Genomic DNA, 133470 nt, shown 5'->3' with positions numbered 1-133470 from the left:
GCCAGGAAATTTTACAACAGAACTTTAATTCGTATAGTCCTATGCTTTTCTCTACCCGGCCGTTCTAATTAATTAAGATCTTTATATGTTAATCTGAATGACTATCTAGGATTAGATGATATACAGAAGTTACGGGTGGATAGTTTTGATGACAACACACTAATATATGATAAACAGTGACGCTAATTCGATGCAACAATGCAGCAAAGATGCAGCGAACAATAAAATTGCTGGATCCACAAGACCTGCCGAAGCAAGAGAGGAGAAGACAACTCAATGGCAAGCCAAGGAACAACAGCACCAGCAACATCCGGAATCGGATTGGAGGGGTATCTGTTGCTTCCATCAGGCTCCACTAATTATGTTTCATTCCAGTATGGTGCATGACAGGGATAATGTTTCTTTTTTTTCCTAGATCAAGGTCTCCTGGATCGGACGATGACGACACTTTCAGTGTCGTTCTCCCTCTTGGGGGCAACATTTTGGAACATTGCCTGTCGTTGCCAGGCCTGACAAGTTGCATTGCTTCGATCCTTATCCTAAAGATCAGTTGGTGGAAGATGGTGGTAGCTCATTCTGAAGCGTGAGCAGACGGCGCACGCTAAGGATTAGCTTAACCGGTTGTGTCCAGTGCGGGTTCCGGATTTCGATGTTAGGTGATGGTATGCGATCGGGGCATACGGCCTTGATAATGGCCACCTCTTCATGAGGCTTGTAGGCATAGTTTAGTGGATTTGGATTTTTGGATCATTGTAAATTAATAAAATATGGTTGTGTGCATCATTTTGATGCGGAGGTTTCAAGCTCCTTTTTGAAAAAAAAACATGCATGACTGGGCAAAGATGTGTTATATTTATTGCACCCTGGCAGCCTCGGGGCTTAATTTTCTGGTTCCGGTGCTTGTAAAACTTGTAGAGGTGTTAAAAAACGGTTTGAAGCCAAACCGTGAAAACCAGCGATATATAATACAAAACTTGGTACTAGCTAAGATGTTGGGTCTGCGATTCTCAAAAAGAAACTAGCTAGAAACTGGAATGTTTCCCGGTACGTGGTTTCAATGGTTCCACGTAAAACGGATTTTCAACAGGCCGGCCTAGAAGAGGCAGATCATAACATATGTAGTTTTACACCCTAATACCAGGTGTGATATTTGATCTGGATGCGAATCCTGTTTATCAAACTTCTACTGCACTGTTGTTTCCTTGATCTGGATGCGAATATAATCCCTGTTTGTCAAACGTAGTTCTACTTCTATAAAGTAGTTAGCCATCATGCATCTATAACTTTTTGGTGCACATATATATTCAAACTTGAATATAAGTGGTTATGAACAAACAGATAGGCTAGTAAAAAACTAAAAGTTGAATAAAAGTCAAACTTAAATAAAAAAAGCATAAAAGTACGTAGTACATAGGTCAAGATCAGAGACTTGCGTACATATCCATATCGATTCCCTAATAGAGTTTATATCCTTTAACAACAATTTTTTTTTCCAGAATGCAACCCAGCGGGTGCATTATTGATTAAAGAAGAATATGTCAGACGACCTTACAACACCGTCCAAGCGGTTACAATGCCATCAAATGGCGACGGTCTTAAACACCTATGTTGGCGGCATCCACCGACTACCTCCCAGAGCAGGAAAGGAAACCCTACCCCTAAAGAGCCCAGCCATCTCCCAACGCGAGGCCTCCTCAATGATCCCGTGCAGCACCTCAGGCTCGAAGGAGTCACCCCATTGAAGACCACATCGTTCCTAGACCGCCAAATGGCCCAAGAAACCAATCCGATCGCCGTCCAAAAATCCTTCCTCTCGCCATTCGGCACCGGCAGCGAAGTCCACCAAGCCCTAATGTCCACCTCACATATCAGCAACCACTCAGGACGGCCCCAAGCCGTGAGCAAGGGCAGCCAAATCTGTCGCAAGAACACGTAACCCAGCAGCAGGTGTGAGATCGTCTCCTGCTCCTGGTCGCAAAGCGGGCAGCGAGGCGGGTGCTGGAGCCCCCTCCTTTGAAACTGGTCTGCCGTTCAGCACCTGTCTCTAACCGCCAACCACAACAAGAACCGTGAACCGACACTTTAACAACAAATTTTGATATAAAAGGATAAAAGGCCTCGCGCAAATACTTTGCACCAAAGAAACATGCCTCATATGATAACACAAATAAATGTATTAGGGCTATTTCGGATTATTTTTTTGTTAAACAACCAAGAGCAGAATTGTAAACAACAAAGAAGTGTGTTCTTCCAATAGATATGTGCTGTAGGAACGTACATACTATATGAGATGCATCAAATCATTAAAGTTTCTCTATGTTTTGCTCCTTATCATCTATGTGAGAGGGCATGCGATGTGAGGCTGCCCTTTGTGCCATACTGTGTACATATTGAATTGATGCGCTAGCCATTTGAACCAAAAGTCCGAACTGATGGAAAGATGCTAGGCAATATATTAATATTCTCAACACTCCCCCTCACGTCTAGGCTATTTTAGTCCTTAGCGTGTGGGTTCGGTGTAGGCCGCAGAATCTCTTTTTTTTTAATACTGCGTGAGTAGGGTTTTGAACTTAAGACCTCAGCTCTTGGCTCTGATACCATATTGAATTGATGCGCTAGCCATTTGAATCAAAAGTACGAACTGATGGAAAGAAGTTAGGCAATATATTTATATTCTCAACAGTACATACTAGCTATCCGAGGTACCGCCCGAAATCAGCTTGTTACTCTGTTTAGCTTTGTTGAATTTCATACAGGTCATCCGATACTTGCTCTTGGAAACTATGGTTTGGTCTTCGATGAAATAGATGATGATGTAGGTGAGTAATTGTGCTTCCTCGATCCCATCTCGTGATTGTTTTTGTTATGTCTGCATTGTATTGACATAGTTGCTTCCATTGTAAATTTCTCTGCAGACATTATAGTCAATGCCAAGGAGGATGGTCAACAGTATCCTACAAACCAAGAGTCAGTCAAGAGGCAACCTCCGATCGATGTGCCAACCCTACGATCCAAAACAGAAATGCAGGCTTGATCGTTCGGCAGTGAGGCAGTCGATCACGACTGCGCGGTTGGCAACCACACTCCTCTACAGAAGCTCAAGTAAAGCCTTCAAATGCAGCATTTGGGCCGGGAGGACCACCTAGGTTGAATTCTTAGCCGATAGGTTCCAAAATCATTCCTAAGCAGCTGCAAGATATCTCGGTGGTTCAAACCAAAACCAACTATGCCCATTGTAAACATACTATTGTGTTGCTGAGCATGCATGCTTATATATATGAGGTCTCTATACTACTTTTCTAAAATATTTCAATGGTTACAACACTTTTATTGACTCAGCGTGACCAAAACTCTGTCAAGGCAAAGCTAGACCTTGGCCTTGCAAAGAACGACAAGCTTGAGGCTACTACCTACTAAGTAAAAGCTTCAAGAAGCTTACCATGAATTTAATAATGGTACGTATATATGTCTTTTTTTTGTCTTAATTCTTGCAGTGCCAGGAAAAATTAAAACATAACGCCTAATTTTGTAGTCCTCTATATGTTTCCTCTACCCATTCTAAAATCTTCATATCTTAATATGAATGGCTATCTAGGATTAGATGGGATACAGAAGTTACGGGTGGATATATAGCTTTGATAATAACAGACTAATATTTTATGATAAACACTGGTGCCATTTCGACATAAATGCAGCATAGGAGCGAATAATTCAAATGCTGGATCCACAAGACCTGCCGAAGCAAGGAGGAGAAGTTTTAAACCGGATGGCAAGCCAAGGAACAACAGCACCAGCAACATCCGGAACTGATTCCATCCATCTCCACTAATTAGAGCAAGAATAATAAGGTGATGCAACCAGGCTATAATGATTTAAATATGTTACTTTTGCTTAGTTGGAGGGAAGGGAATAGGAGAGCAAGATTAATAGGAAAGCAAGATTAATAGGAAAGCAAGATTATTTTTGCTTAGTTGGAGGGAAGAGTTTCATTTGCATGGTGCATGCAGACAAGGATATATATAATGCAATCTAGACATGACCTGGCAAAGATGCATTATATATTGTTGAGACCCTAGTAGCCTTGGCCGGGGCTCAAAACACTGTCTGGTTCCAGTGCTTGTCAAACTTGTAGGCAGATCATAACATAGTTTCAGCACCCGAATATATACCAGCTGTGGTATTAGTTTTCATCTGGACCTGAATACTGTCTGTGAAACGAATTAATCCTGTTTGTCAAACGTAGCTCTACTTCTATAAAACAGTCAGCACTCATGCATCTATAATTTTTCCCTGCATATATATAGTCAAACTTGAACATAGATAAGTGATTATAAAAAACAGATCGGCTATATAATAAAAGTTGAATAAAGTAGTATAAAGAGAAAAGGCCTCGTTTAAATACTTTGCAATAAAGAAACATGCCTCATATGATAACACAAATAAAGGTATTGGTGCTATTTAATAATTATTTATTAAAACAAGAAGACCAGAATTGTTATAGAACAGGGAAATGTGTTCTTCCGATAGATATGTGTGGTAGAAACGTATGTGACATGCATCAAACCAAAGTTTCTCTGTATATATTGTGCTCCTTATACATCATTTATGTTGAGAAAGCATGCAATGTGACACGGATTCAAAAAAGTGCTCCTGAATGTTAGAAATGAAGTAACAAGAAATACGTATGTACCATTCTTCATAGAGTGGGAAACTGGGAACTAGCACAGAAATAAAACTAAATTGGGTTGCAATGTACTCCGGTAGATTGCATGATACGGCGAGGAGCTGGATTTGGTTTTGTCTTCTTATTATTTTCTGTCAATTTTTCTCACTCTCATTTTTCTAGTACAGGTGGAGTTGAAGACTTGAAGAATAGTTTATATAATATATCTTTTTCTTTCTATGTTCATTTATTTATTGAAACCACTCTCCAATATGCATGCTTCTTTTTTTCTCTTCTAATTTTAGAGGTAGCCTTTAAATTTCCCGATCTCGTGTGGTCTCTCTCCAATATTTATGTTAAATAGCGTGAATCGCTTGCTATGGTAGAAAATGTTACAAAGGCCAAATATATTTGTTTGACCAGTTTGGATAGCGTAAATCAAGCAAGGAGTTCGATTTGTAATCAGTTAGTCATTTTCATTCTTTTTCTCCATGTTGGCTAAATTTATTATCGTGTCCGATATAGTTCACTTCTGACTATTGGATATTGCCATTACTTGCAAACTATTATATAATCCTGTGTAGCCCTTTCATGATTTAGATTATGACAACCATTGCAACAAGATGAAATGGTTTAAATATGATGCTCGAGGTGAAAGGGCTGGTTTTAATTTGCAAATACTAGTAATCGTAGTTTTAGAAGGAAAAAAACAGTAAGACACTATATGGAATATGGTAAATCAAGAGACAAGCGGATGGTAATGTATAGGACATGCTAGTTTTATCTGCAACAAATAACCACATTTTCATAAAGATATAACATCAAAATGCATGTTGAAATATACTAGACGGTAAGATTTGGTTTTCTTATCATAGAAAAGAACATCTGGCTTACAACTAAATTTATTATTACATATATAGCCCATACAGGTGAAGAAATCTGCAGTCAACATTCGCAGATCATCATTAGAGAATTACAACACAATGTATAGAAAAGATTATTATACAAAATTGATCAAGCGGGGTTCTCCTGTATCATCAAGAACTTACATGAATTACTCAAAAGCCACAAATAAGGGGCATATAATATGATAGCACGATCTGATCTGCAGGGAAATTCACCACCAACAATTGCACACTGAGGATAAACAACATGTAGATCGTCGTCGAGAAGCAATCACTAGTTTCAATATCCCAAAGATTTTATGAAGAATAGATGTCGATGATGGTGTAGACATTGAGGAGCCTTGGATGGGCATCGCTATGCACCTATAACTGGGCCAGTGCTCGATCCTCTTTAGCCCGCACCCTCTCTTCTTCATGTGTACGTAATGGTTTTTTATTCCTGAAACCCTACTTTCTGCAATGTTTCCTCCTTTTTCCATGATAATTTGAATGGCTATCCAGGATTAAATTAGATACAGAAGTTATCAGTGGATAGTTTTGATGACGACACACTAATATAATATGATAAATACTGATGCCATTTAGACACAAATGCAGCAAAGAAGCAGCGAACAATACAAATGGTGGCGAAGCAAGGAACAACAGGACCAGAATCAACATGTTGGAGATATGGCCTAGCTAGAGGCAATCATGTCATGATTATATTTCCTTTGTATTCATGAATTAATGATATTGTTTTTGAACATCATCAGTAATATGTATCGACAAATATTTGATTTTTTTGTGAGACTATGTACGTATTCTATGATGTTGTTATAAAGGGAGTGAGTCTAGCTCACTTGGTTGGGGGAGTGGGTGTACAATCCCAACACCTGAGTTCAAATCCTCACAGATGAGAAATTAGGTTCCTATTATACTGTATGGGTCTCCCTTATAGTTTCCAATAAAAAAAATGATGTTGTTATAATGGTCTCTATGGCTAGTAATTGATGTTATGTGGACACATAACCTAGACTAGCAACGCGACTCGGTTTTATGACTATGTTTCACAAGTCATAGGGCAAGGAGTTGCCGAACCGATTGTATGGACTCGGCAATGAGATTGCGGAGTTGGACAACCCGCATTGAGACACAACGAGATGATTGTCCCGTGGTAGTCTCAAGTACGATGTGTATGCATGGCAGTCCTAGACCTGAGATCCTCTCATGTGCTCGGAATGTGAATTGGCTTACTTATATTAGGGGTTGCAAAACGCTGGTTCGTAACCATGGGTAGTACGTTAGAAAGGTAGCTTTTGGGTTTGTTGTGAAGCATGCATGCTGCGATCGAGGTTGATCGAGACAAGATTTGCCCCTCAGACTCGAAGAGATATCTCTGGGCTCTCTCGAGTGATCACATTCGAAAAGCAATGCCATGCGACTTGAGTTAATTGCCCGTTAACCCATTCGGGAATCTATACCATCACATGATCGAGAAAGAGAGTCGAGCTATCCACAAAGATGGCAAGTACTCTCACTGCAAAAAAGGATGACAAGTACTCGCTTGAGGTCAACACATATATCGTGACGCGAAAGGAATGACGCATATGAGACACTGTATGGTTTGCCAATACATACTTTGTGAGCATTTGGGAGTCGGCATGTGCTGCTAGGTGCCGCTACCGACTATCGACTTTGAGTCGGAACACCTGTGCGCGAGTAAGTGTTACTCGGGGCTGAGTGAGGAGTACTTAATTACTTGGAGCCACAAGGGTGGAGACTCAGAAGATGTGTCCGAGTGCTTGTGAACCTAAAGGGTCTCACACTTAAGGGTCGGAAATGAGTCGGATTGGATCCAACTAGAATTGGATTTGGAGTCCTAATGGGCCTCAAGTATTTGAGCCCATATAGGGACGTCTATTTAAGTGGGATGGTTGACCTCGCTAAGGGTTACGGGTTTAGACAAGAGTTAGACTATCTAGTCACCACCTCCACGCAAAATTGTTGCGATCGGGTGTACCAACTCTCCGCACGACGTTTGTCCCTACACATGTGGACTCCGTTAGAGGTGTTGCACCTGCGACGCTTGGATGAACTATATGATGGATCTGCGAGGGAGTAGGCTATTCGGCTTCAACATGCTACATAGACTCTACTTCTGCAAGGGTCCGTGTCAAGTGGCAATCCCTGTGATCCATCATATGGCATTGATCCAGGCAGAGTGTGCGGTAGAAATTTTATTTTTGTGCTAGCATAGCATACCGCGTTCCAACACAAAATCCAAAATAGGAGGTGCGCGTGTCGCTGATTCCATCAAGCTCCACTAATTATGGATATCCCTAGGTTTCATTCCAGCATTGTGCATGAATAGGAGGGTTTAGGGGACCGCTGCTGCATTTTACTCATTATGAGAGGCATATGCATCTGCTCGTGTACATACATAGAACTGCAAAATTGTGACCCTCAGGGTACCCTCTAACCCTTCTTAGTTCAAACAAATGAACTAAAATTTTAAAATGACACAATTTTATAGAAAGCTTATTTGTTTGAACGCCTAAGAAGGGTCAAAGGGTACCCTGTGGGTCACCATGTTGCACCTGTATACATACACACCCATCTAGATCTACAAACTAAAAAAACAAACCAATCTCCAAACCACAATGAACTAGAGGGGGGGAGCTAGCATCTATGCAACACGTCGTCGTGACCTTGCCGCCAACCGTTGGTCCTTTGCCGGCGCTGGCACACCATGAGTGGCGTGGGAGACAAAGGGAATTCTTTTGCTTTTTTTTTCCGAATCGCTGTCGTGGCATGCCAAATCAATGTCTCCAAAAGTGCACAGATAAATGGGTAAACATCCATTTAGCATGTCTTTAGACTTGGCTTTTCGTTCATCTACCCCTAATAATAAAGGAATGAATGTTTCCTTGGTCGTCGTCCGTCGGTTAGTCTTGCAATTTAGCCCTTCATCGTTTGCTAATTCAACCTGCAGTCTAAGTTATGGCCGGAACTTGAGTTTTCTTCAAAGTCTGGGCTTTTCTGCAATTTTGCCCTCTCTGATCCAGGGCAAGGAGGAGCCGCACGAGGATCGGCCCGCCCCCGCGCATCTCCCCGCCGCCGTTTATCTCCCCGCGCGCCCCGCAGCCTCCCCCGATCAAGATATGACACCCGGGCCGCGGCGCCACCCGAGGCCACTCGAGCTCCGCCATGGCTGCCACGATTCAGTCCTTCGCCAGCCCGATTCAGTCTGCCGCCGACTCCGGCGTCGTCCCCGTACTCCTCCACACCTCGATTTGATGTTGTCTTGGTCTTCCTGGCACTCCTCCGCCTCGATTCAGTCTGCTGGCGGCGGCGCGTACAACTGGGAGGCGGCTTGAGCAGGCGGCGCTTGGTTGATAATCTCCTGCGTAAGCCAAAAGTGAATGCGCTTGTGGAGGGCCAAGGCGCCAGGCCACTCTATATGATGGTAGATTTTTTGTTTTGTTCCTCAAGATATTAGGAAAGGCCTCAGTTCTGTTAGGAGTTTTCGGTCCAGTGTTAGTATTCCATTCTTGTTGACTGCAAGGAGAGAAGGTCTTGAGCTGTCTTTTTGGTCTTCATCTCTTCCTTTTATGCGTCATCACCATTTTTGTTCTTTAGTATTCCATTCGTTTTGATGTGCATACCTTGTGCTAGCCTTAATCTTGATTTGTATCTAGATGTTTTAGTTTTCGTTCATTTATGTAGTTAGGTGTGATCCTATAGTCAGGTTTTAGTCCGGCAAGGAGTACGTGCGATGCGTACAGAGGCCGGAGTCTTCAAGTGTGCATGGCGTGCGAGACGAGATGCCGGAGACGTCGTGCGACATGGTGAGATGCTAGCGCTATGCGAGATGATGGCGCAGAGGCGAGATGCCAAAGGCCGTGGGAAGCGGCCGCATGAGAACCTGGTTCTGCATGGTACGTGTGTTAGCCGATGGATATGCATGTGTATATGAGTTGTTAGCAGCAATAGATTAGCTAGGCAGCCAATAGTTGTGTGCGTGCAGTTTAGGATAAGGCCTCGTACTAGTGCTGTTAGTGGATTAGTTAGAGGCGCAGGATCCGGTCAAGTTGTTGCTGCCGCTGCATGCCTGTTAGCTGGCTATTTAATCCTTGTAATCTTGTTGTGAACAAGATGTGAGGGAAGGAAATATAGAAGAAAAGAGGCCGGCTGTGTGAGGCAGCTGGTCACCCAAATATCTTGTCTTCTGTTCCCTTGTTCGTGCGTTGCACAGAGAGAGAGAGCGCTGCAGCGTCCAGGAAGAAGAAGAAGAAGTGGAGTTTCAGACTCCTGCAGCGGCAGGAATGTTTCTGCAGCTGCGTGAGGCAGCTCGAGGAGGAAGAAGAAGAGGAGCAGCTCGGTGCTGCTCCAACACCTTGTTCCATGTGGTGGTTGAAAATGATAATATATCAATGAGGATGCTTCTAGAGGCAATAATAAATTTGTTATTATCATATTTTCTTGTTCTTGATAAATGTTTATTTCCATGCTATAATTGTATTGACAGGAAAATAAATACATGTGTGGATAAATAAACAAATACCGTGTCCCTAATACACCCCTCTACTAGATTAGCTCGTTGATTAAAAGATGGTTAAGGTTTCCTAACCATAGACATCCTAATGAGTTTGCAAACATGTGACTAATGTGGCGGAGAGATATCTCTTCATGTGACGAAGAGATATCTCTGGGCCCTCTCGGTAACATCCTAATGAGGTTGCAAGCATGTGACTAATGTGTTTAGTCACAAGATATTATATTCCGTTACGAGTAAAGAGAACTTGCCGGTAACGAGATTGAACTAGGTATGGTGATACTGACGATCAAATCTCAGGCAAGTAATATATCGCGAGACAACGGGAATTGAATACCGGATTAATTGAATCCTCGACATCGTGGTTCAACCGATGAGATCTTCATGGAATATGTGAGAACCATTATGGACATCCATGTCCCGCTATTGGTTATTGATCGGAGAGGCGTCTCGGTCATGTCCACATGTTCTCAAACCCGTAGAGTCACACACTTAATGCTTAATGTCGATAGGGTTCGATGAGATAATAGATGGTGATATCGAATATTGATTCGGAGTCTCGGATAGGATCCAGGACATCACGAGGAGCTTCGGAATGGTCCGGAGATAAAGAATTATATATGGGAAAGCTGTTTCAGGGTCTCGAAAAAGTTTGTATTTTCCGGTATCGACCGGGAATGTTCCAGAAGGTTCCAGAAGTTTTCAAAAGGTTCTGAAATGTTTCAGAATATTCCTGAGAATTTAATTAGACGTCTATAGTAATTAATTAGAGCAATCTAATTAGTTATCCCCTAATGGGGGAAAGGGGAGGAACAACTCCACCGTAAGGTGGGGAACCGTACGTGGGAGTTCGTGGGGAGGGAGTCCTCCCGGGACTCCTTTCCCTCCCCCGGCCGGCCCTAGCTCCTTCTTGGAGGAGGGGCAAACCCTGGCCACCACCCCCTATATAAATAGAGGTGAGGGGCAAGGGGAGAGAACACAACAAGCCCTCAGCTGGATCTCTCTCCCCTAAGCCCCTCTCCTCCTCCTCTCTTGCGCGCAGCGAAGCCTGCCCGTGGAGCTCTCCACCATAGCCACCACCACGGCGTCGTGTTGCTGAAATCTTATCGACCTCTTCCCCTCGCTTGTTGGATCAAGAAGGAGGAGACGACGTGAAGCTGAACGTGTGGATACCAAGGAGGTGTCGTCGATTCGGCACTGAGATTGATCTCATCGAAAGTTCACTACGCCAACAACGATCCCATGATCATAACGCTTTGTGGTCTACGAGGGTATGATGCTCATAATTCCTCTCGTTACTTACATCTAGTAGATATAATCTTGGGTTTCTTCCGCACTTCTCGTAGAAATTTTTTTGTTTTCCATGCAACGAACCCATTAGCTTCAGGCATATATGGACTCGGGGAAAAGGTGGAAATGTGATCATACAAGTCAATAGAGTGCAAACTTCAAACGTCAATGTTCCACAGAGTTTGATTTGTTCCACTGTTAAAGAAGTTAAAGTATCATGCCGCCGATCATCGTCGTGCTTTTGAGCGGGTGACATTCAAGCTTTTCTGTTATTTCTCCTTCGAATTTAGTTCAGGCTCTACTCTGATCATTCGATCAGTATTATCCTTATCTGCATTACCATGGTTGCCGTTGCCTCTTTGTCATCATCTCTTCTGTTGCATGTACCCATCCCAACTTCCATCAGTATTATCCTTATCTGTATCCTCATTCAGTTTGTGTGGATTATATATGGTGAGCAGATGTTACTAAGGTTGTGGTGGAGACTCTATTTTCTAAATGAAGGTCCGCTGAAGATACTTGATTACTCTAATTAGGAGGGACACTAGAAGTTTGATGTTGGCTCAACGATATTTTATCAATAGGTTGTCAGGCTCCTGAGGTCCACCTAAACATAAATCAGTTACGGAATACTAATGTTTTGGATATACCATCAGGAGGCTGTTGGAATTGTTTCATTCTGTGTTGAAATTATGTTTACGGAACAAGCCATTCCAGTTTTTCTAATGCATGAACTTTGTTTGTTTGACAGGGCAATAGAAATGTAAAAGCAATGTGCTCTTCATGTAAAAATCTAGATTATTATACTGGTAAAAACACGTATTCTGATCGTTCATTTTTGGATAGTTGCAATACACATTGTTTCTACCTGCAACCATGTAGATAGTCATTATACTCCTTTTATTATTAGGTAGAGATGTTATCATCACTTGACCCACGACGACTCATTTAATTTGTTCTTACATTTATTATACTCTTTTTCTTCAATTTTCTTTGCACACTGTAATCACAAGCGACCCAACCTGTTTTTGACAATTATGGTAGTTTCATCAATGTTTTATGAGTGAGTTTGTCTATCCATGGCAATGACGGGCACCTTATTATATTTACAAAAGAGAGGATCTTTCTTACGTGTAAAAAATTTCATGGAATTTATCAACAAAAAAATACTTTTATTACCAAATTGACTTCTCAAACATATATACCCTCATCAAATCGTCATTCTCTGTGGTGGAAAACGGCAAATCTTCACCAGGACAACACGGGGAGGAAGAAGAGATCATTGAAAGGAAAAAAAATATGACACTTTGATTAATACACACACTACCGGAAAACGTGGCGTTGCCGGCAGCTTTCTATCAGGCCGCCGGCAAAGAAGCTAATATACCGTGGGCCGGCGGAAAAGCCCACGGCATAGGATGGGCCGCCGGCAAAGCCTACGAAAGCCCGTCGGCAAAGAAAGGCCCACGGCAAAGAAACTCTGCACGTGGGCTTGCGTGCGCGGTTAAAGGCGGGCGAAACGCCGGCGGAAAAAAAATATCTTTGCCGAAGGCCACCGAGAAATGCCGCCGGCAAAGCCCAAATTTTTCCCAAGCGTCCCGTTCAAATTTAGACACCTGCGCGAACGAAATTAAAAAAAATGAAATTACTCTTTGCCGATGGCTAGGCGAAAAGGCCGCCGGCCAAGCTCTTCGGGCCGGCATGCACGCGCTGTTCCTGGGCCAGCCTGCCCGTGAGCGCGTGTACGTGGGCCGGCCTGGCCGAGCGCGGCCTAACGCCGTTCCTGCGGGCGGGGTGGGTTTTAGTCCTCGCCAATTTAAGGGGAGGCTGACCAACATAAATAGGTGAGCCTCCCCCTCCCTTTGACTTCCTTCACCACCCGAGAGCTGACCCGCTCCCAACTTGCCTGCGCAGTGGGCCCTCTCCTCCCAGTCGCTTGCATGTGGGTCCGAATTGTGGGCTCGGAAAAAAATGCCCCGTGGGGCCCAGCCTGGCCGTGACGACTCCCGGGCCCGCCTTGAGGCAATCATGTGATGATGTTATTTCCTATGTATTCATGAGTTATTGTTATTGTCCTTGAACATCATCACTGATATGTATCAACAAATATGTGATTTGTTTGTGAGACTATGTATTCTATGATGTTGTTCTAATGGTCCCTGGTCATTGAGGTTATGCGGACACATAATCTAGACTAGCAATGTTAATCAGTATGATGACTATGTTTCACAAGTCATAGGGAAAGGTGTTGCCGACTGATAGCATAGACTCGACAATGAGATTGTTGAGTCGGACAGACCCGCATTGAGACACAACGAGATGATTGTCATTTGTTAGTCTCAAGTACGATGTATATGCCAGTCCTAGACCTGAGGTCATCGCATGAGCTTGGAATGTGAATCGGCCTACTTAGGGGTTGCCAACGCTACTCTGTAACTGGGTGGTTATAAAGGTAGCTTTCGGGTTTGCTGAGAAACATGCTGCGAGTCATGGTTGATCAAGATGGGATTTGCCCCTCCTGTTTGGAGAGATATCTCTGGGCCCTCTCGAGTGATCAGATTCGGAAAGCATGACCATGCGACTTGGGTTAAGTGTTAACCCGTTCGGGAATCTGTATCACAGGAACGAGAAGAGAGTCGAGCTATCCACAAGGATGACAAGCACTCGCCTTGAGCTCGACACACATATCGTGAGGCAAAAGGAATGTTGCATATGACACGTTGTATGGATCGTCAATATAACTTGTGGTTACTTGGAGTTGGCACGTGCTGCTAGGCGCCACTACCAACTATCGACTTGAGTCGGTGCTAGTGGACGAGTAAGGTGTTACTCGGACCCGCAGTCCGAGCTCGTAGTCGTGTCCGTCTGACCGTGAACCTGTAGGGTCGCACGCTTAAGGGGATGGGACCGAATTGGATCGGATCCAACTCGTATCGGGTTTAGACTCCTAACGGGCCTCAAGTGTTGAAGCTCACCAGGGAGGTCTATATAAGTGGAGGAGGCGTACCCGGTTAGGGTTACACCAGTCCAGACGCGAGTTAGACTCGGCCGTCACACCTCCACGCCCAAAGCCTTGCGATCGGATCTAGCAGTCCGCCGCACGAAGTTCCTCCCTGTACGTGTGGATACCTCGGAGGCGCTGCACCCGCGGCGCTTGGACGAACTGTTCGTGGGATCGGCGAGGAGGAGCAGGCTGTTCGACTACTCGGCATTGACGCGCTACATCGACTCTACTTCCGCTACGGGTCTGCGCATCTAGTGGTAATCTCATGATCCATTATCTACAGCATTGATCCGGCGGAAGCGGTAGAAATTTTATTTTGTGCTAGCGTAGCATACCGCGTTCCCCAACACCGTTCCTGCGGGCGGGGTGGGTTTTAGTCCCACCTCGCCAATTTAAGGGGAGGCCGACCAACATAAATATGTGAGCCTCCCCCTCCCTTTGACTTCCTTCACCACCAGAGAGCTGACCCGCTCTCAACTTGCCTGCCCAGTGGGCCCTCTCCTCCCAATCGCTTGCATGTGGGTCCGAATTGTGGGCTCGGAAAAAAATGCCCCGTGGGGCCCAGCCTGGCCGTGACGACTCCCGGGCCCGCCTGGTTGAGCCTCGGTCAGGTTCTTCAAGCTGGCGGAAGGCTATGATGATGCAACAATTGAACGGCACTTCGAGGCAAGTGTGAAGAAGGCATTGTCTGAGATGTTTTATCACGCACATGTCTACGCCGTGAGGAGGTACTATGCCGAAGTGAAGAAACAGAGATTGGAGAAGGCACAATGTATCGTGACGCATCTCGAGCACGAACAATACATGCAGGTAAAGTAAGACAAAGTGCATTTCCTTGCTTAATTAGGGCTAACGATTGACTTCTTCATGTTTGGGCTTGTACTTGTTCATTTAGGTTCCTCTGCACAGGTGCATCTCACACTTAAATGCCTAGAAGACGCTGGTGGACTCGTGGTGCAGCCCGGAGTACGTGGAGACTCACGGGCTCCTTAGGGAGAGGAGGTTGGCCAACCCAAGCGGAATGCACCATCAAGGGAGCATGAACCTACAGGGCTACATCAACAACTATGTATGTGTTTCTCTCCCAAAAGTCTTCATGTGCGAGCCTCACCCCTAAGTATCTTGTTGTTGCTTGTTGTTTCAGGCGAAGGCTCATCCGGATAAAGAACGCCTCACCAGTTTCATGGCCGTTGACTGCGCCCTCAGGGGAAAGGCGAGCATCGTGTCGGAGTACAGTGCAAACGCCCCGCCCGAAGCCTACGCCACCTCGGTTGACCATGCCAAGGTCACAGGCTACGTGGAAGTGTTTGAGGAGGTGCACGTCCCCAGGGTTGATCCTAGCCAGCACGACCTGGATGTGGAAGTGGTCGTGAGGGCGGAAGGAGGCAAGAAGCACGGTAGGCTGGTCTTCGGGAACGGAACCATTGATCCGAGCACCGTTCCCAGCCTACCTCACCTGAAGGCTACTTCCACGAGCTCGAGTGCTAGTATACGCAGTCATCCAGGTGCACGACAGTTCTCACAGCAGGTTAGTTGTTCTTCATTCACCATCTCGTGTCTTTTCGCATTTCATTGTAACGACAATGATCTTTTAATGGCATTGCAGGAGGTGGCGGCTCAGGTGCAGGCTCAGATGGAGGCTCAGAGGCAGTCTCAAGAGGCTCAGATCCAGGCTCAGGTGGCGGCTCAGGTCCAGGCTCAGATGGCTTAGATGCAGGCCGCACTGAGGGTTCAATATGACCACCTTAGGGTATGTTTATCGCACATAATAGCCAAGAAAGCGTGGTATTAGTTTCGTAACTGCAACTCTTTGTCTTTTCAATATGCAGCTGTACCTCGCCGCCACCTCTCAAGAGCCGCCTACGGCACCACCACCGTTCGACTTGGCGTTTGTCAATCTCCAGATTGAGCATGCTCCACAGCCTTCTCCACAGACTCTGGTGAGTTCACTCGAAACATTTCAATCTCCATTCATGACTTTTCTTTCTTTCGTTGAGGGTTGGGGTCAATGCCTAATCATCTGTGCAACAACATCAATCCGGCCGTGGCTCGAACAACCCTTCTTCACACGCAAGCCTTGCTGGAGGCAACCCTCTTGGCCAGTCACTTGCTCCTAGGCACTGACTCGGGTAAGTTGCCACAAACTTGTCTCATCTCGAGGTCCGTTGTTTCGAAAACTTACTTTCTTGTCTCCACACGTAGAACTGCATAACCTAGCATCACATAGTGACATAGATCCCATTTTAGATCCAAGAGGGCTCACTTGGCTCCAAAATGGTGCCTTGGTGGCATTTTTGGTCATTTGGCTCATTTATGCCACCAGGGCACCATTTTGGAGCCAAAAGAGCCATATTAGCTCCAAAATGGTGCCTTGGTGCCATTTTTGGGCATTTGGCTCATTTATGCCACCAAGGCACCATTTTGGAGCCAATGAGCTATATTGGCTCGAAAAGGGTGTCTTGGTGGCATTTTTGGTCATTTGGCACAAAAATGCCACCAGGGGCACCATTTAGGAGCCAAATGAGCCATATTGGCTCCAAAATGGTAGCTTGGTATCATTTAGACCATTTAGGAGTCATTTGGCTCCAAAATGGTGCGTACCATGGCACCATCTTGGAGTCAGAGGAGCCATAATGGCTCCAAAATGGTGCCTTGGAGCCATTTTCTGGCTCATTTGGCTTCAAAATGTTGCCTTGGTGGCATTTCTGAGCCATTTGGCTCATTTATGTGACCATTGCACCATTTTTGAGCTAAATGGCTAAGTTCCGCTTCAAATACTACAATTGTTACTTCAATGCCTTTATTTATATCTAATTATGCTATTCCAACTCTATTTCATAGGTTTCTACTGGTGCAATGGGTGGTGGATGTTGAAGGTGCCCGAGTCACCTTCTTTTCATATATGAACTCTTGTAATATGTTGCTACCATGTGATGAACACTTGTAATACTTTTGTTGTGAGATATGTGATGTTTTCAGACTTTCATGAGATGTTTATATGCTTGTGATGTGAATGCTATATGTGTATGCGTGTATGATTTTGTGTGGATGTATTACTGTGATGTGTTTGAATATATATCTATATATATGTGTTGTCAAAATATTTTTAATTGCTGCGATAAAAATAACAAAAATAAAATCCTTTGCCGACGGCCATAGTCTTGGCCGCCGGCAAAGGCTAAGTTAGGCCTCTCCCCAGATCGTGCGACATGTCAGCCTTTGCCGGCAGCATTTTTGCCGGCCGCCGGCAAAGGCCGACAGGTGGGCCACCACGCGGCACGCGTGGCCGGCTCACGGCGTGCCACGTGCCTGCCCTTTGCCGGCGGCCATGCCGCCGGCAAAGGCTGACAGGTGGGCCACCACGCGACACGCGAGGCCGGCTCGCGGCATGCCCCGTGCCTGCCCTTTGCCGGCGGCATTTTACCTGGCTAGAGCCCCGTGTCGGCGCCTTTGCTGGCGGCCCCCGACATGTGGGCCCAGAGCGTTCTTCGCCGTTAACGCCACCGCCGGCCGTGATCCCTTTTTCTTTGCCGGAGAGGCCGTGGTTTTTGCCGCCCGCAAAGGCTTCGCTGACGGACCGGTGCGAAAACTGCCGGCAAAAAATCCTTTGCCGGTGGATCTCTGTGCCGACGGGCTTTGCAGGCGGCCCTGATGGAAAGCCGCCAGCAAAGGCTTTGCCGGAGGCAAAGGTGGCTTTGCCGGCGCCCCTGGCCTCCGGCAAAGCTGGTTTCTCCTGTAGTGACATTGTTTTGTTCAGTTCGATTGAATGTCAAATTATGTTGTTACCATTTTTTATAAATGTGAATATTCGTGTGCATATGTTTAAAACACCGTGACAACGCACGAGCATTGTACTGGTAGTTTAAAATGGCAACAAGAGATTTTCGTGCACTTGCTTATACCGTTATACAGTGTTACTCCTGCAGTACCAATTATGCAAAATAAAATTACTAGAGCCTCTTGAACAATTGGATTTAAATCAATTGACTCCATGTATTTTCTTTTTCCTTAGCAACTGTCCCTAAGCATAAGAACAAAAGAAAGCCAGTGCGGCATGCACAAGGCGTTTGGTAGCCCAGCCCGCACTTGGTTTGCAATCTGTTTGGTTTTTTGGGCCCTCACAGTACGACTGTGCGTTAGGCATAAACCGAAAATTCAGTTAGTGAAATTTAGTCTATTTTTGAAATTCAGTTACCAACAAATGGCAACCGAATTAGCATTTAAATAGTCAAAATTGAAATTTTGTTAATTGTAAATTTCGATTCGGTTTTCGATTTGTACATAATTTAACAGTAGGTAATACAGATGTACCAAATGGGCACAAGTATACAACGGATTTGTAGCGATCGACGGCAGATTCTTCGGGCCGTCGCGATCGATGGCGGCGGCAATCGGGGCGCTACAAAAATGGCGGGATTCATAGCGACGGCAGCGGCCGGAGTCTGAGGAGGCGGGGGGGGGGGGGGGGTGGCTGTGCCTGTGAGGCCAAGGTCTCGTCCTGTGGTGGTGGCCGCCGGCGCGGAGTCGGAGTCGTGATAGGTGGAACGCCTGACTCCCTGGCGGCTGACGGTGTGGAGACGAAACTAGCGGTGGAGAGAGTCGGAAGTCATGGAAGAGCCCTAATACTACGGTTCGTTGGGCAATTTTTTCGGTTGGGGCGTGAGCTGCTGGGCGCTGAGGGGTGCTGATGGGCCAGATTACAAAACCGAACTTAACTGAACCAATTAGATTAGTACAGTAAAAACAAACAAAAAATGCTGTGACATAGAAACAACCAAAACTTTTGATTTGTTCAGTTCTAGTTTCTATGTTTTATGCCCACCCCTACGTGACAGGTGGCTACAGCGGCTTCGGTTTTGACCGAACAAACCGAAAATCTTTGCATCAGGAAGAAATCGACATGAATAAAACGAAAAACTTGAATCACGTGAAGCATGGGGTAGGAGCAGACGAAAAATCGGCAGAGATCCATGGCCACTGGTTGAAACCTTTTCTATTTTTTCCGGTTTCTTCGGTTATTTCGGGTATTCCACTATTGAAACCGAACTGGCAAAAATAAATTCGGTTTTCTGGTTTTGCTAACCGAATGAAGGACCGAAAAATTCGGTTTCGGTTAATTCGGTTCGGTAGATCGGTTTTCGGTTAATATGCCCGTCCCTGCTACAGCCCACATGCAAAAAGGGACCTCTCATCATGTCGAGGGATAGGGATATACCCAATTCAAACATTTTTCATGTGCATCTCTCACGCGTCTCTCTCCCTCCCCCCCATTGATGGCCTCCCCATCTCTCTCCCGTTGGTTTTTCTCCCTCTTTCGACTACTCTGATGGCCATTGCTCATCACTCCATCGTTTGCTGCCCAAACCCGGTACTCGATGGAACCCTTGAAAAGTTTCACACATGGGCTATATATATGCTCATATGGATGGCCCATTTTCAGCCCATCGCACCCTAACCACATCCAGTCGCCGTCGCCGCCTAATCCTTCCACGTCGTGGCACCGCCCACCCCCTCCGCATCGCGCCGTCATCGCCCACCACCGCCCACCCCCTTCCTGCCTCTTCAATCTTGTCACTCACTCCGCATCGGGTTGCCGGCGCCACTCCCTCCATCGTGGTGTGGTCTTATTGCAGGTTTGGGTTTCCCGATGGGGACGGAAAACCTGATGGGGACGGGGATAGAAAAAACTTAAAACCAGTGACCGGCTACGGGTAGGCAATGGGCCAAGGACTGCCCCGCAGGTTCGTTCGTTGCCATCTTGAATCGAAACATACCCTTCACGTTTCCCATCTTTCCTCACTGACATCCGCGTCGTCCTTGTGACACCACACCAGAATGAAGACGGCATTCTCATCATTCCCATTCGTTGTCTCCAGCCGTGCCCGCGTCGTTTCGCCCCCCTCCCTCCTCCTCCCGAGCGAAACGAGACAAGTGTATAGAACAAACAGGGAAGATATTACTAGACACTAGTTACTACTAGTGCTATATTTTAGATATTGTTGGAGGTTACAAACCGCGCCGCAATTGCGAAAAGAAACCGCAAAATGGTTTCCCCGCCTCTCTGCTGTATTCCCTAGTATACCGGTAACTTCTTTACTTATTTGGAGCAACCAGATCAAGGAAAGAGTATATAAAGCGATCAAAGGGTCGATAGTAATCTTAGATTGGATTCGAATTTTAAGAAGGAGGAAGGGGATCGTTCGGGACTCCCTTCGCTTTGATCGTTGGTTGGGCCTTGTCCGCGCGCGGATGGCGGCGCCGCCGCGGTCACTGGACTACTGGCGCGGGTTCTTCAACGGCGCGCAAGCCAGCATCTTCGACGCCATCGACGCCGCTATCCGAGTCGCCGCCGCCGACCACCCCGACGGACTCCGCGCGCGGCGCGCCGCCATCGCCGAGCACCTCTACACCGTCCTCCCTCCGTCGGAGGAGGCCGTTTGGCCGGCACCTGCCTTCGCAGGGGCGCCGCCGCTCCAGGAGCAGCACGGCAGCTCTGACGGCCCCGCCGTCTCCACTCACCGCGACAGCTCCGGCGACCCCGTCGTCGCGGAGGCCGTCCGCGTCAAGGCCGCCCTCTCCAGCAACCAACAAAAGGTTCTCGCCTTGCGACCACCGCGGCTGTCATTGGTCTTTTTCGAACCAGTACTGACTGTATGTCTGTTTATTTTATTTTCTTGCAGTCGGAGGACGAACTGCTCGACCTGCTCCGGAGGCTGCAGCTGCTGCAATTCACGGTGGACACCGTCAGGGTATGCCAGGGGGTGAAATTGAGCCTTTTTGTTTTGTTACTTCCTTAATTGCTCTTGTTCATACATATGGACTGGTCGATCGTAGGTTACTGAGATTATAAAGGCCGTGCAACCGCTACGCAAGCATGCCTCAAAGCAGATCCGGCAACTCGCTGGATCTCTCATTGAGTAAGTTTTTGTATTCTTCGCGTGAACTTGTCAGCTTTTAATTTTTATTAGGCAGTCATCTGTTTTGTGTTATTTTTTTCTAAATTTTCTAGTGGTACTAAAATCAAAATCATTCCATTATTCTTGACACACATTCTAGAGGTTGGCAGGCTACGGTCAATGAGTGGATGAACAATGAAGCTGCCATTATAGGTGAGGAACGCAGGTTGGGTGCTCTTCTTTTAGATGTTTATTGTAGGTGTGGTGCCCTAACATGATTTTGCTGAAACAATTCACAGATCATACTCCACAGTCGATGGATGTTTCTTGCTTGGAACAGGAAGAAGGAGGGTTGCCTTCCCCTCCCATGGATGAGGCTGCCCTTTTCGCCACATCGTTTGCTTACAGAGAGCTATCCGAGGTACTGCCCGCAATCAGTTTGTTACTCTTTTTAGCTTTGCTGAATTTCATACAGGTCTGTAAGCTATCTGACACTTGCTCTTGGAAACTTTGGTTTGGTTTCGAAGTTCTTCGATGAAATGGATGATGATGGAAGTGAGTACTTGTGCTTCCTCCTTCCTATGTAGACATTGTTTTTCAATATGCATTGTATTGGTATTGATATAGTTGTTGCCCTTTAATTTTCTCTGCAGACACTATAATCAATGGCAAGGAGGATGAACAACAGTATCCTACAAACGAAGATTCAGTAAAGGAGCAGCCTTCTATGGTCCAACAGTATGATCCCGTACAGAACTGGAGGCTTGATCAGTCTGCAGTGAGGCAGTCACGACTGCATGAACTTTCCGGCTGGCAAGTAAGTCATCAATCCATGACGGAGGCACAAGGGAAGCCTTCAAATGCAGCATTTGGACTGATAAGACCATCTAGGTTGCATTCTGAGCCGATAGGTTCCAAAATCAAAATCAGTCCTAAGCAGCTGCAAGATATCTCGGTGGCTCACTCTCAAAGAAGACCAAAACCAACTATGCCCAATGTAAGCATACTATTGTGTTGTTCAACATGCTTATGGGATGTCTATACTATTGTTCTAAAACATTTCAGTGGTTACAGCAACCATCGAGTCAGCATGACCAAAATTCAGTTAAGGCAAAGCTAGATATTGCGAAGAAAGCCAAGCCTGTTGCTACTAAGCGAAAGCTTCAACAAGATTATCAAGAATTCAATAGTGGCACGCATGTCTTCTGTTTTAATTCTTGTAGCGCCAGGAAATTTTACAACATAACCTAACCTGTAGTCCTATGCTTTCTCTACCCGTTGTAAAATCTCTGTATATCTTTATATGTTAATCTGAATGACTATTTAGGATTAGAATTACAGGTGGATAGTTTTGATGACAACACACTAAATTATGGCAAATGCAGCAAAGAAGCAACGAAGAATACAAATGTTGGATCCGCAAGACCTGCCGAAGCAAGTGAACCGAAGGTCTAAACTCGATGGCAAGTCAAGAAACAATATCAGCAACAACAACCAGAATCGGCGGGGCATGCGTCACTCTGATAACTGATTCCATTAGGCTCCACCTCCACTAATTATGGGCGTCCCTATTGTTTCATCACAGCATGGTGCATGACAAAGATGTACTCCATATTACTGTTGCACCCTATTAGCCTTGGGGCTGAATTGTCTGGTTCCAGCGCTCGTCAAACTTCTAGAAGAGGCGGATCATAACATAGTTCTACACCCCATTACCAGTTGTGGTATTAATTTGATCTGGATGGGAATCCTGTCTGTCAAACATAGTTTTACTGCACTGCTATTTCCTTGGTCTGGATGCGATTCCTGTTTCTTTCCTCGCGAAAGGCATTTTGAACTTGGCCCTTGGGACTTGGTGAAAGGCATGTTTGTGTGTGCCAATTTTCCTCTCTCCGAAGTCCGAATGGATGTGCAGTCGCATTCAAAGGTCCGGATCAGTGGACTTGTGCTGGTAAACGTTGATGCCAGTTTTCTCGTGGACTCGGGTGCTGCATGATGGGAGGCAGTCCTTCGCTCCAGTACAGGCCAGGTGATTTCAGCCGCTTGGGGCCCCAGTACCATCTGCTCTTCTGCAGACGAGACTGAAGCTTGGCCGCTTGGGCATGCATCGAAGGTTTGAATACCCTTTGCTCTCAGACGAATGTGAAGTTGCTGTTGGAGACAGACTGCCAAGAAGTGTTATCTGGGCTGAGGTTTGATGCAACTGACCGCTCACCTCTTTGCTTATTCATTCTGCGTGAGACTAACAACAGACTGAACGGGTAGATGATTACAATTACAAGACCGCTAAGAGCATCTCTATATGAAGCCAGTTTTTCGGTTTTGAATTGCGTCGGACGGTACAGATCCCCTAAGCATGTATTGTAAATTTGAAAATCAACTTCACGTGTACTTCATCACATCGATCATAGACGAACACGAAGTTCATAATTCTCTGCCCAGATCCCTTTCCGGCCAGATCCCAAGCTAGCGCTGCTTTTCTCAACAACAACAAAAAAAAAGGCGGCGAGCAGTGGGGTCTCGCGTCGGGCCATTGGCAGGAGGAGGCAGTTGGAGCACGGCGAGCTCTATCCCCGTCGTGTGAGTCACCATCCATCCATAGTGAGCATGGTTTTAAATAGCGGTTATGCTTCTTAGCGGCAGCATTTTTTCCAGCCGAGAAACATTACGGTATCCGTATACTGCTAAAGCTAGAGAAGCAGTGTATAAATCTACACCCTTGATTTGCTTAAGGATAAATAGACATTTGGAATTTAAAATAATTAAGAGTAAATAGAATTCCTAGTGGGCTGAAGCCCATTTGCTGTCATCGCCTGGCTCTTTACCGTTCGTGTTCGTTGCCGGCCGCCAGCGCTCAATTCGCCCCGACCGTCGTCGACCCCGCCCCGGCCGCCGGCCTTAGCCTTTTGTAGACCTCACCGGCAAGCCACACACCACCGGCAGGAGCCATCGTCCACCTCGCAGCCAAGCCCCGCACCGTCGGCTGGATCCGTCGTCAACCTCGCCGAAAGCCCAGCACCGCCGGTCTGTGTGGTTAGCGACTAGGGCAGGGATGGCCTGGGTGGCTGGGTCTGGGTGGTTGACGGCCCGGCGGCTGCGAGGAACAGGAAGAGAGGCGGCTGCGTTTCGATGGGGGAGAGAGAGAGGGGATGGAAAACGACGAAGTTTGTCCGGCGTGGGCCGTTTGGGCCGTGCGGAGCGGAACGTGGGCTCAAATGTTCTGAAATTACCCTCTACTACTGCTCTACTAGACCTAACAGTGCCATGTATAGCCTTTTGGCCATCAGAGGTGAGGGGAACCACGGATCAACATCTGGCCATCATATTAGTATTTTTTTTATAAGGTTTTATGTATCCTTGGCGACGGCGTCCTGACAGTGGAGGTGACGATGCTTGGATTTTTGGTCTTTCAGCTCCATCCCCGTTCTGGCATGACTATTATGGTCTACTCCATGGAGTTTGTGGATCTCATGGCTCATAATTTCATGATTTTGATCTTCTTCCTCGTCAGTTCGGCGATGATTCAATGGTTTGACAACCTGTCTTGCGAGGGGTGTGTCCCAGCCACCGCGCGTTCAACGATCTTAAGTTCTCGCCCGCTGAGGTGTGCGGCTCATGCGGCTCAGTAAAACCTACAGCTTATGTGCAGGTTTGGTCTTCTACTGTATCATCACCAAAGATTTGAAGAAACATCAAGATGCAAAAGACGCAGTTAGAGAAGTTGGTTTCAAAGATTTTTGACGTAACTTTCGGTTTATCCGAAATCTTTGTCGTCATTTTAGTTTTTTCGATCAGATGTACTTTATTCGTTAAATAAATAAAGTCAGATCGTTGTTTAAAAAACAGTGCCATATACTGTTCATTTTATTCTAGCAGTATACTATCACAACCTGAACCATTGGATCTTCTAAAATAAATGGCCCATATTCATTACAGGATAAAGTAGAAACCAACGCCATAGCGTCAAGCAGCAGTACGTCACAGCCACCCCGCGCGAGTGAGCCGCCACCGGCGCGCATGCTCCAGCGTGAGTCTACATATGTACGTCAGTACGTCGCACCCACCTCACTCGCGCTAGCCACCGTCGGCGTGTTCCAGCGCCACTGCGGGGGCCCTTCCTCTGTGCCCGCAGTCCTGCACCTCCTGCCCTTCCTCATACTGCCGCTCGCCGGCGCCCAAGGAGCTCAACACCCAGCGTCGCCACTCCAGCACATACAAACGCAAAAAAAAAAAATCGAGAAACAAAATTGCCAAATCCTGATATCGCCCGTGGAGCGTGCCGAACAAAAGTGCCAAATCCTGATTCCGCCCGTGGAGCGTGGAACCCAGAATCAGGGGATTTGGCAGATTTTGTGGAGCGGTGGGTTGCCGAGGTTTAGGCTGCCACGCAACAAGCTCGGTGAGGAGAATATTGGATGCACAAATGCCGTTGGGTCTACTTATGAAAACTACTCACTCTGTCGTATGTAAGGTCTACGGAATTTTATGCCAAAATTACATTAATAATATAAGATTATTGCACAAAAATAATATTGTTAGATTCGTATTGAGAAACACTTTCCAATGGTTTATAATTTTTATATACATCACGAAATATTATTTATACAATTCTTGGTTAATGTTTGGCATAAAATTCCGCGTAGACTTTACATACCCGGACGGAGGGTGCAGTGGGTAAAAGAAGTCTTCAGGCTTTTAGAAGTAAAATCCAAATATTTTTCGAGACTGACATTACATGGAGACTAGTTGACCTTTGATATCTTGGGTCGGCTCATTGGATGGTCGTCCCAGCGATCCAATGGGTCTCTTCGGCCCATTCCCATCCCTAGCTGGCGTGATCAAGTAGCCACCTCGAAATCTTATTAATGTAAAACAATTTGGTCACGTCTACAAGCTGCAGAAAAATATCCCCGAGCGAGCAGGTCATCAAGGATGCAAAGATTATACGGAATAGCCAGGGATCAGTCGCCTGAGAAATTTAATTTCTCAGTCGACTGAACAACAGAGATAAATAGATTAACAAGTCACCATGCACAGCAATATCTGGTTTGTCTCTGGTTGAGCATGTTCTGCCGTTTGCATATGTCCTAGGTTCGAGTCCTTACGACTACATTATTCATTTTTCTGTTCGTTTTTTCTTCTATTTTTCCCTTGTTTTTATTGTGCCTTCTATTTTTGTTTTTTACTCTAGTGTTAAGAGTGAGTACTTAGGGTAATTAGTTGCATGCTAAATTAATATTGCACACAATGTGTGTTTTTCTCTATAATTCATTTATTTAAGTCTATTCCATTTTTCGAACTACACACTAAGTTTTACGCTTCCACAATTTAATTGGAACTGTAATTTCTCAGTTGCATGGAGACTGAAACTGTAATTTTTTAAATCATGCCCGTAAAATTTCTCGTAGCATAGGGTTGCAACTGTAAATTTTAAGTTGAACCTGTGATTTTCTCATGAATGTGTGCAGTTGCAACTGCAACTTTGTAATTTTTTCGACTGTAATTTTTGAAGCCACACTCGTAATTTTTCTCGTTGTATAGGTTGCAACTGTTATTTTTCCGTTGCACTTTTAATTTTTTTCCTTTGCATTAGGTTGCAACCATAACTATTTAATTTGCATCTGTAATTTTTTTCAGTTCAAAGAAAGAGATTTTTGCATGCACGTCACACACATGGTAGCCGGTGCTTGATGGATTAACTCTTCGTAAGCATGCACACGATATGTCTCACGTACGTATTCAATCGTCGTACATGAGCGCCAGCTAATGGATTTGAAACGGACCAGCTCAATGATCAGCTCGGAGCTGTACGCAAGTCATTTACAGCGGTAGGGTATCGACTGAGATTTTCAAATCTCAGTCGCCTGATCCCTAGCCAAACCCGTTCAGTCATCACACAAGCTTGGGAGATAGTATCGGTAGTAGGACGTGTGTTATACATGTTCTGTAAGCTGAATTTACATGGGTCTATTGTCGGTACACATACACACTCTGCACTATTTATACTCGCTCCATCCAATAAAAGATGTCTCAGTTTTGTCAAAATTTGAATATATCTAGACATGACTTAGTTTATAGATGCATTCAAATTTAAGTTAAAGTTGAGACATCTTTTGTTGGACGGAAAAAGTAGTATAATATATACATGGTACTAGCATTTCCTTAACTGCAATGGATAGACAACAGTGGAGCACGGAATTGTCTATGGATAAATGATACTCCCTCTATCCCATATTAAGTGACTCAAATTTTTCTAAAAATGAACATATCTATATACTAAAAGTCTAAAATACGTCATACATGTAATATTTTGGCACTTAATATGAGACGGAGGGAGTGCTATCCTACTACTTGCTCACTTCGTTTCTAGATAGTTGTACATTTAGATTTGTTCTAAATCCACGTCAAACTTAAAGAAATTTGACTAGATTTTTATGAAAAATATATCGATACGGACAATACCAAATAATAAAAATATGAGCATGTATTTCTTAATGGATACGATGAAACATGGGGGGTCTCGTGTTAAGGCCTACGCACATCATAATATGTAGGTTTTTTCCTGGTTCCGCTTCAATAAAACTAATTTGTGTTATAAATCTTCATATATTTTTCCATAAAGTTGGATAAATTTATAAAATTTCATTTAGGAGAAAGCTAAATGTACAATTATTTTAAAAGACAAAGAAGTACGTGCGAGACATGTATGTAGGCGCAATTTTTTTCACGGAACATGATAGCTACGTGCATATTAAGCATTTTCAACCTCTTTCTGTGGCTAGTCTTCTTTCTTACCACTGGCCGGCAATCTCAAGTTGGCATCCGAAAGGGCAATCAAGTTGGGGTGTTAAGGAAGCAGATAGATTACTTGATGTACGCAGTTGAGGATGACTTAATCATTAAGAATGCAGTTGCTTAAGTGGATGGTTGATGATGAAAGCGTCATTTTGCTATACTCTTTTCTCGTTTCCTGCTAATTAAGATCGTGATCCTTCATGGGTCTTATTTTGCGTGAGACTTTGGTGACGATCTGGTTCATGTCCAACGCCGGCACTTCGCATGGGCGTTAGCTAGGAAAACATTATCGGTCGCTATACCATTCCGTGCACCTTTCCTGGGCTCAACAGAGACGTCACCGCTTAATTAGAAGGCCGGTTCTGGACGTCAAATGATGAGGTGAGCATACCGATTACTCCTGCTATTTCACCAAGTCCATATATTCTGAAGTTTGGATCTTTTTGTGTCACATTTCTATAAAGGAAGAGGTGAAGCCCAATTTCAGAACACCACCAGTTTTGAAGTGTATTCCGGTTTAGAGTTTGTTTTTCCTTTGTTATTTTTATTTGATGGTTTTTGGGCCTGTCCAAAACCACTTTGAGTCAGCCTTTTGGGCCGTAGTTGTGGTGTGGGCCCTGTCCCATCCGATTAGGATTAGAGTTGCTCTATAAAAGGTTTTTGGGTAGCTGTCATTGTAAAGAGAGTTGAATTTTCGAAATTAAGAAAAGGTTCAAAAAAGTCTCAATGTTTGGTGGCGCATATCGTCGAGTTTGTTTGCTGATCTTGAAGATCTGAAGTCTTGTCGTGCGTTGGAGTTGATTTCAATCCATTCCAATGTGAGGAGTTGACGGAATTTTGATCTGAATCACTTCAGATTGATTTTTCATCGGTTGTTGTTTCACTTTCTAGTTCGATCGTCGTGAAAGATTGGACATAAACCCTTTTGAATCACGTTTATCCTTATCATCAAATATCTACTCGATGGGCATTTAACTAGCTGGTTTTTAGCGCCTGTTGCATTGGATATCATCAAATATCTACTCGATGGGCATTTAACTAGCTGGTTTTTAGCGCCTATTGCATTGGAGATCACCTTTGGTATCATCCAGAAGCTTGATGACGTAACGTCTTCGAAGCAATTTAGGCGTCGCATTATGTGCCCTTATCTAAGGTCGATCAGTGACAAGCACGTGCTAGCTTTCCACTTCTTACATCAACCCAATAACAACATTGTTCACATTTTCTTTAGACCACGGCGACGAGAGGATGCTAACGGAGCATGGCAAGGAATGGCACCTATATCGGGAAACGTTTGAGGTCGAGAACCACCATTAATTGGTTAATGGATGGTTAGGAACATAGTTGTATCAGTAGATCATTACCGATTAAATCTCACATTTAACATCTTCTTTGTTAATTATATAAATGTGGAATATCTTCATAGTGATAGCTGACTTATCCCTCCGTAGTAAGATGCCAGTGGTATCTCAAGACTTCACAACTCCAATGTTGTGAGAGTGCGACCGTGAGGTGTGTGTTTTTACAATGTAATATTATTTAAAAAAAATAGTGATTTCGTTATGTCGGCAGGGATTGTAAGATAGACAGATAAGATTCAATAGACAACCAAAACTTTGGTAAAAACCTTCATAGACTACCAAAATTTTTGGTAGGACAAATATTGGCACTGTTACGAAATCTAGCGGATGCACGATCAAGGATGACATCGAGGCACGATATTTTTAACGAGGTTCGGCCGAAGCCAACATCCTCGGTGCATGTCTACGGGGGCTTCTTCCACCATAATACCGCAACACCGTCCACCCTGGACGCCGGCCACTACAACACAAATGTCTTGTAGAGACATTTTATTTAAGGTAGTATACTCTTTGTCCCTACCAATTTGTTGTAGAGACAATTTGAGACAAAGTTTCATGTAGAGGCAATCCTATGAGGTGTTTAGAAAATGTCATAAATATAGAGACACTAGTTGAGACATTATGGTGTAGAGATATTTAATAGATTGTCGCAAAATTCATGTAGAGACATTGTTTTGAGATACTTGATGAAATGACTTATGGTATGGTTTGAATCACTATTTGAGACACGTCTTATGTTGTGTAGAGACATTCTTAGCAAGTTTGAGACATGTAGTAGACTACTCATAATAATTTCATTAATTAGGAGAATAAGCAAGAATTGGTATCAAGATGAGATGGTTAGGTGAGTGTGTAGTTTCCTTAAGGTCTTGAGTTCGAGGATTGGTTTCAACATGATTTTTTCAATGTATATTTTCTAGCACATTATAATAGACACACAATGGAATGTCTTTACAAAATGTTACATGATTATAGACACACAATTGAATGTCTTTACAAAATATTGCATTGAATGTAGAGACAATATAGTTTCTCTATGAAATGTGTAAAAAGTATAAAGACACAATGCAATGTCTTTAGGAAATGTCATATAAAATGTAGAGACGGTATAATGTCTCTAGGCAATGTATAAAATAATAGAGACGTTTTATTAGTGTCTCATCACACATAGCGACACTGCCCGTAGTGGCAGTTTTGTAGCATTGGACCTAGTGCGTCTAAAGTTATGTAAATACAATTATATTGTCTCTACAAACCAAAAATAGTGTCTATACATGCTATTTCTCTTGTAGTGGGCACAAGCCGCCGGCTCCCCTGCGAGCCTATTGCTATTATGTTGTCATGGTCTTTTGAGCTACCTTGCAGTGCCTTTATATATTAGGTCCGGGTTACACGTGTTCGACTCCAACACCTAACCCTCTGCTAATTCCAAATCCAAATGTAACTCTACTCGTACACATTCGGCACGTATCTCAACACGCACAAACCAAACATGGCCTACACAACCCAAACTTGACACACAACTTTATACTCCAGTGGATTCATGTATTGCCTGAATTATCCTCTAGTTATTGAAGATTGTATCCATTGCTCATATGCATAAGGTCTGGTAAAATCGTGCAAAATCATAAGATTTTTACCCATGATGGCAACCGTTCTTGACACAATTTAAATGAATGCTCTAGTCTATCAATTGTATTTTACATAAATTTAGTACTAATAATATAATTATTGGTGAATGTATGTTTTAATATTTAAAAAATGTAATATGACAAGAGAATACGTATTTTTATGAGCAAGGAGGAGTACATCCTAGCAGGTTAAGGAGTGATCACTTGTATTATGTCTTGACTTGCTAGAAAAAGCTGTAAATATCAGAAAAATGGATCATTATGTCTCTTTTTTGTCTAAGTTTTAGTATTTGTTTGTTTGATATCTCTACTTACTTTGATATTTTATATTTTTCAATACCACACAATTATTAATAAAATTTCTATTTCGCATTTTTATATATTTTCTTGATATTCACATATTTTTTATTTTATTTATGTTCTGTTTTCTGGGAAAATATTTTTTATTTCCACAATTATCTATTTTGTTATCCTGACCGGTCACCACGTCAGTCAAAATCGTAGAGAGTAAAAGTGTAAAACCTGTTTTGGATTTAAGTGACAAAAATGGTTCATATAAGCGTGAACTGTCAAAATACACCACCACTCCACCAGTGCCAGGCTGCCCTAGCCAGCGGGGCCTACCTCTCTACGCTACAGTTCGAGCTTCAAAAAGGAAAAAACAAAAGGCTGCAAAAGAAAGCAGAAAGAACGAAAGATACAGAGAGGAAGAGGGGCAAGCAACGGAAAGCAACCCAAGCCGAGCGAGGGGAAGTCTCCCTTTCCTCCCTCTTCCCTCACATTCACACAGGACTCGCGCACTCTCTTTAATCGCCTCGGTTCGTCCTTCCTTCGTCCCGGTTGATCCATCCAGGCTTCCAGCCTTCGTCTCTCCCGTTCCCCTTGTGCTCGAGCTCGGCCCGTTCAAGAAAATAACGATTTGGATTTTTTTTTCCCTTTCCCCTTGGTCTCTTTTGTAAGGAGCTGAATTCTCAGCTCCATCCTTTTGCTCGCGCCTCTATCTTTGTCGGCAGACTGGCCACTTTGGACTCCGGGGGAAATTTGCCCCCTTTCTTGATTTGGGAAGGCTCCTGCTGATTCGGTTGCTGTTCTTGTTTAAGAAGGAGGAGAATTTGGTGCGGTTTGGTGGTGTCGTGTGAGGAGTCTGAGACGCGGTAATGAATTCTTGGGTTCTCGAACCTAAGGTGCTCCTTTGACTGGTCTTTGTCCTCCTTTTTCTTGCGCAATTTCGTCGGGGTTTGCTATTTGCGTTAATTTCCGGAAAAGTTGGGGGATTCCTGAGCTCGAATACCAGGTTCTTGATCCGGCGGCTCCATGGGACTCTGCCATGGCAAGTCAGCCGCGGCCACGGGGCCGGTGGCGGAGAAGGAATCCCATGTAGCTAACGGCGCGGCGACCCCTGCCGCAACCCGCAGCGGAGCCGCATCGCCGGCCCCGGCGGCGAAACCCAGCACGCCGAAGCAGCCCAAGTTCCCGTTCTACATGGCGAGCCCGCTCCCGCCGTCAAGCTACAAGGGCTCGCCTGCGAACTCGAGCGTCGCGTCGACGCCGGCGCGGGGCGGATTCAAGCGGCCGTTCCCGCCGCCGTCGCCGGCGAAGCACATCCGCGCGCTCTTAGCGCGGCGCCACGGTTCGGTGAAGCCGAACGCGGCGTCCATTCCCGAGGGCAGTGAGCCGGGTGTTGCGCTGGACAAGAGCTTCGGCTTTTCCAGGCACCTCTCCGCCAAGTACGAGCTCGGCAGGGAGGTGGGGCGCGGCCATTTCGGGTACACCTGCGCCGCCAAGGCCAAGAAGGGTGAGCTCAAGGGCGAGGAGGTTGCCGTCAAGGTCATCCCCAAGTCCAAGGTTCTGTTCTTAACTTGTTTGCATTGCTTAGATTTCGAATATTCGTTTTATTTTAGTTTGGGTAAATCGAGATCCAAATCTCCTCCTGCATTGCATAGTTCCATAGTATTGTTCTGCGTATTACTTAAATTTTTGAGTTCTTAGGGGCTGCTCCCCAGTGCTTAGAATATTGGCTCCAAAATGTTGGAAGCTTTCTCTCCATCTAGACGTGGAGAGATTGGTCATTGATTTTTTCTCATGGAATCCAAATGTTCTCATTTACTCAAGTCCATTTGGTGCTTTTTATCTCACTTTTGATTGGCTGTCGAAGTGTCGAGTAAAAACATGTCGGTGAATTGGTGAATATTAGTTGCAGTGTAGTTCCATTCTTTGCTGTTACGGTTGCGGCACAGACTAGTTTTAATTAAATCGAAATATTCAGCAATTCTACCAAAACTTCGGCCCATCATAGACCTTACTATTATATTAAGGGGCAGTATTTAATTAATATCCTGTAGTGGTTCAAGGCACCTGGCTTTTCTACGTCAATCATCATCCTATCCTATTGTTTATGCACATCAGAATTGTCTGGCAGATACTCATATTCCCTTTTTTTGTGTTATTCATCAATTTTAGGATGTCAGGAATGTTTGTTTGTCTCAATTTAATCTAGTCTCTTAGTCGTCGGGGTTGTGCACTTGTGCTATCGTGTTGTTGACTTTGCTGCTCAGCTTTTGTTTACTGATTTAACTCCTGGATAATATTAGCTGATACATAGAACCAATGAACTTTTGTGTTCATTATGGTGTACTCCCTCCGTCCCATATTAAGTGACTTTCTATTACATGTATCTAGACGCTTTTTAGGTATAGATACATCCATCTTTAGGCAAACTTGAGTCACTTAATATGGGACGGAGGGAGTAGTTTACATAATGCCATCATGTGGGCATTTTATTTTTCTGACAACTGTGATTTATGTCTTGTTATCTGGCAAGTGGCAACTGTAAGCTGGAGAGTTGTTGCTTATATCTTCCCTCAGTTTTTACTTTTTTTCCTCTCCATTATTTGGTTAGCTATACTTGCCAAAATTTAACAAAATTGTGCTGCCTCGTTCTCTTATCTCTTCGGGGGGAAATCAGGTTGGCATATTGTTACTGCACGTAATATGTAGTAGCACTTGATTGTGTGGTGATCAAAATGCCATTATCATTTAAAGTAAGAAGGTTATTGTTGACATGGCTGGTCTAATAATCTTGTAATTTTGTGATGCCATTATGATTTAAGCTAAGGAGGTTTATAAAGCTGCTGTCTTCTCTACTTCAATCTTCAAAGCGAGCATGGAGCTTCTTTCCCATGAATTTATTATAATTGTTAACTATACTATGTATTTCTTATGGCAGATGGTTATCTTTTACGATAATACGAGTATCTGACAGTTTCGGCTGTCTTCAATCTTATAATTGCAGTCATGTTGATCAACCATACTTAATCTCTATTGTATCTTTATATGTCGTTACTTGTAAATGAGTGCGGAAGTTGAATTATCTGTTCACAGTTTCCTTATTACCTATTATATTAATCTATTGAAAATCCAATTCAAGTACATAAGCTAGCTTCACTCAAGCATATTCTCTGGACAGATGACCACTGCCATCGCTATTGAAGATGTCAGGAGAGAAGTCAGAATATTGAGTTCTTTGACAGGCCACAACAACCTAGTGCAATTTTACGATGCTTTTGAGGATGAAGAGAATGTATATATAGTTATGGAGTAAGTTCACTTGTTCCACCAATTACCATACTTACTGAATGATTAAGTTTAGGTATCGTTATGCCAAATAAACAGTATAAGCCTTTTTCAGAGTTTGCCTTTATATGCTGGAAAACTTGATGTGCTAATTGTTGCATAGACTAACGAGGCTTAAAATTGGTTATGTTTTGTTTCTTACCAAACTTAGCCTTGGACAAATGTGACATGCCAGCACTGGGTTTGCACGACCATATTGTATCAAATATAAAAGGCAACAAGTCTACAAGTAGACAAACTATCCGAAATGAGGTAATGGAAACATGTGGCGCACAAAACTTGAATGTAGAATGCTGTCACCAATCAGAATGGTCTATTTTTTTTTCCCAAAATTGCGAAACAAACCAGTACCCCCTCCATTCCTAATTAGAGAGCATTTTTTTTCCGTACAGACCAAGGAGGCAGCAGTATGGTACTGGTTTCCCTTTCCTACCACAATTAAGGAGACGATTGTGTTAATTGCCGCAGCATTGATTCTTCTCGCTCCTCAAGCTGGTTTCACATCGTTGGATGCATGAATCTGGCAGTTTCTGTCTCACACGTGCATGTGGGGTAGAGGGAACCATTTTTACGAGCGTTTCAGCTGCCATGCAATTAATGCAACCGTGATTAGATGGCAATGGGGACTGTTTACCCAACCCCTGATGGGGTTTTCCTCTATTAGGGGACAGATACGGTATATAATTAGTCTCCATGGGGATCACCACGTCAGGAATGACCTCCCCAACGGGTACAGCAGGGCGGGGGACGTTTTCGTAGTCCCCAGACCCGAACCCCGCGGGTACCTGGTTAATATACATCGCGTGGCCCAATTTTAGTAAAATTTAATAAAAATCCACTAATCAGGGGACCTACTATCCAACTAATCTCACTAATCATGTGACTTGCCATCAAATTTCCCCCCAAATATATATTTATTCTAAAGTCAAAACTTTCATTTTTACCCTTCTCATAGCTGTGGTAATGATAGGTGCTTGTCAATTTAAAGTTGTTCACTCTGGTATGGGGAACCCCTCATGGGGATGGGGGAGAAATGGCAATCCCCGAGCTGGGGCAGACCCATTGCCATCCTCTGATTAGCATGGGAGAGGGTTTATTTGGGAGATCAGTGCCTAATGTGCTTGTGCGCCCTCCTTTTAGAAATTTGATAGAAAAGTTGTACACTCTCCTTTAGGGAATGGAGTGAGCATCGTAGATTTGTCTAATCTTATGCATGAGAAGACCCGGAAATTGTACCTGGTAATCCAAGAAGAAATCCTAGTAAATTAGCTCCAATTTTGAAATTTAAGAAAATCTAAATAAGAAATAACAAAATTAAGCCATGCTATGTGGAGATTTTAATTTTAAAAGTAAGGACGGGCCCTTGGTAATAAGTAATAAAGTTGATGTCTGGGTGTGCTTAATCAGCACGTTCTATTCAGAATGCCAGTTCTGCCTTTTCCAAACAAGCAAGTTGTGGCAGTACTGCATTGCTTTAACATGTTTGCACAATAAAAAGAAGAGTGAAATACACCACTAGTCCATAAACTCGGAGAGAATGCACAGTTTTAAGCCCTAAACTGGTATTAGTGTAACACTTTGGTCCAAAAACGGTTTGGCAGGATTACTTCCGGACCGCGGGTTGCTGTTGGGGTTTTTTCGCAAAATGTTAACAAAATTCTAGGAAAAAATTAACATAATTCTCGGTGGGTTGCTGTTCAATTAGCAAAAATTTAACATAATTCTCCACAGGTTGCTGTTGAGCCAGTAAGTTGCTTTTCTCCTGTGGAAGTAGCTTGGACATCAGTAGTATACAGATAAGTACATTGCATGTTTAGATGCAGTCATTCACAAGTTAGCTCTAAGCAGCAGCTTGGTACTCCCTCCGTTCCTAAATACTTGTCACTGTTTTAGTACAAACTTGCACTAAAACAGTGACAAGTATTTAGGAATAGAGGGAGTAGATGCTAACCACACTCCTGACCAGTTTTCATGCCCTTTTAGAGGGCACGTCTTAGAAATGCAAATACCTGAAACTATTTTAGTTGCTCTTTAGATATGTAAATACCTCACAATTTTTTTTTGGGATTGTGCCATTGATTCTCTTGATTTTCTCTACCAATGAAGTAATTTACTCTTGAATCTTGGTTGCTATCGTTTTACTTGATCAGTTGATCTAATGCAATCTGTAGACGTTCTTCAGGGAATACCACAATCATTTTAGTTAGACAGTTTGTGTGGATCTAACATAAGCTATATATTAGTACAAAAAAACATGTGTGCCTCCAAAAGGGTGCTTTTATTCCTGAATATTTCCTCCGCTTGATTATATTCAAATTATTTTTTCCTGGTTCAGGTTATGCAAAGGTGGTGAGCTGCTGGACAAGATTTTGGCTAGGTACTTTCAGGATATATCATTTCTAAGTTCTAACTCACACTTGTTTAGATAAATTCAACGTTAACTCTACGGGTATGCGGAAGATAACTGGCTACTTTTGCTTTGCAGAGGTGGAAAATATTCCGAAGTGGATGCAAAGGTTGTTATGCACCAAATTCTAAGTGTTGCTTCATTTTGCCATCTTCAGGGTGTTGTTCACCGCGATCTGAAACCAGAGGTAAGTTTAAATAAGAAATTCATAATTAGTGTTTAGAAGTTTGTCTATTCTACCTTCATTCAATTTTTCACCAGTTTTATGCGCACCTCTTGCATGCCTGGTTAGTCATGACCATTTATGCGCCAACCAACGTAGTCACACATGAAAATGCACATGCTTGCAGCCAAAAATGATTTATACTTTGCATTTCTACATGGCTCATGGTAATTTAATATCTTCACCTCTCAATATAGCATCAAATTTAGTATCTTTCCTTCTTTGTGTACGCATCCACAATATATTCTGAGATCGGTGGATTATTGCTATGTTGCCTGTGTGCCGAAACGTACAAGTTTCTCTGCATGCACTCTTTTCAGTCATCCTTTATTGTTGCTAATTTTGTCGATTCTTAACTCAAATGGTACTACTGTTGTCTGAGCAAAAGTACAACACAAACGTAATATTTTATGTTTATGCTAGTGTTTTTTTTACTGATTTTTTTTACCAGATTATGCTAGTGTTTGCTTACATATTTACTTCCATTCTGTAGAACTTCCTTTTCGCGTCGAAGGATGAGAGCTCTGCCTTGAAGGCCATAGACTTTGGTCTGTCTGATTTTGTAAAGCCAGGTTGGTCTTTTATAGGTTTTGTCTTATCCTTGTTTATTATTCTGTTTAACTATTATAAAATGTGACCATCAATCTATCATTATATTCTGCAGATGAAAGACTTAACGACATTGTTGGAAGTGCATATTATGTTGCACCAGAAGTGCTCCATCGATCTTATGGCACCGAGGCTGATATGTGGAGCATTGGAGTAATTGCATATATTTTGCTCTGTGGAAGCCGCCCTTTCTGGGCACGAACTGAATCGGGAATATTTCGTGCTGTCCTTAAGGCAGAACCTAGTTTTGATGAAGCCCCATGGCCTACCCTCTCTGCTGAAGCAAAAGATTTTGTGAGAAGGCTGCTTAATAAGGATTACCGCAAGAGGATGACAGCCGCACAAGCCCTCTGTAACTAGCATTTATTTTCTTGATTTAAACTGTTGTTCAGCTTGCATATGACACTCCAAGACTAACAATGACAATTACAGGTCATCCATGGATTCGTGGCACTCAAGAAGTGAAGATTCCCTTAGACATGATAATTTACAGACTTATGAGGGCTTACATAAGCTCATCTTCTCTACGGAAATCTGCTCTGAGGGTAATATTCTTGTAGGGTCTATTTACTAGTTTTCACCTTCTGCTTGCTGATGGTCATTTTCGTTCTAGCCCCAAATTGATGTGATGCCTATTTCTGTTTTCTAGAACAAACAGTGTCAATTATATTAATCATGTTCCCTTTTTGTCTTAGTGGTAAATATCTGTCCACGTCATATAGCCAATTTTCAGTTATGCTTTAATTTTCTTTTTACCACACCTTTGTCTTTCCCCGCATGATTATATATAGCTGGCCGTGTGTTTTCTCGAATGCCTGTGGACATTCAACAATCCATAGAGGGAAGACTCAACATGACGCATCCAAGAAACTAATCTCTACTTTCCTAACAAACCATATCTTATTATTCCTATCCAATCTGTTGCCTATCTAATTTAGAAGATACTATTGTGATATCGTCCCTTATTTGGATACTTAGGGCAGCGTCCCTATAGGGATGTACGCCCATGACAGGACATGATTATAATCTGCACATTCGTTTGACTGTCACAGTGTCACAAACACATCACCAAGGATTTTTTTTTTTTGACCGGGAACACATCACCAAGAATTGTATTCAAGTAGCAATATATAGCAAATTAATCCCAGAAGCATCATGTGGATGCTTTTTTTTTTCCATTATTCAACCCTCCATTTCCTGTGTCTGCACGTTGAAATACCATACTTTGCTGACAATAGTACTTGCGCACTTTAAGTGAGTGTTAAACTGGTTTTGCTAAGTGGCTCTTTACATTCTGCAGGCCCTCGCCAAGACGTTAACGACAGATCAACTCTTCTACCTAAGAGAGCAGTTTGAATTGCTAGGGCCAAATAAGAGTGGGTATATCACCTTGCAAAATTTGAAGACGGTTAGTTAATTTCGCTTTGTTCAGCCAAAGTTACTCTCTGCTATCAATTACTAAAACGAAATGAAATTTGTAGGCTTTAACGAAGAACACCACATATGTAATGAAGGATTCTAGGATTGTTGACTTTGTTAACACAGTAAGCTTTAAGTTTCCCTTTTCTTTATCTCTTCCAATTACTTATTTGCGTGATGCAATCACTTATACTATTCATGGTGCTAGATATGCAACGTTCAATACAGAAAGTTGGATTTTGAGGAGTTTTCTGCTTCTTCCGTAAGTGTCTACCAGATGGAAGGTTTGGACACCTGGGAACAGCATGCCCGGCAGGCGTATGAATTATTTGATAAGGAGGGAAACCGGCCAATTGTGATTGAGGAACTTGCATCGGTATAGTTTGATCTACTGCTAATAGTTTTTGTTTTAAAGAATCGCCATTGCTGATGATGTTGGTCGTGTTTCAGGAACTTGGACTTGGACCTTCCGTTCCCCTTCATGTCGTTCTCCAAGATTGGATCAGACATTCTGATGGAAAATTGAGTTTCCTCGGATTCATAAAGCTACTCCATGGAGTTTCTCCACGTGCTATCCCAAAAGCCTAATCTCTAGTTGGTCGACGGCTGGCTGGAGAATTCGTGTGAAACTGATACAAATATTAACAGACTGTCCTGGTGCAAGAGATGAAAAAAGAGGGCTCTCTTTCTAGGCCTACATTTTGCCTCCTCTTGACACATGGATTGATGTTGTACTCAAGCTGTTTAGAGGAATGTACAGATTAGATTAGGAAAAAGGATGGAAGATTTCATGTGTAGGGTAACCAGCTAGCTCCCTTCACTTATGTGTTGTGTGGTGCTTACCGATTACAGATTGTACTGTATTTTTTATTCCATACATCTTGCTGGAGGTATGTGCAGATTTATAGTAACTTTGGAAACTCCTTCCCAGCAAACAACTTGGAATGGTTGCTTCAATTGGAAAAAGAAGCTGGCTCAATATTTTTTTAGCAGACCATGTAAGTGTATGGTTTGCGTGGCAACCCGGACACCCCAGCTTTGAGCAGGGAATGTGATAAGGGTGGCCCGATCTTCTTAGAGAGCAACGTGGGTAACTTGTATGATTCTACGAATCTTCCGGCTGTTCCTTCCGGCTGTTCACCTGTCGCTGCACGAGAACTTGCGACCCAATGAAAATTCGCAACACCACACACTTGCGCAATAGTCCGCCGACCACAAGTGGTTTCGCAATCTTTCAATTTTCAACGGAAAAACAAATTGCACTCGAAATTTCAGTAGATAACAAACACCCCATCGAAACGAATATGGTGTATATGATTCCAGATGAATGCTTCTCGCGATCAACAAGAGCCTCGAAAATAGCTAAAACGTGGTCTAACCAAACCCTAAGCGCACCCCTTGTATATATAGGCGAGGGACAGCCAAAACGAACAAACGGACTCAGACTCATACTCAAACTAGGTTCGACTCAAACTCATACAACCAATCCGAATAGGACTTGGCATAAACAAGGACTCGCAGGTCCGGGTGCCCCTTAGACGTGTCGGGCTCGTCGTAGGCTGTCCTGATGCGCCTCATACTCATACTCAACTTGTGGTGGGCAGATCAGTCTCGTCGTTGGCTGCCACTTGCACCCAAGTTATTCTTCTAGCGATTTGTATCCTCCATCTTCATTTGTGGTGCGTCTGCCTCCCTCTCCTCCCTCGCGCATATCTTGATGTTGGATAACAGCACATGATGATCCTCGCACGCGGCCTCCTCTCCTCCATGCTCCACGGTTGCCTCAGCCTCAAACCTGATTACACAAAGATACAAAGACTTAGGCAGTATAAAATTCTTATCAATATAAACATTAGGTGCAGTTAGGAGTGAGTTCACCTGTTGTTCTAATAACTTGGCACGTGCTCGTGTAATTGGTCCAATGCGTAGATCATTGAGTTTATCTTGAACAACAAGATCATCATTAGGCAAAGATGACAAAGGACTAGGGATGCCCTCATCATCCTCCCCCTCTTCAAAAGGCGTCGACCTCGACGCTCCAAGGTCTTCTCCATCATATGGCGTCAAATCAGCAACGTTGAACGAATTACTCACGCCAAACTTATCGGTTGGAAGATCTATCTTGTAAGCATTATCATTGATTTTGGCAAGCACCTTGTATGGTCCATCTACTCGTGGCAGCAACTTTGACTTACGTTGTTCAGGAAATCTATCCTTGCGAAAATGAACCCATACCAGATCGTCGGGCTGAAAGAGCACTTCTTTTCGCTTTGTATTGACACGTGTAGCATTGTACTTGCCCTTCTTCTCTATTGCTTCTTTAGTCTTCTCATGTATCTTCCGAACAAAATCAGCACGCTTGGACGCCTCCATATTCACACGCTCTTGACTTGGAAGTGGCAGCAAATCAAGTGGCGTAATGGGTTTGAAACCATATACCACCTCAAACGGACAAAGCTGCGTTGTTGAATGTACTGCCCTGTTATATGCAAATTCCACATGCGGCAAACACTCCTCCCATGCACCCAGGTTCTTCTTGATCGTTGATCGCAACAACGTTGAAAGCGTGCGATTCACCACCTCCGTTTGGCCATCGGTTTGGGGATGACAAGTAGTGCTAAACAACAACTTCGTTTCTAGCTTCCCCCAAAGCGTCTTCCAAAAGTAGCTCATGAACTTCACGTCACGATCAGAAACAATCGTCCTTGGTACTCCATGCAATCTCACGATGTTGCTGAAAAAAAGATTAGCAATATGCGACGCATCGTCGCTCTTGTGGCAGGAAATAAAATGCGCCATCTTAGAAAACCGATCCACTACCACAAATATATAATCATGTCGTCTCCTGGTCTTAGGCAATCCTAACACAAAATCCATGCTAATATCTTCCCGTGGAACACTAGGGGCGGGAAGAGGAGTATACAAACCGTCAGGCTTCAGCTTGGACTTGGCCTTATGACAAGTAATACACCTTTTGACAAACCTGTCCACATCACGCCTCATCTTTGGCCAATAATTTTTTTCATTAAGCATAAGTAAAGTCTTTTCACGTCTAAAGTGACCCATCAAGCCGCCGGCATGTGATTGCATCAATAACAAACGCACGGACGACTCGGGTGCACAAAGTTTGTTAGATCGAAACAAAAACCCATCATGTATGTGAAACTTATCCCATCCTTTCCCATCCTTACAAAGATTATAAGGTGCAGCAAAGTCACGATCAGAAGTATATAAATCACGTAAACTCTCTAATTCAGGAACTTTAACATCCAATTGATTCAAAAGCACAACTTTCCTAGAAAGAGCATCAGCAACCACGTTTTCTTTACCCTTTGTACGCTTAATAATGTAAGGAAAAGATTCAATAAATTCCACCCACTTAGCATGTCGTCGGTTCAACTTAGTTTGGCCTTTCAAGTACTTTAAAGCCTCATGATCAGAATGTATAATGAACTCTTTAGACCATAAATTATGTTGCCAAACCTCAAGAACACGAACAAGAGCATATAGTTTTTTGTCATAAACAGGATAGTTCAATTGTGCACCATTCAATTTCTCACTAAAATATGCTATCGGACGACCCTCTTGCATCAAAACACCACCAATACCTATTCCACTAGCATCACACTCAATCTCAAATTGTTTAGCGAAATTAGGTAAAACAAACAAAGGTGCAGCAGTTAAACGATTCTTTAGTTCATCAAAAGCATTATCTTGGGCTGGTCCCCAAACAAAATAACCATTTTTAATTAGTTCATTCAATGGGGCAGCAATGGTGCTGAAATCTTTCACAAAACGTTTATAAAAACGAGCAAGGCCATGAAAACTTCTAACTTGACTAACATTGACAGGAGTAGGCCAATTTTTAATTGCTTCAATTTTAGATTCATCAACCTCAACCCCATGGGCAAAAACAACATAACCCAAGAAAATGACCCTATCCTTGCAAAATGTGCACTTTTCATGTTACCAAATAATTTAGCATCACGCAACACTTGCAAGACTTGTCTAATATGATCAACATGTTCAGATTCGGTGAGGCTATAAATAAGTATATCATCAAAATACACAACCACAAATTTTCCTATGAAATGCCTTAAAACATGATTCATTAAACGCATGGAAGTACTAGATGCATTAGTTAACCCAAAAGGCATGACTAACCACTCATATAAACCGAATTTAGTTTTAAAAGCTGTTTTCCACTCATCCTCTTCTTTCATTCTAATTTGATGGTATCCACTAAGCAAATCAATTTTAGAGAATATAGCAGCACCACTCAACTCGTCTAACATATCTTCTAAACGCGGAATAGGATGACGATATCGAATAGTGATGTTATTAATCGCTCTACAATCTACACACATGCGCCAAGTACCATCTTTCTTAGGCACTATAATAACAGGAACAACACAAGGACTTAAGCTTACGCGCATATAACCTTTGTCAAGAAGCGCTTGTACTTGTTTCTGAATTTCCTTCGTCTCGTCGGGGTTCGTACGGTATGGTGGATGATTGGGCAGCGATGCTCCTGAAATCAAGTCAATTTGATGCTCAATCCCTCGCAATGGTGGCAAACCAGCGGGGACTTCATCCGGAAACACATCGCCGAATTCCTGCAAAACATGAGAAACACTAATAGGCAGCGGGGTTATCTCGTTAGTAGAAAGAAGGACACCTTTGCACATAAGCACAACAAGCTCCAAAGTAGGATCCTCACTGAACTCTCTCAAATCTAATTTGGTGGCTAGCATTACTAAGGAATTCTCTCCCTCGCTGTTCTGTTTACCACTCAAATTTGGCTTGTGGCACTCACTCACCGAAAGTGGAGTCGCCCGCCTATCTAATCTCTCACACTCATTCTCACGATTTACTTCAACTTTCTGCCGCGATTCATTAACAATCTGTTGTGGTGTCATCAGACGCAATATCACCTCCTTGCCATGCCAATGGAGACTATAAGTGTTAGCTCTCCCATTGTGGCGAACATCTCTATTGGATTGCCACAGGCGTCCCAACAGCAAATGACACACGGTCATTGGAACCACATCACACTTGACGGTGTCCTTATATGGTCCAATCTGAAACTCAACACGCACCATGTGGCTAATCTTCATCTCGTCGTGATCACTAAGCCACTGAATGTAGTATGGATTGGGTTGCGGTAAATACTTCAACTTCAGTTTCGTGCAAAGCTCTTTACTAGCTAGATTGTGACAACTTCCTCCATCAATAATCACCTTGCACGCCTTGTCGTGTCCCACAACGGACTTGGTTTGAAACAAATTGCAGCGCTGCTCCTCGGCCGAGCTAGGTACCACACTCAAAACTTTCGGCGTACAAACTATGGTTGGAAGATGTGTAGCATCAGCATAAACAGTAGCATGGGGATCCTCCTCATCTTCCTCAAAAATAGATTCGGGATCAACCTCATCACCGGACTCATATTCACCGGTTTCTTCATTCACAAGCATAATCCTCTTATTGGGGCAATCTCGCTGGATATGGCCTCGTCCACGCAGGTATGGCAAATGATATCCCTGTTACGAGCGGTAGAATTAGAGGACGACACAGAACTAACAGCGGGCTGCACCGGCTTCTTGGCAGTAGAAACAGCAGCCTCAGGCTTGGTATTGAAAGTGCCACGTGACCGGGATGCCGTACTAGGAGTAGACGCGTTGGTTGCTATCCGTGGTGTAAAACGACCCTTGGCAGCGGTAGTACGTGCAGCAAACTTCGCATCCTCTTCCAACTGAGCCTCCTCTTCACGTGCTTGATGTAGCAACTCCGTGATATCATGGAATTGGTAATGCCGGACAATGCGCTTGACAGTGAAGTTCAGACCAGAAAGGAAACGCTGCATGGTTTGTTCGGCATCTTCATGCACTCGGGCACGCTGCATAATAAGCTCCATCTCCTGATGATAGTCATCCACGGACTTGGTACCTTGCTTCAAATTTTGCAACTTATCATAAAGGGAACGGATGTAGTTGCGTGGAATAAAACGGTCATGCATCTCTCGCTTCATGGACAACCAAGTAACAATAGCAGGCAATCCTTCCGCTTCTCGTGTTTGCACAAGGTTCTCCCACCATAGCAAAGCATAACCATCAAATTCAGAGGACGTCAACTTGATCTTTCTATCTTCGGTGTACTCATGCATGCGCCATAATTTCTCAACCTTCAGCTCCCAATTGAGATACTCTTCAACATCAGTGGAGCCTTCAAACTTTGGAATTGTAAACTTGGGCCTGCCCAAGCCATCATCATCATGATGGTGTGGCTGCTGGAAATCACCATCAACATCACAATGAGCAAATCCACGACCATGCGGACCACCACCACGACCACCCATCCCACGACCATTGGGAGTGTCATGGTGCACTCGGCGATCACGATTGTCTTGTTGAAACCGTTCACGTCGAACACCGTCATCCTCACGGTGTGCCTCCTCACGACCATGGACACTCTCGGCATCGCCTTGCAATCCATCCAAAGTGGTTTGAATAGCACCAATGGACCGCTATAGCACGTCAACCGATTGCTCCATGTTCTGCACTTGCTCTGCGAGGGGATCAATATTGAGGCTGAGTTGACGCTGAAAGTGCATACGAAGCGCCTCATATTGATAGAACTGCACCGGGACTTTAGGTTCTTGCTTCTTCTCCACATTGTACTGATCAGCGTCTGTAGACATGGTAGACACAAAAACAGCAGCAACCAAGTGTATATATATAGGTGGAAACTCGCAACTCACTCAAAACTGAAAATAACAAGGTATCTTACCATTCCGAAGTGAATTGAAAACGCTACTTACCGCTGCGGTGGCTGAAACGCACTTGTGTGTGATCAAGCGAATTTTATGGGTCAAGACTATCACATGACAACTAAGGTGTATAAGGTGGAGCTTGGTTGGGATACCTAACAACACCAAATTTACAAGGCCTAGTGCTGATCATATGACTCGACTCACACGGGAAACACACAAGGTGGAGATAATTGGGGCAAATGCAACTCTATGGAAGAGCTGAAAAGATGATATATGTCGGAGGTAAGCTCGTGTTGCAATGCACAACGGGAGACACTAGCAAAAGTTCAAAAGGCAAAGGGCACAAGATTGCTCAACGACAATTGAAAACATCAAATTTTGGATCACAAATTTTCCGCTACAACGGCGGATAGCTAAAAACGATCCCGGAAGTGTAAAAACAGTATAGGCTCGAATTTTTTTCGGAGAGAGTTCTAGAATCTTTTTTTTTGCTCTCCCCTACTCTTTCCTTGCGGCCGAAACTTTACCGGGAACTCAAATCAACTTCCAGATCGGATCTTTACTAAAAGGAAAAACAAGAGCAGCCCGTAGAGCAAAAGAGATGCTAGTCTCGAAATAAGGAAGTTTACGCAAAGATTGGAAGTTTATCAAACGGAAATCTAAAAGTACTCGAAGTCGGAAAGGACAAGCCGACTAAAAATGGACTCGGATCGGAAACAGGAAACCGATCTAAACTTGACGCAGAAATAGCAAGCCGACTTGGGATAGAACTCGGATTGGAAACTAGCCGACTTGGGGTAGAACTCGGACACAAACTGATCTCGGCGACTCCGACTAGAACAAGGTAAAAACTGATCTCGCGGACGTAGAGTAGAACACGGAAACAAACCTATAAGATCTACGAAACGAAAAAGGATACGCAAAGGAACAACGACCAGCAACTAAACACAAGTAAACGGTGCAACTAAGGCTATGGCAAAATCTAACCTAACAATTTTTTTGTATGGCTTTTTTTGGATAGGACGAAAAACAAATCTAACTTCGGGTAAAATTATGCTCATCGAGTAAACACTGGAAATCTGATACCAAGATGATAAGGGGTGGCCCGATCTTCTCAGAAAGCAACGTGGGTAACTTGTATGATTCTACGAATCTTCCGGCTATTCACCCGTCGCCGCACGACGAACTTGCAATCCAATGAAAATTCGCAACACCACACACTTGCGCAGTAGTCTGCCGACCACAAGCGGTTTCGCAATCTTTCAATTCCCAGCGGAACGACAGATTACGCTCAAAATTTCAGTAGATAACAAACACCCTATCGAAACGAATATGGTGTATAGGATTCCAGATGAATGCTTCTCGCAATCAACAAGAGCCTCGAAAATAGCTAAAATGTGGTCTAACCCTAACCCTAAGCGCACCCCTTGTATATATAGGTGAGGGGCAGCCAAAACACACAAACGGATTCAGACTCAGACTCAAACTAGGTTCGACTCAAACTCATACAACCAATTCGAATAGGACTTGGCATAAACAAGGACTCGCATGTCCGGGTGCCCCTTAGACGTGTCGGGCTCGTTGTAGGCTGTCCTGGTGCGCCTCATACTCGTACTCAACTTGTGTTGGACAGATCATTCTTGTCGTTGGCTGCCCCTTGCACCCAAGTTGTTCTTCTAGCGATTTGTATCCTCCATCTTCATTTGTGGTGCGCCTGCCTCCCTCTCCTCTCTCGCGCATATCTTGATGTTGGATAACAGCACATGATGATCCTCGCACGCGACCTTCTCTCCTCCATGCTCCACAGTTGCCTCAGCCTCAAACCTGATTACACAAAGATACAAAGACATAGACAATATAAAATTCTCATCAATATAAACATTAGGTGCAGCTAGGCGTGAGTTCACCTGTTGTTATAATAACTTGGCACGTGCTCTTGTAATTGGTCCAATGCGTAGATCATTGGGTTTATCTTGAACAGTAAGATCATCATTAGGCAAAGATGACAAAGGACTAGGGATACCCTCATCAGAATGGGTCCAGATGTACATAAAATAAAAGGAAAGGGGGCGAAATGGGTCGTTGCTGGAGTCGCCACTTTGTTAAGTTGTTAAACTTTTTGGTGCGGAGGTTGTTGTTTCCTCGGGAGTTCTTCGAATCTTCCTGCTCGGTGAGGCATTCTGCAGTCATATTCCTTTGTGTTGAAAAATGCACGCAGGTCCTTGGTGCCAGTTTCTCTCTATCTGAATTTGTGTGGGTGCTTGGCCATCTCCGCACATGTTTTCAGTTGTGTCTTGATTTCCTTTGTTCACGTTTTGCATGACAAAAGAAGTAAAGAACAGTAGTACAAAGTTCAACTCATTGCCTCAAATTATCAGTTTTATTTTTTATTTGACAAAAAGAGGACGCCATCTGGTTTCAATTACTCCCTCCGATCCATAATAGGTGTCTCAGATTTTTATACTAACTTAGTACAAAGTTATACTAAATCTGAAACACTTATTATGTATCGGAAGAGTATCTGACATAAATAGTGCATGGCATAAAACAAAAATGGAGAAATTGGTTATGCTTATTGTCGGCTTCTTAGTCTTCCAGAGTGTTGCTTTAATGGTAGGCCCAACCCACCTATTCAGGGTCTGCGTCAGGGGTATCCCCTCTCCCCAATGTAGTTCATTATTGCCATTGACCCCCTTCAAAGAATTCTGAAATTGGCTGCTGAGAAGGGTCTGTTAATGCCCATAAGATCTCCGACTGCTTCCTACAGAATTTCCTTATATGCCAACGACGCGGCTATTTTCGCCAATCCTGACAGTCATGAGTTGAGAGTTATTAATGAAATTCTGCAGATCTTCGGAAAAGCTTCTTAGTCTTCATGTTAATTTGGAAAAAAAACTCACATTTATCCTATTAGTTGCAACGGGATTGACCTTGAGTCGTTGGTTGAAGCGTTTCCGGCGCAATTTGGTACGCTGCCCTGCACATACCTTGGGCTGCTGCTGCACTTTAAAAAGCCAAGAAGAATGGATTTTCAACCCCTTATGGACAAGGTGACTGGCAGATTGCCGGGTTGGAAAGGAAAAATGTTATCCTCAACTGGGCGCACAACTCTTGTTAAATCTGTGTTCAGTCTCCCAATTTGGCTCCTAAAGAAGATTGACAAAATTAGGCGTGGCTTCATCTAGAATCCGGAAAGCGAGGATCATAATAGTGAAGGTCGGGCTTTGGTGAATTGGCAAACCGTTTGCCGTCCTAAGCATCTTGGCGGCCTTGGAATTTCCGATCTCATTAAGTTTGGTCGTCCGCTACGTCTCCGCTGGCCTTGGTTTGCTTGGCATTCTTCTAACGAACCTTGGAAAGTATCAAATCTACCTTGCGACAAAGAAGGCTGGGGCTTTGTTCAGAGCTTCGACCTTCGTGACTATTGGTGATGGAAATAAGGCCTTATTCTCGAAAGATAGTTGGCTTGAGGGGGGCTGTCTCATGGACCAATTCCCTGATTTATACAAGGTGGCCACTAGGAGGAACAGAACAGTTTTGAAAGAGCTTCAAGACGATAACTGGATTAGAGCTTTGTCCAACATTAGCACGCCTATTCAGTTGGGTTAGTTTGCCTCTTTGGCGAATATTGTAGCAAACACTCGGCTTAACTCTGAGTGTTTGTGATACAATTCATTGGAGATGGACTAAGGATGGAGAGTACACAGCATCAACTGCGTATAAGGTTCAGTTTAACTCCTCTTGTGCTCGCTTTGGTGCTAAGAAAATTTGGCGGGCTTATGCAGAGCCAAAATGCAAGTTTTTCTCTTGGTCCATGCTTGACAGTAAGATTCTTACCGTTGAGAATTTGGAAGCGAGAGGTTGGGACCACTCCACAATATGCAAGCTCTGCAATTCTCATTCGGAAAGCGTCACACACCTTTGCAAGGATTGCGCCTTCACCAAATCTGTTTGGGCGACCCTTTGAAGTTGGAACGGCATTCAAGCCTCTGCTATGGATATATCTGATTCGGTTGAGGATTGGTGGACCGCGGACAGAGCAAAGATCCCTCATGATCGTAACTTCGATAGTTTGCTCATTTATTGCCTTTGGAATATGTGGAAAGAGTGTAGCCGCAGAATTTTCAACAATGAATCCATGGTTGTTGATGTAGTTGCATACAAAACTCACGAGGATTTCAAGTCTTTTTTGTTCATTAGCCCGGTTGTGTTGTATGGTGCCGGAGTGCAGTAGTTTTCTTTTATTTTGCGGGCCCGTGCGACTTGGATATTTTCCAAGGCGTTCTCTTGTAAATATTAATTTCTCCTCTCTTTAATGAATGCTCCTACCTTTTCCGTCAAAAAAAATAAAGATACAGACCCATCACAGGTTAATACCCTACCGTTGCTGGCCAAACTAAAAATACAACACCTAGTAACATAGGTATCTGCCAGATCTAAACTACTTACAGCATGTCCAGCAGGGGCTCTAAATACAGCCCCTATCCTATTTTTAGGGGGTTGGCGCAAAAAAACTGCTCCACCGGGGCACCTAAACAAGCCCCTAAAAGTAGAGAGCCTCCCAAAATTGCCTCCCGGCCCTCGGGGGCCCTCGTCCCCGCAGGCGTACTAGGGACCTCCTACTCACAAGATTCCCTCTTCTTCCTCCCTCCCACGCGCTTCTTACTTGCCTGCGACGCCTTCTGCCCCCGCCGCCGCACCCCTCCGCGGCGGCCGTCCTCCTCAACCTCGCTCGGCCTCTGCCACCGCTGCCGCGGGCACCGCCGCGCGTTGCTGCTCCGTCGAGTGCCGTCCTCTCCGCCGCGCCGACAGCCCCCGCCGTCGCCGGTGCCGCCCCAGCCCTACCACGCGCTACCTCAACCCCCGCAGCCTCACCCTCCCCGTCGCCGGCCGCCGCCTCCCCCGCACCGGTGCCGACTGACGCTGCCACCTCTCGCGAGAACGCCGGCCGCCACGACCTTCTCCTCTTCCTCCCCCTACGACGGCCCCCGCCGCCACCTCCCGCGAGAGCGCCGCCTGCCCCGACCTCCTCCTGTGACGGCCCCCACCGCCACCTCCTGCTCCTCCCCCCGCGGTAGCGGCCGCCACCACCTCCTGCTCCTCCCCCCGCGACGGCGCCCGCCGCCTGCTCCTCCTCCTCAAATTGTATGTACAAATTGGTAAATTGGATGATGGGTGTTGAGGCTTAATGAATAGAGGTTGAATTTGACTATTTTGTGTTGAAATTGGATGAATTTAGGTTGAAATCAGATGAATTTGGTTTGAAATATGAGATGTGAATGAAATAGGGGTTGTGATTTCGGGGGCCCTGCCGGAGACATTTGCAATTTTTTGATCCCTGCTTATGAGGGCCGGCCCCTACTTCAAATTTAGGGGTCCTGTTTGGGGGCTATTGCTGGACATGCTCTTAGACCTTGTTCAGATGCTTTTGGGAAAATTGAGCTAGGTTTGCATCACTCCCTGTCATAACCGAACAGGCCCTTAAGGGGTAGCTCATCAAGCAACAAATTTTCAGTTGGTAGATGCCATCAGGACAGATCGTTAGATTTGAAAAGTTTGATCGACTTTGTTTGATTCGTCAACTAAGGGCTAAAAGATTTCAAAAGTGTGCAAGATAAAAAACTAGAAATGGAGATGCGGGGTATCGATCCCCGTACCTCTCGCATGCTAAGCGAGCGCTCTACCATCTGAGCTACATCCCCGATTGTATCCAGTAGGCCTCTGTCAGCTTTAAGAATAATGCGTTATCGTTTAATTAGTTCTTTTCTTCCGTTGTGACTTGTGAGTTTGTGACTCCGCCGCAACTCGTGGAACGGTGGAAGGGCCAAACCATCTCCAGTCCACTGCCACTTCTGCCATGGCGATCCCATCCCGGATCGTGGGCGGTGGCGGCAACGTCCGCAAGCAGAGAGTGCCACCGCTCCCGCCGGCAAGGACCCTCCTGACTGCGTTCGCGGCGGCGGCGGCATTGGCAGTCCTGTGCCTCCTCTGCTCTTCTTCCCCCACCTCCTCACTGTCGGGTTCTTGGCGATCCGGGGCCAAGAACGAAGACAGGTATCTGTACTGGGGCGGCCGCGTCGACTGCCCGGGAAAGCACTGTGGCACCTGTGCCGGCCTCGGTCACCAGGAGTCCAGCCTCCGCTGCGCCCTTGAGGAGGCCCTCTTCCTCGGCAGGTACACAATCTATGCTTACCACAAGCCAAAGACATCGCGCCTTCTTGGATTATTATATAATCGAGTACCCAATGTTTGTCACATACCCTAATTCCAGATATTTCTTTTTCAAATTGCTAAATTCTGACCTTGGATATTTCGGTCACAACGACAGGCAATAGAGGAAATGGGAAGGGAAAATTTGATGTGGAGAGAGGGTTTCTCAAAGATTCTGCATTTTAGGGTTTCGAATCAGCATCATGGTTCAACTCTCATGTTCGTGCTTTTAGCCTGTTAATGCTGGACAGTGGACACTAAACTACACACTATACATACATCTAGCAAGCACCATTAATTAGAAATCAATTTAAGGAGATTGTTGGTGCTTTTCCGGGGATCGAAGTGGTGCTAACAGCTTGGCAACTTTATTCAGCGCGGGCTTGCTTCTTGAGACTTATTAGATGCACTAGTTGCTTACATGGCTTGTTTGCTTTCCAAGCTATTGGTTTTACCTTTCTTTTATCAGGAATGCGCCATCTGAAACCTGAAGGCGGTTGGTACTCAATTTACTATTGATCTTATCTTTCAGAATCTGCATAAGCTCTATAGTCGTATTGTATGATTGGGTTCACATTCGCACAATGCTTGAATGCCAGCAATGTTCATATTCCACTGTATGCTTTTCTTGGTTACCTCTGCATTTTATAATCTTTGTAGTCATATTGGTCTATTACCAACCTAGCTTTATATTCATCCTATCTACATATTCATGTGTTATGGATCATTAATATCAGGATCAGATTTGAAAACAAAACAAGTGAACTAATTTTTATTTTTATCAGTGTTTGACATCCCAATATTTTTATAAAAACTCAAGATTGGACTTCTTGGTGGCAAAGTATGATAGTCAATCAATCTAATGATTTTATTCTAACACTGCTTGTCAATATAGCCCATCAAAAGACATGATATCTTCAGATTTAGCCCATATGATAGTTAAAGAACTAATGGCTATGTAGTGATAATTGCCCTCCTAGACATGGTAGATTAGAAAACAAAGTTTTGTTACTGGGATTTTGTGAGCCTTAGCATCCTATTGCTTATTTACTTACCTTCATCTCTGCTTCCACCATAGTAAGTTCCAATGTCTGACCTTTTTAATTGGTTACTTCATATTGCAAATTAAGAGTACCGTGTTTAGGTGAAAAGTGATGCTATCAGGGCAGAAGCCCCATGCTAATTTCTTGAACCTGCTAAAGGAGCCATACTTTTGAGTTTTGACACACACTGTGCTGTTTAGGGAGTGAATTTATGTAAGCATATGTGTTGAGTCAGGTGTGCAAAAAGGCCGTAACCTTTTCTTTTGGGGAATATAACCATTTTAAGTGTTCTGCAGAGTATTTGTCATGCCCTCAAGAATGTGCCTTAGCACAGTACATAATACAAAAGGGACCGTCCATTCAAGCAATGCAACTTCAGAGCAAAGGTTATTGCTTGTTAACCACATCTAGCTCTATGTTACCTTTTGACTGTTCAAGTCTGAAGAAAGTATTTCGTAGATGGGAGGAAAATTCTTGTGCAATGGAATCTCTGTATGATATAGATCTTATCTCAAGAACAGTACCTGTTATTCTGGACAATTCTAAGACGTGGCATGAGATAGCATCGAGAATTATGAAATTAGAAGAGGGAGGTGTAGTACATGTTCAAGGTATTGGCAGAGGTGAACTTAAAGAAAATCATGTGTACTCCAAAGCTATTCTAATAAACCGCACTGCAAGTCCTCTTGCTTGGTATGGTCCTTTCCCCCTTCTATGTGTATTTAGGATTAGACTATTTCTGCATTGAGAGAATCAACAAATGAAAGCTGTACTATTTTATTCAGCAATGTTATCCAATGATGCCCAAACTTCAAGCACGTGTCTTGACTGTCGCTGAAATTCAGGTTTATGGAGTGCAAGGATCGTAAAAAACGCAGCTCTGTGATGCTACCCTACACCTTTTTGCCAAGCGTGCCAGCAAAAAAATTGAATGATGCTGCAAATAAGGTACTGTTTCATGATGCATTTGCCCATGTGCAGTGTAACAAATTCCTTAGCACGGACTGGTTGTCGGATAACATACTAACATATTTTCGGATGCATCAATTGGTTTTGAGCATATCTTTATTCCTTGTTTTTGAGCTTGAAACTTTGTGTTGGGCCCCTTCTTTGTTCTTTACTGCATCTGGCTGTTTTAATTCTTCTGTAGCATATGGATTATGGAGTGGCATGGTACAAACGCCATGCTTCCTAGACTCATTTTAATTATGTGATATTTTAACCTACATGGAAGCTGAAGCTGGTGTTAAGTTCATTACTGAAATTCTTAGATAGAAGCTGATGTTCAGCAGTCTGTACTTCAGTTGTTAGTGGAAAATACCACCAGAGATGCTGAAAAAATTGTTTTAGCACATAAAATTTGGAATTATGGAGTGTGGGCAAAGAGTTCTATTTAATTCTCCCTGTACACAGTTGTTCAATCAATTAGTAAACCTAAAATTCAGTACAGCTAGTCCAGTATCTCTTTAAATTAGTTCACTCTGTTTCAGATGAAAGAAAGGCTTGGTGATTATGATGCTATTCATGTGCGCCGAGGTGATCTATTGAAAAATAGGAAAGATAGATCTGGTGTTGAACGGAGCCTTCATCCCCATCTCGATAGAGACACCCGCCCTGAGTTTATCGTAAAGAGAATTGCAAAATGGATTCCACCAGGTCGAACTTTATACATCGCCTCAAATGAAAGAACACCTGGCTTCTTCTCCCCTCTGTCCGACAGGTAGGACTTGCATTATTTTGGCTACTGCTCTACTCACACCAGGATCTCTTTGATTGTTTAAATTATGTTTCTTATCTTCTTCGTGCATCTTAATTCATAAACATTTTTAAGTAAGCACAAGGAAAAAGCTGTCCTCAATCTTGTCTTTCATATTATGGGTTAGTTAAGGCATGTATATTCATTTTTCTATTGAATTACTCAATGTGCCGTGGTCCAGCAATCTAAAAACATATGTTTACATGTATTCTTGCACTCATATATATATGCTGGCAAAGTCCACCCTGTTCATCTATCTACCTCCATGTCTAGGACATGTCATGCTTCCATCTTATTCGTGTAACTTCCACTACAGAGTGTCTGATCAAATGTTTCATTACAAATATATTAGATGTTATATCAAACAGCATGTCGTACGATGCTTATTGATATTTTTTGTGTTACTTATTGTCAAAAATCCAGGTACAAGCTAGCATACGCATCCAACTTCAGTAGCATATTAGAGCCAATAATCGAGAACAACTATCAGCTATTCATGTTGGAGAGGCTAATGATGCAAGGAGCAAAGACATTCGTGAAGACAATGAAAGAATTTGACAATGATCTTACCCTTTGCGATGACCCCAAAAAGAACACCAAAGTTTGGCAAAAGCCAGTCAGTACGTAACCTGGCTAATCCTGGCCACCCCTCGTAATCTCATATGATGCAGCTGACACTTTCAGCAACTGGAAGGGTTGACATGGATGGCAGATTAATCATGACAGTATCTGAAAAGATTTTGCTATCTTCTCCTTGAAGAAGAGCCAAACCAACCAGCGCCGGGAAATGCTATACTTGGGATTCCCTGAGCACATATGTTCATATAAATACCGCGTATTCTTATGTTCAGGAAAGATGTTAAACATATGTTTACAGCAAAAACTATGTTTGCAATTATACATTGCTTATAAATACAGTACATTATACTGCGAGAATGATTACACCAGAGATTGTGTTTGCGGTGTATATTGCATATAGATTCATGTAAATGATTCTACTGTAAGAATGGACTGGCACCTTGAGGATTCAGTTGTGGGATGTTCATTAATCATTGACTGATTGCACTATTTTGTATCAATCTGTTGCACTAGCGATTTGGGGCTAGAGATTTTTTCGAAAATGGAAGCTTTTATTGATCTCGACGGCATATCGATCGATACACATAGAGTATCACCCCCCCGGCCTTTGCACCGAAACGCCAAGTATGAGACAAAAATAAATTATACATCGAAAGAAAAGTAACATCTCTATGCAGACTCAATCCACAGGCTAGACCGCCATCCATTATGGGTAAAAAAGTCTTTGGCCACTTGCTCCAACTTGTTGCATGTCATCAAATCCAGTTGACGATCCTCCGGCTTGAGGAGGATAGACCAAGTACGGAGCCAATGAGTGCAAGAATACAAGACCTGCAATGGAGAAGTGAAGTACTTTCTATTAAACGCAACATCATTCCTGCATAGCCAGCCAAATTGCCCAACATAAAGCAGCAGCTCCAACCATAAGAAGCGCCCTCAACCTTTTATTAGCTCCCCGTAACCATGACCCAAACATATGAGAGGCATCGCGAGGTGAAAAAAGATTATAATCTATTTGGACTATTAAGCACACAGAACGGGAGACGCGACACCTGAAAAAAAGGTGTGTTATATTCTCATATTCATGACAGAAATAACATTTTGATCTCCCGTTCCAATTTGGGGCTAGAGATTGTAATGACCATTTGTTTTGTTATTAAGAAAGCAATGAGCATTAGCTTTTTTTAGTAATGGTCATTAGTTACTCCGGGCTGGTAATTATAAGTCGTAGACTGGAGAGGCTGATGGTCTGATGGCCGATTCATTAGATGGACCGGGCGGGTCTAATTCAGCCAGTCTTTTTCTTACCTGTCCCATCCCATTTCCTAGTGCAAAGGTGATCATGTATTCATGTACGTGTGCGTTTGTTCAGTCGCTTCCGTTCCTACCTCATCAAGGACCTTGGAAAGAAGTTGCCAACAAATTTAGGCCATGCAGGTCGAGAACAAAGAACGCTAAGTACATGCTAGGACTCTGGCACCACTAGACACTAGTCTACTACTCTACTACTAAGTACTAACACTCGTTCCGCTCAAATTATTAAGCCACACACAAAATGGAAGCCTAGTCTGGCTAGCTAGCCTGAAACTACACACACCTGAGAGACCTCTCCTCTGTAGTCTGTACACAATGGTGAGCCTACGCCTCATTACTAATTTCCAGGTGTTCATCCCCATGGTCACCATGATCACCTTCTTCTACCAGAAGCACCCTCCTTTTCTTGCTATCGTCTAGCCTCACGCCGAACAGCTTCACCGCTGCATCGTCGTCTCCGCGCTGCCTAGCCTGCGCCTGCGCCTGCGGTACGACTACTGGACCGCCGGCGTGGTCGAGCTCCACCAGCCTAGTGTAGCAGCTGGCCGGCTGCTGCCGCGGCACGGGCTCGACGTGGTTCTGCAGGAAGTAGATGATGTCGTTGTAGAGCTTCCTCATGTGCGCCAGCTCCGACAGCAGCAGCGAGTTTCGGCGCCGCAGCTGCCGGTTGTCCTCCGACAGCGTCGCCAACAAGTCGCCGCCGCTGTCCGCCGGGGACGAGGAGTACTCCTCTTCCTCCTGGAAACGGTGGTAGGCGCCCTGTGCTAGCTGGGGATGATGATGAGGAGGTGGCGAGAAGAGGCTGAGGTAAGGCTGCGGCGGCGGCGGCGGAAGAGGCTGTGATGAGGAGCAAGAGGACTTCCTCCGGTGGATCTCCGACAGGAGGTGCTTGGCGCCCTTCCTGAAGAACTCGTTGGCGAACTCCCACCTGTCAGCCACTATCTTCCTGAAACCCTGCCAAGATAATTGGTGATGCATGTCAAGGAAAAAGCAAGCAAGAATTCATCAGAAAAATGAGCGCATGCATATATGATGCCGGCCATTGGCATATGATGAGTTTGTCATGTACTACATGCTTAATTTGTGTGTGCGTGTGTAATGTCAATCTTTTCTCCGCCAATGATTGGGACTGGTCCAGTGTATATTGATTGGTCAAATGAACATGAATCCATCTAGCTAGATTGAAAGGAAATATATAAGTATATATTGTCAGTCTGATGATACCTGCAAAAGGATTCGGAAAATCAAAAGAAAACGCTAGCTAGAAGAGAAATGCATGCTTTGATTTGGCCGGCAGACCAGGGAAACAAGAAAGAATGTGGCAAGTTGGAAAGGACACCCATGCACACGATTGCAACAAAATCATTACAGGTTGGTCTCTTTTCCACTCTCTGTATATTCGCTAGCCACCCAAAAACGCAACACCTTTGTTTGTCCCGTTCTAGGAAACAAGATATCGAAAGGATGAGATGTGTCGCCAGTAACAAACAGTGCTAGATATACTACCTCCGGACCCATGATTTGGACACACTTTATATTATTATTTGTGCCACAGAAATCATCAACGACATCTCCTAATATAACAAGAATATAGCAACACAAATTAACCTCATATGGGATATAAAACGCTTGAACAAATTATACAGTTGCAACTAGCTATAACCGGATCAATTGCACACAAGAAGGAAAATATCCACATTGCCTATATAGAAGAGATTAAATATTTAAAGAGCTAGGTGGCTGTCTTACATAGGTGTTGAGCTGCCTGACGAAGCTGGAGAAGTTGTTGTGCTTGAAGTAGTTGGGGAGGAGGTCCCTGGCGAACTCCGGCGGCCGCCACACCACGAAGGTGGCCTCGTCCTCCCCCCACGACACCACGTGGTCCGTGCAGGGATCGTCGACGAGCTGGTACGTCTTGGTCAGGAAAGGGGCCGGCACGGGCTTCGCCGCCGCCGCCATGTGCTCCATGGACGACGACGACACCACCATCTCGCCGCTACACCTCTCCACGAGGAAAGCCATAGAGTCTTGAATTTGGACAAATTAAAGATCGAGCTAGCAGCTATAAGAGGAGGGAGGAAGCCAGGAAGGGGCTAAGGCAATATATGGAAAGCAAGAGAGAAGAAGGGAAGAGAAAGAGCTAGAAGAAGAGAGGCCGGCCGGCTGGTCTCATTGGTCTCTGTCTCTCTAGCAAGCTACTAGCGCGCAGCTGTGACTTGAGCTTCAGTCCAACCTCACTACTCTGGGTCTGGGTGCACGCACACCCCCCACGCGACCCTTGAAATATTCCTTGTGTGGGTCACTGTCCGGACTCTCTCTCATCATCATCATATGTACAGAGTTTCTGGGTGGTTCAAATGGCCGCTCTCTGGTCCGGGACGTGTACGAGCTACTCTATAGTCTATACACAGTCCACGCACAGTTGCTGCGCGCGCGCGAGAGGTCTAGCTTGCTCCTGTGGTGTTTTGTTGGTCAGAACATCTTTGCGAAGGAACAGGTACATCACTTCAAAATTTCATAACAAGATTTTGCCATGCATACATGCATGTATGTATGTTACAGTAGCATACGTACAGATCAATGTAACATGTGTGTTGAGCTTCTGACGCATGCGCTTCCGACCGTCCAGAATTAGCTCGTCGTTAGGAGATACTCCCTCCGTTCCACTTGTTGTTGTGGTTCTAAGAACGGAGGGAATTTGCACTAAAACCACGACAAGTATTTAGGAACGGAAGGAGTAGCACGCACTACTCTGCTAGCTAGCTTCAGGTACCTTCTACATCCATGCCAATCGGATTAATTACTCATCAAAGTAAAGAAAAATAATTTCTAGCTAGGCTTCTTCGTGCACATTTTATATTCTCACTACTCATGAATATGCTACTACATGTATTGATGTGTCTTGTTTATCTTGGTTATTAGAAATATAGATAGATAAAACTAACTTGATACTCCCTCTGTCTCCAAATAAGGGATGTGGATTTTCATAAGAATCCATAGAAATTCAGTCACTTATTTTGGAACGGAGCGAGTAGTTTGTTCTCTATGAATTCGAAGTAAGATCGAATTAATGTACTTCATATGCACACAGAACACTAATTTGACTTCAGTACACAGGAACACTAATTTGACTTCATATACACTACTGCAGAGAATATCATATCTTGATTAATGTACTTCATATACACAGAGAACAGTAACTTGACATGATGGCACTTTCATATATGAAGCCCAGGATATCAAATTGAAGTGCCCGTACAGAAAAAGGGAGCTTAAATGCATGCACGACTCATACATTAATTCAAACAAAAAGGTCTGCCACAATGGGAGAAACCCCCCTCTAAAACAGCTCTGCATAAATCTTCTGCAGATAAGAGAAGCATATATGGTGAGTTGGTGACCTGTGAACTGACTACTGACTGGTGTGTATCCCCATGGTATTGAGTGACCAAAAAATGTTCACCCCTCTCACCTTCAATTCCTATAGCCGCATTGCTCATGCAGAGTTGTGTGTTTTGTTTGCAGACAGAGAAAAAGGAGGATGCTTTCTGTGCTCATAATTTGCAAGTTTCAAGGCATACCCGTGATCTCTTCAGGCCGGGCATTCATAAAGGAAGAATTAAAAGAAGTGAGAAGGATAAAATAATTAGTAAACTCTACATCCACTGGTGTTTGTGGTAGTAATAGTATCCTCTTTTGATGCAGCAAGCATCAATTTCCACTGCTCCCCCAGCTATTGGACTGCATGCATGCATGCATGGGCGTGAATGTGATGCAAGGCTGCTGCGGCACCAGCTTCCATTAATGTCATATCAATGTGCAAGAGAACAAAGCAACTCCATGGATTTCCAGCTCCAGCTCCTTGAAGTGCTCAACATAGCAGCTTCCTTCTCCTTTTCACTCCAGGATGGATTGCTCACTTAATTAGACCATGAAAGTTGGTGCATGTTTCTTCTAGTAATTTGTTGGGATTTGAGACAAAGGGAAATAAGTTCGCGAAGATCTTTAGTTCATGATGGATTAGGATTCAGAAAATCAAGGGCTACACTCCACAAAAGGAGAAGTGAGGGAATAAACATGCATGAAAGAGTAAGACATGAAACTGGCTCTAGACAAGGTTGGTGGATTATTACGCTTTTTTCTTGCAAATTAAGGAGATCGACCTACTACTCAAACCGCTCGATCTATCTTTTTCTCCTTTCCTTTCAGTGATACTTTCCAAGCACCAGTTGTCTCGGTCAAACTAGCCCCAAAGATGGCATACATATGCCAGCTCCATGCACCTCCTCAAAGCCATTTCAGTGTAACCCTGCAGGTGATGCAGCTCAGGGTCTAGCTCAGGATGCCTATCAGATGCATGGATGCCATAACCTGAAAGTAACATATGCATGTGCATCAATGCAGGTGTTACACTACACCTGCATGGTCTGCACACCAGCTTTTAGCTTGAGGGCCACTAAACTAAAATGCATGGATCACCTGAAAAATAAATAATCCATGAATCATAAAGGAGACATGATTACACGAACACAGATATATGCGATGAAAACAATCTGCTGCTTGTGTCCCGTGGAGATTAGCTTTGAAATTTGAATTATCATGGAAGATTCTGTTCCATATATGACAAGCTAGCTGCTTTAAATGATGTGTTTGCAGAGACAATTTATCAGTACATCGTCACATGATCTTTCTCCATCCTACATGGGGCCCACTGCATTTGTGGCCACTGGGAAGGTCCAGATCTGTGTTTGACTGGGTAGATCATATAAATACCCAAAGAAAAAGGAGAGAAATTATGAGACAGAGATCATCACATTACCTATGAGATGAAAGAGAAAGAGTACTATGTCTAGTCCTCTGGCTCTGCATGTGTGATGTGATGACATCATGCATGGTTTAAATAAAAAAAGTCCAGCCTTTTAGACATGCTGTATCTGACAGTTACTGTCAGTTATCTTGTGATCCTCCCTGGACTCAATTATTTCCACATCAGATTTTGTTCTGTTCGAGGAAAGTATTGCAGCAATTTTCAAGGTAATATTGACCATGCATCCAAATAAGAATGAGACATTAGCCATACTGATGCTCATTAGAATAGGCAAGATAACAGAAATGGCAGACAGCTCTGTGCAAATATGAATCCCGCTAGAGATAGGGCAGAATAGATCTCATGTGAACAGAGACCATATCACTACTGTTCATGCATGTTCCTTGACTGCATCGAGAAGAGCTGCACTATTGGATTTTAGCATGATTGCTTCTCCTGTATCTGCAACATCGTGATAATTGGGCGTACTTGATTAAATACAGATCCATTTAATATTATTTATGAACCCGCCATCTAACTCTTGCTCTCCTGCTAAGCATGTAAAAGTAGGGTATGGAAAATAATTACACTGGTGAATTTCTTATCTGAACAAGTGCTCTTCTTTTGTCAGCATAAATAAACCCCCGCTGAAAAAAAAATATTGTCGGAAATTCTCCTGCAGTTTTTCTTTGAAGAATATGAAAATTTGGTAGAAAGTCATCTACTTAAAAACTTTGTAACTGGCGGTAAGTTCACTGCTCGTGGATCCCCGGCACCCATTACAAGTACATTTCTGTTTTGCATGAGCAAATCTCATCTTTATATGATGCTTTTCAGGCACACGGGAGCATATCGGGATATGTTTTCTGTAAGAGAATGAAGTTCGCATAACGATAGCAGCAAAAATGTTTGTTTTTTTGAAAAGGAGGCAGCCAACAGTTCTAGTACTCCCTCCGTCCTGAAACAAGTGACGTGAATTTGTATAAAACTCCAGAGTAGTAGATTCTATTTACATCTGTTCATACATATGTTCAGCTATTCCCACAGCCTTCTCCAGAGTATTATGCTGTTGAGACAACGGTAGAATAGAATCTACAAGAAACTGTTGTACATTTTAACTGTTGACTGTTTTACTATTACTCTATTACTAGACTAAGAATTATATTTTTGTATGTCTGAAAAAAAAATACTACTAGTATATCTTGATCTTAAAACAACTACGTGGACTTTTCTGAGCTTTTAACAGAAAATGTGCTTCTTATAGGGTCACTCGACCAGAATGGAGCTTAACCAGGACAATCAGTATTGCTTGCAGGTTCATTCTTTTTAACGGCCACAAAGCACATGATCGAGCTTTTTGTGCAGGGAACAGATAAAAGGCGTTTCAAAGACGAGGGGGTTACCGCTTTTCAGAGAACATTTCCTTTTCTCCCAGAGAGAGAGGAGTGGCCGAGTGGGTCAGGGTTCAGAGCATTAAGGGAAAACCGATTAAAGTCTGCTCATAAAGGAGGTGTAAAGTTGTAAATTTACCGTCCGGCCCTCTTTTGCAAACTCTCTTTTTCACGCCCCACATGTGCATGCTCCCTCTCTATCTCTTGCTGCCATGGTCACAGCCTCACAGGAATGACTCGAGCACTAGATTTAGATGTTTCTGGCGTTAATATGCAGAGACTGCAGCCATCCTGTGAGCGGAGGTACCACCTTATTAATTTCTCTCTCTCGGTACACATGCAGTCTACTTTATACAATTTTGTTAGCATACTGAGGCTCCATGTCATCATATTCTGTCACTTTGTAAACAAAATAAGATACTCCTATATATTCTAATGAATAGCTCAGTAAACCGTACATTCTCTTCCCTACAAGAGAATATTTTTTTTCTAGAATACACCCAAAGCAGGCGTATCATATACCCACGAGAGAATATGGGGGACACAATTTGATAATGCATCGCAAAGCCTGCCTGTTACTAAATCTGTCATATCCATATCGGGTAACAGAGAACTAAGCTTGTTACTAAAGCATATGCGACACCTGAAAGAACTATTTTAAATGAGTGAAATAAACGGATCAATGGACAAGAGAAATGATACACAAGATAGATAAGTTGGCTAGCTAGCAGAGACAAGCGAGCCCCAGGCAATGCATGCGGCACTGCCGACTCACTAATTATTTCTGCCTATATATGGCGCGCTGCCAGCAGCAGTCAGGCAGCAAGACATCGAGTCCAAAGCTCGTGCACTGCACACTGCACGTGAGTTTGAGGGGTTCATTGCATGAAGCTTCCAACAAGGAACATTTAAACTTTGAACCACACAAGGTTGAGTAGATACAGGCTATTATATTAGCATAGCCAACAAATATGCATGCAGAGTGCAAAGCTAATAATCTCAAATCTCACGCACACAAGTCACTGGTCGACGCCACATGGGACTGGGAGTCACATGCGCCACTGCCTGCATGCATCATCCCCTTCCTTTTCTTCTTTTGCATAACCTCTTTCTCATCAGAAGACAACAGTTTTACATGTTTCCTGTGTGTATCTACTGTTTGCCAGGCCTGCCTGACTCTGCATTCATCTCAAGAAAAAAATAATTCCCCTTTTACTGTCCCCGTGTATGAGCTGTTAAACCCATGCGAGCACAGATCTTTTTTCCTACCCTTCTTCTCGAATCTAATCATGCCATGTTTTTCTGTAGAATTTAACTTATATAGCACGTCCTTTACGGCCACAGTAAAATGCAGAATTAGCTATGTCCCACAGTTTATCAAGGTAAAAAAAATCAAGGAAGTTCTAATACTAAGTAATAAGACATCTACATGTCACGACTGCAAAAAGAGGAAAAATAAAAATACAACTGCACTTGCTAGGTATCATGCAGTCTAGCCGCTCTCTGGTTGAAATATCAGGCTTCCTGCGTATTAAGTACCAGGCATCTGAGTGGCATACTTGCATGTTAGAAGAACAATGTGGTAATTTGCTAGCAACAAGATGACATAAGATGGATCCAACAGCTAGCGTGCTCAAAAGGAAGCCTGTAGGGATGCATATGCAGGGAATTAACCAAATGACTGAAGAATGTTGCCAGCAATGATTGTCCTAGTGAGCTCTTCTTTTGATATGCTCCCTTGAGGTGGTCTCAGCAGATTCTGATACAAAAGGTTTAGATCTCCACGGATAAAGCGAGAGGGAAGAAAGAGGAAAAGCAAGTGGAAATAATTCGAATATGCCACCTTTCTGAACACGATGGGTTCCACTATGGATCACCGATGACAAGGTAGAAAATGCCTTCAACAACGAATGATTAATTGCAGTTTGCAATATGGTTTGCGTCTTATGCTTCCTTCAAAGCTGAGGATGATCCTAAACTTAGATTCTGGAATGGAGGGAGTATATACGAAGAGAACGTAGTCTTAAAATGGTATTACAGCTAAAGGCAGAGACTGTCTCCAAACATGCATTGCCAATCGCCTTGCGAAGGTTGCCCTCACTCACAACTTGTCAGGCACTGTGTTTTCAGTCTCACCAATGGAGAGAATATCAACCATCTACTTGCTTGTAAACTTAATTTGGAGCAGGCCTCTGCAATGGTTTGACTTGTAGGGGGTTCATCCAAGGATTGATTCCACCTTCGAAGAATGGTGGATGACCTCAAGAGCGTCTCCCATGTTACCCAGGAGGGCATGGCTTTGATAGCATTATGATCCTTGTTGTCTGGACGATCTGGAAGGAAAGGAATGAGAGAGTGTTCAGTAGTTCCACTGGGAGTTTACAGGAAATTGGTGAGGCGATCAGAGCATAACTCAGGCGGTGTTGTTCTGCTGCCGCTAGGAAGGGACAGTTAGCTTCAGTCTTCTTGGGCTTTCGTGATTGGTTGGTTGGTGTTCTCTGGGGTGTAAGACATTGTTTTCTCCTCTAAATTCCGATAAAAAATATCAAAGGTGGAAGGAATATTTCAAACTTGCCTAGCAAAAGGCAGATTTTGTCAAAATACATGGTGAAAGAACAGAAGTAGAAAAGCGGATGTACAAGCGTGCAGAACTAGGGAACTCATAGGGCCTGCATCTGCAAATGTTGGTGCAATGCACTCCACAAAGAAGGATAAACCCAAAGAGAACAGGTAGGTAGATTCCTTTGGTATCTTCCTTTGGTCCAAGGGATTTCCATGTCTGCAGAAAAGCTAAAGTCGCTTTTGAACTTCATGGAAACATGGACTTGTATCGGATTGTCAATGTCAGGAACATCAGAATTTGTAAAGGTGGCGCTTCTTTTCACAAAATTTAGAAAAGGGCAATGGATCCTGGGAGGGATGTGATACACTAAATTGATATTTCAAAATCATCAACTTTAGTATCTGAAACATTACCAGACTAAGCCCTTTTTACTGTCAGAAAATGCATGCAAGCCTCTGTAACTAAAGAACAATATTTACAAAAATGTACAACCTAAAAGATGATCCAAACCTTAGCATAAAATTCAATAAGTGCAGGGCAGCAACCGTCTTGCTAATATCAAAGGCAAACTATCCGGACTGCACAAACTATGCTAGGAATAGGATAGAACCAAATGAGTGCTGTGGAACTAATTTTACTGACGTCAGTATAATTGAATCAATAAAGCAAATATGATGACACAGAATAGCCAATTGGACAGCTTAGGCACTCAGGCCTTTGAAATTTGCCAGTCCTAAATATCCCCACTGCTTCCCACAGTCATGAATCATTATGGTTTTGGATTCTTTGTTTGTCAGTTACTGTAAATATAGTGTGATGTTACATATAGATGTTGAATAGTTATGCAACCTGATCATTACTTAGGTAATTTCTGACTGAAGCATAAATAGTCAAGCTATTGATCCCGAAGAGTGCTCAGGATGGTTAAAAGTTAAATATCCAGAACTCATGTATGACATAACCACATTTGGTCATATGACTCATATTCATGTGGCATTAGTATGTTCCATAACATGATGCCACTTAAAACCACAAGGTATTACTTTACCACCATTGGTGTTCAATATGTTTCTCTTAATAAAAAGTTTATAAATTGCAGCAAATTAGTGACCTAGCTAAAAATGTGTGTTCATTCCATCATTACTAAGTAGTATTATTGGCTCCAAAACATCTACAAGTTCTTTACTGTTCGCCGTCGGAGGACATGACTTATGGGCACTTGTTCCGACTAGTTTCCCACCATGAAAAAAACTATGCAGTACTAGTTAATGTGCAAATAGGTAGAGCTTTTTATATATGAAACATGTGTACATTAGTCTGGCTGGCTGCCAGAGGATGGATAACATTCCATGATGCCAAATTACTACAGATTCAACGACTGTTGAAAACATCATTGAATACAAACAGAAGAAAAGTTTACTCACAACTAAAAGAACACTAACAGCTCTAATATTCAGGGAAGCAACAATGTACATTTGATTCTAAAAGGACATTGTGTCAAAAGAAAACATCTTTGCTGTGAATTAATGAAGTTCTTTGTAGACAACATCCTTTGTACCTTTTATAGTTCTCTGGCAGTTGGCTGGAATCAAGGCCTATAAATTTGTATTCTGCTTTAATGCTCTCCACTTCACTGCCTTTGTCCACAGAATGAGAATCTCAAGCCAAATTTTGATTCAGATGAACTAATTATGTTATGTATCTCTAGCAAAACAATTTTACTAATTCCTTTTATTTCTTAGCCTCCAATAATGCTTAAAAGAATTAAATCAAATGCAGTCATGCTAAAAATGCATTTAATTAACAACCTTTCTCATACACAGGCTGGATCATCTTACAAGGAAAGTCTCAAGCAGGAGGTAGTGGAAAATCAAAACATTCCTTGGCCATGTGAACACACTGTAACCAATGTAGCAACTCCACATTAGGGTCCTTCTCCAGAATCACATCTCTAACAGCAATCTGCATTGCACCACGGTACATGACAATCCTGCCACGAACCCTTAACAGAGTGCCAAGGTGAACCACCTCTGACATTTGCAGTGCCATCTCTCCAGTTGGATCAGTATCTAGTGTCCCAGATGAACTGTTTGCATTCAAGTATTGGTGGTTCAGCCACAGGACACATGGTACACAGCCAGTACCATCGTCAATCAGGAAGCGGAGAAACTTCTCCCTGCGATCACGTGAAACCACAACTCCGACAACCTCAGCACGAGCAACTATACGGCCACGATGGGCAAAGGAAGGTGGCGATGTGTGTCGGAGAGTTAGTGAGAGAAGGTCGGCAGCCAGAAGCTTGACGTGCACAAGATGAAGGGAGTCCATGCTGACTTTGCACACAACCTATGATATTTAGAGAAGAGGTCAAACTAGAGCTTCACAGTTTTTATTGTATGAGGTGAAAAGGACAGCAAAGAAGGGCATATTTTCTTAGCAAATAAACATAATGGAACCTCAAGGTAATATCAAGTACACCACACAGGAGCCCTGGCAATTACCATTTTTTTACGCGGATTTGTTTTTTGCGGGGAGCCCTGGCAATTACCATGATCCCGCAGAATTATCTACATTATTACCTATGCTTTTCAGGTGCTAATAAAGTAGGGGATTTCCAGTTTATCAATAGCACTTCTATGTTCAGGGTAGGTAACTAACTACTCTGAGCTGATGTGAGTCAATCAACACATAGGTTTGCTGCTACGGATTGGTTCCCACATTTCATCAAACAACTAGAGTGCAATAACAATATAAACCCTCATAAACAAGAACTGACTCGTATCTACAAGGCCAGATGTGTAGCATGAGTTCTTAATACATCATAGTTTGATGCTCATCTGGTCATTCCAGGCATTCATCGATTAAGTCCCAGCAATCAAAATGACCAGATACGACGTGGTTACATGTGGTTCTACATAGAGGGAAGGAGGGAGCAATCAGACTTACCTATTGAATGGGGAAAGGTGTTAGGCAGGGCTCGTGGCAGAGTACAGGAAGAACCGCCATGGTGCGGACATGTGCTACACTATTTGAGAGGAGCCGAACTGTTATCTGGCCCCCTTCTTATCGGCTGCAGATTCTCCAGAAGCCAGCTTCAGCTGATTTTTGCAGAGAAGCTGTTGCCATAGGAAGCCCTGCAAAACTGTACTACCTTTTCTTTATGGCTTCTGGAATTTCGATTTCTTGTCTGATTAGAGTAGAAAAAGTCTGTAATGCCCTTGGATTTCATTTGATTCATTTTCAATCGGCATGAAAGCTAACTAAATGATCTGTCCGTAAGCACTAGCTAATGAAGTGCCAAGTCATATGTCAACACATACTAGCTAGTTACTAAACTTATTTTCCTTGATCACTGAATTGTTTCTTGACTGCTATTATATATATTTTTTACTATGCATGCTCAATCGATCTTGAATTTCCTTTCAGCTATAATGGCAGTAGGTGAAACGGCTCAAATACTACTGATCAAAGCGATAACTTCATCTCTGAAAGAGCATGCCACTTTCTGATCTGATGAACGGTGTTCATTGTAGAGTGCAAATGAACTAATTTCAGTCATGCCGTCATTATTGATTTGGTTCTGATTATAATGAGATTAGCATTTTGAAAAAGATAAAAGAAATCGGAAACTAAAATGCAAGACTTCAGCCTAAAATTTGGGGAAAACAGCTTCGATCAAATCAGAGATCTCTCCTCGAAAGCTCGAACTAACTGAGTCTGAAAGAACAGAAAAATGCACCCAGTCCTAAAAAATAATAATCATCTGCCTATACATATACAAGCTCACTGCCTACACATACACCACAATTATGTTCATATGCACCATCTAAAGGGAAATGAATCACCTTGCACTTGGTGAGGAGGAAATCACGACACTTCCTCGGGGAGGAGCAGAGTCGGCACTTCGGGTCAGGAAGAAGCAGAAACGGAGACAATCTTGTAGGCAAGGCGGCCGTGATGATGGGGCGGATGGGGGCCGCCGTCGGCTGCCACGTTGGAGGTTGCCAGATGGCGACAGGACATCAAAACTTCACTTGGCTGCCGTCAAGGAACAGAAGGGCATCGACCGTGGGAAAGAGGATGCGGGGGCAGCGGAAGGGGAGGAGGGCGGCGGCGGCGGATAGGCGGCAACGGCGGCAGGCGGCAGCAGACGGGACTATGGGACAAGGCGGGGAAAGTTTCGGGAAGGAGGAGGCAAGCGATGGCAGGAATGTGGTAATTTTGGCCAAAAGAAGATGGCAATTTTGGCTAGCAAGTTTTTTACACTAAAAAAAGAAAAAGAAAAAACTGGTATCGGCTAGCTTCTTGCTACGTGGATGAAATAGAACCAGCGGCCAAAATGTATATTTTTGGAAGTTTTTCATTCTCTTCAGCTCGTGCAGGAGTGCTTCACGAAATCTACGAGCTGGTTTACGAGCAAAGAAGATGTCTTACCTGAGATTTTCTTCCGTGTCATAGACTGGCATTTGCAACAACAACGAACGATATGCTGCAATCACATACTGCCCTCCATTTGGGGATGTAAAACGCATACAATTTTGAGAAGAGAACTGAGCTCAGCTGGCTTGCAGCCCAGGCGTGCATGCAGCCCACGCCGGTGTCACACCTGGGATTTTATTTCCTTGTTGTTCTTGACTCTCACGCATGTTCCGGCACGTTTGCCAATAACATAGGTTATAGTTCCAGCTTGCGCACTACGATGTGTTGTATGCATGTAGCGTGGGTTAGGGCCTGAATTCAGATACCACGTAGACAAGAGAACCTTGAAGAAGAACACATACTCCTTTCATATCACAATTATATTATACGAATCCACGTCACTTATTTTGGGACGGAGAGATTACAATTTTTACGGGTTTTTCAAATTGTATTTCTTTTTTTATCGCTATGTGTTGCAACTCCCCCAATATGCTTGTTAGAGCATCTCCCTCCGGGCCGCTAAAGGCCCCCCAAACGCTAAATGGGGGCGCCGGCGCTGAAAAACCCACCCAGTCCACTTCACTAAAGCAGTCGGCGTGGCACAAGAATTTAGCCGGCGCCCCCAATCCACTTCCTACCCGTAGGAGGGCTAGCGGGGGCGCCGGCTGAAGCTGAAAAGCAGCACGGGACACCACTATCAGTGAGACAAACCAAATTTGGGGAGCGATGTTTGGGGTGCGGCTGGGTGCCGGCTCCATCCCAAACAAATTGTTGCGTCCGCGTCTCCCCATATGGGGATGCACCGAATGAAATATAGGAAAAGAGTGAAGATGCTCTTAGTCTCCCGGACCTACCAAGAAATTCATGGGCGGGCCAGGTTAAAAGAGAACACAAAATTTTGTTCTTAATCACCATTTCACTAAAAATCAAAACATATTTAGTGCCATGCTACGAAATCGACAAATTGCAAACTAGGGATTTGGGAAAGAAAAACAAACCGATAGATAAATTGGGGAAGAGGAGGGGCAGCTGGTGCAGGGCAGCCTGCGGGGCGGCACGCGCGGCGGAGAAGCAGCAATGGCGGCGGGTGCAGGACTGCGGGAGCGGCCAGACGAGGCGGCCGGGGAGTGGGCGCAGCCACGCAGGACAACCTGCGGCGCGTCACGGGGCGCCAGTAGCGGCGGCGTGCAGTGCAGGGTGGCCCTGGCTTCCGTCCGTTGTCCTCAAGGCCAATGCTCAAGGCGACCCTGCCTGGGCCAGCAGCGTAAAGAGGAGTGGAGCCGGGCATCTGCTCATCTGCTGGTTTGGGCTTCATTAGTAGTAGCAAATGTTGTTTTTGCAAAAAAAACTGTGTGTGGGTGTGGGGCATGGCCCAGTTCGCCCCAGCGTAACTCTGCCGGTGTTAGTCTTGGGCATTCACGTTGTACTCTTTTTGCGAGAAATACTATTATTAAAATTAACCAATTCTCAGAACCAGTTTTAAAATAAAAGTAAATTACACGCAAGTTCTCGTAGGTAAACGTAGTTGGTTTCCTCCTGCACTCGTTGGTGGCGCGTCGTGAGCGAAGCTCGATGCTGCCTCTGGACCTCCAAACCCGAAGTCAGAAAATCGTTGTTCATGTAGTAGCCGAGAAGTCGATGGTCGAAGTCAGAAGACACCGGCGACAGTGCTCTGAGAAACAGACCACCGTCCCGAGAAGAAAACGACGAATAGGGTTGGATGACCATCTCAATTCCGGCCTGGCCGAACTAACTCCACGATGATGTCGAAATAGGTCGAGTCTCATCGATACGGCCTTTTTCTATCGGGTGGAAGTTAGAACTTCAGATATTAATCATGCAATTGTACGTTGTACTCCTTCGTCTTTCATTTTATTCATTTTATGCCGCATCCCGGACGGCAACCTGATGCGGCAGAGCTTCTCGACGTGGGAGTGTGAGTGTAGACGGCCGACAGCAAGTCGTTCTTCTCGGCGAGTCCTCAACCGTCTTCGGTAGTGGCAGACTGATGGTGGCCGGCCGGTCGACCGGCAGTCGATGAGGATTGAGGAGAGCAGCAGGTGAAGATCTTCTCTTGGCGGACTCAAACCCTAGCCATGGCGTACATTGAGGGGAAGACTAGTTGCGGCCTGCAATGCCGATGATGAGATGGCACAAGAGGGAGGAGACGGTTGAGGCGTCGAGGGCTGGCTCCGAGTTGGGCCACGGCTGGGCTATAAACAATTGCCTCTTATGAATTTTTCTAGTGGGTATTACCTACTACATGCGCCATGACCGGGGCTATAGCCTAGGTTGCCCTGGGTGCAAGTCCGCCCCTACGTGTCTATAACTATATAGACTATATGCCAGCCGTGCGATAGCAGTCCCAGCTAGCTACCGTACCCTTCCCGCCATCCCCTTCTGATCCGTTTGGTGAGACAAGCGCGTGGCAGAGACCCCTGCGTGTCTTCCTTGCACGCATGCAAGTAAAAAACAAGAATGATGATGCATGCTGATGTCAGCTAAGATTCCTTTGTAATTCAAAAATTCAAAATGTTTTAGCACTCAAACGGCGCAACGGATTTACGTTCCGTTTTCACCGTTGAGTTTGTGATGACGAGGGCTTCAAAACTAGATCCTCCTTGGGTATGTTTCCACAAAAACAAATCGTGCCGAAAACTTACCAAACACTAACACGCGAGTTATCAAACATATGCACAAGTAGTTACCGGCTTAAAAACATGATCGTCACTCGAACACCTAGGTAACTTAGACAGCTCGATAATTATAATAGTAGCATGGTCAGGAACAGTAACATGGACAACGTAACTACAATAGTACCATGGTGAGTAAGTACATCACAATACCACGTTAGTAATTGTAACATGAAACCTAGTTAACTACATCCGTGCTATGATGCAAGTGGTAACTGCCACGCAAAAACCTAGGTAACTCTATTAGTGATATGGTGGTAACTAAAATCTAGATAGTTGGATAGCTATATCGATCACACGTTGGTAACTTTCATCTAAATGACTAGATAACCACACGAGTGTCAGTGGTAATTATAACCTACACGACTGGATAACTAATGTGTGTCATGATGATAATTGAAAAATAAACGACTGGGTAACTACATGAGTGTCATGATGATAACTGTAAAATAAACGACTGGGTACCTACATGGGTGCCATGTTGGTAATGCTGGTAACTGTAACTTGACTTGCTAATATATGGGCGTCATGCTAGTAACTTTAATCTAAACACCTAGATAACTAAATGAGGCTCATGACAGTAATTGTTATCTAAATTGTTGGATAATTACATGAGTGTCATAATGGTAACTGTAACCTCAATGAATGAAAAATTCACTTAGCGAGTTCATTTGAGATCGAAAGTTACCAACTGGTAATATATGAGTTACCAGACCAGATTATTCACAAGTAGATACAATATATGTTCAGGTGAATTTCTTCAAAGTCAGAAGTTACCAACGAGTAAATATACCGGTTACCAAGCTTTTTAATACAAAGTTATTTGGGTTCAAAACAGTAGATATCACTTGGTAACTACGTCGACGGCATAGTGGATAACTTGGTAACTTCATAAGTGAGATGGTGGTAACTATACACTGGACATGCTACAGTGGTAATTACTACCTTAATGACTCGATACTACACCATTGCTTTAGTGGTAATACCTACTAAACAATAAGCTAACACAACAAACAAAGTTGTCCAATAAAATCCACTAAGGAACCTAATCTAGAATCAAATGTAGCAACACAAAACATCATAAGGGTAGATGTAGCATAGAACAATTTTCATCAAACGCCATACCACGTTGAGCACATTGCAAAGACGTATCACCATTTCAGAAGTGCCTTTCAATGAGAATACAATGACGAGAAGAAGCCATGTATCAAAATAGCCACTCACTGCAGCTAAAAAAACACCCAAGCCATCATTTCATCGAACACCTCAGATGCTTAGAATTAACCCGAGCCACCATTTCATCGAACACCTCCAGCGAATAGGCTAAAATAGCCATCCTCTTGCCGTAATGTCATCACCGCCTCTAATGCTGCCTGTGGCAACTCACCATGGACGCCTGCCGTCTGCAACGTGCGGACCAGGGCCGCCCTCGTGACGCTACCACACACCACCATTGCCCCTTTGCCCTCGCCGTCGTCTCAAACCCGTCTACTGTCTCCCGGCCCACGCCTTCGCGATTGCAGCCGCTGCCGCCTCCTTCCATGCCCACCTCCTCTGCCTCAACCCCCTGGCGCACCCGTAACAGCGTGCCACCTCGGCCTCCTGGACACCTCGACGCTGAGCGCAGCCTGCTCGATGCCGACCGCGGCAGCATAGCCCGCGCGTGCACTCCATCGTCTTCCTCAACTTGTTCCTCACCTCCCTCCTCCATTCCGGGAACCTCCCGGCCGTGCGCTCCCAGTTTGACCAGTGCCCGTGGGAGGAGCAGCGAGCTAGCGAGGGAGGAGGCGGGGCAGGAAGGAGGATCTCAAGCGGGGCAGCACGGCGGAGAGGATTCCTAGAGAGAAGTCACGTAGAGAGGGATGAGAGAGCAGCGTGGGAGTGGGAGAGATCGATGGGGAGAGGATAAACAGAGCCAGAGATACTAGAGCAAAAAGGAGACATGTGGTACAAATCTGACGACGCGCAACGCGTTTGCGACGTAAGCGCAAGAGAAAAACGCTGATATCCTTCATCTTCCTTGGTGCTCTTTCAATCACCAACTCTTTCATGGATCATCAAATGCTACATCACAAACATGGAGTCACGTCACACCCAAAACCGTGACACACAAACTCCATCTTGTTGCTTGAAGAAGGCATCTTCTTTGCCGCTCGATTGGCGTGGACATTAATTGCAGACGGGGACTTGACTAACGCTGAGCTGAGCTGCGACACTCCCATGATAGTGGCCATCATTGAGGTGCCATACGGGAGCATATTGCTGCTGCAATTCCTGTTAGACTGGCCGACAATAAGTGGGGCACTATTTTATAGAATTCACCGAAAGAAAACAATGCATGGATCAAATCACCAACAGAAAAGCTCCAGATTTGGAACTCCTGCGACTACAACGAATTGCAAGAGAAGCAAAAAGATCGAAGAGAAGCACGTGTAAGGAGAAAAAGCATGGTCGGACACTGAGATATTTTATGTTTATTTTTAGGACAAGAGAACTAAGCCCTCTTCGGACTCTCTCATGTTACCAACATTTGCAACCATCCGACCCTGCACCCAGGTGAAATATGGCCGTCCAATTGTGGATCTTTGTCCTATAGAGCAGCTGCTTACGTAGAAAAATGTAAACTTTCTGGTTAATCGAATCGAGTGAGCCAAGCAGGCAGGCTTATCGCTAGAGCCAAATGCTGGACTTTCGGTGATGTACCAATCAGAACTGCTTCCTAAAAACAAATAGAAAAATAGGAGAGTGCGTTTTTCGTAAGATTCAAACTCTTTAGAAAGAATCAACTAAGATTTGACATATTTACCATCGTACATCGCATTTAATGCTAACAAATCATTTACAGTAAAATAAAAAAAACACAACATATCACATGTGTTATTCGCTAAATGGCATGGAAGGTCAATGCCGGCTCCATTATTACGGATGGCCTAAATGATGAGCATGCGCGCTGGTGTGGCGCTTGGGGGCGACTTGAAAGGAAAATGCACTCTGTAACAGTCTAACAGACAAATGGATATGAGGATGGGCTCAAGTTAGGTGGGACCATCGATGCCGAATCCAACGGCTCCGCAGATTTGCTGTGATACGTTGTCGGCTCCGTGAGCTGTTGGCCCGTGAAGGGGGAGGCCCAGGGGCCCGTGGGCGTGAGGGAGCGCGTCTCCTCCTTGGACTCTCCGCCTCCCGTTGACGAGTCGGAGGTGATTCGCCTTCTCCCAGTGTCCAAGTCCAACCCGTGTTGGAGCCTAGTCTAGGTGGGCACCGCTGCTCCTACCGCAACGGCTCAACTGCTCCCAGTTCCGCCATTAAACACACAGCGGAGATCGATCGATCGACCCCCGCACCAGCGCATCTCGAAGCCGTCCGCGAGCCCCTCTGTTCCAGAAGCTCCAGCCATGTCGCAGTACGACGCCGGCGACCTCCCGCCGGCTCCCGAGAAGAAGAAATCGCCCGCCGAGGAGGCGGCCGAGAAGAGGTCAGCACTATTCCCACCCCTCCCCGTCCGCTCCCTGTGGCAATTAGGAAGGATAGAGAATCTACGGCGAGAAGTCAGGAACTGACGCGAGAGAATTTGCTGGAAAGACTGTCGAGCGAAATTTGTTGGACGACGGTTTTAGTGTTTTTTCGGCGACAGTTTTTTTCTTCTTCGTTGATTTAGCTACTTGGTACTAATGGAGAAGGTTACAAATGGCTTTTATTCACGCCATGTTCGTGCCCGCAGGAGGGAGAAGCTTACTCCTGGGAGTTTGATGAAGGCGGTTATCCGGTCAGGCAGCGGCGACTTGACCCCTGCAGACGGACATCAGGTCAGAACCAGTTTCCACCCTTTGTCTCAAAGCTATATTTTCTGCAAAAATGTTGTGACATAGGGTGTCCTGCATCAAACTCTACATTCTTACGTTCCTTGGACTTTGCGGATTCATAATGCCCTTAAGAGATCAGCCGCTGCTGTTTGTCCAAGTTATGAACACTTGAAAGAAGTACATTGAATTGAAAAGTGAGAATCTAGTAACGATTGCCCGGAATGATGTGATGACTTATGCATGTTCATTGAGGCTAAAGTTTGTGACATTGGGAGGGCTGGCTGGGTTACAACTTTATGGATTTTCCAGTGAGGACTATCTCTACTTTTACATCGTGGAAAGGTGGCCATGACAAAATATCGGTGTTATGTGGAAAAATTTCCTAGGGATGGTTTCCATGAAGTGTTTTAACTCGATGCTCGCTCATCTGTCTACGTCTATCAGGCCCGCTGATTTGGCTGCTAGGTGCAGTCATTTGAAGATGGTAGCGAGTGATCTGCTTACCTGATATGTATGACGATTTAGTAATAGGCTTTGTAATGCATGATCAGGTTGTGTGCCTGCAGTGAGATGAACTTTTGTGATAGCTCTTATTAATAAATTGTCATGGCTGTGTGCATTGATGTTCTATCAATGCAGAGTCCAGGGGTACCACCTCCTTAAAAAAATGATATTTTGAGATTCAAACTGACTGCTTCCATTGAAAAGTTGTACTTGTGAGCCTAAAAAGGTAATGCAAGCATAATTTATTCATTTACTAATTTGAAGCAACCACACACATAAGTTTATTATTTTACAAGTGTTCTGGCTGTCGTAGTAAAGAATGAGATTATGTAGGAGGAATTACCTATCTTTTTCTAAGGAATGACATCGGGGACTTGAATCCAAGGCCTCAACAGTCACAGCATTGTGTTTTACCACTCTGTCGCATGATTAGCATAATGAAAACACAGCAAATGTGTTCTTGTTTTCGGAACAGCGCACTGTCTATATCGTTGGTTTTCTTCTCTCTCTTTTTTGGTAATGTGGATGCCTCAAGAAAAATGTGCGTAGTAGATGTTTTTTCTCTATCTTAGTAAGGTGGTTCTTTCCGAATGGTGCACTTGTAATGTTAGTGTTGAATAATTAAGAAGTCCTTTCATTCTAGTTGATTTGAGTGCATCATCGGTTTGTACAATATCCATCAATTCATTCAAAAAAGATGGTATTTATGGGTCAAATTTTGAGGTGCTATTGATCATTCAATTATTTCTCAAAGGTAGTCTGCTGGGCCTGCTAGCACATCCTGGGTACAGGCGTACAGCTATGCCCTAAGGTCCTGAAATTCTTCCAGCATATAGGATGCTGTGATTTACTATGCTGATTTTACATTTTTCTGCCCCTGATAATGGCTGTCTCGACCATCATTAGACAATATCATATCACTTTTTTTTATAGCAGAGAGCCAGAGACGGGCACATCTGGCGGTCAAAACCTTTGCTCATTCTAGTCATTTTGCAGGTCGTTCTTCATTGCACTACTCGAACGATGGATGGCATTGTTGTCAATTCTACAAGAAGGGAGCATGGAGGTGATTAGGCAACATTTTCAGCACTTAACACTACATATTTACCATATTTTAGTTTTCAAACACCATGTGGATGCTTTGGACTCGACATGTTCTTTCCAACATCATGCGCATGCTTTGGACTGGACTCAACATGGTCTTATCTTCTTCATAGAAGTTTGGTGCTACAAGCCTACAATGCAGAGAGGTGTATTCAGTTTGTTCATGTGTTACAAGTCTTTACAGATTTTCAGTCTTTATTGTAGTGTCAGTGTCTTCTTAGCAGCTGAAATTTGAATGTTTGTGCATGGTCCAAACAATGGGAAAATAAGTTCAATGCTAATTCTCCTACAAAAGCACTTACAGTATGCTTCCTTTCATCCTCCAGAACAACACATTAGATGTGATAACGATGTAGTCTTTTGTGAGATTTTTGTATTTTGTGTTCACTGTTACATGAATGTATCAGCAGTGATATCATTGTCTGGTTTGTTTATGTAGTCAGCCGGTCAGCCCAGGGTACTGGGGTGTAATCATTGTTTTTTTTTATTATAACAGGTAAAGGAATACCACTCAGATTTGTGTTAGGGAAGAGCAAAATGATTCTTGGCTTTGCTGAAGGCTTTCCAACAATGCTGAAGGGTGAAATTGCTATGGTATTTCTGTTAAATAGGATGGTAGTCGTAAATTTTAGTGAATTAAGGAACAGCCTTGTACTAATGAGCCTGTACTCATTTGAGAATGCAACGATTCAGAATACACATGTCACAATATGCAAACACCTATCTTTTCAGTTCAAAATGGAGCCGCAAATACACTATGCGGAGGATGATTGTCCAGTCACAGCTCCAAATGGCTTCCCAAAGGACGCTGAACTTCAATTTGAGATTGAGATGTTGGACTTCTTTAAAGCCAAGGTTAGTCATGTTGGCTTGAGTTTGAGCTGCTGTACAGTTTAATTTTCTAATTCTGAATCGATTGTTTTTTATGTGATATGGCTTCAAATTAAGACTCTGTGCCCAACACAATAGTCATCTCATCCAGATTTTGGATTGCGTAATCATGCGATTTCACATGTCATCCTCGAAACCCAAATAACCATCATGGATTCATGGGTATGGTTGGGTAAGAGTCCGATGACCACGGCAGTGTGCTTGCCCTCATCTAGTCACTGGTAAATCCGTTCCGTGCCATGGTAAAGGCTAAAAGGCCTATTGGGTTAGTGAGGGAGAGATTAGAAAAGCCTTTCTTATTCTTTGCTGGTCCCTCCAAGCAATAGACTCCCTTGCTAAAAAAGACCATACGAATGATAAAAACTAACTACGGGATATGAAACTAATCAAATTACATGATATGTACGCTGGCTAATGCAACTAATAAACCCTCATATATGCTAGCCGATGCAGTTTCTGAATAATGAGATCATGTATCCTCTCCTATTGTTGTGTGCACCATTGCCGTACTGATAACATTCATGGTTGTTGATTATTTATGTTACCAACTTACCATCTAGGTTGTTGGTTCAATAATCTTTTTCGAGAACATGCAGGAGAACTGCATATAATTATTGTAAGAAGGCTAAAACAGCTACAACGACCGCCAAAAGGCAAAACGACCCTAAGCCCCTCAAGTGCTTTGGCCTGCAAACTGTGTCCCAATTAACTAAGCAATGACCGCTGTTGGCAGCGTTTGTAACCTTCCATAATAAGCTCCTTCTCAGTTTATTAATTGTCGTAATTACCCAAGCTGGAGGATCAAGAACCAGTAGATGGTGAATCGGCAGAGCGGAGTGGATAGTTGCGAACAACACCAGTCTGCTTCCGTGCAAGAGCATCTTAGCTTTCCTGCCAGCTAATCTAGCACAAACTTTCTCTCACATTTCATTATAATCTTTCCTTTTGGCTTCGTAATGCTGAGTGGAAGACCCAAATACTTGACCGGAAAAGTTGGGTAACTTGGCACTGAAGATCGTCGATGATCGATGCCAAAGGATCATCATCACACTGATTTGGAGTAACCAAGCTCTTGATAAGATTGCATTTCAGTCCTGAAGCATTTCCAAATAAATCAACAATACCCTGGGTGCTGTTTAAAAGAACACGGATGGTGGCATATGACAGTATCATGGATAGTCAGGAGCACCATTTGCTTCCAATTTCCGAAACTTAAGAACCTCAAAGAGAAATGACTAACCACCATGTTGAAGAAGCGCCAATGATTACTTAAGCACATCATTTTTTTGCTGTGTTTGCATTAATTACTAACTCTTGTTTTCTCTCTTTCAGGTCGTGGCTGAGGATTTAGGTGTTGTAAAGAAGGTAAACAGACTTGCTATTGTAGCAAATATGTTCATTTTTCTGCAGTTACGATTTTGAATTCTTATTTTGTCTATGCTTGGAGTATCTGTTTAGATAATTCTGGTGCTTTGCAAACTTAGCACAGTAAAAGGATTCATATATTATTTTCTGGATTTTGTCAGATGTTATTGGTATCATCTACTGCCATAGTAGACTTACCTTTTGTTGGTTGTGTAGTAAGAGATCAAGTAAATAAGCGTTGTGGTAAACTTACCATTGTTCTTTGAATGTGGCAGATAGTCGAGGAAGGCAAGGGATGGGAAACACCTAGAGAACCATATGAAGTGACAGCTCGGTAAATATTTATCTTAATGCAAATTCAGGTCTTTCTTCGTGGCTGTTACTTTATCTTTGTGCTTAAATGCTAGCCAGAATTGACATCTGTAATTTGGTTACTGGAAAATCGAAATGGGATAATTGCAATTGGTGATGCGCACACGTCATGCCTAATTTCACAGAAAGGAAAGGAAGAGTTACACGCTAAGTTGCATTTGATCAACTGACATTAATTTCTGTTTATCGCACCACCGAGACAATGAACCACCTTCTCGTCGACAGCATCTTCTCAATTCTCATGATAAGTTTGGTTCAAGTATCTGTCATGGATAAGATCCACGGCACCACCTCCAGCCGCTGGAGAAGACTTTGCCCGCTGGTGGAAAACGATTGTTGTGGCACCCTATGCTGATGCACTGGAGCAATTTCGAAGCAAAGGAACACGCGTATTTTTCCGCAATGATACCCTAGTCGTATTCGGTCTCGTAGAGACGATCAAGTCAGAGGTAAACTCTTGGGGCACAGCAGGTGCAAAGAAGTTGCAACTGCTCCTGCCCAATGGTTAGAGCAGGGCTCCTTTTGTTTTATCAACTTTAGCCTACTTTTTTTTAGAAGGTGCAAAGAAGTTGCAACTGCTCCTGCCCAATGGTTAGAGTAGGGCTCCTTTTGTTTTATCAACTTCAGCCTACTTTTTTTTGAGAAAAATGCAAAGGCACTTGTGTTTCATTTCGTCGGGAAGGCAGAGAAAAATTCACAAGCCTTGATTGAGGCTGGGTACACCATATGGAAATAAAACTCGACAAGTAAAAGGATTCAAATTAGTGGACACCTATGATCAAGGAAGGAGTACCCTTAGACCTAAAGCCCCCGCTCTAGCCCAGGGTGTTGCCTTCTCCATGATTCTAGCCAACAGCGAAGGAATGCACGGCCTGGCCTTCTCAAACGTGCATTTGTTTTTTTTTTCTGCTAGAACAAACATGCATTTGTTGTGCTGTTTCCACGGGAGGCGAGTCCCTTGCGCAGCCGTTTAGGGGTCCTTCGGTGGGCAGATGGCCGCCAGTCCGTAACCTTCTCACCTGGAGCCAGTATACTGTGAGGAGCTCTGACCCACGGGAGAATGTCAAACAACACCTGCTGCGGGAAAGGGCAGTCAACCAGCAAATGCTGAATTGTTTCCTGACAGTGGTCGCAAAGGAAGCAGCCCAGCTCATGTGGAAGTCCGCGACGTTCAAGCCTGTTGGCAGTCCAGTAGCGACCAAATGAGTGAGCCAAAAGAAAAACTTCATCTTGCGTGGTGTCCGTGATCTCCAGATCAGCTTCCAGTAGTCAGAGCGCAAAGCACCGTGAAAGGAGGCCTCATAGTCGTAGCAGGAGCATGCAGAATAAGTTCTGCTGGCGCTCCAACGCCAAAACAAGCTGTCAGGCTCAACCGAAAGCTGGATTCAGCTGTCAGGGATCACCTTCTCTGCTTGATAATAATGGTTACATGCTTACATGATATCCCTTATATGGGGATAGCTAACTCTCAAAGTAATTCAATAGTACCAAAAGGAAACTAATCTAACAAATTTTAGAGAGATAACTAGCCGCGAATCACTGCTGCCTTGGCCCCTGGTGTCCCTCGGCTGTAAGACCATGACAATATCCTATTTCAACAGCTTGGTAAAAGATGCATTTATATATTCATTCTATGATGTTATTACTTCTTGGCTTCTTACGAAATTTAACTAGGGCGCATTTGTTTTTCATCTCCAGAATAACTGCAAGAACAGGAGATGGAAAAGAAATTCTTCACAGTAAAGAAGTTCCCTACTTCTTTACTTTGGGTAAATCTGAGGTGAGCGGAATTCTTGTTGCATGTTGTAGGAGAAAATGATATTAATTATGCATTTTTAAATACTTCTTTCATCGATGTGTGAAATGACACGAGACCAGATGTTTTACCCCAGAGCACCGTCCTTAGATTCAGCGTGAGTTCATGCTTGAGATTCCCATATTTTGTATCTCTACACTATGCTACACCGTGCTGTATGTGATGAACTAAACCATTTCTAGCATATACTAATCCATTTCCATGCATGATAGGAATTGAAGCAAACTCAGGATTTAGTGATAGTTGTATGGAACATTGACCATGTCCTAGATTAAGCAGCGCTGTAGATTTGGCTTTATTAAGGTGTGAAATGTGGGTGTGATACTGTTGTGGGGATCTGGTAGAAACAAATTTCCATTGTGACAGTCTGCTATATCTAATAGAATGTGAGATCTAGATATATTATGTACTTTCCTAAACACCTCCTTTCCAAGTTTGCATCTTCTTTGAGAACACATGGTGCTTACTGTACATATTAGTTGTGTATATTTGGCCCATCTAGTTTAGGTTTTGTCCGTGACACCCTTTGTGCAATGCAAACTCATTACCTGATTTTATTATTTAAAATGCACAAAAAGCTTATATGGTTCTCATTGATTTTCCTAACTTCTGTTTTTTATGCAATATCCTTTTTACTGTTTTAGTTTAGGTACCCAAAGGTCTGGAGATGGGAATTGGAACAATGGTACGCAAGGAAAAGGCAACGATTTATGTTAGCTGTACCTATTTAACAGAGTCCTCACTAATGCCACAAGTTGAAGGCCTTGAAGAAGTTCATTTTGAAGTTGAACTTGTTCAGTTTATTCAGGTACAGTCATAACTAGCTTTTAGATAAAGTCACCTGTATATCAGCGCCGTTATTAATATCTAATGGCATCAACTTATGTAATTGATATATTTCCAAAAACTTATGTAATTGATTAAAGGGTGACCATATACTCCTCACAGCTAACTGCTGAGAAACTGTCATCTTGTATTGTTAGCAGGCTTTTTTATGAACATGTTTTATCTCCATGGTCCTTGATATTTGGGTGGCTATTGTATTTACCTAAGAAATTGGGAAGCTCATGTTACTGGATAATGTTAAAACCAGAATCAGTGTGTGTTGTGATTTTTGGGTAGATTTAAAGAAGCAGAAAACTGGATGTTGATACTAAAATGATAGTGTGGTAAAAATAATTCCAAATATGGATGTCTGATATTTTTGTTGCAAAATAACTTGACTTGGTAAGGGATGGTAGAAACATGTAATCATAGTTTACTCCCATTTACCTGAATTGCCTTTACAAAAATTCACTGGTTCAGGTAGCTGGTAGTGTATATGCTGTATTCTATTTTGCTTTGAATTATCTGTTCGAAATTGCACCCTTCTTTTAGCTGCAGCTATGCCTACTGTAATACGAAGTGGCTTCTCCTTTTTATTGAAAGTCATGTTAACAACTTCCTGATGTACTATTAGGTGAGAGATATGCTTGGTGATGGCCGCCTCATAAAGCGCCGTGTAGTTGATGGAAGAGGTTGGTAACCTTGTAGCGTATTGCATCTTGATATGCACCTATGTCCCCTTTAATCTCAACACCATTGACCTTTGTAGTGTACCAAAATTTGTCTACCACAGGACTATACTAGAAATGCTGCTTCGGTTCTGATTTTACCTTTGATAACTAGGACATTTGTTTCTTTTGTCCTTTGGTTGCTGTGATACTTGTGCAAGATTTTAGGATATTTAAATACCTTTTTATCAGTTACAGAATTTCTGTGTTTTACTTTATTAGTAGAAAAGCCATTTAGTGGAGATATAGAACATGTGGACTGAGGTAAATAAATGTAATGGTACATTTCTTCTAAATAGCTTTTCTACTGTCATTTTAGATTTTTCCTATTTCTAGTTGTCCTGTTTTTTAAGGGCTTGTTGTCCTATTTTTACTAGAGAACTAATGGAGTTACTCATCTACATCATTTTTCGAAGTAATAGGGCTAAAACAAGGCTGAAATTTAGATTATGGGCAGACAAGAATGAAGTATTATGAAATTGGACAAACCCGTTTATTATTTGTTCTCTTATTTTTTACTCAAAAACGGCAAGTTTTTCAATAGGTAAATCTCACACATGTGGTCATTGTAGATTTCTGATCTTGATGGGGTACATGGTGTTTTCATTTGCTGTTTCTATAATACTACATGTCACACTTACTTATTCTACTCCTTTATTTCCCTAAACAATATCAGGTGAATTTCCTATGGACTGCCCTCTTCATGATAGCTTGTTGAGAGTACATTATAAGGGAATGCTCCTTGATGAACCAAAGTCGGTATTTTATGATACACAAATTGATAATGATGGTGAACCATTGGAGTTCTGTTCCGGCGAAGGGCTGGTAAACATATATCTTTATTTTTATCTCCACATAATGATAAATTAATGTTACTTTGATTAAATCTTCTATCAGAGTGTACAAATGGACAACAAATATAATCCTGACCATTTTGTTTCAACCACATAATCCTTTAAGTCCTAACTACTGTTCAAATTTTCTAAGTGTCACTTGAGTTTCTTAATGAGATAAGGACTTGCAATTCAGAAATTGACCTATAAATTTTGTGTATGCTACTAGTCTTAACTCTTAGTAGGACTTCAGGGCTTCGCTTCCTTTTTGATGGCTCTATACTTATTGTCCTCTCTTAGAACTATCACATATTTACTCTGAGATAAAAGAGAGAAAATGAGACTCTAATATCACATAATTATACTTTGGTGTAATTATTTCCCTCTTTTAGAACTTCACATATCTCTTTAATGTTAAATACTACTTAACAATGCTTTCATTTTCAAGTAAAGAGTAACATATGTTTTGATGCACTATCATAGGTTCCTGAAGGCTTTGAAATGTGTGTTCGACTAATGCTTCCTGGTGAAAAATCTGTTGTCACCTGCCCTCCAGATTTTGCATACGATAAATTCCCAAGGTTGTATCAACCTTTATATTAGAATCATTTTTTTTAACGGACTTTCTGAATAATCTGGTATGGCTGCAACAGACCAGCGAATGTTCCTGAAGGAGCTCATGTTCGATGGGAAATTGAACTACTTGGATTTGAAGTTCCCAAGGTAGCAAACTCAGATGATAGTACCATTGTGTGCACTTCTTTGGATCAGACGTGGCTTAATTGTTGTTTTTTTACCCTCACCAATTCTGTTGAGCAATACTTGTTTTGGATTATAGTCTTCATGATTATTATGAGTTTGTGATTGCATGGACTACAACCGTTTCTATTGGTGATTATTGTCTCTTGATTTATCTGTAATTTATTTTTATGTTGAATAGCAAAAGAAGGTAATGTAAAGTGTTGCTTGTGTTGTGTATGCGCTCACGATAAATGTTAATGGTTAGTCTTACTTTTTGAGCTTTTTCATAACTAACTTAAATGTCGCATATGACATTATTCATATTGTCTATATTATGTATTTTCTCTTTGATTATGCTTCTCATATGATTTTTACTAGTGCTTTTTCTTTTTTCTCATCCATGATCTTAATCTTATGTAGGATTGGACTGGTTTAACCTTCAAAGAAATCATGGAAGAGGCAGACAAAATAAAGAACACGGTATGCCGCCAGATTTGCATTATTTTTAAACTTGCCATTTTGTATCCCGGCAAGCCAACCGTAGATATGTTTTTGCAGAAAATAGGTATACAAAATAAACCATGAGAAACTCAAGAAAATTACTCTTTCTGTTATGTGAACATTTGGTAGTGCAACATGTTAAATGGATTGCAAGCAACTAGCAAGTGTCCTGCAAGCCTGAAGAGGGTCAAGTGGTTTATGATGTTATTAAATGTATAAGCATATGAGAATCCAGAATTTTTTTTGGGCTATCAGCTGAGTCTAGTTTTATATTGATTTTGAGACCTTTTTAGTAGTTTCGAGCCTACATGCAATGAGTTCTTAGCTCCTACCTATTTGATTATCATTATGCATTTAAACAACTGACTTTCAAGAGAAACTCTGTATCAGGGTAACCGACTATTTAAAGAAGGGAAATTTGAACTTGCAAAGGCGAAATATGAGAAGGTATGCCCTCCACAGGAACTTGAACTGTTATGCCATAAATCGACGTGTTTCATAATTGAATTACCACTATTTATCATATATGTCAGTGAAGGTGCATATCTTTGCTCCTATAAAAATTTCAATTGGTGGCGGTCCGTCACCTTCAGACTGCACCACCTGTTGATTTGGCACAAAGCATTGAGATGGGAACAAATATATTATTTGATATGGGACAATAAATGATGGTACAATGTTCTTCTTAAGGATGCAGTGTATCTTTTGAGTACATGGTGACACACCGGTATTGTGCTAGCTTGTTACATTTCGAAATTGATCTGGATATGTGCATCTTTCCTGCAATTATTAACACTCTCTCTTAACATGGTTACCCACATAGTTTCATCCTATGTACTGGGGTTCTAGTTCCTGTTTGGGAAGATTTTACTAGGATATGGCCAGGAGTAGTAACCAGTCTAATCCTCGTTTATATTAATTCCCTTTGGTTTTTATCCAAGTTCAAAGTCCAATAACATATAAGCACAAGCAAAGTTAGCTAAAAATAGGCCAAAATAGTATGTGCTAAGCGAACCATTACCCACCAGGAGAACCAATTGCCCAATCCTTTTTGTCCTTTCTGCATTTTGTTTTGATGCTCTGTCTGTTCATTGAGACAGCACAACTAGTATGCAATTTACTGTCCATGGAAATGATATACCAAAACTTAGTTGATAAGAAGTTGCTGAGATGTCAAACAAGCCATCCCAGAAGCTCTTTTAACATTTTGCTGATTTGGTTCCACTATATCCATGGATGCAGTTGCTTAGGGAGTATAACCACGTGCATCCACAAGATGATGAAGAGGGGAAAATCTTTGCCAATTCAAGAGTACTCTTATTCAGCTCTTATTCTGCTATGGACCATTTGACGGATCATTTTTCACTTGTTATTTTCTGATAATATGTTGAACCTTCTGTGTTACAAATGCAGAGTTCTCTACATCTAAATGTAGCTGCGTGCTACCAGAAGATGGGTGAGTACAGAAAGTCTATCGAAGCGTGCAATAAGGTAATTTTCCAAAAGGAACTTTGTTAGCTGCTCTTTATGGTCTATAGCTGATGATTTCGGTTTAGAGGCAAATAATTATCCTTGCTTAGTATAAACGATTGTTGCAGACCTACATGTAGGTGCTACCATGAGTCTTGTATATAATTATCCTTGTGGATTGAAACTTTGTACTTAACCTCCTGACCACCGCCAGTGTCGGAGCTTGAATTGCTCTGATGTTTTCCAAGTATGGCTAATTACTAACTAATAAAGGGGGGAAAAGATAGATCTGCCGTAGACCGCCACCTCGTATACATTGATCGAACAGCCTCTGCAGTATTTAGATATGATTTGCACAAGGTTCACATTACGATGGTTGGCACTTGAAGGCAATGGTAAGTGACACCACATTTATCTCTTTGAACAGGTGGTAGATTCAAATCCTGTACATGTGAAAGCTCTTTATCGCCGAGGAATGTCATACATGTTAGGTGGGGACTTTGATGATGCAAAGAAAGATTTTGAGAAGGTCAGTGACAAGATACTTCAGCAGAAACGTTTGGTTAGTAGAGCCCTGCTCTAAGCTGTATGTAACTGCATTGCTTCATTAGATGGTAACCGTTGACAAGTCCTCAGAGCCTGATGCTACAGCTGCACTTCTTAAGCTTAAACAGAAGGAACAGGTATGCAACAATACATGAGTAACTCGTTCCGTTCAAAATTTTGTAACTAAGAGTTGATGCATAAACAAAGGAAATTGAAAAGAAAGCAAGGAAGCAGTTCAAAGGACTATTTGACAAGAAACCGGGAGAGATTTCTGAAGTTGGTGCGGAACCAGCGGACGACAAGAATGTGAGTGACGTGGCAGGCTCCGAAGAGCCGGTGACAAGTGCTGATAGAGATGGAAGCAGAAAGCCTAGCCCTCGCGCAGAATCAGAGCATGCCTTTGAGGAAGAGAGGCCAGGACTTATTGGGCGTTTATGGCCTTCCGCTAGGCGGATTTTCTCCTCTCTTGGTCTGAACAGGTGCACAATACTCTGAGCAGGCGCAGGCATGCCACAATTGCGACAACCAGAAACATAACGGCAAACAAGGAATTTTTCGGGATTTCTGACATACAGCTCTCATGTACACAAAATGACAATTAATCTTGAATTGCTTGACTTCATGTATGAACATAGTACCAATATACATATGTGCACTGATGATTGAGATGGACGAGAAATTGTGAGGAAGCACCGTTGTGGTGATACTGAAATTCCGTTCCATTTTTTCTCTGCTGATGATCATTTCTTGAAGCGACTTTCTTTTTTTCTTTTTCTTTTTTCTTTTGGCTTGTCGGTGCGCTGGAAAGGGTTGGTCCGGTTTGTAATGCTATCACTCACCACTTGGTGGTGTGATTGGTTTCGAGGAAGTGGCTGATACCCTCAGACACGACGTGGTGGAATCCGTTGTATAGTGGATTTGTATATGCTTGTGCTGGAGAGTGCCGCATTTGGTGTTTGACTCTTTGTATGGAGACTGGAGAGTGAGTCCGAGTCTCCGACTATGTTTATGCTTTGTGAAGCAAAACAGCCTGAGGCACTAGGGTGCAAGCAAAATGTTATGCTATCCTCTAAGCGGAGCAGTTTGGGCCATGGGCAAATTTATTATGGAGACCAAGGCTTTGGCTACGAAGCATCGATTTACCAGATGGTTACCGGACAAACTTAAATCAAATATTTCATTTCAAATTATTATGTGACAAGATGTTCTTCACCGCCAGTTCCCTGGTTCGGCTCCCACTCAATTCACTTTTTTGTGATAATATTTCAAACTTTTGCGAAAAAAATGCCTGATGGGGATTCGAACCAGTCACCTCCCCATGCAAACGGAAAACCCTACGGTTCACCGCTACGCCAGCAACTCGATAACTACCATAATGTGACACAAACTTATATATTCGTGCTTTAGGTGTTTGATTTGAATTAAAAAAAATCAAAACGGGTATTTTTTGCACGGTAAGACTATTTACCCTTAGGTAGGCGGTAAACGCGGTTACCGGGATAGTAACCAAAATTACCGCCCGGTAACTAAAACTTTGGTGGAGACAGACCGCCAGACTCTTCATTTCTCCAACGTGCTTTCCAATTTGCTTTAGTGTCGGCGGACTATGATGCGGCACCCCTTGGCGCTATGGTCAGAGAAGCAAAGTCTCTGTGCGTCCTTCATTGACTAAAAGTTTTGTTTTGCCCAAGGGGCTGCAATATGCCAGCGCATGTGTTGGCAGCGATAGGATCGTGCAGTGCTCGGGCTCAACACTTGGTGTGGCTTGACAACTTTCCGTCCGATGTATCCCGTCTGGTTATCGGTGATCTTGCCGTGTCTGCGAGTTAATAGAAATGGCTGCGTTCCTTTCAAAAAAAAATGTTGCAGAGGATCACTTTTGTCTGTTGATGCATCAACACACGGAGGCGTAACATGGTGGTTTTAGAAATGTGCAGACTGCGCCATCCATGCACATTTATAGTCCCCGCAGTATACTCGCATAGAGAGAACATGGCGGTTTTAGTAATGAGTGAGCAGGTGATCGAAATCGTTTTTTCTTATGAAACAACACAGCGTGCCACCCATTGCCAAAGAGGTTGAGAAAATCTCAACCTGGAAAAAAAAGCAATTGCAAAAGGAGATTGGGGGAAGAAGAAAAAAGGAAGCAAGCTAGAAAGCAAACAACAACTAACTAAGGAACATCATTGTTTGCAGAGAGAAGGTCCAAGTTGAGGGGCTTGTGTTTAGGAAGAGCGACATGCGTGTGTGTTGGCGATTTCGTCGGCTAACAAGGATGCATGGAACACAATTTTTCCCAGGTTCAGGGCCCTCGAAAGTAATACCCCTGCGTCCTGCTTGTCTGATTTGCTATTAATGGAGAGATTACAAGATTGCCGTGGAGGTTAGGGTGCGCAAATGAGATCTGGCGTGTACTCTATGAGATTGAGCCTCTATGAGAGATTGGATCTTTCCTCCCCGGCTCCTCCTCCTTGTCTTTTCAATAGGAGGTTAGGTCTCGGATGCAGAGTTTGGGTAGGTTACAATTTGTATTTAAATCTTAAGTCGGTTTCCTTATCTGTTCTTGTATTGAGCCGCAAGTTTAGGTACCCAGGCTTCAGGTAATGTAGTGATGGGCTTCTGTATGCATGGACCTCCAGCCGGGTTGCAGTGGGTATCCTCAATGTGAGGACCCGATTGGTTATAACCACGTCAATTCCTCTCCTTCCAGATATTCCATAGAATGAACAAGTAGAGAGCTGTGCCCCCCCCCCCCCTTCATCTCCACCTTCGAGTGACGTTCCACAGTCTTTGAAGGTGCATCCCAAGTCGCCAGACTGAAAAAATTCATGCGAAACCTCCGGCCGACACCCTCCTGGACACTAACGCGCAAAGTTGCACACAACGCGTAGATGAAATGCGGTCTCGGGCATGTTGGGGCAATGCTCGGGCACATCAGATGTTGGAATTCTGTCATGCACAAGCAACCAATCAAAGAACTTGCATTTTTTCGACGTTCGACAGTTCCGAAACATCTTCTTGTAAGGTTGCCTCACAAGACCGTGAAATTGAGCGGAGTAGACACCGAGTTGTTGACCTTCGTAATTATGATCCCAGGTACAGAGTTGAGGACATGGATTGAAACAAATGTTTCCCTGGTGCCCACTTACCACTTTAACCTGATGCATAGCCTTATTAGACTCATAATCAGCATGAATTTTCTCTTTTATCGTGTGCATCAGGATTAGCCTACACAGCTCCGCGCTGGAAGAGATCCACAGACTGACGACACAGCGACTCCACCGAAAGCTCTCCTCTAATAGCTCCTAATCTAATTAGTACTACACCATTTATTTATCCACGCCATGAGCCGTGTTGTTAATTGATTCTACATGGACTATGACGCACCGGGTGGTTAAGCTCTCACCAAACCGTGACGGGGACACACCGTCGTCGCCTACGCATACGCAGATCGATGCATTATCACGCATGCATTTTCCTGACTAGTGTGGATTGCCCATCGCCCTCCTTCACCTACTCCCGTCAACACGTTCCTCGCCCGCCCAGTGTGCAACAAGTACAGAGCGCAACAAAACATGTGACCTCAATTCTGAACAGTCAACAGTAGCGCTCCACTCCACAGCTCGTACTCCATACCTCACAGGTCACAGCCCCAGGCAGGGTTCACCTTTTCGGATTGACCGCGCTTTCCGGCTTCACTGAAATACAGTAATCTTGCTTTTCAGTTCGACCAGAGGGCAACTTTTGCTTGATACTCTACGAAATAATGGAGTAAATTTGAGTCGTAGCCAGTCAACTTTGCGTGTGCCTTTTCAACAAAAGGGTGGTATATTACTACTAATGTCAAGCTGATGCCAATTACGTCTGGAAGACAACCATATGTTGTTACTTGTTAGCACTAACTAACTAAGAAATGGTATGGATAAGCTCCATCTTAAAAGAAAAGGAAACGGAGACGACGTTGGCCGACCCTATATATACCCATTAGCAACTGGATCCACTAGCTCCTTGAGCGTGCGCGTTCAGCTAGCCCCTTGAGCGTGCGCTGCCATGGAACTCGCCGCTCTGTGCACCGACCCGTTCGTGCTCTCCTGCACCTTCCTCTGCCTCTTACTCCACCTAGCGCTCCGCTCCCTCCACACCACCACCTCGGGCCGCCGGCCACACCCGCCGGGCCCGTCCGGCATCCCCGTCCTCGGCGCGCTGCCGCTCGTCGGCCCGGCCCCGCACACGGGCCTGGCGTCGCTGGCCCGGAAGCACGGCCCGGTCATGTACCTGAAGATGGGCACCTGCGGCGTGGTGGTGGCGTCGTCCCCGGGCGCCGCGCGGACGTTCCTCAAGGCGCTGGACGCCCGGTTCGCGAACCGGCCGGCGATGGCCAGCGCCGCGGACATCACGTACGGGTGCCAGAACATGGTGTTCGCCAACTACGGCGCCAAGTGGAAGCTGATGCGGAAGCTGTCCAGCGTGCACCTGCTCGGGCCACGCGCGCTGGCCGATTGGGCGCGCGTGCGCCGCGACGAGGCCGGGCGCGCCGTGCGCGGCATGGCGGAGTCGGCCCGGGCCGGGCGCCCCGTCGCCGTGGCCGAGCTGCTCGTGTGCGCGCTCGCCAACATCGTCGGCCAGATCACCGTCAGCAAGCGGGTCTTCGACGCCCAGGGCGACGAGTCCAACAGGTCGAATTAAATCCCCTTCTCCTGCATGCATGAAACTGCTATATGAAACTGACTGCATTTTGTGCGTGCGTGCGTGCAGCTACAAGGAGATGATCGTGTCGCTCCTGACCGGCACGGGCATGTTCAACATCAGCGACTTCGTGCCGGCGCTGTCGTGGCTGGACCTGCAGGGCGTGCAGGCCAAGCTGCGCCGGGTGCATAGCCAGTTCGACGGCCTCATCACCAAGCTGCTGGCGGAGCACGCCGCCACGGCGCACCAGCGCGCCCGCGAGGGCCGGCTGGACTTCGTCGATAAGCTCCGCGCCAGCAATGACCAAGACGAGGAAGGCGAGACCATCACCGAGGTCAACATCAAGGGCCTCATCTTCGTAAGCTCCACACTTCCACCTCAACAACTAAATGAGTAGTTAATTTCTTCATTTTCTTTAACTAATACCTGACCGGCCAGTAATCGATCAGAAATTTTTAGCAAGTGCATCGTCGGGACGTACGTGTGCATGACATGGGAACCACCAAACACGATCGAGTATTGTTGTCTAGCTAGCTTGGTGTTGCCACTGTACGTGGGGTACGTACGGCTTAGTGGAGTGGTTGGAGCGATAGAGAAAGAACGAGGCATGCGAACGCACTCGACCGGACAAACGTTGCTGGCTATGTTATGATGGTGCACTTGCAGTTCCAGGACGATCGAAACCAGCCGTGATAGCTGATGCTGTGATGGTTACTTTACCTTTTTCCTTTTCTTTCACCCCCAAAAAAGGTTGAAATCAGGGCCTCTCCGTCAGGCACACAACTATCTTTTATTGCTTTATTTGACAAGTGTAGAAACATGAATAGATCGATCGACAATCCAAAACTATCATGTTATACTTACAAGTCTGACGAAGTGAGTGACTATTATCAGAGCTGATAGCACGCCACCGCCCAACATTTAAATCCGAAGGCCATATCAAGGCATAACCGGTCAAGCAAGTTCTCACGGTGTACCATATGTGCATGGTCCAGAACCAGCCGCCACCGTCTTTTATCAACCCATTTTCGGGACAGTGATCGAAACAGTGAACTTGTCAGGCCTGACATCGCCGACACAAGCTAGAATCATCGACCAACATGCGTCCAGCAGCCGTCCTCCGACCAAGACCCCCTCACCCGAAGATCTAGCGTCCCCCAAAGGCATCCCCAAGCGGGAGAGTTAGCTGTCAGTGTCACCGCCGCTCAGTTCGAGAAATTTGGGTTTTCATCCAAGAACCTAGAGCAGGAGTGGTGGTTAAGTACCTTGATCACAACGCCTAAGGAAAAGTGGGATACGTCCATTCTCCATTGATGTCACCGCCGTCATGGTCATGGATTGACTAGCCGAGCAAGGGTTTCCCCGTTACGAAAACAGCACCGCCGAGTAACTGGTCCATCTCGACTAAAAGATACTTCACAGCAAGTTCAAATTTTACAAATTCGCAAGCCTAGGGCAGTACAAAGAAATCACCCGGACCAAGAGTACTCTCTCGGCGTCAGCCTAGGTCCCGCGCTCTGGCCATGTTCCAGAGTTTAACGGATTTCTTTTGTTCACATGGTACAGTGCTACTAGCTGACTATCCTTTGGCAGTGGCACTCATCAGTCGTCACGGAATTATTGGCAAATATTCTGTCCGTCTCATATTTAAGCGATTTTCTATTGCATGTATCTAGATACTTTTAGGCATAGATACATCTATGTTTGATAAATTTGAGTCACTTGATATCTGACGTGACTGTCATGATCGGAAGTTCATGTGTCTCGACTCTTGAACCACAAACCTAGCTAGACAGTGTGACCTCTATGCGCTATTGAGATGCTGACATTCATATATGGAGCATATAGCAAAACATCCCGGCCGTGTCTTGAAATTACCCTGTTTTGTGCACATGCCACGCACCACATACACACGCATACAGGTAAGTCTCGCACTTGCTACACACATTCCTTACGTTTAAATCTTCTATATCCAAATAATAGAACATCACTACAGTACTCGGTTTAGTCAGAAACTCGTATTTTTGTTCACAGCTATTCAGTGATAAATTTATATTTTTCACATGCATGCATGCTATTTTTCATCAATCTATCCCCACTACGTGAAGAATTTATCGTACAAATTCATTATATATTTCAATTTTGATACTTTTTCATTGCTACTTAATTTCACTTGCGTGTGTAAACTAAAAATTCCCGTAACAACGTGCGGTACATCATTTAGTTAAATTATTAATTTTCCTTTCTTTTTTCATCCAGGAACTAGACATGGTAGTACGAGTGTTACTTTTCTCACGACCAAACTTAATTGACGGATCGAAAGCACCCTTTTTGCCTGGAGACAAAATGAGTTGTGCGCGAAGGATATATTAATTTAATTTTCTGATGATTTCTCCAGAGCCGCAATCGTCGGTTGGTGCAGAGTAGCTAACTTAATCCTTTGATTTCTCTAGAAATGATGGGTACAGCCAGCCATAAACTGATGTTTACTGGAGTATATGCTCAGTGCTTAACATCAAACACGTCAAAAACAATACTGATGTTTACTGGAGTACATAAGTCGTTTTCGACGGATCAGTGTTAACCGAGAGCACCCACCAAACTGATGAGATTCTCAAGCAAACAAAGTTTACGTAACACAAGAGTTGACGATAACGTGCTTTTGTTACTTTGTTAATGCACTGTTACTGTACGTTTCTCGCAAGTCACAAGTTGATAACCATGGAACCCAATTTTGGTTGCTGAAAACCCGTGCAGGACATGTTCACGGCTGGGACGGACACGTCGTCGATCATCGTGGAGTGGGCGATGGCAGAGATGCTGAAGAACCCGTCCATCATGGCGCGTGCGCAGGAGGAGATGGACCGCGTCGTGGGCCGGGAGCGCCGCCTCGAGGAGTCCGACATCGCCAACCTCCCGTACCTCCAGGCCGTCTGCAAGGAGGCCATGCGGCTGCACCCGTCGACGCCGCTCAGCCTGCCGCACTTCTCCTTCGAGGAGTGCGAGGTGGACGGCTACCGCGTCCCCGCCAACACGCGCCTCCTCATCAACATCTGGGCCATCGGACGGGACCCGTCGGCGTGGGAGGAACCACTGGAGTTCCGGCCCGAGCGGTTCCTGCCGTCCGGCCCCGCGGCCAAGGTCGACCCGATGGGGAACAACTTCGAGCTCATCCCGTTCGGTGCCGGGCGGAGGATCTGCGCCGGGAAGCTGGCCGGGATGCTGTTCGTGCAGTACTTCCTGGGCACGCTGGTGCAGGGGTTTGATTGGCGCCTGCCGGACGGCGAGGAGAAGGTGGACATGGGCGAGACGTTCGGGCTGGCGCTGCCCAAGGCCGTGCCGCTCCGGGCCTTGGTCACCCCAAGGCTCGTGCCGGATGCTTATGCTTGATCTCCATGCTTGATGTGCATGCGTGGACACCGATGTACGTTTAATTACCTGGTTTCCGAACATGCGAGTTGACTTTCTCTTGTGCATTTTTCATACTTTTTTTTGTGCATTTTTCATACGGAAAGAAGGAAGAAAATAGTGTTGCTCATTTTGGGTCAAGGCGGAGGGTTATCAGGAACTCGATCGGTCCAGGGCGAGGTCAACGCTTTTCCGTCGCTGCGCCGCCAAGCTCAGCATCTGCGCGAGACGACTGCAGAGCTGTAGTGACCGCCTGATTGGAAATGTTAAATTGCAAATCCCTATTGCTTCCCAAGTTAATAGTTATCCTTCGGCTGGATGTATGTTGCCATGGAAACGCGTCTCCTGTCGCCCGTCGAGCGCTCTTTGTGAGGTGCGTCCTGAAACGCAACCTCCTCGACGCCAATACCAGTGCAGGGGCCCCCGGCGCACCGTGGAAAGGCAGCCTGGGGAGGTGGACAGAGGAGGAGGGGGCAGGTTTTTAAAGGGAATACGACTGGTCAGCTTCCTTTATCGGTTCGGAAGAGCATCAGTCGTGGCGGCGGAGTAGATGCTTCAGATGAACGTCGGGAGAGAAGAGGAAACAGCAACTGGGAGAAGAAAAGGTAGGTGTTGAAGGAAACTTGCCCCAGATTTTTTGGCAAAAACTTGGGTGGGCGCCTGGCGCACCTGCGTCGATGCCACAAGCTTCTCATCAGACGCTCCCACGCGCGATGGCTCGTTTCTGAAGGGATTTCCCTCGCGGCTCGCCCATTGCCCGTGTCGGCTCGCGATCTCCTCCGTCGGCTCGCCCGCGTCCGCTGCCCCATCGATCGTTTGCCCTGTCGACCGAGCTTCATGATCGGGCGCTGCACAGATTGGATCACCCAAAGATTTTCACCTCGTCGATCAGGAAATTCCATTGATCGAGCGCAGCACAGATTGGATCGGCTCCGCCTCCCACGTCGTTTCCTTCGTAGCGGCCGCCTCTCCCGGCCCGATCACTTCCCGTCGACTCATCTCCCAGTTCCTATCGCCGGCCATGGAGGAAGGGCGGCGCGGCGAAGCCCTACCCGGCGATGGCCACGGCGACGTCGGTGGAGGTGAACGAGCAGCGGTTCACATCGAAGGCGGCGCGGCGAAGACCTACATGGCGACGTCGATGGAACCCCTACTGCTGGATCGCACGCACGCTGCTCCGTCGCCGTCGGTCCTCAGGTAACTGCTGCTGCTGCTCCTCGCTTGATCATGATCATCGCCATGTCAAGGTCCGGCCAGCCGATTAGTCACCGATCGCTTCCTGATGTAGATTACATGCTCCACCTTTGAATGATGCTGTTGGTGGCGATCGTGGAGAAGAGGAACAACAAATAAAACATGTTGGATCAGTGGAGAATGAAGTACCTAATGAGGTAAAAAAAATATAAGTAACAAACTTGACAGAATATTATTTTTTTGTTATAGTACACCTTTAATTGACAATTCATATGTACAGGAGGTGGTTGATAAATCTCGACAAAATTTGATCACACCTAAAATTGGAATGACTTTTGAATCTGAGGAAAAGGCTTATGAGATGTACAACACATATGCTGGATAGGTTGGGTTCAGTGTTAGAAAGAGCAAGACGAAGCGCCGCTCAGATGGTAGTTTATGTCAGAAACATCTAGTTTGTAGTAGCCAAGGATATCGAGAAAATGAGTCATCACAAAAGGATATTACAAGGACCGGTTGTGATGCTCGTGTTCAATTTAGTATCAGCAAAGAGAGGGTTTGGACAGTGCAAAAGGTCGTATTAGATCACAACCATTATCTTGCTAGTCCAAATAAGTCACATAAGTTGAGGTCCCAACGAGAGGTTATAGAGGCAGATAGAAAATTAATTGGGCAGATACGGCGGGCTGGAATGAAGCCAGCCCAAGTTTTTGATTTCATGAAGGAGCATTACGGAGGGGAAGACAAAATACCATTTTCTAAGATGGATTGCTATAATGAGATAGGTCGTGAACGCAGACAATACTTAGAAGCCAATGATGCACAAACATTATCTGAATATCTGAGAAATAAACAGTTACAAGATCCTACATTTTTTTATGCGGTTCAGGTGGACAAGGAAGATGGTCGTATAGCAAATTTCTTTTGGGCAGATGGTCAGTCTATCATGGATTACAAATGCTTTGGTGATGCTGTGTCGTTCGACACCACATTTCAAACTAACAAGTTTGAAATGCCTTTTGCTCCGATTCTTGGCACCAACCATCACAAGCAAACAATAATTTTTGGGTGTGCACTTATATTCAATGAGACTATTGAATCATTTGTTTGGCTCTTTGAGACCTTTCTAACAGCAATGTCTGGAAAGCACCCAAGCACAATTTTCGCAGATCAAGACGTGGCGATGGCAGCAGCAATTGCTTATGTATTCCCAAATACAGCCCACCGCCTTTGTTTGTGGCATATTGGCTTAAATGCTGCTAAACATCTTGGTCATGTAATTCATGCGTCGGAGGACAAGTCGGAGAACGAGTCAGATAACAAGTTCTGGGCAGATTTCAAAAGATGTATCTACGAAGACAGGGAAGAGATTTACTTCACACAGAAATGGCATGATTTGTTGGCTAAATACAACCTTGAGAATAACTCATGGATGTCAAACCTATATGCTTTGAGGGCAAAGTGGGCTGCGGTATACCGTGACTCTTTTACAACAGACATGAACTCGACCCAAAGGAGCGAAGGTATGAATAATGTCTTCAAGAAAAGATTTCGTAGGAAACTCGGTCTTTCAGAACTCCTTGTAGAATGTGAGAACGTTGCAGTTAGTCTAAGGTCAAATGAGTTGGATGCTGATTTTAAGTCACGTCGAAAGACCCCAGTTTCCTACATTCCAAATCTACCTATGTTGAAAACTGCAGCTGAATCATATACAAGGAGAATGTATTCGGAGTTTGAGGAAGAATTTAAAAAACAGTTTACATTATCTTGTGATTTATTGGAAGCTGCGGGGACAAACTCGACATTCTTTGTTAAGTATATGCAATCTGATCGTGGAGCAACAGTAGTATTGAATACTGAAGATTCGACCATTACATGCTCTTGCCGGATGTTTGAATGCATAGGTATGTTTACTATTATCTTACAGGTTGTTTCAATGGTATTTTGTATCCTGTAATATAGGTTGTTTAAATTGACAACTATATCTTACAGGTTTATTGTGCAAACATGCTCTTGGAGTCTATAATATGAATGGAGTATACAATATGCCATCGCAATATATACTGCCTAGATGGACAAAGTATGCTAAAAGTGGATTTTATATTCACAAACCAGGAACTGAGGAGGCAGATCTGAAAACACAGGCTGCACTTATATCTCGACAGGCCACATCTCTTGCATTGAAGTGTTCATCGTCAAAACAACTTCTTGATAAATTGCAGAAAGCCATGCATGACTTGAACTTGGAAGCGGATACTTATCTAAGTGAGATGCATGAAAAATCCAATGAGATTCCTCCTATTCCAAATGAATGTGTCCAAGAACCATTAAATGGTGTAATATCATTCAAAATTCCTCAAGTAATAAAAGGTCCAAAGAAGACACGTATTAAAAATGTTGTTGAAAAGAACACTGGGAACAAGAAGAGGAAGGGTGCCCAGAAGAAAGGTACTGACCTGCTCAATACCTTTTGCTTATGTGTGTAAAATTGATTTTAAATATTTTGTTATCATATATATTGCATTGTAGGTGAAGGTCTGAAACACAATGATCTAGAACAAGAGAAGAACGTGCTGAGCCAAACCAAATAATTGTAAGGCATTAGCTATTTTCACAATTTATTCCATTACAAGCATGATTTATGAACACTTTCTTGTGCTATCACACAGCAGCTCAATGTTGGGGCATCTTCAGCCATGGATGCTCCTTTTGTTCAAGGTGGATATGCTAATTCCACGATGCCTCACTTCAATTTTTTTGCAAATCCTTATGCAATGGCTGTTCCATACAAACCAGGAGGATACACTAGTCTTTTAATTGGAGTTGATCAAGATGCTACAGCGCAAACTGCTGTTAGGAAGTTACATTTTGATGGAGTGCAAAATCATGAATCTATGTAACTGTGCTCTCTTACTGTTAAGTGCTATTTTTCTGTTAAGGGACCTTATGAAAGCAAGCATGTTCTTTTGTCTCCATGAATATTACTCTAGAATTGTATCAGTTCTTTTGTCATGAATGAATCAGCCAATGGACTTCGTCAAGATCCTGAATCCTTGCTGCTGCTAAATGCTAACAAGTCTGCACCGTTGCACTGAACCTGTACATACAACAGGTGCTGCTTCGAGGTGAAAATCTTTTGTCCAGAGAGATTACCTCCAGTAAAAAAGAACGCTTGGAATATTTCCAGTTTCTGATTGGATGGGTCTTATTTTGTTTGGCTTCCCCTTATCTGAATCTGTTACAGTACATGTTTGGTTTCCCTTATCTGAAATTTTTCCAGTTTCCGATTGGATGCACTTGGTTGAGCTGTTGTGTTGTGTTCTGAATTTGTAGTAAATGTGTACTGAAAGTCTGAAACATGTCAGTTTGATCGGTTGCAAGCTGCAAATAGAACCATTCCCGTGATATGCTTTTAATTAGAACCAGCCATAAGCTGAATCTGGAAGAAATCTGTAGAGGGAAAATGAAGGATTCTGACTTCACACCAACACTATGGTACTTAGAAAGAAGCTTTTTTGGCTTTCAGAGACTTGATAGAGAGCGAGGTGCCTCCAAAGCTACTGTGTATTGAGTTATACAGGCATATAGACACATTTTGGTCTCAACTTTCTATAATGTAAGGGCCTCATACACACAAAAAGAATATGTTCAGTACAAACGCACGGAGTAGGATATCATCAACTAAAGTTCCCTGCAGGCAACTGCAGATCAGCATCGATGAGCCCAATCAAATAGCAAATAAACAACATATAGACAGCTTAATATATTTGCAATTTTGTTTGTCTTGATTCAAATATCTGCAGGTCGACAGAATACATGAACTGCACGATATCAGTCTGCAGGTCGACAGAATACACAAAAAAAATTAGGGAAACACTGATGCAATTCAGCGGGCGGTGGTCTAATGATGGTTAAATCAAGAGATGGAGTGTCGGCGCCGGCGCTGGAAGAGCACCTCGGCGTCGGCGGTGGCCTTGGCGCCGAGCTGCTGCAGCCCTGGTTCCGGACGGGCGCTCCGCGGCAGCCCTGGCCTTGGCGTCGATCTGCACACGGAGCCCGATGAGATCGAGGACGCGACGGCAATCAGGGGCGGCGGACGACGGGAAGCGGCAGCGGCGATCTGCGCGTGGAGCCCGATTCGATCCATGTCTGTGCAGAGCTCAGGCAGCGGACGCGGGCGAGCCGACGGAGGAGATCGCGAGCCGACGCGGGGATGGGCGAGACGCGAGGAAAATCTCTTCAGAAACGAGCCATCACGCGCTGGAGCGTCCGATGAGAAGCCTGCGGCATCGGAACGGGGAGCGCACGGGGCGCCGGTGCGCCAGGCGCCCACCCAAGTTTTTGCCGATTTTTTGCGAGCTGAACGGGAAGTTGTGGGCTGCGAACTTGGTGGATTCTGTGGCGCTAGCGAAGACTGGGTGAGCGCCGTATCACGGAAACAACTTTGTACGAAAAGGGGCGACATGGCTTCACCAAAATCCAGGAAAATCAGCTAGTGGGATCCACTATTTAGCTATAAAAAATTAAAGAACACTAATCATAAGAATAGAGACTTTCTACAGCGCTTGAAAAAAATGTGGGCCGTCCAATTCACCTGGGTACGGTGCGGAGTGGCTGGTACCACCCCGTGAACGAGCGGAGGTACCAAGTCAGGTACCGAGTTGTGATGGCTGCATGGTAATTTGGCCTTTTGGCTCCACCTCTCACCCACGACACAGCGGTTCCATTCATCTCTCACATCCTCCGGCATAATCCATTCGCCGGAGTTGCGCCAGCCACCGACGACGAAGAGTCTCCTTCCTAATTCGTCTAATCCATCAGGCGCACGAACGGAGTTGCCTGCATTTCTTGGTCTTAAATTTCAGTTGTTCCATGGAGAATCAGGGTTCAGATCAACTCACGGGCAGTACATCAATTGACCCTAAAACCTGACGAATTAAACAATTGATGTTTTAGGCAAGAACACCCTGACGAGGCGCAAGGAACTGTGAGAAATTAAAAATATATATAGCGCCATGATGAAGTCGAAGTACAGCCATGGAGGTCAATTAATTGCAACTTGCATGAATGGCTGCACCTCTCCGGCGAGGCGCACGGCCTCCCCAGCGACTGCCAAGAGTAACTACGACGTTGTTGGCCGGCCGGTAGAAAACGAGCAGAATGTCAAGTTCAGCCAAGGAAGAAGACGGCACGGTGTGACATGTCAATCCTATCCTCATGCAAAACCAACGGTGGATACTCCACCTCCCAAGCACCGTAGAAAAGCTCATAAGAATATGCTTGGGGACGCGTCACAAGCTCATCCATCGATCGTCCAGCGGCCCGCTACTTACGCGTCTCATTGGCCACACTAGGGGAGCGCCTAGGGCTGTAGCGGGTCGACTGCTGTTCTTTTGTTAGAAGACTGAAAAATTTGTTAGGCAAAATAATTTTGTGGTGGGCTGGCACATATACAGCCAACAGGCCTTTCTCTTGCGGTGTTTCTTCTCCCGGTTCTTTTTTTATGACCACCACTCATATATGGCCAACAGGTCTGCCTCTTGCGGTGTTTCTTCTCCCGGTTCTTTTTTTATGACCACCACTCATATATGGCCAACAGGTCTGCCTCTTGCGGTGTTTCTTCTTCCGGTTCTTTTTTTATGACCACACAAATCGGTTACTAATGATGTGTTTGTTTTGTTGGTGAGTCACGCTGCATGGTTTGAGGTCAACCAAATTTTGCCGAGCTGCACTGTTCACTTGAGTGTTTTGTTGTATTCATTCTAAAAAAAAAGAGTGTTTGTTGTATATGGGTGAGGCGAACCCATACAATCCCTGAAGCAAAGAGACCCTAATTGTTTTTTCGGAAACACTTTCCTTGACACGGCAGGCCGCTTCATCCACATATATTGTGGATATAACCCTCCTCTCCTAACCTCGTCATCCATTGTGTGGCCTTCCGTGGCCGCTGCTCAAATCTCGCCAAAACGTGCGCTTGTGGTCCGTTTGTCGAGAAATGCGGTCGTGCATGCAAACCATACATAGGTGATCAATTTAGCATATAAATTTTAATTTTCTATAAGATATACCGCGTATGATCAGCCATCTCAGGTGAAATCATCGTACGTACATATGGCAGGTGCCATGGGTGACCTAAGAGCATGTTCAATTCAAAATGCTTAGGGAGGTGCACACAGAAAATCGGATTTTGTCTGAGCACTCGTGTTTATGTTCTATAAGACGGGTGTTTAATTAGGCATGCACTTTTAGAAATAAGCACCGGTGCTTGAGAATAAACCGGTTTAATTTTGTAACACTACCTTAAACACATTGCATTGAACATGCTCTAATTGTCTGATGCAAACATTGACCGACCCGTGGCTCGCACCCTAAACTTTAAGATTAATTACGGTCTAAAACCACATACAAATAAAAAATTGTCTAATGTTCAAAACATGATATACTTTGCACAGTTCCAAGTGTAGCGTGATTTAGTAATTGTACGTTTACAGATATTCTGGGATTGATCTGTTCTACGTTTGTAACGATCAATCATGCTTAAGATCTGAACTTCATTTTCATTTGAGTGTATTACTCTAATATCAAATCGAGAGTAAGAGGAAAAAAAGATACGGATCACTTGTACATCTTCTATAAATAAGATGTGTTGGTGTAAATTTAATTAAGGTTTTCCAAATTTCACCGTTGTCAGCCTATACATCCGCTCCATCCCTGATAAAATCAAACTCAACCTATCAACTCTTACAATCGGCCTACCACAACCCAAATTGTGATTTCTTATACCGAACTTATATCATGTTTAAATGGCACACACCTATCGTTTGGTGTTCTCTGAAATAATATAGCAACATGATGTATCTTGTATTGCTGCTCTTCAGCTTCTTTCTTCTATAAATAGATGATATACACCTGCTAGATGTATTCTAGAAAAGAAAAAAAATATGTGTGAGCAAAAAAAAAAAACTGAAGGCGCACAAAAAGAAGTTCTCGCGCAATGGCACGAGACACCGCTCTAGTTCTCCAGGACAATTATTAATATGAGCAACGCGAAGATAAGAAAACCTTCCAACAAGTGCCGGACCGGGAATTAATAAATCAATCAATTAGTAATATGTTTCTATTAATAGTGCATTTTTTTGCGATGACTATTAATAGTGCCTTATATACCAAGTAAAATAAGCGCATACTCGAGTATTAATACGCTATACATACATGTGTATGTAACGGCTGGCCTGGCCGGTGCAACTGTCCAAGTACATGTACATACGCATATCTTGGAAGAGAGACTGATCGAAAGGTATACTAGTACTACTTCTATAGACAGAGATCAGCGGCAATATATATTCCCCCTTCGACTCCGGCTACTGGAGAAAGTAATCGATCCTCGATAATATACTCCACAACACATATGAAGAGCAGCTGCTTCCCTGCGTCCGCCGCCGCCGACGAGGAGGAGTCCGGGGCGGCGCTGGTGCCTCCGCCGCCTGACGATCCTCTTCCAGGTGCGGCGGCGCCGCCGTGCAAGGTCGTCGTCGTCAACGACGACGATGTAACTCCGGGGGTACTGGAACGGCAGTCGTCGTCTTCAACGACGACGTCGCCGAAGCCGCCTTGGTGGAAGACGGCGGTGGTGTCGCCGACGAAGAGGCAGGGCGCCGTGTGGGTGGTGATCGGCGGGCTCGTGCTGCTCGCGGTGCTCGTCGGCACCACATGGATCGACCTCACCGCAGCCGTAAGTATATACTCGTAATACTCCATCCATCCATCCATCACTTAATTGGCAGTACTATGAATACTGATTTGTTTATTTCCATATCCGCCGGTTCGATTGTCAATCGAATCGTGTCTCTGATTCGATCAGTCATTTTTATCACGCCAGCTAGCTTGCATGTTCCTGTGCACGATATGTATCGACAAATCAACAATTAATTCATGCTGAAACCATGCATGAGGTACGTAGTAAAAAAATCACAGATATATGCACGCGCGGATCGATCGATCCATGTGTATATGCAAGATACTAGAAATAACAAATACAATCAGATCGTATACGTGTGTTTATTTGCCTTAATTAGTTCCCAAATGAACGTACGACGCCAAGATTAAGAACAAAATATGTAACGATCGATGGAGTAGCTAGCTAGTGGAATACAGTGATCTCATGTCACGATCAAAGTGATCTCTAGGCTCTAGCTAGATAGAAGCTGCTGGGCGTGCATGTACCGGTTCCAAGTCAAGTGACGACGCCGTGCTCCTGACGCACACGACCCCGCCCGGGCCGAAAAGAAAGAAAAGAAACCAGCTAAGCTGTCCAATATGTACATACTGTTTCTTCTGATCTTAAATTTGTATCGTTATATTTTGTTCAAATTTGAATTAAAACAACAATATAAATTTAGAATTGAAGGGCACATATCTTCGTTCGTAAAAAATGTATTACTCCCACCGTGTCATATTAAATGATTCAAATTTGTCCAAATATTTAATATGAGACGGAGGGAGCATATGTCTCTTATGTATAGTTCAAACCAGTGATCGACTTTGGATCAAGCTAAGAAAAGAACGGAATTGCTAGCATATAGTACAGTGTACACGCGCGCGCGCGTGTAGAAATTAAAACTAGCTGGTACACGCACGACCCGATCGATCGGCCATCTCGAAGAAAAGAAGAAAAAGAAAATTCAACGGTACATGCATCGATCAACGTCAAGTTAGAACGTCAGTACGTAGCAGAAAGTCGTCTTTCAAAGTGGTACGGTGTCTAAATATGATGCGTACACGTGTCTATCTATCTTGTTTGTTCACGAGGAAAGTGTCTCACGGGATACACGTACGTTCCTTCCTTCGGCCGGCGCCAAACTTCAATATTTTTCTTCTTCGACGTAATGACGTCTCGTCAAGTGGTGCTCTCTAGTCTCTAGCTCCCGTACGTGTATTGCCTGCCATTTTGGACTTCTTGACGGGTATACTGGTAACTATGTGCAAATTTGGTCCGAGTTTTCTCAATGAAAAAAAAAGAGCCAGCAATTCTCCTTTTCTCCGTTTATATATAGTCCATCGGCCAACTTAACCATATATGCATGCATCATTTCATCTGTAATGTTTTTGAACCTGCATCCAAATCGTTAGATGTAGTGGTAGGGATATATGGGATTAAACTGCCCGGCGTCCCCCAACCTGAAATCAAGTTAATTAATTAGACACAGGAACGGACTGATGCATGCGTGAAAGTTTTGACTCTTTGTTACCGTTTTGTTTTAATTACTGTACTTAATAACTTAATTTGCATATAATTAAACCGGCCAGAGTTAAGCGTAGAGATTTGTAAAGGACACATCAGTCTCATGAAACTGACGGTGTAATTAAACAGAGGGGGAGAATATATGTGTTCGACTAGACGAGACGTCATTACGGGTGTACTATTTGTACTATATGAGCCCAATATATGTGTACAAATAGTATAATCGCTACCATTTCAAATTGGGCTCTGCGTGTGTCATGGACCGCCACTTCCGCTCCAGTTTTCACTTTTCACTCTCTCCAGGTTCGCGTGCCAGGAAGTGGGGTTTATCACGGCCTCCCAGTCTCCTGGGCTGATTCAAGTACAACTGTACAAGGCCACAACGCTACTTATCGTTTATGTATAAGTTAATTAACTGCCCGTTTGGAAGGAGTCCAGAGGAGAGAGTTTATAGGAGATTAGACAAAAAAAAAAAAGACATGTGAAATTTATTTGTAGTCTCGAACTCTTGTTTGATATGCGATGGGAAATGCACGTAGGAATTAAAAAGAAAGATCTATTCATGTGCTTGGGTTTGGGAGTTCACATGAAAATAGCTTAGCGAGTATATCATAAGTTATGGCGAATTGTCGGGACCACAGGCAATTCTCCTCTTATTAAAATGCTGGAAATCGGTCTCTCAACTACCAAGCCTAATCTCTCTTAAATTCCATTTCTACGAACCAAACGGATGATTTAATAGCACCTTCGACTTCCATTCCCTCTATCTAGTTTTCCTTAACCAACAAAACCGTAGGTCTAGCCCAAGACCACCGTTCGAAATTTCGTTGATTCCCCTCACCTCTGACGACCGATTTGCGATTGATGGGTGAAGAACCATGAATGAATGTTTGGTATTTGGTTTCGGTTTCTTCCTTTACAAGGTATGTGTATCTGAGTAGGTAACGGCTTAGTAGTGGATGTGGTGTCGCACAAAATAAAGGTTTCCTATCTTCATCATTGTGTTGGTGTGGTCATTGTGGTATACCACTCCATGAATCCAGTAGATTTCACGTCTCACATAAGTTCTTCATTTTGGTCATCTTTCTTGTCGTTTTCATGACAAATCCTTATTATGCAAGGATTGTGTACCCAACTGGAATGCATTCAACGCATTCAACAGTCTCATGCTGTCAACTATTGACGTAGACGGTCGAGTAAAATGCATCACAGATCCTAAAACTATTCAAGGTGTGTCAAGTGAGTCCTAATTATATCAAAGTGCATATTTGGATCCTAATTCTTTGTATGTTGTTCACGCGTGGTCCTATTCGAGTCCAAGCCGCTGCTGACCAGCCAGGTGACAAGTTGACTGCTGCCACGTCGGCCAAGGTCTTTGGGCGGGAGTTTTCCCGCCGTTCATGTGGTCCCAAATTGTGCAGAAACCCCCTTACAAAAAATAGAGACTGCAGTTGGCAATCTTTCTCATTCTCTCTCTTTCTTCTTCCCATTTCTTGAGCTGCCCGTGCCGCCGACCCCCTTCAAAGCTCGCCGGAGGGAAACCCTAGAATCGCCCGCCATGTCGCCTCTGCTCCGAACAGGCTAGGGAGAATCGGGAAAAGGACCGCGGAATGAGTAAAATTGAAAGGTTGGGCCTATTTGCAATTTCCAATGACCGACAATTAGCCAGCGTGGCAGTCAACTTGCCACTTGGCCGGTCAGCAGCGGCTCGGGCTCGAATAGGACCACGCGTGAACAACTTACAAAGAATTAGGGTCCAAATATGCACTTCAAAAGAATTAGGACTCACTTGGCACACCTCAAATAGTTATAGGACCGGCGGTGTATTTTACTCTGAAAGAGTATGAGACTAGTCCTACTTGTGTATGGTTAGCATTCTACGGTTGTCACCCAAGGTTTAATAATCTTTTTTGTTGTATCTTTCGTTCATCATAAATATTTGTAGTAGCTCCGTATTTTTTTGTCACCATTTAATAAATAAATTCAGATTGTTGTTCCTAAAAAGAATATGATTCAGAAAAGCGAATAATTCTCTCGAAAGAAACTGCAAAATAAGAAAACAGTTTAATACAACTTCTCCTTGCCATGTCCCGCTGATTGCTCGTCAGATAGCGTAGGGATTTACTTGGTTAGTTAATTTAATAGAGTTTAGGCCCTTTCTGGATCGTACGAATTTTAGAGAAATAATAGAGTATTATAATCCTAAGGCATAATTCTCATACATGCCGTTTGGATCAAAGCTAGGATTGCCTCCAAAGGACTTTCATAGATAAGAAAAAAATTCTCGTGGCAATTTTCCTTTGAAAGTTTCTGTGCAGCATCCAAACACTTGTTTCAAACAATTCCTATGTTTTTATTTCTTTATTATTCAACATTCCGTAGTATTTCAATCCTAAGTTTCCCTATTACCGTGTTCTTTTTAATCCTGTGGTCCAAAGAACCCCCTTAAAGATCTTGCGTAGTGTGCTGCCAAATCTGTATCATCAAGGGAAATAAATAGCTCCAATTAAATTCCGGTGCACAGCACAGCATCCTGCATATAATTAAGCTCGATCATATATGTCCCTCTGTTATATGATCTGGCGATTGTATATCCGATTAATGCTACAGAGATATTTATTCCAAGTAGTGATCTCGTGCGATATATAATATAATATGTTCCCCATTTCTTCAGTTTAATTTCCTAAATTTAAATTCCATGCTGGAAGTCTGGAACGCATGGCGTTTTTTTTTTAATTATTATTCAAGGAGCTAGCGAGTGTGCGGAGATATGCTCTGAATTATGAAGGGGTATTAATAACCATTCGGATTTTGATATGCTGCCTGATTATATATTTATTGTGGCGAACTGGCGATAAATGGAATATATTGATGCGTGGAGATAGTATAGTAGTAGTACGGCAGGTTTATTTGTTAGGATCATAAGCAGAGAGGTCAGATTAGTAGTAGTGGCGGCGCACTCTCTCCGGCCGGCCTGCAGGTCTGTCGATCAGAGCTATAGCTGTAGTGCTGCTTGCATTATCCGGCCGATCAACCGATCGACCGGCCGGTGCAACTGTCGTCGATCTGTATACATATATATAGCGAGAGGTTCATCGATTCTAGGACCTAATTAAGCTACAGTAGCGAGACCAGAGAGATCAGTTGAATCACACGCCGGCCGGCGCGCCGTCTGGTGCAAATTGATCGATCATCATATCGATGACGAAGAAGAACATTGACGGGAGCTGCTGCGTCGTCTTCCCGCCTGCGGCCGGCGAGGAGGAGGGGGAGGAGGCAGTAGTACTGTCGAGTACGTCTCCTCCTCCTCCTCCTCCGCCTCCGGCGCCGGTCGTTGAACACCGGCAGTACTACTGCTCGTCGTCGACGATGGCGTGGCGGAAGACGTCGGTGACGAGGGGCGGCGCCGTCGGGGTGGCGGCGGCGGTGGTCGGTGGGCTCGTGCTGATGGCGTTGCTCGTGGGCACCACGTGGACGGCGGTGATCCACCTCGACGACGTAGCTGTAAGTACTGCAGGCGTTTTTGCTTCTTCAGTCAGTCGTACTCGTACGTTACTGCACAGTGGCGTTTTGCGCTGGAAAACAGCTAGCAGTGCACTTTACAGTAAAACCGAAATTCTTATTGCAATTGGGGTAACCTCCAAGGTCTCTCTAGTCAAGCCTTTAATTTTTTAGCAAGGTCATGACAGGGTGGTACAGTTTTTTTCTTTTTTTAAGTTTCGTGACGGGGTACTCCTGCTTAGTTGCGCACACGTACGCACGCTAGTTTTGTAGCACTAGTATACTATGCGAGACCCTATACTAATAAGTATGTTTTTTTCCTAGCAAATGAACTTCGCAATGGTAAAAAAATTTCAAAAAAGATTTTTTGAACGCAATGTGTCCAGTATACGTAAATAAGTGTATGGTACCACACCAGCTAAGAGTAAAAAAAAAACGGAAATCATTAATTAACTTTTAGCAGAACTCAAATTACAGAAGCATGCATAATATGCATTCATGTGCTATTTCATTCCAACCAGCTAAATAATCTCATTGATCCAACGATGTCATCCGTGCAGTCATCTTTCCTGCCGGGCACAGGCGGCGGCATCAGCGGCGGTCGCCATCATCATCCTCCACAGCGCCGGCGGCCCCGCGCGTCACCAACATCCACCCAGATACCCATCCCCTTCGACTGCGCCGCTGCTGCCGCAAACGGCACTACCTCGCTCTGCAGCCCCCGCCCACGGTCACCACCACCACCAACATCTGCGACGGCAGAAGAAGCACACTCTCCGGCACCGCCGCCGCCGACATGCCCGGACTACTTCCGCTACATCCACTCGGACCTGTCCCCCTGGCGCGCCTCAGGCGGGATCACGCTCCCCACGCTGGAGCGCGCCATCCCGCACGCCGCGTTCCGCCTCACCGTCGTCTCCGGCCGCGCCTACGTGGAGACGTACCACCGCGCGTTCCAGACCCGGGACGTCTTCACGCAGTGGGGCATCCTGCAGCTGCTGGCCCGCTACCCGGGCCGCGTCCCGGACCTCGACGCCATGTTCAACCTCGAGGACATGCCCGAGATATTCCGCAACGACGCCGACGGCAACCCTGCGCCGCCGCCGCCGCCCTTGTTCCGGTACTGCAAGGACGGCGGCGACTCCGTGGAGATCCTCTTCCCGGACTGGTCCTTCTGGGGGTGGCCGGAAGTCAACATCCGGCCCTGGGCGCCGCTCATGGAGAACTTTGTCAGAGAGAACAGAGCGCTCCCCTGGCAGAACAGAGAGCCGTTCGCGTTCTGGAAGGGCAACCCCTACGTGTCGAACGCCCGGAAAGACCTCTTCAAGTGCAACAACGACTCCGCCGCTGGCAAGGAGTTCAACGCTAGGCTCTTCGACGTCGATTGGCGCGCCGCCAGCCGGAACGGCTTCAAGGACGACGGCTCCACCAATCTGGCCAAACAGTGCAAGTACAGGTATGTACGCAAAAGTTATGTATATTTTGCACTAAAATCACGACAAGTATTTAGAAACGGAGCGAGTATTTTGCACGAGGCCACATTTAATTAATTTATTAATTGTTACAGGTACAAGATCTACGTGCAGGGACGGTCCTGGTCAGTGAGCGAGAAGTACATCCTGGCGTGCGACTCCCCCATGCTCGCCATCGACACGTCATTCCGCGACTTCTTCTCCAGAGGGCTCGTCGCCGGGGAGCACTACTGGCCCATCGACCCGGCTGAAAAGTGTGACGCCGTCAAGTTCGCCGTCGATTGGGGGAACAAGCACCCGAGGGAGACGATGCGGCTGGGGGAAGAAGGCAGCCGGTTCGCGAGGGAGGAGATGGGCATGGACTTTGTCTACGACTACATGCTCCACGTGCTCACGGAGTACGCCGCGCTGCTACGGTACAAGCCGACGGTGCCGGAGAAGGCCGTGGAGCTCTGCCCGGAGGCCATGGCGTGTGGCGCGGAAGGCCGCGAGAGGGAGTTTATGATGGAATCCAGGGAGAGGCATGTGGCGGGGTACGAGCCGTGCTCGCTGCCGCCGCCGTTCACCAAGGAGGAGACAAGAGATATGGACGCGAGGGAACAGGAGGTGCGGAGAAAAGTAGTCAAGATGGAGAAGGCGGGAAGCTAGATAGCAGCTTCAGCATATATGTACAAGTCAAGTACGGAGTAGTACAATGTTAAGGTAATTCACCGTGCAATCGAATGCAATGAATTGATTTAGTAGGACCATGTTTTGTAATTCGCGGTAGACGGGTAGAGCAGAGCAGGGTTTTTTGACAACAAGTAGAGCAGAGCAGATGAATATAGACGGCGCACATATATAGACCAAGTTAAACAGCCAGTTTGGGCATTGATATGAAGGTCCATTGGGCCTCCAGAACTCCATGTTGGGCCCTTTTTTAGGCCGGTTTATGTGCATCCAAGCTTATGTTAAAAAAACAGACGAAGCAGGCTAGTCCAGAAATTGCTAGCAGTAGTAAACTTGTAGATTGTAATACATCCATCGATCAACAAGGAAGAACAAAGTCTGCAAATTTACAGCTGAAGTTGCTGGGTGAAAAAATTTCGTGTCTCCGCACGGGAGAAGAGGTGCGGATGAAATCCTAGCCGCCATAATTTCAATCTCCATCGGTTCCTCTCGCCTCTTATTGCCAATTTGGCATCAAAAGATCAAGGGAACCACGGATCAACATTTGGCATCATGTTTTACTACCTACTTAGAAGGTTTTGCACATTCTTTGCGATGACGTCTTGATGGTGGAGGTAGCGACGCACGAATTAAACGTCTTCCGGCTCCATCCCCGTTCTGAATTGACTATTATGATCTATTTCATGAAGCTTGTGAATCTCATGGCTCGTGATTTCGTGATTTTGGCCATCTTTCTCATGGGTTCGGCGATGATTCAACGATTTGATAACCTGATTTGTGAGTGGTGTGTCCCCGGCCACCATGCGTTCAATGATCTCAAGTTCTGACCTGATCGATGGGGTGGGCGGCTTGTGGCTCTATAAAAGAGTAAATTGCGGAGAAACCCATATCTAGCGGCTCTTGTAACAGAAAACCACAAACCCACGTAATTTTAACTGATACCCACGAGTACAAGACTAATGAATAACAAAACACCCAAAAAACGCAGCTTTGGCCAAGTTAATGATGTTGGTCCACCTGTCATAGGCACGAGCCATTTATGTGGCTCAATTCTCAATCAATAAAGGTTGTACATCTTGAGCCTTCTCCTCCCCTTCCTCTCTCTCTCCCGCCGATCCTCACCTCACCCCCGGCCGACGGATCCATACGTACATCCATGGCTGCTCTAGCTAGAGATCGAAGCTAACGCACAGGACAGAGCTTAGATCAGGTCGTGATGAGCTTCGAGAGAGCAGACCCCCCCCCCCCCCACTTCTCTCTCTCTCTCCCCCAAGAGCGGCGCCGGCACGGCGGGGGCCACGGGGGAAGGGGGCTGCGTGGTTGGACCGGGACGGTGGCGGCAGGGCGGAGATGCTGGGCTGGTACCTCCGCGCTAACGGGAAGAAGACCCGCGGTCTCATCGTCAGTATTGGACGAAGGTTTAAATGGGTAAAATCTGGTACTCAATTCGTCCAAAAGATGTTTCAAATTTGACCAAATTTGAATGCATCTATACATTATATCATGTCTAGATATATGCAAATTTTGACAAACTTGAGCCATCTTTTGTTGGACGGAGGAAGTACAAGTTTTGTTAAATGAGGTAGAACTAGAGAATTCTCACCAAATGGGGTAACTATTGTCAACAATTTAAAAGTAGGGGGTAAAAAATGAAATTCACTCTCAGTGCTATGGGAAGCGAAGTTGAAGCCATCGGATTTCTTTCTTCTTACTAATCAGCCTTTATGTGTGCGCTAAAGAGAGCTAGGAGCTGACAAATGAAATGGTGTTGCATGGAGATAACTCCAGAGGATGATAACATTTTTATTACTAATCAGCCTTTATGTAGGAGAATTTTTATTTACATGGTTGTCATGCTTGGACATGGAGCAATAATTAATCGAAACATGCATGATGATCTACTAGCTGTTATGAAAGATTGAGGCTATACGTTGTAGCCAGCGAGGTATGGTACTAGACAGAGTGAGTTGACTGAATTCGTTGGTGTACATCTGGCAAAGAAAGTTCTGTTGTGCTTTGGTTGTTGCCGATTGTTGACCATATGCATGTTGTAGCGAGAGCGAGGTACAGTATCATGTGACTGCCTATCCCAACGTTCAAAGTTTTATCCAAACTTCACCAAAATTTCTGAAATTATGTAGATTACTGTAATATTTGTGTCTCAATTTTTTTTGTAAATTTTGGATCAAATTAATAAAATTAGTCGCACATTATCAACTTATTGGCAACATTTGTTTGAAATCTACATTTGAAAGGGCCCGAAATGCTCAAGCAATACTGAAATTTTATTGGAACAAATATTTTGTTTTCTTATTTCATTTTTATGACTGACCAGTGACCAGTATAATAACTACTTTAAATTGGGCTTGTTACCCCTCGACAAATAAAAGTTTGGGCTAACAAAAATCTATACAGCCCGTCTGGCACCCATCATTTGGGGCTAGAATCGTGGAATTCATCTTGAATTCTAAAAACTAACTTGTTTGGTTGGCACGGAATTAGCTACATGAATTCAATTTGCAATTCTATCGAATCACACTACAACTAATCTCAATTTGTCTCTAAAAGCCATCATTTTCTTAGAATTGTCTCTCACTCTACAAATCCATGTCGTAGACAAACATGATTTTTTAATTCAACCAAATAAAATCTTATCAAAAATTAGATTTCATTTCATTTGGTCATTTCATTTCTACCAAATGACATGAAAGGAGGGTTGCCAAACGAGCTGATACTTCTAACTGATATGCACTCATAGTTGCATTGTCTTTGATGAATAAGTGAAAGAGGCAATTAAAGTACAACAAGCAAGCGCGAAAGCGTCTAAAGGAATGAAATTGCACTAACAAAAAAACCTAACTGCACTGCACCACAAAAATTAATTTAAGTACAAGACATGAATATTTAGATTTTTCTTTTGTGAATGTTTTCCCAAAATGTTACTTGATGAACTGACAAGCACAAAACAAAAAGAGTGGAATTAAGGGAAAACACTACATATTACTAAAGGCCCATTTGGTTGCAGGATTTTTGGAGACAGTTACAAGATTTTAACCCTTTGGATTTTTTCCTCCATGTGTAGCATTCGTTTCACAGGAATGGAGATGCTAGGGGTATGTTGGATGGTGAGCAAAGTCTACCATACAAATTTTTTGGTCATCGACAAAGATTTGGTCCCTGTTTAGATGGAAGACAACTTTTCAGCAAACCAATGCCCCACTACAACTCTAGTTCACTTTTCTTGCCAAAATTGACCAACTCATGTGCTAGCAACGATCACCAAAAATTTTGGCTAGCCAAATATTTGGCATGGCAAACATGGACTCAAACCAAACTTACCCTAGATACATTCTCTATACATTCAAATTGAGCTGATTCCTCAGGATTGTTAGCACTGGTGGAGATGTCGCCTCTTGAGATAAAGGTGGGGAGAGTGTTTTAGTTGTTTGAATTTTGGAAATTAAACCCAACAAAGTATGTTACTGCTGTTTACTAATTGAGTTGAATTTGTTGTTTCCCTTTGGAACCAATTAGAGATGTTTTGGATAAGATCAGTAACTATATATTTGCCTTGAGATTGATTTAGGTGTCCAAAGAGATCCTCATATGGATAGAGTTTACAATGTGGGTATACCCTGTAAGTGAGTTGGTTCTACAGAAGTCAGAGGCCAAACTGGTCCCCGTATGATATAGGCAGTAGTTGAAATTTTCTTTAGAAGAGTCCACGCTGCACATTTCCCTGCCACCGCCTCACCATTCGTTAGGGGCAAGCTGTAGGAGCAAAACAAGCATTTGATTAGGCAACCACCCGGCCGGTTGACCCAAAACGATATGCCCATGAGGCAAGACAGCCCGATATGATTGCCCTGTTTAGTTACGAATGCCCTGAGCTGTCATGGAAAAAAGAAAGCTATACAAACGCAGCTTCACGACTTGCTCCTACCTTAATCCCACTTGACACTCACATTCTCTCCAAATCCCAACTGACATATACATGCATGTTGCTTAATTAGCAAAGTCGTCGCAGTAGGGAATGTCGGCGACAGCTCGACCGGCGCTTGGCCGGGTTTTAACTGTTTCGCGCACGTCTTACACAAGACATGGTAGTGTTATTTTTCTCGCAAAAAAAGACATGGTATTATTTAGGCCAAAGTTTAATTGGAAATGGGAATCTGCAGGGGCTGCGTCTGTGCAAACCATGTGCCATGTTTGCGTAAATAGCGCTCTTGTACCCTGCTGGCTACGAGCACCATCCGGCATATATCCATGGATAACGGATTGTATGTCCGTTAACCCTTAATTTCTGCGGAGTTAACGAGCAATGAGAACGTATGCATAAACTGCAGCAACCTCCATGTTACATAACAGCTAGATCATCATGTATGCTTTGATCAATTATTGGTTCACATGTCCATGCATGACTCATCAACAATCACGTAGTATCATCTTCTCCAGTTGTCTCGATGCATGCATGTATAAATAGACGTTCCTACGAACAACATTTCATTCATCTGCTCCTAGCTCTCTTTAGCGCACACATAACACAAAGGCTGATTCGTAAGAAGAAAGAAGTCCAATGGCTTCGGCTTCGCTTAAGCTTTCCATAGCGCTGACATGCGCACTGCTCTTGTCCTCGGCGTGCCAAGGCCTGAAGGTGGGCCACTACAAGAAGACATGCCCCAAAGTGGAGGCCATCGTGAGGGATGAGGTGAAGAAGTTCGTCTACAAGAACGCCGGCATCGGCGCCGGGCTCATCCGCTTGTTCTTCCACGACTGCTTCGTGGAGGGGTGTGATGGCTCCGTCCTGCTGGACCCGACCCCGGCCAACCCGCAGCCGGAGAAGCTCAGCCCGCCCAATTTCCCCAGCCTCCGTGGCTTCGACGTGATCGACGCCGCCAAGGACGCGGTAGAGAAGGCGTGCCCTGGCGTCGTCTCCTGCGCCGATATCGTCGCTTTCGCTGGACGCGACGCGGCCTACTTCCTCAGCAGACTCACGGTCAAGATTGACATGCCGGCGGGCCGCCTCGACGGTCGCGTTTCCAGTTCCACGGCGGCGCTCAACGACCTGCCGCCACCGTTCGCTAACCTCAGCCAGCTCATCGCCAACTTCGCTGCCAAAGGTCTCAGCGCTGAGGACATGGTTGTGCTCTCTGGCGCGCACACCATCGGGGTCTCCCATTGCTCGGCCTTCGTGTCCGACCGCCTCGCCGTCCCCTCCGACATCAACACCGGCTTTGCCAACATCCTGCGGAAGCAATGCCCCGCCAACCCGAACCCGGCCAATGACCCCACGGTGAATCAGGATTTGGTGACAGCCAATGCGCTGGACAACCAGTACTACAAGAACGTCTTGGCGCACAAGGTGCTCTTCCTGTCGGACGCCGCTCTGCTTGCCTCGCCGGCAACGACGCAGATGGTGCGCGACAATGCCAACATCCCCGGCCAATGGGAGGACAAGTTCAAGAAGGCGATGGTCAAGATGTCTGCCATCGGTGTCAAGACCGGCAACCAAGGCGAGATCAGGAAGTCCTGCAGGGTCGTTAACCACTGATCCCATCATCATCGATCAGTGGATTCTCGTACTGCACATCGGTGCAATCAGTTTACCTTGGTTTGTTAATTCCGGTGTCACGCATCTCTCACCACTACGACACACGTGGGCTGGGCTTGACTTCAATATGAGTTTGTGACTTCCCTCAGATTTCCGGCAAGTACTACCGTGTTGTTTCTTTCGTTATTTTGGCAACGTGTTATTGCCGCGCGCTTGCACGCCTTCTTGTTCTGTTCTTGGAGAATGCATATTTGCCACGCCCCATGTCACTGGCACTGAGTAATAGGAATATACTTGAAAAACTTCCCTCGATTTTGTCTATTGTAATTCTCGATATTGGCACACCAGAGTCTTAGAGGCTTCGGGCCATCTTGGGTTGGGAGTCCTAAACATCTTCATCGTAAGAGGGATGGTGGTAGACATGATCGCTGTCCTCGTCTTCATGTAACAGAAAAGAAGGCAAATTCTCACGTACCTAATACTCCACCCCGTCTCAACAGAGTATTAGGAAAGGATATATATCTGTCTTTTCATATTTTAACATTATTAATATGTTAGAAAAATAAAGGTCGTCGTTTTACGTCTAAATATTTTTCCAAACACTCTCCTCCCTAATTAATCACCCAGCGATGCCGCCTGGCCCTCCTCACAGAACGCGGCCGGCCCGCCACCCTCTCTCTCTGTGCCGGCGCCGTCCTCGATGTCCTCCAGCCCCCTTCCCCCGCTGCCGCCGCCCTCTTCCAAGCACCGTCCTCGCCCTCCTCAATCGCACCGCCGCCGCCCTCCACCCAGCCCGCAGCGGCAACCTCCTCCCAGTCCGTGTCGCCGCCCTCATCTTTCCCCATTTTCTGGTTATAGCCAACTTTTTAGAGAGAAAATCCTTGGTCCAAAGAAGATTTTTTCCAAAAAGTGCTCTATGTAAGTATAAATTGAAGCCATTCAATGAGAAATTTAGAAAAACCAATATGGACGAGAAAAGGATCCGAACTTGTAGCGAATGTGGCAAACCAAATCACGACAAGCAAACATGCATGTCATGTCTTGAAGTAATCATTTCTGTTTTGGTGTTGTATGTACTTGTTTTGACTATGGCGTAGCAGATGAACTAACCATTTTTTTCTGTTTAGGCCACCACCTACGACGTGATAAAGTTGATTAGTGCCAGGCTCTTATCAGTTTGGGACAAGGTTCAGGTTGAAGTTGCAATGCTAGTTTATCTAAATCAAATTTTATAGTGCGGAGATTTATTTTGTTTATGTTGTTGATCTCATTGTAATTCTTTTTACGCATCTAGTTCAAAAGCCCTGGACCGGTGAAAAGAAGGTAATATGCATTTACATATGATATTTAAATTTCTCGAGTGTCTACTATATGTTCAGGTTTTACAAATTGTCCACCGTAGAAGTTCAATAAATATTAGCTTAAATCATTTAAGTCGCTTTGCATCCATGTGATTATTGATAACCAGTTCAAACTTGACCATGTTCATTTTAGTCTTCAACAAGCATTTAGGAACGAGAGAAGTCAATGTTTTAAGAGAATGGAAAAATAATTTCAGAAGTTTTTTTGATGATTACTCTACTCAGTTGGGAATTAATGATCCCAAACAACAAGCAGTAGGCAGTCATAAGGTTGTTGGAGCACAAGATGATTGGTTTGCATAAACCTAAACTCATTCATGGTAGCTCACTTCCCATGCTTTGTAGTGGTACACCTTTTGGTTATCATACATTGTTGTGAGGGACAATACCTTTGTTTATATGATTACAACACTGTTGGATTATTCCTTGTGGAAACCATCCAAAGCGTACATCTATAAATATATGTACTCTAGAATACTCTAGACAATATCTTAGTTCTAAATTCTTCTTAGTTTACCATGAAAAAATTGTTTAGTGTCTTCCATGGTAAATTTCTTCCTCTTCAAGCATACATACAAGCTTTCTACAATGTTCCAATTTTCTCATGATAGAATACTTCCATTCCTCTAGAAGGCTCGTGCAAATATCTTCTCTTGTACTCCCTCCGATCCTAAATTGTTGTCGAAACATTACATGTATCTAAACGTTTTTTAAGAATTGATACATCCATATTTGGGAAAATTTGAGTCAAGAATTCAGGATCAGAGGGAGTACTAAAAGTATTCTGGAAAATTCTCAAGTATGCATATTGCTATTCTTCAACATCCAAGTATCAAATGAATGGCGCGCCAAAATGAATTGGATAAATATTTTCAGGACAGGAAGTTTCCTAAATCCGACAAGTGTGATATCTTAAATTGCTGACCAACACATGCAAGTACCTAATTCTCTCTTCCAAGGCTCTAGATGTGCTAGCAACACCAGCGTCAAGTGTTGCGTTATAGGAATTGGCTTTCAGCTATGCAGGAAGAATCATAAGTGATCATCGTAGCAGTTTGAGCCTGAGGACTGCATAGACAATAATGTGCTTGCATGATTGGTTTAGAGGATCTAGGACCAATAGGGAGAAATTTGATCAGACAACCAGTTGAGGCTTTCATCAGTTTTGACAATGAAGGTAATGATTTTTATATGTTGTAGTAATAGCATTAAGATTTAATTCAGACAGTCGCGAGGAAGGTGAAGAACAAGCTGCCCCCGAAGGACCCAGCAAGGTGAAGCACTCGAAACATTCAGCTCAAGAAGAAGAAGATGCACCCCAAGGACCAATCAAGGTGAAGAACTCGAAACTTTCAACTGAAAACTCGAGCTTGTCGAAAGCAACCTAGAGGGGAAGGACCCCAGACCCGTGTGGTCGGCGAGTTAAAGCATTTGGCCTTTGCATATCCTTTTTTATATGGTCAACCATGTGCTTTGGCTTGCATATATCTTACCCCCCGGTTATAAGAGAAAATAGTAGATTGGTAATCAGCGAACATAGCAGATTGGTTATCAAGGAGGAAAGAACATTATGATTTAATTTCAACGGCCCATGAGTGACACACCTTCACACTTGTGTTTTATTTTCAGCTTGGGACCGGAAGAAGAAGCTTCCCCCGAGGGACCCAGCAAGGTGAAGCACTCGACCCTTTCAACTAAAAACTCGAGTCGAAATCGAGCTAAAGGGGGGAAGGTCCCAGACCCGTTAGTTTCTTTGCATGTGATTCCATTCAGCACAATACTCTGAATCTTACCATGCATGAATGAAAATGTTCATCCGTTGGTAAGTATTTGTTAGAAAAACATGTGTTTGATCAGTCACGGATGTCGGAAACTCCCTATAACATCCAATTTTTATCTGTGTCCTGTGAAGACATAAACCCAGTTTGCAGCTAGCTGATGATCCTTGAAGGTTTGCTGCACTTTAGTTTGTTCTTGCCCGTACTGTTTACCATGGTTTTAAATAGCGCACTATTTCGTCACTATAGCATATCTAAAGATCAGACGCTATAGCAACGACCAAAAGTCCCAAGACAGGCCTAAAACCGCTCCAAATCTAACCTAAAACTGTTCAATCCTTTAATTTTGATTGTTTATGTACTTGATTAGCCTCATATCTATTTAGTCTATGGATTTGGTCTTGTAGAAAATAGAAGAACTTTTTAGCAAGTGATTTTCTAGTCCTTTATTTTGGGGCTATATTTTGGTCTTGCTGTTTACATGATTCACTACATATTCTGTATCTGCAAGATGGATTAATTAGTGGATGACATATGGGAATCCAGCTAACTGAAACGGTTTGATATTTTGATTTCAAGTCACTAGATGGATCTTAAATTTCAGTATTACGTCAGAAGTGTTGATTGCTTGGATAAGTTTCAGTAGTGATTCCATGAGGTGCTAAACATGCATGCTAGTTCCAAAGCTTTGGTGATCTATTCTTCTCTCCTGTCAGTGTCTCACCATGTTTGGAATTGTCTAAACTTTGGCATAATCAGACGTCGCCGTGTTATTTTGAGGGAACCAGATGTCGCCGTGTTTGCCATACAATGGCCTAAGATTTTTAAGATTCACTCAAAAAAAGGAGTTAGATTCCATGGTTTAGGTCTGTAGGCATTAGCAGGTTCACTTCCTTATCCTGATGAACCTTCAGGTCTCTGTTGGAAGCAGGTCCACTTCCTTGTCCTAACACCCATTCTAATCCAGCTCACGTGCTCTACATAATTTTCTGAATTCTCAAAAGGGAAAAGAGTAGCATAAGAAAGAATTAGACATCAAACATGGATGACTGATGAATTACACTTTTAGTTAAGACATTGGTGTAAGGTTGAGGCGATTAAATACAGTGTCACAAATTATTCTATATTCTTTCTAGCATATCATGTTGGCTTCTCCAGATCCAACCATTTGTAGCCAATTGATGGGTTCAAAGACTCGTAGTTCTGTAGATGACTAGCTAAGATGGACGGCCGGCCGGACATATATCTGAGAAATTATTTGTTACATACATGCCTATTGTTTTAGGTTCTCCCTTGCCCTGTCGATTGAGGTCTCGGTCGACCCTTTTGCCCCTCGAATGTTTCAGCAGGGTCGGCGGTTCAGCAGCTAGAGGGCCAACCCGCCCCGGCCCACTTGCAGCCTGACATTGTAGTCCAGCGGCGGCAGATCAAAGCTGCAGGAGGACGCGGCAGTAGCAGGACGGTGCTGCCGCATGTCAGCACAGGGGAGGAAGAAGGCACCATTGCGCTCATGGAGAGGAAGAGGACGTCGCTGTGGGCGGCTGGCCGGAGATGCTGCAGCTTCGCGCAAGGCGGGGCCTGCGATGGGGATGGACGGAGGGAACTTCTGCTGCGGGCGGTGGATCGGTGCATGGCGGCCGAGAGCCTCTCGGCGAGAGGAAAAGTTGTGAGCGCGCGGCGGCCGGAGGTCGGCAGGACGCAGGACGAGGCGGCCGCAATCCCTAATCGCTATGGCTGCTTGTGAGTTCTGCTGGCTTGACCCTTCGTGTGTATGCTGGAGCTGGAGAATAAAGAGATGGAAGATGGGCTGTACAAGATAGAGACCTGGATATGTCTGAACATTGGGTTGGGCTGTATGTGAGTTTTGGGATCGTCAGGCAGCGCGGACACCAAAGGAGCCCAAAAGGCTGACTAGGTTGGGCCTTTACGTATCGCGGTCCGAGCGCAAAAGCTCGGTTGAGGCTTCGAGCGTCTGCTGCGTGGATCGGAGGGGGCGTGGACTGGAGCCTCGCAGTGATAGCTGATTTCTGTCCAGCAGCATGCTAGAATATTCTAAAAAAAAAAAGAAGCAGCGTGTTAGAAGCACATTTGTGTTTAATAAAGATAGAAATAGTCAGATCAAGATAAAAACATATTAAAATCAATATAGTTAGTTTGTACTTCAAGAACTCCATATATACTCCAAGAGGGTCAAATCAAATATCAGAAAAAAAACTAGAATTTAACCTATTTTTCTATATGGTATTAGAACGGTTAGAAAAACATCGTAAATCCTTGTCCACACATTCCATATCACGCCACCCCGGGAGACATAAAGTATGTTTAAATCGTCGTCGATGAAAGTGAAGTATTGACGAGCACCTTAGCTTCCCGTCATTGGAGGTGGTCGTCAACTAAAATGGGGCTCGGGCCACACATCCACTGATGGATGATCCAATGGCCATCGGTAGAAGTGATCATCATCGCCCGCTCGTTCATTAGTGACTCTACATTCCACTGACTGGCGCTGGTCTTTTTTAGCATTGTAACCTCCAAAGTTTCAAATATTTTCTTTTTGTGGAAAACAATATATACCATTGGGCGTAGCGATATAGAATAAGACACGGCAATGACCCTAACAAAGATTTTCCTCATGTGGCACTCATAAGGCCGTCAACCTTTATATTCCCAACCAAATTGATAATCGTTATAAGTTGGTGGTAAACTAAAAGTGCCGATCCCCACACTAAACAAGTTGGCTTTCATAGAAAATATGTTAGAATTGTGTGCACTTGGTTACAAATGCAACACAGTATGTTGCCTTGCATGTTCCTTTTAAAAGACTAGCATGTCCTGAAAATATCTTGGTGTTGCCTTGGTTGCTATTCCAAATCATCGCGGAACCCTTTGTCGTGGTTGACATGGTTATGAACAATCAGGTCCTTACCTTAAGGATACCCACTACGGCCCGGTTGGAGGTCCATCCAGAAGTCCACTACATTACCAGAAGCCTGGGTACTTGAACTTGTGGCTCAAGACAAGAACAGATAAGGAAACTGACTTAGTGTTTAAACACAACTTGTAACCTACCATGATTCGGTATCCTGAGACCTAGCCTTATATATAAAGGACTAGGAGGGGGCACCGGGGAGGACATCCAATCTCTCATAGTGGCTCAATCTCATACACCTCACGCCAGATCTCATCTGCGCACCCTAGCCTCCGCGACAACCTTGTTGAAATATCGAGCATCTCACAGAGGAGGGAGGGGGGGAATGTGACCAGTTTTTAGATTCTTCAACTTTTGAAGACTGAAGACGGTCCCAGATCTTCAATTAACAGAGAATATAATCTTAACAAGTTATAGACTAAATTCAGAGGTGCATGAAGAATGCAAAACTCAGAGTTACACAACAGCAGTTATAGCAACGAGAATAGCAACAAGATAACATAAGTAGCTGGGGAACACAAGTGAAGAACAAAATCACAAGGGAGACGAAGACACGGTTGTTTGTTTCCCGAAGTTCAGATAGTTGGCACGATCCTACGTCTTCGTTGAGGGGGCTGAGTCACACAAGACTCGCGGACACACGAGTCCACCCAATCCTCCTACCTAAGACCAAAGTCTCGCCCAATTGCTCATGTTGATTTTGAGGCGATCTCCAAACCTTCACGGACTGGTTGATGGCGAATCACAAGGTTCGATTGCTCTTCAACACTGACTCCTAGCTGTATAGGTGATGCCAATCACCAAGAGTAATAAGCTTCATGTGCCCGGCTAGAGAGGTATCCCATTCTTCATGCTCAGTTCAGCTTTAAGGATTTTCTTCTGTTGTTCTTCAAAACATTTTCCTAGGGATCACCACCGATTCTGTCCGGGGTTGGGTCGACTTATAAAGTCTCGGCCTTGTAGAGCTAGCCGTTGTCACCTGTTGAATAAAGTGCTCACTCAGACTCCATCTCATACTTTACTCCGCTGAGTCACAACGAAAAGCGTACGTGATCAAAGCACAACGCGACAAACGGTTTTCAAACACATTTTAATTCGGAGTGAAGACTTCACGACGGAAGATTCTGTGGATCTTGATATGCTTCATTTTTCACCCTGAAGAAAAACACTCACACCAAAAACAGCTTTCGCCTAAACTGAACATGAAGAATATGGTTTACACTAACCGGCTTCACATTTCAAAGCCCCCTAAATAGTATGGCTTGCCTATACTCAAATGAAGACAAAAGCTACGGAAAAACCTGTGAAGAATGCCAACGCTTCATTGTTCTTCACGGAGTCCTTCATACTTCAAGCGAGTACATGTACTTCAATTTTGAGGGGTCACTGATGCTGGTTAAACCAAATCTCCTGAGGAACTAAAACCTGAAATAGTCCGTGTAATTCATTAGTTCCTCAACCACGTTGTCATCATTCATCAAACCCATACAGGGGCAAGGTTTCCGTTTCACTTGTAATATCTCCATCAATACTACATCAGACGAGCAGGACGTAGGGGTATTACCTTTCGAGGGTCCTGAGCCTGGGTAAATCCTTGCCTCCATTTGCTTGTCAGCCGACGGGATCACCAACACACACGCGTTGCTCTCACGAAACACAAGCCTCTCAACATGGGCATTGCCAAAGTCACAACTTCTTCTGTGGTCGGACACCTTCTTGAGTCTTTGCCCACCCTCTGTTTGTTGGGCCGAGTTAGGCATGCCCATTAAGCAAAGTCAAATCTGCCTCATGTCGGCTTCGATTTTCTAGTTACTAGGTCTGAATGTCTCAAATATTCAGACGCTGAATGATTTGTTCGCTTTCGGGAAGATTGCCTTTTTGTCCGATAAGAAGGATGCCTAGGAATTGGTTATGGTTGCTATTTTCTGAAATACCTGGATTGCTAGAAATTGAAAGGTGTTCGATGATTGCAATATTCAGTGGCGGAGCCAGGTGGGTGGCACGGTGGGGCATGCCCCACCCTAAAAATTTAGTCTCATGTATAAATATTTTATATATAATGCATAAAAGCTCAAAAAGACAATCTCTTATAGAGGAAAAATCCTACAAAATCCCACTTGTCCGACTCTAAACTTTTGTTCTAACTCTGCTACTGGCAATATTCCTCCCGTCGTGGTCGGTAGACAATGCTGTGAGACGCTTAAGCTCCGGTCTTGTTGTCTGAGGAACAAGGATAAGTAGGCGGTCTGCCGCTTGATTGAAGATTGGCCTACCTCCCCCCCCTCCCCCCTCCCCCTTCTGTTTTTCCTTTTCCGTTCCTTTTTAGTTTCTGTTCTACCCAAAAACCCTGAGCCTCTGGCTCCTGTTAATTTAAAATTAGGCAGGAGTCTCCCTCCCGAATTCGTTCAAAAAGTACTCTCTTCGTCCCATATTAATGACGAAATATTAAATGTATCTAGACGTTTTTTTGGTAATAGATACATTCATATTTGGACAAATTTGAATCACTCGGTATGAGACCGAGTGAGTATATATCACGGTCAGGGAGTGCTGACGTTATGTGATGTTCCGACTCCCGTATACCATAGGCTACGTACTGTCGGCTCACACGCGAGGCGGCGCAGCCCACATAATAATACGAACCAACAAAGCGCCTCAGGCTAGCTAACGTTAAACGTCTCAGCTAACTCAAAACGAGTGACAAATGATTTGGTCAAAGAGACGACGCAAAGTGTATATGTGACGCTTTCTGAGCGAATGAACGTCTCACCTGCTAAAAGCTAATGCTCCCTGTTACCAAAGAATTATTATTTGTTAATTTCCGCGTGCTCTTACAAAAGAAGTGGCCTCGCAGGAAATTTCTCACACCGCAGGTAGAATATTCATTAAATTCTGGCAAGAGGCCTGAGCGGATCCGAAGAGGGAACACGGAACACTCAACGTCAAATGAAACGTTCTTACCTCGCCTGACCTCTCAACGACCGGAAAAACTTGCGTCTCCATCTGCAACTGGAGGATTATACTACTGTACAAAACTTCAATGACGAAGAAAACATGGAGGTGATTACCTAGCTATATCAATTCGAATGAGCAAACTCTAGTAGAAAATGGGTAGCTCTAGCTTATGCGACCCGGCCCGGCCCGTTCGTTCATACATGCATCAGTCGAGTCAACCCCCATGTAACCATCAGGGTTAGTGCAGCCTCTGTTAGTTACCAGATTTGTGTATCATATCATCTCAAAGCTCTTTTATTAATTTTCTGTGCCACTAGCGGAGATAGCGAATTGATTTAGAGAGTAGAGATTGGTGGCAACTTAACTACCTTGCGTAGCAACGTTCCAACAAAGGAAAAGATCCAAACAAATCATTGTTGATTTTTAAGCACATGGGAGATAGGCATGCGAAATATGCACGTAAGGCCAGGTCTTCTAATTCCCATCCTATATAAGTAGCGTCCTGCTCGAGCTATAGCAGCAGACCACACCTTCACACTTGTCTTCCCATCTTCACTCAAAGTCTCAAATTAACTAGCTATAGCTCCAAAAATGGCAGCAAAGGTGGCCGTCTTGGTTGCATGTGCCTTGCTGCTCCTCGCCGTGGGGTGCCAGGCCAGCCCCTACTGGCCGCTAGAGGTAGGTTTCTACCACGACAAGTGCCCCCAGGCCGAGGCCGTCGTGAAGGGCGTCGTCGCGAACGCCATCGCCCAGAACCCCGGCAATGGCGCCGCCCTCATCCGCATGCTCTTCCACGACTGCTTCGTCGAGGTATGATTCAATTCATTAGCCGGCCTTTTCAGATTTAAAGACATTCATCAGTAGGTTCTAGCCATTACACTTGACTGAACTGTTTGCTGGATGCATGCATGATTTCCAGGGCTGTGACGCTTCCATCTTGCTGGACGCGACCCCGTTCAGCCCGACGCCGGAGAAGACGAGCCCGCCCAACGACCCAACCCTGCGTGGCTTCGAGCTGATCGACGCCATCAAGGACGCCGTGGAGGCGGCCTGCCCAGGCGTGGTCTCCTGCGCCGACATCCTGGCCTTCGCGGCCCGCGACGCGTCCTGCGTCCTCAGTGGTGGCAAGGCGGACTTCACCATGCCGGGCGGCCGCCGCGACGGCACCTACTCCAACGCCTCGGAGCCGCTCAAGTTCCTCGTCCCGCCCACCTCCACACTGGCCGAGCTCGTGGACAGCTTCGTGGTCAAGGGGCTCAACACGGAGGACCTGGTCATCCTCTCGGGGGCACACACCGTGGGCCGGTCACACTGCTCGTCCTTCGTCCCCGACCGCCTCCTCAGCCCGGCCTCCGACATCGGCTCCGGCTTCGCGGCGTTCCTGCGGGGCCAGTGCCCCGCCGACGCAACGGCGGGGGGCAACGACGCCGTGGTGATGCAGGACGTGGTGACGCCTGACGCGCTGGACAGGCAGTACTACAAGAACGTGTTGTCGCACACGGTGTTGTTTAGTTCCGACGCGGCGCTGCTGACATCGGAGGAGACGGTGAGGATGGTGATGGACAACGCCAACATCCCCGGGTGGTGGGAGGACAGGTTCAAGACCTCCATGGTCAAGATGGCCAGCATCGAGGTCAAGACCGGCTTCCAGGGCCAGATCAGGAAGAACTGCAGGGCCATCAACTACTACTAAATCTCAGGAGTGAAGGGTCATGCATCCATGAGCTTCTGCAAGCGTGTCATTGTTGTAATCCGGTAATTTGTTTCGCTGTTTTCTTATGGATTGATTCATTGGTGTTGCATGTGTTTTGGTTGTTTGCTTTGGTCAATTTCTCAAAGCACGGAATTGTTTCTGTAAATGGGGTTGTTTCTAGAGACGGCGGAATAATGTTGCTTGTATTTGGAATAAATAAAGTGCTGCCCTGCATATGTCCAACGTGCATGCCATATAAATGTTTTGATCACAGAAAGATCTCGGATGGTTCGAAAAACCATGCCAGACCCCACTTCAGTTGGTATTGTGTTACCATCGAAGGACGACGTACTGAAAGTCTGCTCTTGCCTCTTGGCTGCAGAATGCTCCAAGGAGTATATACCATTTTGGACGTGTTCGTAGCTTGGCACGTGCATGACTAAAAGGAGACTGACGTGTGGTCATCGGCGGTGCGACGATATCTGACTCCGATATATGAGGGGAGCACGCGGGACGGCACGGTGCACTACGCAAGGTGTAGAACTTGGTATATATTATATCCAGTAAAAAATAAAAAAAAATAAACCATTAGCTTTTCATGAGCAAAACTTGCGCGTCGAATTCATATTCGGTGGACGTCAGTGGCGGATCGGGGGGTCTGGCGCGCGGCGGCCCACGGCATCATCCCTCTGTCCCGCAAAAAATTCCTATGCGGCCCGATGCTAGACCGAGTACGTCCTCATCCGTTGGATTTGCAGCGAATTAATCAGTGAGCAGTAGGATTATATATTTATATTTTTCATTTGCGTTTAAATCGAAGATCTAGAAATCGGGAGTGATCTGGTCCAGCACCGGGTCTCACAGCGCGCGCGCACACATAGCACACATATAATGTACTCTACCGCTAAAAGGATAACGGATAAACCGTGTCATAATCTTGGCTTTGATCACGCTGATTGTCAGTTTGACTTAAGCTGTGGTCTGGGATGAGTAGTGAGTACGTACGTACGTGTGCGACTTGATCATAGTGATCGACCAATCACCCGTATGGCCGTATGGCCGGGGGCACGAGACGGCAACAGATCATTAACTCAAGCTATATTTTTTTTCGAAAGGGGTAACTGACATGTAGGTCTGACCTGTCATAATTTGAAGAAAATACTATAGGATTATTTGTGTCACAAGTTTACTTAAATTCGGTAATTTTTTAGAAATTATGTTAAATGAAATAGATATGTCACGGAATCGAAAGTAAAAAAAAATGAAATCCACTCTAATTTGAAAAACGCTTCACATCTCTTTTCTGCTACTATAAACACACAGTTTACCCATCGCTGACCGTTCACCGATGCTGACCCTTTTCTCCCCCCCCCCCCCCCCCCCCCGCCCCCTCTCCTGTTTTATTGAATCCTCTAAAAAGTATGCCCTGTAGCATGTTGCAAAGTATACATGCAGTAATGTAATCATCACCAGTTTCTTATAATGACATTTCAGGTATAACATGATAGATCCAACTGCTATCTTTGGGATGCTTTTTGGGTGCGACTTGTTCGGAGATTATGTTGAGAGCTGGCCCATCATACCATGGTTCTTATATAAGTTCAAACCTTGGACAGATGCAGTATGGTTTATAGCTTGATCTCTTGTTTTCTAGAACTGTTACTTCAACATTCTTCATTTTATAAATTATTAAACTTCAATGTAAGTAGGTATCACTCAGTAGCTCAATTGACGTAGTTGTTGTGCAGAGTAAAGCCAGTGCGCAGGAGATTTACATGGGTAGGGGATCCACCAATGTTTACCTCAACGAGAGTTCTACCTGACAAATCAAATGATGACCATTTGGTGGGTACTATCTTTTTTATCTGAATGTTTCCTTTTCCTTTTGAAGTTTGGTCTGAATTTTCCCTTTTTCTTCTATGGGCCACACATTAGTAACAAAATGTAACAATTTATTGACACAGCTTCTGGAGCCAGGGATGAACTTCCTATCTGCTGAAAATATGAGTCCTATGCTTGCCACGCAGCTGCGTATGAGTGTGGGACTTTGGAATGAGGGCAAACATGCATTTGACTAGGATGCATGTCGAGAAGGCAAGTCACCTAGCTAGCTTCACCATTCTGTCATTAACTATGTGGATTGGTAACTTGGTTGTCTTAGAGTATGTGGATAAAGTGTACTCTGAACAAATATACATATATTAGAATTCTTCCTGATAAAAAGTGGAGGTAATGACTAATTTTTTTATATTATCATAAGCACATTTTTTATCAGGGGAAGTTCTCAACTGTAAAAGTGTACTGAAATAATTGTAGAGGATATACAAAATCATTATGGCGGGAACAGAAGAGATGGAAGGTTCAAAATAATTTTTCAGCAAATCATCATTCATCAGAAATACCAGGCAGTTTGTTCATGTTCATATTTCTTTACCATGTCCCCAAAGTTCACCAGTTTTATTACTGTGTATTTTGATACTACTCCAGGGAGTTCCGGTACTGCAGCTACTATCAGAAATTCAACAAAAGTGTGACCATGACAAATGAAAATATTTCAAAGGAAAGACTGTCAAAGAATAATTGGAAGAAGGAAAAAGAATCAGTTGGAAATTATGTTGTTAGGCCTGCAAAGGAGGAAAAACTTTGTGTGCACTAAAAAATCAGTGGGAAGTTTTGCTGAGACTTGAGAATGATTAGCTGTGAAATAGAAAGTGCTAAAAATGTTCAATGGGCACTTTTGTTGTTCCGTGGCGTCCCACGGCCTCTTTGCTAGTTGTTTCTAGAAATGCCAGCTGGTTTCTCTCTACATCACTACTCATGTGCGAGTCGTGCCGGGCGGAGCTGCCCATGAGAAGCCCGTTGCCACGGCTGAGGGTGCTGTCCGCGTTCGTACATCGCGGCCATTCATCTTTTATCGGACGTAGAGGAATCAAAGTGAACGGGAAGCTCGGAGCGGGGCTCAGTTGTAATGTCTTAGTAGTTTCTTAGTTCAAAATGTTAACATGAACATGACATCTTTACCTCCGTACGTCATGAATCCAGACGATGCTTAGCTAATCCTAACGACTTGGCATTTCTTTTACTACGAATTACGATCAAGTTCTCTGTCACGAGGCAGAACAAGTGGAATGTCGCTGGCTTGCTGCCGTGTTTGACTCCAAGACACGCTTTGCACAATACAGCTAACTAGAACATTAAATACGAGTAAATAACAAGGAAAAAATCAAGTAATTAAAAATCCACTCAGTATTGTCTACTCGCTAGCGTACAAAATTAACCTATCCGGCGTAGAAAAGGCAGCATTTTAAAAAACAATTCTGAAATTAGAGCAACAGATCAGATTGAAAATGGTCAAAGGGTTACGGTCGCAAATATGGGAATTGATAAAAAGTTACTCCCTCTAATTCTAAATTCTTGACTCAAATTTGCTCAAATATGGATGTATCTATTCTTAAAAAGCGTTTAGATTCATGTAATATTTCGACAACAATTTAGAATCGAAGGGAGTACCTCGAAAGGGTAAAACAATGTGTATTTAAAACAAAATTGATTGCAAGAATTTTCGCAAAAAAAAATGATTGCAAGAATGAAACATGCATACGTGAAAAGTTGAAGAAGTAAACCTTCCAGTAAACGAGCCTGAAGACGCTCCCTATAAAAGGTCAGTTACGGAGTAATACTATATAAGAGTAGTTAAAGTTCAATATATTAGACTAATGTCTAATCTAGATCATTAATTATACTAGTAATTGTTGATCAGTGACATTTGTCACATTATATAGAGCCTCTCTGAATAATATAGTGATAGGAAAGAAGATTCATTTGTCAACTCAGCATGTTATGATTCTGTCAACCACTTAGCATAATTATTAATTTGCGATAGGTCCTCAGAAGTACAAAAAATGTTAGCAATACGGAAGGGTAGGTAGAATATTAATGTCTCGAGTAGCTGCTTAAGCTTAGTTTAGTTGCATTTGTGCTGTTCAGCCGAGCTACTTTTGCTTCTTCTTCTTGTTTTACTTTGTCCTTTTCTTTTAGTAAAATTTACAAAACCATATTTCTTGCGTCCAGAGTTTCATGAAACCACGGTTGTTAGTAACAGTCTCAAGAAACCACAACCATTAAAGTGTTTTCAAGGTAAAATTAGTAGTGTTCATGAATACAAATGCAAAAAATATTAGTATTAGTACTCAATTTGCCCCCTGCAATGTTGAATTTCTTCTATTTGCCCCCTCTATACTCACATCCTAGCTCTGTCACAACTATTCAGACCATATTTCTCACAAAACCCAAATCGACGGGATTAAGATGTTTGATGCTATTTTTCACATGTCCGACCCATCTGTCATATGTCACCTAGATTGTATTGGGTTGAAATTTTGTGAGAGGGGCGAATCGGGGCTAAGTTAACCACTAGCGGGTCGGGTCAGAAGATGACGTGACGACGAGTCAGGTTGAAGTGGTACTTTGGACAGCAGCATATATGCAGGTTCGTGAGTCATGTAGCTCTTTGCTGCATGATTTGTTTTAATTTGTCCGATAACCATTTGGTAAAAATTACATATCCGTTATACCACCGCGTTTATAATTAAAAAAAAAGGCAGCTCCGTACCAAAATT

General features: G+C 44.1%; 10 protein-coding genes, 1 long non-coding RNA gene and 1 other non-coding gene across 23 annotated transcripts; 8 read left to right on the top strand and 4 right to left on the bottom strand.

The window, feature by feature from the left end:
* The first annotated feature begins 20400 nt into the window (after nt 1-20400).
* LOC100843529 (probable mediator of RNA polymerase II transcription subunit 26a) lies at nt 20401-24004 on the top strand. Of its 2 annotated transcripts, none has more exons than XM_014896591.2 (8): nt 20401-20990; nt 21077-21145; nt 21231-21313; nt 21453-21505; nt 21592-21713; nt 21820-21847; nt 21946-22289; nt 22678-24004. In XM_014896591.2, the coding sequence occupies exons 1-8, from the start codon at nt 20646-20648 to the stop codon at nt 22732-22734; spliced, it is 1101 nt and encodes a 366-aa protein (XP_014752077.1). In that variant the 5' UTR covers nt 20401-20645; the 3' UTR covers nt 22735-24004. The 2 variants fall into 2 exon arrangements, with proteins under 2 accessions (XP_014752077.1, XP_024312679.1); XM_024456911.1 differs by having other exon boundaries at nt 22367-24004.
* A 7753-nt stretch (nt 24005-31757) lies between these two features.
* LOC100839740 (calcium/calmodulin-dependent serine/threonine-protein kinase 1) lies at nt 31758-40359 on the top strand. 2 transcript variants are annotated; one of them, XM_024456910.1, is made up of 12 exons: nt 31758-32924; nt 34546-34676; nt 36444-36458; nt 37048-37089; nt 37198-37306; nt 37836-37914; nt 38007-38303; nt 38384-38496; nt 39252-39359; nt 39433-39495; nt 39579-39746; nt 39821-40359. In XM_024456910.1, exons 1-12 carry the CDS (start codon nt 32394-32396, stop codon nt 39956-39958), a joined length of 1794 nt encoding a protein of 597 aa, XP_024312678.1. In that variant the 5' UTR covers nt 31758-32393; the 3' UTR covers nt 39959-40359. The 2 variants fall into 2 exon arrangements, with proteins under 2 accessions (XP_024312678.1, XP_003557839.1); XM_003557791.4 differs by lacking the exon at nt 36444-36458 and having other exon boundaries at nt 31759-32924.
* Nucleotides 40360-51768: 11409 nt separating this feature from the next.
* On the bottom strand, nt 51769-51841 carry TRNAA-AGC. The gene has a single exon. It is a non-coding gene; the product is annotated as a tRNA-Ala (tRNA).
* Nucleotides 51803-56227, top strand: LOC100830143. Of its 5 annotated transcripts, none has more exons than XM_024457542.1 (7): nt 52172-52313; nt 52468-52568; nt 53689-53778; nt 53852-54085; nt 54238-54340; nt 54883-55112; nt 55572-56227. In XM_024457542.1, the coding sequence occupies exons 2-7, from the start codon at nt 52480-52482 to the stop codon at nt 55774-55776; spliced, it is 951 nt and encodes a 316-aa protein (XP_024313310.1). In that variant the 5' UTR covers nt 52172-52313; nt 52468-52479; the 3' UTR covers nt 55777-56227. The 5 variants fall into 5 exon arrangements, with proteins under 5 accessions (XP_010228586.1, XP_003557897.1, XP_024313310.1 ...); XM_024457543.1 differs by having other exon boundaries at nt 52287-52313; nt 52468-53605; XM_003557849.4 differs by lacking the exon at nt 52468-52568 and having other exon boundaries at nt 51810-52313.
* Nucleotides 56228-57090: 863 nt separating this feature from the next.
* On the bottom strand, nt 57091-59378 carry LOC100842924 (heat stress transcription factor B-4d). The gene is made up of 2 exons (XM_003561558.4): nt 58791-59378; nt 57091-57995 (listed from the first exon to the last, which is right to left on the bottom strand). Exons 1-2 carry the CDS (start codon nt 59061-59063, stop codon nt 57366-57368), a joined length of 903 nt encoding a protein of 300 aa, XP_003561606.1. The 5' UTR covers nt 59064-59378; the 3' UTR covers nt 57091-57365.
* An 8173-nt stretch (nt 59379-67551) lies between these two features.
* LOC100835142 (CST complex subunit STN1) lies at nt 67552-71487 on the bottom strand. Of its 4 annotated transcripts, XM_003557865.4 has the most exons (3): nt 69648-71155; nt 68749-68944; nt 67552-68148 (listed from the first exon to the last, which is right to left on the bottom strand). In XM_003557865.4, exon 3 carries the CDS (start codon nt 68128-68130, stop codon nt 67651-67653), a length of 480 nt encoding a protein of 159 aa, XP_003557913.1. In that variant the 5' UTR covers nt 68131-68148; nt 68749-68944; nt 69648-71155; the 3' UTR covers nt 67552-67650. The 4 variants fall into 4 exon arrangements, with proteins under 4 accessions (XP_003557913.1, XP_014756246.1, XP_010228585.1 ...); XM_014900760.2 differs by lacking the exons at nt 68749-68944; nt 69648-71155 and adding an exon at nt 71220-71487; XM_010230283.3 differs by lacking the exon at nt 68749-68944 and having other exon boundaries at nt 69648-71159.
* A 4606-nt stretch (nt 71488-76093) lies between these two features.
* On the top strand, nt 76094-89150 carry LOC100836065 (peptidyl-prolyl cis-trans isomerase PASTICCINO1). 2 transcript variants are annotated; one of them, XM_003557779.4, is made up of 20 exons: nt 76094-76389; nt 76636-76720; nt 78218-78287; nt 78822-78919; nt 79058-79180; nt 80549-80581; nt 80857-80915; nt 82652-82733; nt 83419-83577; nt 84229-84286; nt 84999-85147; nt 85639-85736; nt 85809-85878; nt 86317-86376; nt 86788-86844; nt 87640-87708; nt 87811-87888; nt 88295-88396; nt 88479-88550; nt 88621-89150. In XM_003557779.4, exons 1-20 carry the CDS (start codon nt 76310-76312, stop codon nt 88906-88908), a joined length of 1890 nt encoding a protein of 629 aa, XP_003557827.1. In that variant the 5' UTR covers nt 76094-76309; the 3' UTR covers nt 88909-89150. The 2 variants fall into 2 exon arrangements, with proteins under 2 accessions (XP_003557827.1, XP_024312878.1); XM_024457110.1 differs by lacking the exons at nt 76094-76389; nt 76636-76720; nt 78218-78287 and adding an exon at nt 78357-78471.
* Nucleotides 89151-92398: 3248 nt separating this feature from the next.
* LOC100842616 (flavonoid 3',5'-hydroxylase 1) lies at nt 92399-96648 on the top strand. The gene is made up of 3 exons (XM_014897854.2): nt 92399-93089; nt 93169-93457; nt 95857-96648. The coding sequence occupies exons 1-3, from the start codon at nt 92464-92466 to the stop codon at nt 96487-96489; spliced, it is 1548 nt and encodes a 515-aa protein (XP_014753340.1). The 5' UTR covers nt 92399-92463; the 3' UTR covers nt 96490-96648.
* A 4646-nt stretch (nt 96649-101294) lies between these two features.
* LOC112271407 lies at nt 101295-102725 on the bottom strand. The gene is made up of 2 exons (XR_002964297.1): nt 102296-102725; nt 101295-102214 (listed from the first exon to the last, which is right to left on the bottom strand). It is a non-coding gene; the product is annotated as an uncharacterized LOC112271407 (long non-coding RNA).
* Nucleotides 102726-104896: 2171 nt separating this feature from the next.
* LOC100842005 (protein O-glucosyltransferase 1) lies at nt 104897-112874 on the top strand. 2 transcript variants are annotated; one of them, XM_010230280.3, is made up of 3 exons: nt 104897-105433; nt 111004-111899; nt 112011-112874. In XM_010230280.3, the coding sequence occupies exons 1-3, from the start codon at nt 105110-105112 to the stop codon at nt 112561-112563; spliced, it is 1773 nt and encodes a 590-aa protein (XP_010228582.1). In that variant the 5' UTR covers nt 104897-105109; the 3' UTR covers nt 112564-112874. The 2 variants fall into 2 exon arrangements, with proteins under 2 accessions (XP_010228582.1, XP_010228584.1); XM_010230282.3 differs by lacking the exon at nt 104897-105433 and adding an exon at nt 108706-110446.
* A 4221-nt stretch (nt 112875-117095) lies between these two features.
* LOC100825958 (peroxidase 2) lies at nt 117096-118454 on the top strand. The gene has a single exon (XM_003557835.4). The coding sequence runs from the start codon at nt 117161-117163 to the stop codon at nt 118133-118135; it is 975 nt and encodes a 324-aa protein (XP_003557883.1). The 5' UTR covers nt 117096-117160; the 3' UTR covers nt 118136-118454.
* Nucleotides 118455-127662: 9208 nt separating this feature from the next.
* LOC100841701 (peroxidase 2) lies at nt 127663-129094 on the top strand. The gene is made up of 2 exons (XM_010230279.2): nt 127663-127968; nt 128078-129094. Exons 1-2 carry the CDS (start codon nt 127750-127752, stop codon nt 128849-128851), a joined length of 993 nt encoding a protein of 330 aa, XP_010228581.1. The 5' UTR covers nt 127663-127749; the 3' UTR covers nt 128852-129094.
* The last annotated feature ends 4376 nt before the right edge of the window (nt 129095-133470 follow it).

The sequence above is a fragment of the Brachypodium distachyon genome, chromosome 1 (genome assembly GCF_000005505.3).
Source record: "Brachypodium distachyon strain Bd21 chromosome 1, Brachypodium_distachyon_v3.0, whole genome shotgun sequence".
Lineage (NCBI taxonomy): Eukaryota > Viridiplantae > Streptophyta > Magnoliopsida > Poales > Poaceae > Brachypodium > Brachypodium distachyon.
The sequence above is the reverse complement of the archived record's forward strand: the minus strand, read 5'-3'. Positions and strand labels throughout refer to the sequence as shown.

Excerpts from the sequence above, each read along its gene's own strand:
- LOC100843529 (XM_024456911.1), top strand. The coding sequence starts at position 20,646 with ATGGCGGCGCCGCCGCGGTCACTGGACTACTGGCGCGGGTTCTTCAAC. Across the intron at positions 20,991-21,076 it reads TCTCCAGCAACCAACAAAAG|TCGGAGGACGAACTGCTCGA; the intron begins GTTCTCGCCTTG and ends ATTTTCTTGCAG. Across the intron at positions 21,506-21,591 it reads CAATGAAGCTGCCATTATAG|ATCATACTCCACAGTCGATG; the intron begins GTGAGGAACGCA and ends AACAATTCACAG.
- LOC100839740 (XM_024456910.1), top strand. The coding sequence starts at position 32,394 with ATGGGACTCTGCCATGGCAAGTCAGCCGCGGCCACGGGGCCGGTGGCG. Across the intron at positions 37,307-37,835 it reads ACCGCGATCTGAAACCAGAG|AACTTCCTTTTCGCGTCGAA; the intron begins GTAAGTTTAAAT and ends TCCATTCTGTAG. Across the intron at positions 39,360-39,432 it reads CCTTGCAAAATTTGAAGACG|GCTTTAACGAAGAACACCAC; the intron begins GTTAGTTAATTT and ends TGAAATTTGTAG.
- LOC100830143 (XM_003557849.4), top strand. The coding sequence starts at position 51,997 with ATGGCGATCCCATCCCGGATCGTGGGCGGTGGCGGCAACGTCCGCAAG. Across the intron at positions 52,314-53,688 it reads GAGGCCCTCTTCCTCGGCAG|AGTATTTGTCATGCCCTCAA; the intron begins GTACACAATCTA and ends AGTGTTCTGCAG. Across the intron at positions 53,779-53,851 it reads AATGCAACTTCAGAGCAAAG|ATGGGAGGAAAATTCTTGTG; the intron begins GTTATTGCTTGT and ends AGTATTTCGTAG.
- LOC100842924 (XM_003561558.4), bottom strand. The coding sequence starts at position 59,063 with ATGGCTTTCCTCGTGGAGAGGTGTAGCGGCGAGATGGTGGTGTCGTCG. Across the intron at positions 57,996-58,790 it reads TCAGGCAGCTCAACACCTAT|GGTTTCAGGAAGATAGTGGC; the intron begins GTAAGACAGCCA and ends TTATCTTGGCAG.
- LOC100835142 (XM_014900760.2), bottom strand. The coding sequence starts at position 68,130 with ATGGACTCCCTTCATCTTGTGCACGTCAAGCTTCTGGCTGCCGACCTT.
- LOC100836065 (XM_003557779.4), top strand. The coding sequence starts at position 76,310 with ATGTCGCAGTACGACGCCGGCGACCTCCCGCCGGCTCCCGAGAAGAAG. Across the intron at positions 79,181-80,548 it reads TGGACTTCTTTAAAGCCAAG|GTCGTGGCTGAGGATTTAGG; the intron begins GTTAGTCATGTT and ends TCTCTCTTTCAG. Across the intron at positions 86,845-87,639 it reads CAAAGGCGAAATATGAGAAG|TTGCTTAGGGAGTATAACCA; the intron begins GTATGCCCTCCA and ends CCATGGATGCAG.
- LOC100842616 (XM_014897854.2), top strand. The coding sequence starts at position 92,464 with ATGGAACTCGCCGCTCTGTGCACCGACCCGTTCGTGCTCTCCTGCACC. Across the intron at positions 93,090-93,168 it reads CAGGGCGACGAGTCCAACAG|CTACAAGGAGATGATCGTGT; the intron begins GTCGAATTAAAT and ends GCGTGCGTGCAG. Across the intron at positions 93,458-95,856 it reads ACATCAAGGGCCTCATCTTC|GACATGTTCACGGCTGGGAC; the intron begins GTAAGCTCCACA and ends AAACCCGTGCAG.
- LOC100842005 (XM_010230280.3), top strand. The coding sequence starts at position 105,110 with ATGAAGAGCAGCTGCTTCCCTGCGTCCGCCGCCGCCGACGAGGAGGAG. Across the intron at positions 105,434-111,003 it reads GGATCGACCTCACCGCAGCC|TCATCTTTCCTGCCGGGCAC; the intron begins GTAAGTATATAC and ends TCATCCGTGCAG. Across the intron at positions 111,900-112,010 it reads GCCAAACAGTGCAAGTACAG|GTACAAGATCTACGTGCAGG; the intron begins GTATGTACGCAA and ends TAATTGTTACAG.
- LOC100825958 (XM_003557835.4), top strand. The coding sequence starts at position 117,161 with ATGGCTTCGGCTTCGCTTAAGCTTTCCATAGCGCTGACATGCGCACTG.
- LOC100841701 (XM_010230279.2), top strand. The coding sequence starts at position 127,750 with ATGGCAGCAAAGGTGGCCGTCTTGGTTGCATGTGCCTTGCTGCTCCTC. Across the intron at positions 127,969-128,077 it reads TCCACGACTGCTTCGTCGAG|GGCTGTGACGCTTCCATCTT; the intron begins GTATGATTCAAT and ends CATGATTTCCAG.